This window comes from Euleptes europaea, chromosome 2 (assembly GCF_029931775.1).
Source record: "Euleptes europaea isolate rEulEur1 chromosome 2, rEulEur1.hap1, whole genome shotgun sequence".
Lineage (NCBI taxonomy): Eukaryota > Metazoa > Chordata > Lepidosauria > Squamata > Sphaerodactylidae > Euleptes > Euleptes europaea.
Window position 1 is genome coordinate 134,618,215 of NC_079313.1, and position 136,022 is coordinate 134,754,236.

The window sequence follows — 136,022 nt, forward strand, 5'->3', positions numbered from 1 at the left end:
CCCCCACCCCCCGTGGATTGTATTTACATTTGCACTCGTGGACACCCGTGGACCACGCACCGCATCCGTGGATGCGTAAGACGAGAACGGCCGCCGGTGGGAATCTTCCGCTCGCCGTTTCCTCCCACTTGGACGTGGGAAACCAAGGCGGCTCAAGCGAGGAAGGGGCTGCCGGAGCCCGAGGAGAGCCAACGGGAGCGCAAAAAAGTGCAATATAGGAGCCCAGGTGTAAGCTCTTAGTTCTCTTTTAATTGGTGGATTTGCTTGTCCGTCAGGAATAGAGCTGGTGGGAATTCTATGAATGAAATTTATCGTCGTGGTAGTGGTTGCAAACCCGTTTTCTTTTCTGATTTTCATAGGAAACATCTTTGTCTGTCTGTCTGTCTGTTTGCTTTGACTCCAATGAGATTGTTGACAATGAACGTTTCCGAATTCTTGTTGTATTTTTTTTTTTTTGTTTGATTTTGAATTGATTTTGAAGCTTATATTTCTTTTTAAGTGTTGCCCATAGATGGGGAAAGAGGTTGTCGCCCATTCCGGAAATGAAATTTTCACATGGAAGCTTTTTTGGAAACTTAAAACCCGGGGAGCGTTTGGTGGCAGAGACTTTTTGGAAGCAGTTCTGCTCAGAGTTTTTGTTTTTTAAACAGGAAACTTTAAAAAAAAAATTGTAGAAACCACAAAAATGTTTAAGAAAGCTCTGAAAGGAAATAATTAGTATGTTCAAATATCCCTGAGAACATAGAAAGATGAAGAGACTCAGTAGGTTCAATTCATTCATTCATCACTTAATCCAGGTTAACATCTATAGAAGTGCACCTCTGTTAGCCTTGGTCATCTGGTTTATCTTTGGGTGGGGTCCCCTGACATAGGAGTTCATTCAACATCTCAGATCCCTTCAATCCAACTGTGCCACAGCCTTTTGTCTACGTGAGCCTTTCACCCATCACAGGGAAAATAGTATTAGTTGTCATTCAGGTACGCGCGGCTCATTTCCTGATGTTTCTGTGGGATTGTCGTGAGAGAATATGTAGCTGTGTTTCCCTGAAGTACTTCTGATTGTGTTGGAAAGTGCAAAACAAGAGCAAGGGTAGTTTTTCGCCTAGTTGAGACAGTCAACTAGTGCCTGGGCTGTAGCATTTTAGTTTGCCTGTGGGATTCTCAAGCATGAGAATGACCTAATCCGTATGACATAATCCTGTCTGCACAAAAGAGGGGTAGGCGTGCATGCCAAACTGCGACGTACCAGAATTTGGTTCAGCGCCCAGAGCCAGTTTTCCAGCCAAAGGACCAAGATAAGGGCTCATCTTGCGTCCAGAGGGTGTCCATCTACAACCCTTAACTGTGAGGGGCTGTGGCTGAGTGATAGAGCATCTGCTTGGCATGCAGAAGGTCCCAGGTTCAATCCCCAGCATCTCCAGTTAAAGGGACTAGGCAGGTAGGTGATGTGAAAGACCCCCGCCTGAGACCCTGGAGAGCCGCTGCCGGTCTGAGTAGACAATACTGACTTTGATGGACCCAGGGTCTGATTCAGTATAAGGCAGCTTCATGTGTTCCCCCAGCCCCTTCATTTACCATCGTACCAGCATTTTCAGAGGTAGACATCACTGGGTTATTTTGCAGTGGGGACAAAAAGATTGCCTTTCCTGCTACAGAAAACGAGATGTGAAAGGGAAAGTCTGCCACCGAATCGTCTTGCTGCCAACTTTTCACCAGAGGGTTTTTTTTTTGTACGACAGAACCCTCCCTGCATTATAAAGAAGTGTTGTCCACATGAGGGTTGACCACCTTCTGTGAGAACAAGTCTTTATGCGTGGAAAAACCTGTGCAGAAGGATACTTGGGCTTCGGTCAAACGCAGCGCTTGACTCAGGTTAAGATCTTACAAGGCAAGGGAAGCCATAGTTTAGTTTGGTGATTTAAGCCCTGTTATTGGAGTGGGTGCATAGGAGCGAGAGATGGGTATCATGATACAGTTACCTGTTTCTAGCAGGTGTGCCCTTGATGTAAGGCTGTATCCACTCATTGTGGAATATTGCGCTATCTTGGGATGTAAAATTTCTGGAAATTTGGAAAGTATGGGGGGGCTTTTTTTTGCAAAAAATTGAAATATATACACTATTTATGAATCTCATGTTGCTGCTTTATTTCATAACCTGCATCATTTATAGTTTAGCTCACAGTGAAAATTGTATTAATTGGCATATTTATGGAATTTAAAAGTGTCAATCTCTGACATTTTCTACAAGCAAAATGGCAAATATTTCCAGCGCCTGAGAGAGAGAGCTGCAAATTGTCTGAAACAAATTTTCCCATACCGTACATTTAAAGTTACTAAAACCTTGCAAAGACATTTCATTTATCCCAAATAAAGAATATTTTATAATAGTTTTTTTAGTGCCCCCCAAAGCCAAATTTTCCATCGGGAAAATTGAAAATAAATCCTTAAATGTGCGGGGGACCCAATTTTTCTTCTTTTTTCCGGAACTTTCACATCTCTAGCAGTACAGTGGTTATTTGCAGCTGGAAAATCCAGCTGGGAATGATTGCTCTAGTGCAATAAGAGCCGTGTCCCATGATGTGCAGCAGTAGGGTGAATGAACTGCACAGATAGCTTGCAGGTAATTCTCAAGCAGAGCACAAATCTTGTGTGCCCCGTGGACAATTTTGCACTGCAAGAAGGCCCTCTTGGCCGTAGCTCTTAAACTATTGCGTGGTGATATATGATGGTGGGACTAAACTCTTGCACTGCATGAAAAGAATCTCACTCTGTGATGGATGAAAGCTTGAATGAATGCTGCTGGCATGCTGGCAACACGCCTAAGGCAGAAGGTGAGCCAGAGGCTGACAGATGTTCGAAAACAAACAACCCCGTTAGGCATTTATTTAAACTCTCGAGAGCCAGCGTGGTGCAGTGGTTAAGGACGGCAGACTCTAATCTGGAGAACCGGGTTTGATTCCCCACTCCTCCACATGCAGCCTGCTGGGTGACCTTGGGCTAGTCACAGCTTTCTCCGAACTCTCTTAGCCCCACCTGTCTCACAAGGTGTCTGTTGTGGGGAGGGGAAGGGAAGGCGGTTGTAAGCCGCTTTGAGACTCCTGATGGTAGAGAAAAGCGGGGTCTAAAAACCAACTCTTCTCCTTCATTTAACTCCTGGGTTTCTCTCAGGGAATCCTGGGAGCTGCAGTGCTATTAGGGGCATATTAGGTGCATACAAGAACCAAAGGGGCATATGGCTTTCCACAAAGCATCACCCTTACAAAAACTCAGTTCCCAGAATGCCTCCAAGGAAGCCATGCATATGAAACGGATTACAATCCCATTGGAGTCAGTCCATGGGACCTAAACCAAACAGGTCTTGGGCCTCAAGCAGTTAGAGCAGGGGTGTCAAACGTGCGGCCTGGGGGCCAGATCCGCCCCCTTGAGGGGTCTTTTCTGGCCCGTGAGCCAGCTGAGGTCGCCACACGCAACCCACTCTCGATCTGGGCTGGCGAGGCATGGCCCGGCCTGACCAAGTGACATTTATGTCATATCCGGCCCTCGTAACAAATGAGTTCGACACCCCTGAGTTAGAGCATTTAAAGATAGAATGCCCCATAGCCTCCACATGATGTACACTGTTTGTGTAGAACCTGAGTTTCTTGCATAGTGAAAGGCAACAAATACCGTAGACTGAACATCCTTCATGTCCATACAGTTTGTGTGATTCCGTGTCTGTGGTTGGCACGTTTTCTTTTTCTTAATTTCCATTCTTAGTGGTGCTGCAAACAATCCGGACTTGTAAGTAGCCACTTGGCTGGTCACCTGTGGCCAACAAGAATCGCCTTTCGGCAACCGCTGGAAGACAGGGGGTTCTTTTTCCTTCCAGGCTTTCAGTGAGCTGCAGATGCTGGGAAAGAAATGGGTTGGAAACTACAGATCTTTTCCACTAACAGGGGCGCTTTCCTCTAGTGCAAAGAGCCACCAGTGGAACACATCTCGCGGGACCAGCCCAATGCATATTGTGGCCAGACAAGCCAATCGCTTTTACGCCTAAAGGCAAGGTTAGAGCAATCTGCACTTATAGGAAGGTTTTGTTATGGGATCATGGGCCAAAGCACTAAGGAAAGGGGGGCGGGGAGAGAGAGGGAGTTATCTGATTACATCTGGGTTTTGTAGAAGCATTTTAGCAGTGGAAGAAATTATCCACAATGTCCAGTGTTCCTTTTCTCAAGCGGAAATAATATTATATCCCCCGCATGGAGAAATAGCTTTATTCTCTCTCTGCCCTAGAAATGGAAGCACATTTTTAATTAGTCGAAGGATAGGGGGTTTGTTTGAGGGGTTTACCTTTTCTATGTGGAGAAACCAGCCAACTTATGGCTGTCGAGCACAGTCCACCAGCAGCGTCCTCTGCGCCGTGCGGGCCCCCGTTCACATGGTCTTTTGGCACAAGACAGAGCATGGCCACGCGATTGTCGGCTGCATGACGCCGTGCGCAGAAGAAGTTGCTGTCGGGAAATTTGTCCCCGTTGTCATTTTTGTTTTCAACCGAACGCCGGGCAGTTGCAAATAGTTGTGAGCCTTTCTCGGATCCGCCGTTGTTAAGCTTGGCTGCTGGTCTGGTTTGGTTATTCATTGTAGGGTCAATGCATTTTCTTACTGTCAAGCACAGGGTTGCCAGGTATGACCTGGTAAAGCGGCAGGAGACAAGTACTTACCGCTGGGGGGGGGGGTCAGTGATTATCGCTGCTGCATGTTGACGTCACTTTTAGCACAACCAGAGGTGCCCAAAAATTCTGTGGAAACCATAGAGTTTGGGGCCGAGTGATAGAGCATCGCCCAGGTGTGATGCTGGAGCTTCTGGGGCGGCGCCGGAAGTGATATCATTGTGCGTCGCCAGGGATTGCTGCCCCCGCCGTTTGGCCAACTGCTTCCGCCTGCCAACCAGCTGAGCATCAGTGGGCAGCGGCTACAATTGTCAGGAGTTTGCCTGCCGTTAGTGGGCACCTGGCAAGCCTAGCAGGCACTTTCTTTCCAGCTGGGCTCGGCGCAAGCTCCATCCTCCTCCTCCATGCCGTCAGCCGATAGCCAAGACACAGTGCTCAGTCGGGCCAGCCTGTCTTTGCTTGATCACGAGTGAGGTTGGGGCTGGCCTGGTGCCTCCCCCATGGGAAGGAGACCAGGGCTGAGTTTAGTTTTTCCATTTTGATGTTTGCCACATTGCAGTTTAAAGGTTCAGGCTGGAAAATGCGGCTTGGCTCTTTAGCAGCTTCTACGGACACTTCAGCATTGTCTCCTGGTATTTTCACTTTATTCTTGGGAACCACCCGAATGTGCCCGAAGTATCAGTAACGGTCCCCAGACCACAGTTTGAGAAACGAAGAGCTTCATTATACCACTTGCTGAAAACGAAAAAGAAGGCGGCAGGAAGTACTTCTGAGTTTTTCCCATATTTTTGGTTTTTTAGTTACCGGTAATTAAAGCATAGATGGCCTGAGGATATTACCCAAAGTTGGTATTTTATGGTTAGCAGAAATACCTCTGCTCACCATAAAATGCCAACTTTGGGTTATATCTTCTCCATGTGGTTTCCTATGACCCAAATCAGTATCTTCTGCATCTTGTTCATGTCATCGAGTATTGCACAGGAGATGTTTCTAGTGCAGCGTGCCAGCGATATTTATCTTTACACTTTGGCCTTGGGACCCGTCATCTCAAAAGTGTGATCTCTGACTGGAGATAAACAAAAAGTGTTTTTCAGAGGCTAAGAAGTGGTCAAATGCACTGTAATCACAGGGTTTGTGGGGGTTTTGAAACCTCACAAGACCCATTTCATCCCAAACAATAGCCAAGACAAAAGAACACCAAAGGCAACAGTTATCACAACACCTTAAAGTCTTTTAAAAATGATCGCCCTCCTCCAGGGCGAGCACCTAGATTCGAGTCCAGCAGCACCTTAGAGACCAACAAGATTTTCGAGGTATAAGCTTTTGAAACTCTCTTAGGTCCTGGTCTCTAAGGTGCTACTGGACTCGAATCTGCCTGCATGATGTAGTGGTTAAGAGTGGTGGTTTGGAGCGGTGGACTCAGATCTGGAGAACCGGGTTTGATTCCCCACTCCTCCATGAGCGGCGGAGGCTAATCTGGTGAACTGGATTTGTTTACCCACTCCTACACATAAAGCCAACTGGGTGACCTTGGGCTAGTCACAGCTCTCTCAGCCCCACCTACCTCACAGGATGTCTGTTGTGGGGAGGGGAAGGGAAGGTGATTGTGAGCTGGTTTGAGTCTCCCTTAAGTGGTAGAGAAAGTCGGCATATAAAAACCAACTCTTCTTCTTCTACTGCAGGCCAATATGGCTAACCCTCTGAAACTATCTCCAGATTTGGACACTTTTATACAATGAATATTCATTATAATGTGCTCAGCATAGGGAAATCTCTGAGGAATGGACCCCCCCAATGAATAATAAATAGCGCCAAGTGATTCCACCCATCCCTTCTCATTAAAAGGACTTCGAATTTTAGGAGGAGGGGAAATCTATTTTTTCTAATTAATTAAGCTCCCAGCTCTTTTATCTTGACAATTTGGCGCCGTCCTCCAGCCTTGCCAATTTGCAGTCCATTTTTCACACACCAAGGAGCTCATTCAGCAACATGAAAGAAAAATCCCTCTTGTGAGATGCATTATTAGTGGGATGCAAAGAAGGGTCAGGTTACCTCTTGTCAGGTTGGGTCTCTGGGGGAAGTCTGTGTAGCTGCTGCTTACCAGCAGATCTTGGCAGCTGCATTAAGAAAACCCACACATTTCTACCATGCCGTGAAGCTACTGGGGAAGGTCAGTTAAACGCACTGTTTGGGAAAGGCACGTCTGTGTGCAGTGGCAGGCAATTAAATTGCATCGAGGTCCAGAAAACCAATGCGGTGGGGCTAAAATCTGAAGCCCCACAGCCCCTGCCTCCCACTATTACTCATCGCAGAAGTCTCTTCACTGTCTGGACAGAGGAATGGCTTACTGCCCTCCCCCATGGCTGCTGTCTACCCATAAAAAGGGTGTGTGTGAGAGAGAGTCCATTGAGTTGGAAGGGACCTCGTAGTCCACCACTGGAACGTTTCTCCTAATGTTCAGCCAAAATCCACTGTCCTGTAACTTAAGTCCGCCAGGTCAAGTCTTGCTCTATGAAGGAGCAGAAGACAAGTATTTGCTCTCTTCCATGTAATAGAGGTAGAGAGCCAGTGTGGTGTAGGCCCCTTTCAGATTACCACTGTAAACCGGATGTGATCCGTCATTGGCCCGTTTCCGACTAAAGCAATACAGAGACAGATGTTTCATACAGCTCATTTCAATCCATCTATGAGCCATCTCTGAAGCGCTCTGGCCATTTCAAACAGCGCCGCTTCCTCCCCCGGCCGCCTTTTTCTACAGCGCCTTCTTTTTTGGCTTTTTTTTTAATGTTCTGAGATTTGCACTATAGCGCTATAGCACCATAGCAATCCAATGCATCCCAATGTTGATGATATAGCAATTCAGTGCTATATCCCCAGCACTGGAATGCATTGGATTGCTATGGTGCCATAGCGCTACAGCATGTTTAAAACAAAAAAGAACACACCACAGAAAAAGGTGGGGAGGGGAAGCGGTCCTTTCGGAAGTGCTCCAGACATTTCACACAGCACACTGCAGCAATTCAGAAGCGCAAGGAAAAACTGAAAATGGGAGAAAGCGGTTTTCATTAAAAACAGCTGAGCCTCGGGAAGCCAATGGGACACAAACGGCTTTGTCTGAAAAGGTTAAAAAAAAAAAATCTGTATGCATCTGGGAGCCAAAATGGTTGTGTCTGAAATGACACACACAAAAAAAATCCATTAGCAACCGGCTGCTAAAACGGATTATAAGGGCATTTTGAAAGGAGCCATAGTGTGTAAGGTGTCTGACTAGGACCTGGGAAACCCAGCTTCAAATCCCCACTTGTGCCATCGAAGCTTGCTGGATGACCTCGGGCCAGTCACACACTCTCAGCCTCCACCCTGGCAAGTATTTGGATGGGAGACCTCCAAGGAGTACCAGGGGTATGATGCGGAGGTGGGCAATGGCAAACCACTTCTGAACGTCTCTTGCCTTGAAAACCCCATGGGGTCGCCATAAGTCTGCTGTGACTTGACAGCAAAAAAAAAAAAGTTCTAGAGAGTCCAAGAATCTGAATGGCCATTTAGTCCACAACCCTCTTCAATGCCGAATATTCAGATCTAGAGCATCATCAGCACCTACCTGAAGATCTCCAACAAGGGATAACCCACCCTGCTCCCTGAGTAATTAATTCCTCGGTCAAACCACCTCAACATGAGAACGTTTCTCCTTCGTGTTCATCAGAAATCTACCCCTCTTCACCTTATGCTCCTTAGAGCTAGCCTTGCTCTCTGGATCAGTGGAGAATACTTCTTCGCCTTCTTCCGTGTGTGAGCTCTTCAGGTATTTGAAGAGTGCCGTTGTGTCTTCCCTCAGTTTTCTCCAGCCTCAGCATAGCCCGTTCCTTCAACCTTTCCTCAGGAACCACGCAGGGTTTTTCTGGAGTTTCATCTGCTTCGGGCCTCAGAGATTTAATTTCTCCTGGGATGAGAGCTGAATCCTGAAGAATGACAACCCTCTCACGCGCAATATCTTCACAGTGTGATCTCCAGTGATCAAACGGGGGATTCGACGGGGACCAGAAGCTTTTCCAGAAGGCGAAAACAGGGACCATCCCCAAGTCAAGAAGTCGGTTTTTATATTCCGACTTTCTCTACCTTTTTGAGGAAAATCAAACCAACATGCAATTACATAAGAACATAAGAAAGGCCATGCTGGATCAGACCAAGGTCCATCAAGGCCAGCAGTCTGTTCACACAGTGGTCAACCAGGTGCCTCTAGGAAGCCCATCAACAAGACGACTGCATCAGCACCATCCTACCTGTGTTTCACAGCACCTAATATAATAGGCAAACTGCTCTGATACTAAAGAAAATAGATATGCATCCTGACTAGTATTCATTTTGACTAGTAGCCATGGATAGCCATCTCCTCCATGAACATGTCCACTCCCCTCTTAAAGCCTTCCAAGTTGGCACACCCTGGGGCAGGGAGTTCCATAATTTCACTATGCGTTGTGTGAAGAAATACTTCCTTTTATCAGTTTTGAATCTCTCACCCTCCAGCTTCAGCAGATGACCCCACGTTCTGGTATCTCCATACCATGCATAATTTTATAGACCTCTATCATGTCTCCCCTTAACCAACTTCTTTCTAAACTAAATAGCCACAATTGTTTCAGCTGCTCCTCATAGGTCAGTTGCTCTAGTCCCCTGATCATTTTGGTTGCTCTTTCCCTTCCTCCTTCCCTTCTTCTCCACACAACAGACACCTTGTGAGGTAGGTGGGGCTGAGAGAGTTCGGAGAGAACTGTGACTGGCCCAAAGTCACCCAGAAGGCTTCATGTGCAGGAGTGGGGAATTGAACCTGTTTCTCCAGATTAGAGTCCACCGCTCTTTACTACGCCACGCTGGCTCAAGTGGGGCATTTGGCTGGTGTGTGTGTTTGATGGCATGGCTGATGAGATGTGTTCAGTTTGGGCTGTGGCTCAGTGGTACAGCATCTGCTTGGCATTCAGAAGGTCCCAGGTTCAATCCCCGGCATCTCCAGTTAAAGGGACTAGGCAAGTAGGTGATGTGAAAGACTTCCGCCTAAGACCCTGGAGAGCCGCTGCCAGTCTGAGTAGACAATACTGACTTCGATGGACCAAGGGTCTGATTCAGTATGAGGCAGCTTCATGTGTTCATGAGGTCTCAAGTCCCACGGCCCGGTGCTGTTGGAGATCATGAAAGTGAAATATTTTGATCTTTCACTAAAGATGGTACTGGGAGAGAGAGAAGAAAGAAGGCCAAAATGCACAACATGCGTGACAGGGCATGGGTGTCGACCCAATTTGTTGTTGTGCACATTGGGTGTTTTGGCCCTAAGATGGGCACCCTCTTTGCACTTTGCAAATTGTAGTAAGACTTGCTTTGCACCGAATAATTCCATCTGAGCTACCAAGAGGTGCCCAGATGCCGTGGATATTTTTAGCATTCGCTTTGCAGCTAAAAGCCATAAAATATGTTCCGCGTCACTTTATATATTGGCCGTCTGTTGCTTTAATGACTGTTAGAAAAGCAAAACGTGTCGCTCTTATTTGTCAAGTGCTTTTTTAGGCTTGGTGAAGTCGAGGCAGCCCAGGAAATTCTAGCGTCAGACGCCAAAAACCCCAAACATTGCTACCCCACCTATGGCCGTGGCTCAGTGATAGAGCATATGCTTGGCATGCAGAAGGTCCTAGGTCCAATGCTTGGCATGCAGAAGGTACCAGGTTCAATCCCCGGCATCTCCAGTTAAAGGGACTAGGCAAGTAGGTGATGTGAAAGACCTTTACCTGAGACCCTGGAGAGCCGCTGCCAGTCTGAGTAGACAATACTGATTTTGATGGACCAAGAGTCTGATTCAGTAGAAGGCAGCTTGATGTGTCCATGTGTTCAAATAACTGGTAGTTTGCTGCCTAGAGTAGGACACCCACACACATAATCACTGAATGAAGCATGGTGCAGATGGTGTGTTTTCATTGGCCATGATCCACAGTGCTCCTTTAGGCGTGTTCAAAGCTCTGCATATGCCCAGCAGATGATAGTTTGGTATCATTTTTCCTCCCTTGCTTCAAACACCAGATCTCCAACGGCATGTCACAAGCTGCTGTTTCATGCTTTCCCAGATGATCAGAAATTCCAGTTTTGTAAAGGCAGTAAATGTCAGACACTGGTAATATCTGGAATTCTCTTGGTCACCTGTGGCGAATGGCAGATGTCACCAGGCAAGGAACTTTCTGTGAAGGGCTTTCTTTTCTCCTTTCACGCTGGACAGACGGGAGAGCTAGTAGGAAAAAAATGGTTTGCCAGCAGCTTTTCTGGATTCATTTGCAACGTTCCCTGCATGTTGCCTTCACGGGTTCCAGGGCTGTGCAATTTTCATATATTAATGGTTGACAAGATATAGCACTATTCCTAAGTACTCGAGCACTTTGCCTATGTTACAGCCAGTGTAATATAATAGTTTAAGGGTTGGATTAGGATCTGGGAGACCTTTGTTTAGATCCCCACTCAGCCTTGAAGCTCACTGGTTGACTCTGAGGCATTCAGTCCCTCTCTGCCTGACCTACCACACAGGGTTGTTGTTAGGAATGTACGTGGTGTAGTGGTTAAGGGTGGTGGTTTGGAGCAGTGGACTTTAATCTGGAGCGGGGCGCCTCTCTCTCGTCGCTCCTTTGCTTAACCACTAGCGCCGTCTCCCTGGAGGGCATCTTCTTGCTGCATGGAGACACCATGGTAACTTGCTCCTCTCCGGAGAGGCGAGTGACATCTTGCGGTCTCCCCTCGGTGCCAAAAAATCAAAGCCAGCGGGGGGCTGGATTTCCCCTTTTCTCGTTGTTTGTGTTCAGGAGACATTCAGAGTACAAACCCTTCCTTGGGTTTTTGCAGGTTGTCCTGGGGTAGCAAAGCGGAGCCCTCGTTTATTCGCAGCCCTGGCCTAAAAATTGGTACCCGTTGTCAATAAGATCGCAGAGATGTCCAGACGGGGGAGGGAAAGGAAGGTCGGATGCAATGAGACTCTGCAAGTACTTGGTGGAGGGGAACACGAAAAAGCAGGTGCCGCTTTAAAAAGAGCTGTTTGGTCCACAGCTGTCAGAATCAGGCGTTTACCTGTAGCATCCCAACAGTAAACACACTCAGGCAGGCGATCCTGAAGCAGTATCCTTTATTAGGAGCAAAAAGGTAAATATAAGATCTGACTGTATGGAAACAGGTGAAGGCTGCTAATGACCACAATAGGGAAAGCTCTAGCTTAAAAGCACTTTAGCCCCTAAAGGAAAATACAATGACATAAACCCGAGATAACAATTCTCATGAACCAGCAAAGGCCTGACAACAGCTAGGTGGTCTAAGCCAGTAGAGCCCCACAAGGGTCATCCAGTAGAACAACTCTTCTGTATTATGGCTTGAATCTAGGGTTGCTATCCTCCAGGTGGGGCCTGGAGATCTGGAATTACAACTGATCTCCAGGTGACGGAGATCAGTTACCCTGGAGAAAATACTCGCTTTGAAGGACAGGTTCTTCTATGGCGTTCTACCCCACGGAGGTCCCTCCCCAAGCCCTGCCCTCTCCAACCTCCACCCCCCCCAAATCTCAAGGAATCGTGGGATCATAGAATTGGAAGGGGTCCCCAGGGACATCTAGTCCAACCCCATTTCCCAGCCTTGAATTGGCAATCCTGGTTGAATCCCACAGGTCCGTTGGGAAACACTTCCCTCTGGCGGAAGGAACCTTCTGTAGTGGATACTGCATTGGTACCAGGCTCCTTCCATTAGAGGGACGCACAATGGAACCCTGTACATAAACTCTTCCACATGTCTTATTACGCCCTGGATTTACCTGGAGGGAGGTGATTACTACAGACTTTGGCCTTTTTAAAAAAAAAAAAAACCTAATTTCTCGAAAAGATTTCCATCTCCTCCTGTCTCACACACTTTCAGTCCCAGCCTTCCTCCAAGGAGCTCAGGGCGGTGTTCCTCGTTCCCTGTTTCACCCTCACAACAACCCTGTGAGGTAGGTTGGGCTGAGGCGGTGTGACCCAGTGAGCTTCATGGCAGAGGGGGGGATTCGAACCCAGGTCTCCCAGATCCTCATCTGTCACTCTAACCCCTACACCGTACTGGGGCAATAACATTGGCCCCTGAGTGGGTAGGACCACATTCATTCCCCACCATTATTCCACTGGTGCTATGAATTCAGGGGTCTCCCCAAGCAGATCTCGCTTGGATTTTTTATCAGCTGCAAATCCACAACCGTCGAGCCTCTTACACTAGGCTTGTGCAGTATCTTTTCTGAAGAAGTCCTAAGCCATAAAAAGCCATTCCTCCACCCCACAGCGAACCCTCAAAGACCGTGGCTTCATGATTAAGAAGGGAGAGCTTAGAAGGAGAGGGGCCGTGGCTCAGTGGTAGAGCATCTGCTTGGCATGCAGAAGGTCCCAGGTTTAGTCCCCGGCATCTCCAGTTAAAATGACTAGGCAGGTAGGTGATGTGAAAGACCTCCGCCTGAGACCCTGGAGAGCTGCTGCCGGTCTGAGTAGACAATACTGACTTTGATGGACCAAGGGTCTGATTCAGTATAAGGCAGCTTCATGTGTTCAAGACACAGCTGGGTTCTTCAACTGAGTTGTCTTATCACTTGGTGTGAAGTAGGTAGTAAATAAAGAGTTCCTCCCTGATCTGTAAGACTGTTCCAGTTGCAAAATGCCTACAAATGGCCTTTAAGCCCATATCCCATTATGAGAAAATCCAGATTCAGTTCTTGGCATAATGAGTTATGGCGACTGAGCACATTTGTGTAAGTTTGCTTGAAGCACCTGCTTTATTCTGACGGTGCAGATTACAGTTTTGTAGAAGCTAGCTGTTAAACGTGTCTCTTTTCTTTTGTCATGAGATTTAGGATGGGGGGGTCAAGAATGTCTAATGAGGGGGGTGACAGCTGGAGCCGTGAGGGGGGGCTAGTTCTAAATCAGGGAATAGTTCTAAATCAGGGGTCCCCAACATAGTGTCCATGGATGCCCTGGTGCCTGCTGACACCTTTTCTGGCGCCCGCCAAATTTCTTCAGGAAGCGGGTGGGGCCAGACAGAGCTTTCGCCCAGCAAGTCTTCCTGAAAGCTCACAAGACATGAGAGTTTGAGAAGTCCTATTTGCCATGTACCATTCACCACCCACTGTTTAAAGATCTGTTCCGATGTGGGGGCAGCGAAAGGCGGGTTTTGCCAGGGGGCGGCCTCAGCAACACCCGCTGTTCAGCTGCCCCTGGAAATATCACCTAGGAGTGATTCCGGTCAATATAGAGGTTTGGAGCTATCCTTATGGAGTGGGTGCGGTAGCCTGCTCCCCTGCCATGCTGATCCAGCTAGTTAGGTCAGTTATTTAGGTCAGTTATGCATGGGTGCTTTCACTCATGTTCGCCCCCGGTCTGTCTCAGTTGTTCCTTGGAGTTATACGTGAGTTTTCCATCCATTAGAGATGACCTCACAAACCCCGGACCTTCCCAATCCTCTGTTAACCTGATTCTTCCATCTGCCCTGAGCTCAGCCCAGGTGAAATCCTTGTGCATAAGGCAAAGAGCGGGACACACAAGCTTGGTTTCTTTCACAGCCAATTACAGAGCAGCGTGTCAAGGGGCAGGGATTCAAATGCGTCCTGCTTCCTAGGAGCTCTTTCTGAGCAGAAGAAAGGATTTTAAAAAACAAGGCTTGGGTTTCTCCCCCTCCCTTCCTTTCAGGTCGCTCCGTTTTTTTGTTTTTGTTCTTAAAATGCTTTTTTATGCAGCAGTTGGGTTTCGGGGGGGGGACTTTTCTCTCAATTAAAGGGGCGGGGACTTGATTTGAGCTTGGAGACTGCTGGTGCATAGATTCCCAACAGGAAAGTGTGGGTCCAGCGAGCAACGAACCTCAGGTAAAACTCCCATGCATAAACGTCCTTGGACTAGCAATGGTCAGCACAAAAACGGGGCACAGTTGGTGCATGGAGGCCGGTCATGAGCAGAAGCACAAGAATTGTTGGGGGGAGGCAGGCTGAAAGTCATTTCAAAGACAAGTGTGAGAGCTATGGTGTTTTCTCAGTGTGAAGGGAGCAGGTCAGAGGCAGGCCGGAGAGAAACAGGAATAGTTAATCCTTAACGGATTTGCATGCCCAGAAGAGTACAGAAGGCATGCCCTTTAAGGCTGAAGAGGGGGTATTGCAGGCACACGGAAATGCAATTCAAAAGTTTATTACGAGCTCTGAGAAGGAATGCGTTCCCAGATTAACACTTCCCGGGGGCGGGATTGCTACTGCACGCCCACTTTAAAATCCTCATAGATCAGCGAAATATTGCTGTGAAATTAGTGGCTGTTTAGTCTTGGAGAAAAGAACTACAGCAGACGGTTAAGTTAGTACCTTGTAAGAACGGTCCAGAAATGTGGTCTACTTGGATGCCAAGACTCAGATAGAGTGCCCTCTGCCAAGGCACTGCCCTCTGCCTTACATCACACGCTGTTTCTTTTCTGGCCTTGGGGGCGAAGCAAATATGAGGGTGGTAGGTTCACCCCAGCTAAAGGGGCAGCATCAGCATGGCAAAATTGGTTCGCTCCTGGAATTTAGCTTGTTAAAGCTAAATGGAGAGTCTGTCCTCGCCGCTATGCTTTCCCACCAAGTGATGATATTTCCCAGGCATCTTGCGATGATCCGCATTGTGGTCTCTGGCCAACAGGAACTCCCTCCACTTTGCTGAATTGTTGGCCGGTGAATCAATCAGTCAGTTCAGATGGTTGCAGTAGCCTACAAGCCATAGCAAACAACACACACACACACAATTTGAAAATATACACAACTAGTGTCCTCAATCTTAAACGCAAAACCAGCAATAAAATCCTTCGAACGGATCATCCTGCAGAATCCTACAAATGGCGTGGTTTCATAAGGATCTCCCAAAATGCAGTCTAATAACAGAAAATAAGGTTGGGAAAGAAGGGATTGTGTTGATTTTTTCCCATTGGTGGCTCCATTTAGCGAACGAAAGCACTCAATCCCTCTCCATGTGGCATTCCCACGTGGACATCCACCTCCTGAATGGTTTTGCCAGCATGGTGTAGTGGTTAAGAGCAGTGGTTTGGAGCGGTGGACTCTGATCTGGAGAACGGGGTTTGATTCCCCACTCCTCCACCTGAGCGGCGGAGGCTAATCTGGCGAACTGGGTTTGTTTCCCCACTCCTACACATGAAGCCAGCTGGGTGACCTTGGGCTAGTCACAGCTCTGTTAGAGCTCTCTCAGCCCCACCTACCTCACAGGGTGTCTGTTGTGGGGGAGGGGAAGGGAAGGTGATTGTAAGCCGGTTTGAGTCTCCCTTAAGTGGCAGAGAAAGTCGGCATATAAAAACCAACTCTTCTTCTATTTCATGGAGAAAAGAGTTGTTTGAATCCCTGCAGAGATTTTCAGCTACTTTGGGAATCCGTTCCCCTGTATTCTTTGGGTAAATTCGCCCAAATCGTATTTGTGTACATCTGCAACTGATGCAAATGATATGCCTGATTGTGCACCCCAAAAACCCAATCCTGGGCAGAGCCAGCTTGCCTTCGCCCATTGAACTGAATGGGCTTTGGCAGCCTTAACTCTTCAGAGGCTCAAACTATCCGATGCATTAAAAAACAGCAACTGCATAGTGGCTATTTGCATAATGCACTTAAAAAGGGCTACGGAGGGGAAAACAAGGGTTTCGGTCACGTGCATCAGTCACAATGCACAAGAATACTCTTGAGTCCCATAGTATTGTGCCCGGTTTTAGATTTGCCTCCTTTGTAGGTGCATTTTAAGTTGAAGACGAGGCTGCCATAAACCTGTGTATATGAGCGCAACAAATTTTTATAGTTCGATACAGGGAAATTAATCATGTTGCTACTGAAGGTTCTCCATACTTGGCTTTCTGGAACGAGCATTCAGCACTGCCCTGGTTGAGAGCCCCGTGTGTTTGTGGGGCTTCCACTCCGTTGAGATGAATGGGTATGTGGGGAGGGTGATACATGCGTTTGGTGGCGCCCCCACGCTTGCAGTTGATCTATGGGTCAGGGTGTTGGAGGGCCACAGTCCAGCAGCTGCTGCGATCTGGCGCAACTCCTGTTCATTTCAATGTGCCCAGTCAAGGTTTCCTTCACTATAAACTCACACGCATCTATGCGAATTCCTTTTTTGGGTCTCTTGTTTTTTCTTTGGGAGAGGTACCACTCCGGGGTCATTTCCAAATGTCGCCGTTGTTATTAATTTTTGGGTTTTGTTCGTTTGTGTCCTGATGCATTAATGCATAAGTGTATTTTGGAAAGGGGTAAAAAAAAAGATTTGCAATTTATCACTTGTAACCATATATAAATATATATAAAATATATTAAAAAGTGTTTATTTGCAAAAAAAAAAAAAGCAAACAAAAAATTAAAATGTTTTAACTGTAAACTATCTTATAAGCTCCTGATTTGTGACGATCTGTTCTTTTGGTAAACATTGATGAAATAATTCCTCAGCTTGAATACTGTAATATTATTAATATCAAGCTCCACTGAAACCCTTGAAGGGACAAATCTATGTACTGTATGTATTAAAAAAAAAACCACAGCTGTATCAAATAAATGTTTATTGCCTTTTTTCATAATTTATGACGTGAGTACCTTTGTTGGCAAAATAAGTGTGCTCCATACCTTCAACTGGGGAAGGGCTGGAGTTCAGTGGAAGAGCCTCAGGTTTGTATTCAAAAGGTCCCAGGTTCAATTTCCAGCATCTCCAGTTAATGGGACCAGGTAGTAGGTGATGTGAAATACCTGATAGCCAGTATGGTGTAGTGGTTAAGAGCGGTGGACTCTACTCTGGAGAACTGGGTTCGATTCCCCACTCCTCCCCATGAGCGGCAGACTCTAATCTGGCGAACTGGGTTGGTTTCCCCACTCCTCCGCATGAAGGCCAGCTGGGTGACCTTGGGCTAGTCACAGCTCTCTTAGAGCTCTCTCAGCCCCACCTACCTCACGGGGCGTCTGTTGTGGGGAGGGGGAGGGAAGAAGATTGTAAGCCGGTTTGAGTCTTCCTTAAGTGGTAGAGAAAGTCGACATATAAAAACCAACCAACTTCTTCTTTTTCTTCTTTACTCTTAGAGGAAACCCAGTGAGCCATGAAGCCCTTATCCTTTCTTTTTAACTGGATGCAGACAGAATGCAGCAGAAATCTCGGGCCCAGCAGGGTGGCTGCAAACTCCATTTTTAAGACTTTCTCTGGCTTTTTTTTTTTAGTGCTTCTGTGTTTACACTGTGGGTTGGAGAACGAGAAGTGCTCGAGAGACAAATCGACAAGGCTTTTCCATCTGCTTCCTGCTGCCAACCCTGACAGCTGTCCAAAAAGCCTGTCGCCGTAGAACCGTAGCTGTTCCGTTGAATTAGCACGGCTCATCAGGGGATGGGCCGGCGGAGCTGAGCAGATAGGCCTGACGTGCCTTGGGTGCGAGACAACCAAAGGCGCGCCGCTCAGGGGAATGCTTCGAAAGGAAGGGGGGCGGCCCCCAGGGATGTGTCGTCCTGTCGCTCGCAAAGGGGAGAGGCGTGGACGTGGAGAATGAACATGTTCCTTTCCTTGCCAAGTGGCTGTTTGTTTGCTGCAGACGCCACTGGGACACGCGCCAATCTGGCAACCGCTCCGGAGATTCTTTCAGGCGCAGCTGAGGAGAAAGCGCCAACAGGGACACCCGGAGAACAAGAGACAACAATGGGTTTTTTTTTTTCAACCTCTTGAGTTTAACTCATGGAGACCCTTTCAGGGGAAGGCGAAAAATCAGGAACGAGGTTGGAAAATAAAACTACCAAAATCCGTGATAAAAATATCAGTGTTCAGCACGCACACACACACACACTTCTTTCTGTAATCATATATATATGATTACATATATAAAAAGAGGAAGACCCAACAAGAGATGGATGGACTCAATAAAGAAAGCCACGGTCCTCAGTTTGCAAGATCTGAGCAAGGCTGTCTGTCAAAGATAGCACATTTTGGAGGACGTTGATTCATAGGGTCGCCATGAGTCGGAGTCGACTTGACGGCACTTAACACACACACACGATTCAGAATAATGATTCTGTAATCATATATACTTGTGATCTCATGTATATTTCTTTCTGTAATCAAAGATAGTCTGTCAAAGATAGGACATTTTGGAGGACGTTGATTCATAGGGTCGCCATGAGTCGGAGTCGACTTGACGGCACTTAACACACACACACACGATTCAGAATAATGATTCTGTAATCATATATACTTGTGATCTCATATATATTTCTTTCTGTAATCAAAGCTGAGAATTGCCTTTTATGCATGGCTGATTCCCTTGCGATCACCCTCTCCGACGACTTCGGGTCGTTGTGTTGATTATGCATGCCGTTTCCGACCGTCAGAGGTTGCCTTGCTCTCCCCCTGAGTTTCCGCGCGTTTTGCCCGTGTTTTCAGGGACCCATTTTATTATGAATTTGAAAATGCAGGCAAAATGTGTGGGAACGCAGCGGGAGAGCGAGGCAACCTCTGACGGTCGGAAACGGCATGCATAATCAAAACGAAGACTCGAAGTCGTTGGAGGGGGTGATCGCAAGGGAAACAGCCAAATGTCTGATGAACAAAGAAAAATTACAAATGTACTCGAGACAATGTTTCCGTCTAGAGCAGTGGTTCCCAACCTTTTTTTGACCAGGGACCACTAGGACTTTTTTGTTCGGTGCAGGGAGCCCAAGGTTCAAAATAAAAATTCTGAGAATTTGAAAATAAACTTTAATCATAACTGTTAGTTAAACATTAAACTTAGAATAATATTTGAATATATATTTTTATAATAGAGAACTTTTAATTGAAAATATTAATTTATTATGGGTTTATAACTTTGTTTCGCGAACCTTAATTTAGTTCTCGCGGACCCCTGGGGGTCCACGGACCCCCGGTTGGGAACCAGTGGTCTAGAAGAATGTGCAAGACATCACATTAAAAAAAACCAGTCTGAGAAAAATAAGCAGAAAAACAAAGTGCTCCCCTCTTCAGTTTCAATTTTATAAATAAATTAAGGTTTTTTTCCCCAGTGGATACATTTCATAATACCAATATACATGAATAGTTTTCTCATTCTCTGGCTTACTTTCCTGAATTCTCCCTAGATGTTAAAATGACTCAAATGAGGCTATTACATATTTTTGTCACATCACGAGAAGATGAGAGTCACTGGAAAAGACAATAGGAAAATCAGAAGGCAGTAGGAAAAGAGGAAGATTCAACAGGAGATGAATTGACTCAATCAAGGAAGCCTCTCCAAACTATGCCCTCCTCAGGCTCCACCCCTAAATTCTCCAGGTGCTTCCCAACCTGGAGCTGGCAACCCTACCCTCAATGCCCGCAGGCAACCTTGACACCTCCGTCCCCTGAGATACCAAAGTCTGACACTGCTTGAAGCTTCTCAGTTGAATTGAATCCAAGTGGATTTGGCCTGCCAAGAAATTGGCAAGACTATTGTGGTGGGCATAAGATAGCTCCTGGTTCAGATGGAAGAAGCCCAGAATCACCCAGAAGAAGAAGAAGAGTTGGTTTTTATACCACGATTTTCTCTACCTTTAACAAGTCTCAACGCAGCTTACAATTGCCTTCCCTTCCTCTCCCCACAACAGATACCATATGATTAGTGTTGCCAGCTCTGAGTTGGGAAATACCTGGCGTTTTTTGGGGTGGAGGCTGAGGAGGGCGGGGTTTGGGGAGGGGAGGGACTTCAATGCCATAGAGTCCAATTGCCAAAGCGGCCATTTTCTCCAGGGGAGCTGATCTCTATCGGCTGGAGATCAGTTGTAATAGCAGGAGATCTCCAGCTAGTACCTGGAGGTTTAAACAATTGATACGTATGCTGAATAAACGTAGTTAAGGTAAACCACAGCACCTGAGCTCAAAGAAATAACAATTTTTACTTCTGTGTACAATGACACAAATTATATGCTATAAGAAAGCAAACAAAATTCAACCATCCAGGTAAGTAATATATATAAAAATATACTGGTCTTTGTCTTGTATTTTTCAACAAGGTGGTGTCTGGTTACTTCACCAGGGCACGGATGCAACGTCCAAAGTATTCAATTATATTCACAGTCCAGCCAAATGAAATAAAAATTTACAAGATGCACATAGTCCTCATGTGTATCTCAAAGTCCAACACGACTTTGAGATACACATGAGGACTATGTGCATCTTGTGAATTTTTATTTCGTTTTCATTTGGCTGGACTGTGAATATACTGTACTTGAATACTTTGGACATTGCATCCGTGCCCTGGTGAAGTAACCAGACACCACCTTGTTGAAAAATACAAGACAAAGATCAGTATATTTTTGTATATATTACTTACCTGGATGGTTGAATTTTGTTTGCTTTCTTATAGCATATAATTTGTGTCATTGTACACAGAAGTAAAAATTGTTATTTCTTTGAGCTCAGGTGCTGTGGTTTACCTTAAGTACCTGGAGGTTGGCAACCCTACTTGTGGGGTAGGTGGGGCTGAGAGTTCTCAGAGAACTGTGACTAGCCCAAGGTCACCCAGTGGGCTTCATATGGAGGAGTGGGGAAACCAACCTGGTTCACCCGATTAGAGTCCGCCGCTCTTAACTACTACTCTATGCAGGCCATGCAGAAAAGTGGTGTTGCTTCTGCAGACAGAATTGTGCAGGTGGTGAGGATAGCCCAGAAGATGGATTTCTCTGCAGCTGGTGGAATTTCATCACAGTTGACTTTAGGGAAAAAAGAGACAGAGAGATCTGTATAATCAGTTGGCTTCAGCATTACTGAGATGCCACCCATTCTCCGTCTCGGCTCCTATTTCAACACCAGCTGTTAACCAAATGGCAACAACATACAGTAAGTCTCAAACTGGGAAACTGGGAGAGCGGTCCATAGCATTTTCCTCTCTGGGCCTTCGGAGGAGCTTGTAGGGAGGAAGGGAAGCAGAACTGGCTTGCTGGTGAGAGCCAGCGTGGTGTAGTGGTTAAGAGCGGCGGAGGCTAATCTGGTGAACCGGGTTGGTTTCCCCACTCCTACACATGAAGCCAGCTGAGTGACCTTGGGCTAGTCACAGCTCTCTTAGAGCTCTCTCAGGCCCACCTACCTCACAGGGTGTCTGTTGTGGGGAGGGGAAGGTGATTGTAAATTGGTTTGATTCTTCCTAAAGTGGTAGAGAAAGTCGGCATAAAACCAACTCCTCCTCCTTCTCCTTCTTCTTCTTCTTGCCATGCTGCAGTGGCATCATTGCACCTCCCAGAGGGCACTGTTGCTAGGGTTGCCAGCTCCAGCTGGGCAAATACCTGGAGATTTGGGGGGAGGGTGAGGAGGGCAGGGTTTGGGGAGGGGAGAGGCTTCAATAAGGTATAATGCCATAGAGTCCATCTTCCAAAGTGGCTACTTTCTCCAGGTGAACCTGTCTGTCGCCTGCAGATCAGTTGTAATAGTGGGAGATTGCCAGCCACCACCTGGAGGTTGGCACCCCTAACTATTGCGGCTATCAGATTGGCAGAGATCAGGGGACTTAACCCGGGCAGATTGGTCCTTTCACTCAGGAGGTGAGCAGGAGGTCACTCGGGAGTCACTGGGGTCTAGGGGTCACTGGGGGTGTGGGGGGGAAGGTAGTTGTGAATTTCCTCCGTTGTGCAGGGGGTCGGACTAGATGACCCTGGTGGTCCCTTCCGACTTTATGATTCTATGAGTGACCCATCACTCCCCGCGCAACTCAAAGTAGCTCTTTGTCACTCTTCTAGTGACGCTGTAATCTCTTCCTGACAATTCTCCCTTTAAAGCTACCGCAGCAGCTTCTCTCCTGTTCCATGAGAAGGAGGCATGCACATGCATGCACCTGAGCTCTGGGTAGGAAAATGACAGAACCAGCACTTATTCCTATCTGCCCCTCCTGCTTCTCCCTCGCACATGCAGTCTTTGCTCTGCACAGGTAAGGAGCATATGAGTCACTCTTTCCCCATGCATCAACATTATTGTTTGCCTCGTTTGGGGAAAACAGAGGTAACTTAGGGTTGCTAACCTCTATCAACTGAAGATCAGTTGTAATAGCAGGAGATCTCCAGCTACTACTTGTAGGTTAGCAATCCTAGATGTAATAGCGGGAGATCTCCAGCCACCACCAGGGGGTTGGAAACCATAATGGAAAGAATTACCAAAATGAGACCAGAGACATGAAGTGAGCACATGCTGTTGGGAAAATGGCACCGATAAACCTGCTTAAAAACGCAATATCTGCAAAACGCAATAAAGCAAAGCACAATAAAACATGGTACACCTGTAAAGGCGCCCTTTTGAGCTGATCCATGCTGCTACAGTTGGACATGCGAATCTGCCTCATATTGAATCAGACCATTGGTCCATCAAAATCAGTGTTGCCTACTCAAACTGGCAGCAGCTCTCCAGGGTCTCAGGCAGAGGTCTTTCCCATCACCTCTCAACGGATCCTACTAACTGGATATGCTGGGGAACTGGACCTGGGAACTTCAGCATGCCAAGCAGATGCCCTACCAATGAGCCACAGCCCCTCCCTGATCACTTCAAAGAGATCCGTTACAATGGTGTAGCGTTTGGACTCTTGGAGCTGCCAATTTTATACACTGAAGCACGGAACAAACCCTTTCAGATCTTCTCAACGGCTGCTGGCCAAGGTTTCTCTTCTCTGCTGGTGTTCCCCAAAATTGTTTCCTCTGTGCGCTCACTTCCAGACTTTGGTTCCTCTGTTGCATCCTGTCAGTGGGCACCCCTAAAAAGAGTTGCACGCCTCTTAATACATTGGGATCTGAACATCTTTGATTGAGTGGGACATTGGCTGTTGTAGGCAGCAGCCTACTTTGGAAGAGGCCTCAGATGTTGTCTTCAAGGGAACGGTCCTTTAATTCTTTTCCAGCCACCAGATGGAGCTCTTGCTACACACGGCCGCCTCTTGTTCTGGGCCCTTTAAGGCAGACCACAATTGTATATGACTGACCCAAACAGGAACACCAAATCAAATACTCTGCAAGTATTTCACTTCACAAAGGTGCTGGAATTTGATGCCTTTGGGGCTGATCTAACAACGCACCTCCAACATTTCCAACAGAGTGAGCTAGCCAGTGTCTTTGTTTGCACTGGAAGAATTCGAACTCAGTTCCCCAATGCACAAAATGGGAGATGCTGTCATTTAGAGCAATACGCATTCACTGGAGCGAAAACGGAAGCCACGGGTGAAGGGCTCATGAATGTGTGTCTGCTCACACGTATTTTCCCCTCTGCCTCTACTGGGGGGGAAAACTGCCACTGGTTCTGACTGAGACTGGAACCCAATTCAAGAAATTGTTGATTAATCAGATTGTTTCCAGTTGATTAACTGATTGCATCTGCATGTGCAGCCTATCAATACACCAGCAGGTCCCCATTGGGCAAAGAGCAGTCCCCAGGCCAATCAGGAAAGGGGGGGGGAGGAATTAATCCACATGAACACATGAAGCTGCCTTATACTGAGTCAGACCATCAAGGTCCATCAAAAGCAGTATTGTCTACTCAGACTGGCAGAGGCTCTCAGGCAGAGGTCTTTCACATCACCTACTTGCCTAGTCCTTTTAACTAAAGATGCCGGGGATTGAACCTGGGACCTTCCGCATGCCAAGCAGTCCCACATACATGAAGCTCCCTCATACTGAGTCAGACCATTGGTCCATCAAGATCAGTATTTCCTCCTCAGACTGGCAGCGGCTCTCCAGAGTCTCGAGTAATGGTCCTTCCCATCACCTCCCAGCTGATCATTTTGACTGGAGATGCCAAGAACTGAACCTGGGACCAGCATGGCGTCGTGGTTTGGAGCGGTGGAATCTGATCTGGAGAACCGGGTCCGATTCCCCACTCCTCCACATGAGCTGTGGACACTAATCTGGTGAACTGGGTTGGTTTCCCCACTCCTCCATATGAAGCCAGCCAGGTGTCCTTGGGCTAGTCACGGTTCTATTAAGAGCTCACTCAGCCTCACCTACCTCACAGGGTGGCTGTTGTGGGGAGGGGAAGGTGATTGTAAACCGGTTTGATTCTTCCTTAAGTGGTAGAAAATGTCCGCATACAAAAACCAACTCCAACTCCTCCACCTTCATGCAAAGCAGAGGCTCTTCCACTGAGCCATAGCCCCTCCCCAGCCTCTCTCCCAAAAGCCCCTCTCCCCACACTAGGGTTGCCAGCAACCTGGAGAAAAAAATGTCCTCTCCCCTTAATAGAGGCTCCAGGGGTCTTATTTACTTGATGGTGTTATCTACCACCATGCCTTGAAAAGCTTCAACTGTCCATTTCCTCACTTTAAGCCTCTATCAAAGGGGCAGGGATTTTTTCTCTAGGTTGTTGGCCACCTTACTCCACACGCTATGGTCCCTGACTCCAGGTAGGACAGAAGAGGAGGAAGTGTAATGTTCTGTCTTATTGTATTAATATTCAATCACAATAAAACAGTTGGAAGCTGAAGAATCAAAGCAGGTTATTTTATTGGCCAATATAACAAAATGCTGGTGAAAATTGCCTAAAGCACAGAGCAATTTCCACACACATCAAAGGATTGCAAGAATGGATATAGACTTTGATAATGGGTGGTTACAGAAACGTAATACACACGTAACACTGAACTGTTCAATAAACTTTTTGGATGTATAAGCAATTATTTGCATATCCAATAGAAAATGCTCTTCAAGGCGTTGCCTAATGGTTAATGAGGAGGCACAGCTCTACAGTCCAAGATGACATGTCTTGTCTTAAATCAAAGCTCCAGGCTTAATTAAGAAACCTCCCTGTACCAAGAGGGAATGACCTCACCTAGTCAGCTGCCTGCAAACTGCTTGCTGGGTCACTCTGACCCAGGCTCCTCAGCAATGAATGTAGCTTGACCAAAGTACATGTTACCCATAATGCAAAGTGATTCTAGACTTGTACATAAGAATCTATATATGTGTGTGTGTGTTATGCTATGTGAATATGCATATATGTGACAGCATATGTTTTCTCTATAAACTAAGTTAATTAGGGCACTACAGAAGAAGAGTTGGTTTTTATATGCTGACTTTCTCTACTACTTAAGGAAGAATCAGACCAGTTTACAATCACCTTCCTCTCCCCTCCCCACAACAGACACCCTGTGAGGTGAGGCTGAGAGAGCTCTAAGAGAATTGTGACTAGCCCAAGGTCACCCAGCTGGCTTCATGTGTAGGAGTGGGGAAACCAACCTGGTTCACCAGATTAGCCTCACAGGGTGTCTGTTGTGGGGAGGGGAAGGGAAGAGGATTGTAAACCGGTTTGATTCTTCCTTAAACGGTAGAGAAAGTCAGCATATAAAAACCAACTCTTCTTCTTCTTCCCCTCTTAAAGCCTTCCAAGTTGGCGGCCATCACCACATCCTGGGGCAGGGAGTTCCACAGTTTAACGATGTGTTGTGTGTGAAGAAAGGCTTCCTTTTATCTGTTTTGAATCTCTCACCCTCCGGCTTCAGCAGATGACCCCCGGTTATTGCTGGCTCCCCAGGCAGCTGTTCGGGAGTGCCAGGGAGATGTCGGCAATCAGGTGGAGCTCTTATCGGAGGTCCCAGCCTCGAGGAGAGCATTTGTGTTCTTTGCAACGCAACAGATAAGGTTGCAGTTTGCTATTTCAAGGGGCGCAGGGTGGGTGGGTAGCCCAGGGCTCTCTTGTTCTCTCATGAGCCCGGGAGGATGTTTTTCTTTTTATAGGCAGGGCTTTTCATGCTTTGCACACTTGGCTGAATGGATGGCATTACTCGGTGCGGAAGACCGAGATTTTTAACCCTTTGACTTTGGAAACCTGAGCAGCCAGATTGCTTTAGGCATGTTAACAATTTGTGGAAGAATTTATGGGACGGGCATGCACTGGGGTTCAGCTCCCGGCAGAGTTATTTCCATCCTACCCTCTCCTTGTCAGTAATGGCAAAACGGTCACACAGATCTCCCAGCACAGGGTCAGTGGAAGGGCTGGTCCTCGGACTCGACATTTCATGGTTGGTTATGCATGGGAGTTTTACCTGAGGTTTGTTGCTGGCTGGACCCACGCTTTCCTGTTGGGAATGCACCGGCAATCTCCAAGCCCAAATCAAGTCCACGCTCCTTTGAAAGCTGCTTTGTTATTGGCTTACTTTGCAAAGCTTACTGTGAGAGAAAATCCCCCCCCCAAAACCCAATTCTTGCATAAAAAAGCATTTTAAGAACAAAAAACAACAACAGAGCAATCTGAAAGGAGGGGGGAATCCTAGCCTCTGTTTTAAAAATCCTTTCTTCTGCTCAGAAAGAGCTCCCAGGAAGCATTTGAATCCCCACCTCTTTACACAATGCTTTGTAATTGGTTACGTGTTTTCTGTGACAGAAACCAAGCTTGTGTGTCTCACGCTTTGCCCTATGAATGGGGAATTCACCCGGGCTGAGCTCAGGGGAGAGGGAAGAGTCGGGTTAACAGAGGAACAGGAAGTCCTGGGATTTGTGAGGGCCGGCAGCGAGGTCATCTCTAATGGAGGGAAAACTCATGCATAACTCCAAGGAACAACCGAGACATACTGGGGGGCGAAAGTGAGTGAAAGTACCCATGCATAAATCACCTGTGAGTCATTCACCAGCCAGGGAGACAAGAACTGTAGCCTAATCCTGCCTGTCGGTTCCCTAAACCACCAAAGGCTTTTGTGGAGGTGGCAACAAAGTGTCTGCTTGTGATTGGCTAAGCTGCTATGATGTCATAGAAGACATGCACCACTGCCCTGTGGCTGTATATTAACAGAAAAGCTGTCTTTTGAGAAAGCATCTGCCATTGCTCAACCCACTGACGCTGAACCCTAAGTATGCTCACCACCCTACCAGAAGAAGCTTGTGCCAGTCCCTATAAGGAGGCAAAATTATGTGCTGATCTAAAATTATACGATGCCCTGACCTGGATGGCCAAGGCTAGCCTGATCTTGTCTGATCTCAGAAGCTAAGCAGGGTCAGCTCTTGCTAGTGGTTGGATGGGAGACCACCAAGGAATTCAAGTCGAAGGGGCCGTGGCTCAGTGGTAGAGCATCTGCTTGGCATGCAGAAGGTCCCAGGTTCAATCCCCGGCATCTCCAGTTAAAGGGACTAGGCAGGTAGGTGATGTGAAAGACCTCTCTGCCTGAGACCCTGGAGAGCCACTGCCAGTCAGAGTAGACAATACTGACTTTGATGGATCTTATTCAGTATAAGGCAGTTCAAGTGTTCAAGTGTTGCTACCTCTGCTCATCTGTCCTTATCTGGATGGTCCAGGCTAGCCTGATCTTGTAAAATCTCAGAAGCTAAGTAGGGTCAGCTCTGGTTAGTACTTGGAGGGCAGACCACCAAGGAAGTCTATGGTCACAACACAGAAGCAGGCAATGGCAAACCACCTCTGTTCATCTGCCCTGACCCGGATAGTCCAGGCTAGCCTGATCTTGTCAAATCTCAGAAGCTTAGGGTCTGTTGCCAGAGTATGCTAAGTACGCAGAGAAGCATCAGACTCACTGATTAAAGTTGCCTTTATTGAGGGAACTACATTTTAGGATAGGCAAGCTGAGAGACAGAGCCTCTAGCTGTCTACCTAGCGAAGGAGGGAGAGAGAAGGTAGAAAAGACTTCCGAGAAGGAGGAAATTTCCCCCTAAAAATATCAGTCTAAGGACAGACAAGAGGTGTGGAAAAAAGGGTAGAAAGGTCTCTAACCTTACAGCCCTAACTAGCTGACCACTTGCCCACTTCCTGCAGGGTCTTCTTCTCAGTTCCTTTGCACGCTAGACATTGCCACTCTTCCGACAGGGTCAGCCCTGGTTAGTACTTGGAGGGGAGACCCCCAAGGAAGTCCAGGGTCTCAACACAGAGGCAGGCATGGCAAAACACCTCTGCCTCTCGTCTTGAAACCCCTACAGGTTTCCTATGAATCGGCTGCGATTTGACAGCCCTTCCTATCACCAAATTGAAACAGTGTTCTAAGATTCTTGAATGTGACGTGAGGTAAGGCAGATGTCACAGCGATAGAGCACTGAGTCAGATTTGACTGTTCTCAGGGGACGCCAGGCTGATGCAGGCGCCTTCCGTCAGGCTTCTCTTTGCTCCTGCTGTGTTGGGGAGTGTCGGATCCAGCGCTTGTAAATGCCACCAGCTCTCATGGGGGATGATTTCTCTCTCTCCCGCCTCTTCTTCCACCCACCTCGGAGGGTTCTTAGTTCCAACGGCTGAGGCTCGAGTCTTTCTCTCTCTCTCTCTCGGTGCTCAAGTGCGTCAAAGAACATTTGCAAAGCATCCTCGAGACAGCGCTGTGCGCAAGGACCAGCAACAAGACGGGAGTCCTTTTCACCTGGCCAGGCAAAACCAGTTGAAGCGAGACTGAACAATCCTGGACCGCTCACCTGCGATTTCATAAGAACATAAGAAAGGCCCTGCTGGATCAGACCAAGGCCCATCAAGTCCAGCAGTGTGTTCACACAGTGGCCAACCAGGTGCCTCTAGGAAGCCCCCAAACAAGACGACTGCAGCAGCAGCATCCTGCCTGTGTTCCACCGCATTTCATATAATAGTCACGCTCCTCTGATCCTGAAGAGAATGGGTATGCATCATGGCCGGTATCCATTTTGACTAGCAGCCACGGTTAGCCCTCTCCTCCATGAACATGTCCTTCCCAACAGTTGTCTCATATTGACATTCACCCAAAGCTTCTTTATAAATGAGTAGGGAGCTCTCTGCGAGGCAGGAACATGGGCAAAGACAGGGACCTCAGTGGGGTACAATGCCATAAAGTCATAAGAACATAAGAAAAGCCATGCTGGATCAGCCCCAGGCCCATCAATTCCTGCAGTCTGTTCACACAGTGGCCAACCAGGTATCTCTAGGAAGCAGCATTGTCCTGCTCCAAAGCACCTAATTCAAGAGGCATGCTCCTCTGATCCTGGAGAGAATAGGTGTGCATCACGACTAGAATCCATTTTAACTAGTAGCCATGAATACCCCTCTCCTCCATGAACATGTCCACTCCCCTCTAAAAGCCTTCCAAGTTGGCAGCCGCCACCACATCCTGGGGCAGGGAGTTCCACAATTGAACTATGTTGTTCCATAGTGTTTCTCCTACGCTATTCAAAACAGATAAAGGGAAGTCTTTCTTCACACAATGCATAGTGAAATCTCCAGGTATTTCCGTAACTGGAGTTGGCAACCGTACCACCACTGTCTGTTGCACATGTGTGGACTCTGCCATTGGACTGACACGGAATTGCCACGGACTTTCTCTTAGCAACTATATGGCTCGATGCTGCAATTAGGGTTGGTTGCCAGGTCTTGGTTGGGAAATACCTGGAGATTTGGGGGGCAGAGCCTGAGGAGGGTGGGGTTTGGGGAGGGACTTTGACACCATAGAGTCCAAAGGCCAAAGCGGCCATTTTCTCCAGGTGAGCTGTTATCAACAGTTATCAACTGGAGATCAGTTGTAATAACGGGAAATCTCCAGCCACCACATGGAGGTTGTCAACCCTAGCTGCAATCCCTGCTGCGAAGAGCAAGGGGGAAAGTCGGACGTCTTCTTTAAGGCTAGGGTTGCCGGGTCTCTTATCACCACTGGCGGGAGGTTTTGGGGGCGGAGCCTGAGGAGGGCAGGGTTTGGGGAGGGGAGGGACTTCAATGCCATAGAGTCCAATTGCCAAAGCAGCCATTTTCTCCAGGGGAACTGATCTTTATTGGCTGGAGATCAGTTGTAATAGCAAATCTCCAGCCACCACCTGGAGGTTTAATAGAAGGAAGCACCTACACTAACTAGTCACGTTGTGTAAAGGAATAGTAACAAGCTCTTGCAATATATGCAAAATAGTGATGTTATTCAAAAAGTGCAAAAACATGCAAAGTTACAATGATATGACGAACTCACACTTATATATAGTCTTCCAAAGGAAGACTTATAAGTGGAAGACTTATGTATATAAGTGTGAGTTTGCGACTTGTTACTATTGCTTTGCACAACCACCTGGAGGTTGGCAACCCTACGCCCCTTCTCGGGAAGCTCTTCTGAACGCCGTGGGATTACTTCCGAGCGAAGCAAGCCTGCTGGGCCTGGCGCTGCACGGCCAAAGCGTCCTTTAACTCAGCATTGTAGCAGTATTTCTTTTTTGGCCACCGTCCCAGATCTCTCTCTCCCTGCCCCGGGTCTCTCTGTTATGTCCGCCTGCAATGCTCAAGAGCTCATAATTTGCATTGTCTTGCAATGGGGGGAAAACAAGCAACAGGCCAGCCTTTTTAAAAAAAAAACGAACAGGACCGGCCCCGCCCTTTGCAAGAAGCCGAAAACCTTTCAGTTTCCTCTCCTCCTCCTCCTCCCTCTCTGCGATGCTTTTCCCCCCCAGGCTTCCCGAAGAACTACAACTCCCGCCATGCACAGCGCGGCAGGGCTTCCGAGGGCTTGTAGTCCGCTCGCGCCCCCTCCGGCCATTGGCGTGCGGGACCGTTACCTCCTCGGGGAACTACATTTCCCACAAAGCCTCGGGGCGCGGCCAGGACTTTGCTGGGCTGCCCGCTCCCTGCAACAGCTGATTGAGAGGCGGACAATGGCTGCAGCCGCCGACGCGGGGCGTGGGGTGAAGGAAGGCGATCTGGGCGATGACAGGTAAAAGACCCCCCGCCTCGCCGGTGGAGGGGGAGACGCCGGGGGGGGGGAGGAAGCGGGGCTCCGTCGCGGCTGGCTGGGGAGGGGAGGACGTGGGAATGCAGTTGGCTAGCAACGCCGGGAAGGGTCAACAGGCGGGCACGTTGCTGCTCTCTGCAACGAGCCGAATGCCTTTGAGAAGCTCCCCAGAAGGGCAGGCCTTTTGCGGGCTCCGTTCCTCGGCATTTAGCGTTCGGGGGTAGATTGCTCCTGAGCGTGGAGGTTCCATTTAGTTATCATGGCTCGTTGTTCCTCGACTTTCGGCATTGGGGGGTCGATTGCTCCTGAGCAGGGAGGTTCCAATTAGCCATCGTGGCTCGTTGTTCCTCGACTTTCAGCATTGGGGGGTAGATTGCTCCTGAGCAGGGAGGTTCCATTTAGCCATCATGGCTTTTTGTTCCTCGGCATTTAGCGTTCAGGGGTAGATTGCTCCTGAGCATGGAGGTTCCAATTAGCCATCGTGGCTGGTTGTTCCTCGACTTTCAGCATTTGGGAGTAGATTGTTCCTGAGCATGGAGGTTCCATTTAGCCATCTTGGCTTTTTGTTCCTTGACTTTCAGCATTTGGGGGTAGATTGCTCCTGAGCATGGAGGTTCCAATTAGCCATCGTGGCTCGTTGTTCCTCAACTTTCAGCATTTGGGAGTAGATTGCTCCTGAGCATGGAGGTTCCATTTAGCCATCATGGCTTGTTGTTCCTCAGCATTTAGCATCCAGGGGTCGATTGCTCCTGAGCATGGAGGTTCCATTTAGCCATCATAGCTTTTTGTTCCTTGGCATTTAGCGTTCGGGGGTAGATTGCTCCTGAGCATGGAGGTTCCATTTAATTATCATGGCTTGTTGTTCCTCAGCATTTAGTTTTGGGGGGTAGATTGCTCCTGAGCATGAAGGTTCCATTTAGCCATCATGGCTTGTTGTTCCTCAGCATTTAGCATCCAGGGGTCGATTGTTCCTGAGCATGGAGGTTCCATTTAGCCATCATGGCTTGTTGTTCCTCAGCATTTAGCATCCAGGGGTCGATTGTTCCTGAGCATGGAGGTTCCATTCAGCCATCATGGCTTGTTATTCATCAGCATTTAGCATTCAGGGGTGGATTGCTCCTGAGCATGCTGGCTCCATTTAGCTATCATGGCAGTTAATGCTGCGTGCTCAAGTTGTCTAAAAGTCCTTTTACGAAGAAGAACAATTATTTTAAGATTGTGGCTGTCATCTCTATATCAGTGGCGGTGAACTTAGGGTTGCCCACTGATCATGGTTGCTTTCGGTCTTTTAACAGCAGTTTTGTTTATTTAATGCACTACTGAAAATTTATATTAATATATTAAATGCATGCACATTTATTTATATTCTAGCAGCATGGCAGCCCAGCCAAGCCTCATCTTGTCAGATCTTGGAAGCTAAGCAGGGCTGGCCATAGTTAGTACTCGGATGAGAGAACAGCACGGAAGTCCAGGGTTGCTACGCAGAGGCAGGCAATAACAAATCAACTCTATTGTCTCTTACCTAGAAGGCCCCGTGGACAGGGTTGCCATGAGTTGGTTGCGGCTTGACGGCAGGTGGTTGTTGTATTGCTTTCCTAAAATGAACTTGAAACTGTTAACCTGTAGAAATCAGCAGGTGAAACTTTTGTGTCTCTGTGGAATTTCCCCTAGCCAACCTCTGTCATTAGAGGCATAGTAGTAGAGGCCAATAAAAAAGCTGACAAACGCGAAATGACACTTGTCGATGAAAAATGCATTGTGTGAAGGTTTATGTCTTCATATAGAGTTGGAAGGGTGTGGGGATGGCTGCCAACTTGGAAGGCTTTATGAGAGGAGTGGACATGTTCATGCAGGAGAGGGCTATCCATGGCTACTAGTCACAATGGATACTGGTCATGATGCACACCTATTCTCTCCAGGATCAGAGGAGCAGGCCTATTATGTTGGGTGCTGTGGAACACAGGCAGAATAAATGCTGCTGCAGTCGTCTTGTTTGTGGGCTTCCTGGAGGCACCTGGTTGGCCACTGTGTGAACAGACTGCTGGACTTGATGGGCCTTCATCTGATCCAGCAGGGCCTTTTCTATGTTCTTATATTGTTTTTCTCTGCCTTTGGTTTAATTAGGTCACCCCAAAATCTGAGCTTGGGAAACAGGAGAAAAATTAGAGATGTGTGTCATGTTGTGGCAGGCTTCTTCTGGGTAGGGAAGTCTCCTGCAGTCTGTTTGGGTTTAGGATTTCTTGATCTTATGGAAGGGGCTCTGGGTTGGTTTGTATCCGACTGTGCTTCCCCCTTGGCAGGCTGCCTTTTACCCTTCCAGGGATTTCAGCCTCTTAAGCCTGAAAAAAAATGTTACATACAAAACCATTTTTTTGTTTGTTTGAGTATTGGACATTGGCATACTTGGGGAAAAAACTTAATTTTGCATTTACATAACTATTGTCCTTGCCCCTTCATAGAATTGTAGAAACATAGAGTTGGAAGGTACCTCCAGGATCATCTAATCCATACACCCCCGCACAATACAGGAAATTAACAACTACCCCCCACACACCCCCAGTGACCTCTACTCCAGTGGTTCCCAACTTGGGGTACACATACCCCCAGGGGTATGAACCAGGGCATTTAGGGGTTTGCGACAAAAAAACTGAATAATGGAGACAAACGGCATTTGAAACAACAGCCACTATATTAAGTACAAACATTTTGGTAATATGAGGAATTTATGGAAATGGGCTGCCAAGAGGTACGCAAGTGAAAAAAGGTTGGCAACCACTGCTCTATTCCATGCCCAGAAGATTGGGGGGGGGGGATTGGCATCCCTCTCTTCACTGTTTAGTTTGCCCTCTGCTGTGTTTATACTTCCACATCAAGATTCTAGTCCTCATGGCATAGAATCATAGAGTTGGAAACGGCCATAGAGGCCATCTAGTCCAACCCCCTGCTTAATGCAGGATCAGCCTAGAGCAGTGATGGCGAACCTTTTAGAGACCGAGTGCCCAAACTGCAACCCCAAACCCAGTTATTTATTGCAAAGTGCCAACACGGCAATTTAACTTGAATACTGAGGTTTTAGTTTAGTTTAGAAAAAACAACTCATACATTAACATCTTTTGTCTTAAAAGAAAAACACAATAACAGAGCTTTCAATGATACAAACAACTTTTTATTGAAAGGTAACAGTTTGCATTTGGCATGCTTTTGAACAATTAATGTGATTAATTTTTGGGGTGTTCAAGACTTGGAGTCTACAAAAACACAAAATTAAAAAAAAAAATAATGAAGCACCCAATACAAATCTATCCCTATACCAAAAATAGCTAACACCATTAGTTAACACTAAAGAAATGGATATTCCCTGAATCAACAATCTACGGCAGTGATTCCTTTTGAATTTGCAGACCTTTTGGCCTGCTCTGAAAAAGGCATCTGAGTGCATTTCCTACCTTTGATTCACCTCCGCTGTACATGCGTTGGACCTATCTAGTCCAGCTCCTGTATCTCACAGTGCCCCACATCTATAATAAGGAGGTAGCACATACCACATACTTCAAGGGAGCAATCATGTCCCCCCTCAACCTCATCTTCTCCAGACTGACCATTCCCCAGATCCCTCCGCCTTTCCTTGTAGGGCTTGGTCTCCGGGCCCCTGATCATCCGCGTCGCTCTCCTCTGCTCCTGCTCCATTCTGTCCTCACACTTTTTGAAGTGAGGCCTCCAGGACTGCACACAATACTCCAGGTTAAGCCTGACCAATGCAGTGTACAGCGGAACTATCGTTGTAGCCGTCTGCTTCTGCAGTTTCCATTCTTGCACTCTCTACACTTCCATTTTATTGTGCAACTTGCTCATTTCTGGTGTGGGGATTTCCAGAGCCCCCCCACCCTGCCCTGCCCAGGGCATCTGTTGTGAGTTTAGTATGCCTGTACATATGCCAGGGTTGTACAAGGTTCTGTCCGAATGACATTGCTCTTGAATGACTGGAAGTTGGGGCTATGCAGAGTCGGCGAAGAGGAGGAGGGAGGAGGTGGTGCTGGTGGCGGCTGAGGAGGTTTTTATGTGCTGACTTTCTCTACCACTTAAGGAGAATCAAGCCGGCTTACAATTACCTTCCCTTCCCCTCCCCACAACAGGCACCCTGGGAGGTAGGTGAGGCTGAGAGAGTGTGACTAGCCCAAGGTCACCCAGCTGGCTTCATGTGTAGGATTGGGGAAACCAACCTGGTTCACCAGATTAGGGCCCCCCGCTCACGTGGAGGGGTGAGGAATCAAACCCACTTCTCCAGATTACAGTCTACCGCTCCTAACCACTACGCCACACTGGCTCTCCGCACTGGAAGGGATATCACATGAACACACGAAGCTGCCTTATCCTGAATCCGAGCCTTGGTCCATCCAAGTCAGTATTGTCTACTCAGACCGGCAGCGGCTCTCCAGGGTCTCAAGCAGAGGTCTTTCACATCACCTACCTGCCTGGTCCCTTTAACTGGAGATGCCGGGGATTGAACCTGGGACCTTCTGCACGCCAAGCAGATGCTCTACCACTGAGCCACGGCCTCCCCCCACGGTGCTCAGAAGATTCCCTTATAGCTTGAACAAGAACATACAGGATGCTGGGGTAGATTTTTGCCCTTTGTCCAACGTGGTGTATCACTCAAAGTGATATCTGCAGTATCTCTGGGGGGATTGCTCTCTCCTTGTTTTGTTGAACCCAAATACTATCTCCAAAGCACCAGATAAAGGCATTTTCAGAGGTGACCCACATCAAAAATGCACAGCCTGAGTGTTTTGCAAAGCTTACTTGAACTGGCTTTTGATGGTCATTTGAGTAAGGGCTGGGGAAGGGGAACAGAGGGGTTTATGAATGGTTTTTTTATAACCTTTAAAGTCTGGCTGCTGGCCCTTCTTTGCCTCCGAGGTTCCTCATCTCTTGGCTGAGCTCTTGTAATGTCACGGAGTAGTCATAAACATTTCAACTTCTGAGGAGGGAGTGTTGAAACGGAACGTGGAACAGCAGTGCAGCTTGCTGTAATAAACGGGGAGATGGGTTTGGGGTGTGTTTGTGGGGGGGATCTCTCACGTGGACCAGGAAGTTGAGAGAATCCGGGCTGAAGGAATGCAGAGTAGCTGGGAAGCCAGAATTGCACATACTGCTTCAAAAGAACTGGGCAGCCTTTGGCTGTGAGCTTCTCCTGGCTGTATTTTGTTTGTTTTAATAATGTATAAACAGCTGAAATAGGATGGGCTGCACATCTGCATAAGCAAATTGGAATTCTCTGCAGGATCTCCCCCTGCAGACATCCCATATTTCTCTTTCGGTGGCCATGGGCTGCCTCTGCGTTTAGGCTTCTTTACGCTAAAAAGAAAGAAAGATCACGTGGAGCCTTCATTGGCTGGCTAAAATTGCCGTTTGCATTGTGCACGGCGAGATCCTTGCTTCAAGTCAGTGGCCGGAACGGCTGTCTCTGTCGTTCATCTGCTGGTTAGCAAAAAGCCCCGGCCCGTGTCTGCCGAGCCGGGGCAAAGTCAGCTTTCGTTTTCACTGGCCGCAAATGTAATGCACAGCCAGGGTTAGCCTTTGGGGAGGTATAAAACCTGCCGAGGCCTGAACACATGAAGCTGCCTTATACTGAATCAGCCCCTTGGTCCATCAAAGCCAGTATTGTCTACTCAGACCGGCAGCAGCTCTCCAGGGTCTTAGCTAGAGGGTCTTTCACATCACCTACTCGCCTAGTCCCTTTAACTGGAGATGCTGGGGATTGAAACTGCCACCTTCTGCATGCCAAGCAGATGCTCTACCACTGAGCCACAGTCACTCAGCCACAGCCTGATCTGTCTACCCTTTCACGTGCACACCTGCAAAATCCCTTTCGAAGGCTGTGTGCCAAGGCTGAGGTTGCACTCTGTGGGTGTCTCGCAAGCAGCATCCCCTATCGTGGGGTGACGCACACCAGTGTGGGGTGAGTTTTCCCATCCCTTTGAAGTGCCTGCCACTTGTGCGGCCAGGGAAGCAAGCTGTGGGCTGCTCTCCTCCTTCACCTTGTGCCTCTTCAACTCACCTTAGTTGTTCGGGAGGTTGCTCAAACATAGGGTTGCCAACCTCCAGTTGAGACCCAGAGCTCTCCTGGAGTTATATCAGATCTCCAGACTACTATCAGTTCCCCTGGAGGAAATGGCAGGTTTGGTGTGGACTCAATGACATTCTACCCCGCTGAAATCCCTCCCCTTCCCAAACTCCACCCTCTCCAGGCTCCACCCCCAAGTCTCCAGGAACCCCCCAACCCAGAGTTAGCAACCCTATCACACATCTGTGGGCTAGGCATAATATTCTCATTTCTCTTAGTGACGATTTTGATGGGAGGCTGGTGTGGCAAATGAACTCCCTGTGAAACTGCGCAAGTCGAGCATCTTGTTCAAAGTACCCATGCAAAGCAGGCATATGCAGCACACCCAAAAATCTACATGACTGGCATCACCTCTTGGCAAGGGTGACATTCGGTTTAAATTAAAGACAATGCAAGGGGAAAGACCTGCATGTGAATTCTTTTGCCTCACTAGCCCTAGGGTTAAATCAGCCCTTAGTTTATCTGCCTGGAATTCCTAGCTGTTTGGACTTTTTGGTTAAAAACAGCAGAAAATCAAACTAACAAACAGCCCTTCTAGTCTCACCTTTATGGCCTAGGAGGCCCAGAATGTGAAGGCAGGTATCCAAACCTCCAATGGAGAAACATGGTTGGGAGAGGCAGAGTGGCTCAGTGGTATATCATCTGCTTGGCATGCAGAAGGTCCCAGGTTCACTCCCCAGCATCTCCAATTAAAGGACCAGGTAGTAGATGATGGGAAAGACTTCTTCCTGAGACCCTGGAGAGTCGCTGCCAGTCAGAGTAGACAAGACTGATCTTGCTGCACCAGTGATCTGATTCAATATAAGGTAGTTTCATATATTCATTTAAGCTTAATTTCATACAGATATAACTTATTGAGAGGGGCTGTGGCTCAGTGGTAGAACATCTGCTTGACATGCAGATGGTCCCAAGTTTATAAGAACATAAGAAAATCCCCGCTGGATCAGACCAAGGCCCATCAAGTCCAGCAATCTGTTCACACAGTGGCCAACCAGGTGCCTTTACGAAGCCCACAAACAAGACGGCTGCAGCAGCACCATCCTGCCTGTGTTGCACAGCACCTACTATATTCGGCATGCTCCTCTGATCCTGGAGAGAAGAGGTATGCATCATGACTAGTATCCATTTTTACTAGTAGCCATGAATACCTCTCTCCTCCATGAACATGTCCACTCTCCTCTTAAAGCCCTCCAAGTTGGCAGCCATCACCACATCCTGGGGCAGGGAGTTCCACAATTTCACTATGCGTTGTGTGAAGAAATACTTCCTTTTATCTGTTTTGAATCTCTCCCCCTTCAGCTTCAGCAGATGACCCCGCGTTCTAGTATTATGGGAGAGGGAGAAAAACGTCTCCCTGCCCACTCTCTCCAAACCATGCGTACTTTTATAGACCTCTATCATGTCTTTCCTTTAACCGCCTTCGAGCTCCAACGTCTCTAAGTAAAAGGACCTGGCAGTAGGCAATGTGAAAGACATCTGCCTGAGACCCTGCTGTTGCCAGTCTGAGTAGACAATACTCACCTTGTTGGACCGAGGGTCTGATTCAGTATAATGAGCTTTGTGTGTTTATGGAGACTTGAGGTGCCGGCTCTGTTTTGAAGAGCTGCCCAGGTGTGTTAAAACAAAGAGCAAAGAAATAAAAGGATTTTATTCACAACACATTAAAGTAGATATGCTGTTTCTCCCAGAAGGTTAATCCTCAAAGTGGATCAAGTTCCAGGTAAGTTGAAAGCAATTCAGAGGAGAGCTAATTATTTTCTGTTTTTCCAGCCTGCCTTTTCCTTGGAAGGAACTTGGAGCAGGGCCTTAGCCTCACAACAACCCTGTGGGGTGGGCAGGATTGTATGTACTACAAGGGTGCATAGAGGAACCGGATGTGCTACGGAGTGCAGAATTCTTATCCTTGAGAATTTTAAGTTTCCATTCCTTTTCTTTTCATAATCTGCGGTATGAATGAGATGACATTTCAGGCAAAGCTCCAAATCCCCGCTGCCTCACTCACTGGGGAGACTTCTCCCCCTCTTAGCAACAGTGCATTGCAATTTGAATGGTGGGGGAAATTTGTACAGCAACGGAAGCATTTCCCGCAGAGGCCGTGTTCAGATTCTGTGCAGCAAACAACCGAGAGCTGCCCGTTGATCGTGGGAAGGTGGAAGGCTCTTTAGCCTCTGAGAGCTCCATCCACCGATGCAAACCCCGCTGCCCTAAATGGAAGGTCAGCAGGGCACAGACCTCCGACAGGGTTGCCAGGTCGGGAGGCTTTTGGGGTGGAGCCTGAGGAGGGCGAATTTGGGGAAGGGAGGGACTTCAGTGCCATAGAGTCCAATTGCCAGAGTGGCCATTTTCTCCAGGGGAACCGATCTCTATCGGCTGGAGGTCAGTTGTAATAGCGGGAGATCTCCAGCGCGTACCTGGAGGTTGGCAACCCTAATCCACAAACATTTACATTTCAGTGGTGCTTGTGCCAGAGGTCGTCCTGGTGGATTGGGCCAAATGCACCTGCTGACTTCTTTTGCAGCCTTGCTTTTTAATGTACAGGTTGAGCATCCCTTATCCGGACTGCTTGGGACCAGAAGTGATCTGTATTTCGGATCTTTCCATAGTTTAAAATATTTTGCATATACATAATGAGATATCTTAGGGATGGGATCCGAATTCGTTTATGCCTTATATATGTTTAAATATACACTTTATGCACATCTCCTAAATGTAATTTCGAACCATATTTTTTTATAATTTTGTGTACAATGAACCATCAGAAAGGAAAAGCCTAACTATCTCGCCAGACTTTGGAAACACTGGGCAGCGTGGATAAATCATATCCATACTGCCCGGCCTCTCGGAAGTCAGGAGAGGCTGGGCGGCGCAGATCTGCCTGCATGCCTGCTCGAAAGGTGCAGGCCAGTCTAGATAACAGATGTCCAGATAAGGTATACTCAACCTGTATTTAGCATGTTTATATCCCACCATTCCAGATATCTGGTCAATTCTCTCCCTTCATTGTTGAAATTTAGGCTTCTTTTATTCATTTTATTTATTTAAAACATTTATCAGCTGCCTTTCTACCCTGAGGAACTCAAGGTGGCTTTCAAGGTAAATAAAAACGATTATAAAAGAAAAACCCCAAAAGACCGCAACTAAATAAAATTGTCTTCAGCTGCTTTCTGAAGATCAGAAGTGAGGGGGCCAGGCGCACCCACCTGGAGAGATGGTTCCATAATCATGGGGCTGCCACCGAAAGGGCCCTGTCTCGTGTACCCACCAAACGTGCTTCTCTGATTGATGGGGCAGTCAGGGGTGCCTTTCCTGGGATCTTAATTTCTGGGCAGAAACGTAAGGCAGAAGACTGTCCTTCAGATATCCCAGTTCCAGGCCATGAACAAATTTCGTGCCATTCAGTAGTCTCGGCTGCAGCGTGTACTTCCTCGAGTGCTAGCGCTTCTGTTTGCTCAAGATCAGTGGCTTTCAATGAGCTGTGAACGGGCCGAAGTGCCAGCGCAAGAGGAAGCGCACTCCGTAGCTGAGAATAATCTGGCACATATGGAACTTGTTCATAGGATCTGAGCCCTGGTTTGTAAGGTCTCTGGGGCAGAAACCTACCTGCCTCTCTTCCTTATGGTAGCATGCCTTGATGGCATTATATTATCATGGTGAGCACAGCTGTATATTGACATACCTGATGGCGAAGATACGAAGCAGTCCTACGCTAAGTCAGCCTGTCAGTCCAGCTAGTGAAGAATTGTCAACTCGGACTGACAGCACCTCTCCAAACACCTCTGATCTTTGAACCAAAGATGCCAGGGACTGAACTGGGAGCTTCTGCATTTGAAGCAGGAGCTCTGAGCCATGGCCCCTCTCCTATCAAACCTCGGATGTCGCGATTCCAAGAATTGTTTTGCAAAAAGAATCCCCGAATGTTGTGCTGTGGTGGAAATAATTCTTTGTGGTCAGTGGTAAAAGCCGATGTGGTAGGACTTAGAACCATAGAGTTGGAAGAGACCACCAGGGTCATCTAGCCCAACCCCCTTCACAATGCAGGACATTCACAACTACCTCCCCCCCATACTCCCAATGACCCCTACTCCATGCCCAGAAGATGGCCAAGATGCCATCCCTCTCATCATCTGCCTAAGGTCATAGAATCAGCATTGCTGACAGATGGCCATCTAACCTCTGCTTAAAAACCTCCAGGGAAGGAGAGCTAGCCACCTCCCGAGGAAGCCTGTTCCACTGAGGAACCGCTCTAACGGTTAGAAAATTATTCTTAATGTCTAGATGGAAACTCTTTTGATTTAATTTCAACCTCTTGGTTCTGGTCTGATCTTCTGGGGCAACAGAAAACAACTCGGCACCCTCCTCTCTATGACAGCCCTTCAAGTACTTGAAGATGGTTATCATATCCCCTCTCAGTCTTCTCCTCTTCTGGCTAAACATACCTAAACATACTTGGGAGATCTGAGTTTGAAGACCTTAGGCCAGTCGCTAACCTACCTCACAGGGTTGTTGTGAAGGTAAAGTGGGGAAAGGAGAACAGGCAGGATAGGCAGTTTGGGTAGCAAAGCGCATTTTGTTCTACCCCTCTGGAGAAATGAGTGATGTGCTCCCCCAAGGATATGGAGTTGCTGTAGATTTTTAAAAAGCTAAATTTCTACTGAGATGATAATCCTGTTTCTGGACTATACCACTTTTCCCTGGACGCAAGGGTGCACATGATTTGAAGATATCTCCAAATAAAATGTGGTTGCCAACCTCCAGGTGGGGCCTGGAGATCTCCCAGAATGACAACTGATCTCCTGACTGCAGACATCAGTTCCTTGGAGGAAAATGGCAGTTTTTGAGGGTTGGACTCTGTGGCATTAACTCCCCAAGGCTCTACCCCCAAAATCTCCAGGAACCTCAGAAGCTGGAGTTGTCAACCCTAAAACAAAGGAATTCCACGCATGTAGACACCTAGACCTCAGGGTGAAAGGTTCTACACTAGCTTTCTCCCTGACCTTCTTTTTTTGTACAGGAGAAAGATTTGGTTATTTGTGCCCCTACCTGTCCTCTGGGGGTACAGCTAAGACACTTAATGAGAACTAGACACGTCATGAGAATGGGCATGGAGTAGGGGTCATGGTGTGTATGTGTGTGTGTGGGGGGGGTAGTTGTGAATTTCCTGCATTGTGCAGGGGGTTGGACTAGATGACCCTGGTGGTCTCTTCCAACTCTATGATTCTATAACTAGCTACCTTGCTAGACTATAGTGTTCAAAATACAGCCTCGGTTTATATTCAACAGTGAGCCCTCCGTTGCTCCCATTCCAGCCAAACAGCCAGCATGTTTCTTCCTTCCTTATCAGGGCTGGAGCTTCCTCCTTATCACGCTGCTGCGAGTCTGCATTTTTGTACGCGACTGTAAAGTACGTGGTTTCATTTGGCTTTTGCTGAAGAAAAGCCTGTCCTTCAGGGTGACTCCTCTGAAGATGCCTGCCACAGCTGCTGGCGAAACGTCAGGAAAGAAAAGACCAAGACCACGGTCACACTGCCCGGATAACCTACGAGAACCAATGAACTCTGACCGCGAAAGCCTTCGACAAAAGCCTATTTGCAATATCTGGCGGCTGCCAGGGCTTTAGGCCACAAGGGGGCAGTGTAACCATCCTGTTGTGTTGAACGAAGGCGGAGAGGGTGCACAGTCATAAAATCTGAAGGGGAGAATAGACACTTTGGGACAATTAAAACACTACATCCCCCGTGTGTGTGTGTGTGTGTGTGTGTGTGTAAAGTGCCTTCAAGTCGCAGCCGACTTATGGCGACCCCTTTTTGGGGTTTTCATGGCAAGAGACTAACAGAGGTGGTTTGCCAGTGCCTTCCTCTGCACAGCAACCCTGGCATCCCTTGGTGGTCTCCCATCCAAATACTAACCAGGGCTGACCCTGCTTAGCTTCTGAGATCTGACGAGATCAGGCTAGCCTGGGCCATCCAGGTCAGGACCATCCCCCATGTAGAACCTGCCCAAATCGTTTTGTCCAGCGGTGCTCCAGGAAGTGACGGTGAATTTTGCAAGCAACCTTCTGTCATTCATTATGTGTGAGGGCAGTTAGGCTGAGGAAGACTAACAGGCCCAAGACCCCCCCAGTAAGCTTCGTGGTAGAGTGGGGATTCGAAGTCGGTCAAAGGAAAACTTACAGAACACATTAACAGTACATCTATGTGTGTTAAGTGCCGTCAAGTCACCTCCGACTCATGGCGACCCTATGAGTGAAAGTCCTCCAAAATGTCCTATCTTTGACAGCCTTGCTCAGATCTTGCAAATTGAGGGCTGTGACCTCCTTTTTTGAGGCCATCCATCTCTTGGTGGGTTTTCCTCTTTTCCTGCTGCCCTCAGCTTTTCCTAACATGACTGTCTTTTCCAGTGACTCTTGTCGTCTCATGATGTGGCTAATATATGATAGCCTCTGTTTAGTCATTTTAGCTTCTGGGGTCAGTTCAGGCTTGAATTGATCTATAACCCACTGATTTGTTTTTTTGGCAGTCCAAGGTATCCGTAACACTCTCCTCCAACACCATATTTTAAAGGAATCTACTTTCTTCCTATCAGCTTTCTTCAATGTCCAGCTTTCACACCCATACATAGTAACAGGGAATACGATGGCATGAATTAACCTGGTCTTGGTGGCCAGTGACACATCCCTACACTTCAATATCTTTCCTAGCTCCTTCATGGCTGCCCTTCCCAGTCTCAATCTCCTTCTGATTTCTATACACCTAAACAATACACCTAATCCTTCCTAAATCTTATCAGTCATAGCTTCCTTTCTTAACTACCCTGCTAGGGTTGCCAACCTGCAGGTGGTGGCTGGAGATCCCCTGGGATTACAACTGATCTCCAGGCAACTGATCTTCAGGCAGCAGAGATCAGTTCCCCTGGAGAAAATGGCTACTTTGGAAGGAGTGCTCTATGGCATTTTACGCCATTGACGTCTTTTCCCTCCCCGAACCCCACCCTCCTCAGGCCCAACCCCCAAAATCTCCAGGTATTTCACAACGCAGAGCTGGTAACCCTACACCCTAATGTCCTATCTAGCATAGCCCTTCCTATGAGGATCTTGTTTTCCAAAACACTTACCCTGTTCTCCCTTTTTCTCTGCTCAGCTTCTCCAATATATCTCACCTCTCAGTCACATCCTCCTCAGTTAGAACACTTTACTGCTGGCTGTTTCTTGGTCTGTCATTCAAAGTCACTCCACTTCTCGTGTGCATACACACAACTTTCCCCCATCCCCAGCCAACCTGCTTGCCTTCTAAATCGCCTGTAAAGAACTACACATGAAGCTGCCTTATACTGAATCAGACCCTTGGTCCATCAAAGTCAGTATTGTCTACTCAGACCAGCAGCGGCTCTCCAAGGTCTCAGGCAGAGGTCTTTCCCATCAACTACTTGGCTAGTCCCTTTAACTGGAGATGCCGGGGATTGAACCTGGGACCTTCTGCACGCCCAGCAGAGGCTCTACCACTGAGCCACAGCCCCTCCCCGATGTTTCAGAAGGTAGCCGTGTTGGTCTGCAGAAGAAAAGCTAGATTCCAGTCCAGTAGCCCTGACAAAGGGAGCTTTGACCCTCGAAAGCTTATACTCCCAAAATCTTGTTGGTCTATAAGGTACTACAGGACTCATATCTAGCTGCAAAGAACTATGCACACAATTCATAGCATTTTAGGGCATTCTTTGCAGATCTTACGCATGTTGTGTCCTAGGAACGTGTATGTACATGCACTGCCTTATACTGAGCCAGGCCCTAGGTCCGTGTTGGCGAACCTATGGCACGAGTGCCAGACTTGGCACGCCAAACCCTCTCTGTGGGCACGCGCGGGTAAGTTGAGCAGCCCTCACGTCTGCCTTCCCTGGCCTCCCCACCGCCCAGTTTAGGGGCTTTGAACAAACATTAATTGTTCAAAAGCATGCCAAATGCAAACTTTTACCTTTCAATAAAAAGTTGTTTGTATCATTGAAAGCTCTGTTATTGTGTTTTTCTTTTAAGGCAAAAGATGTGAATGTATGAGTTGTTTTTTCTAAACTAAAACCTCAGTATTCAGGTTAAATTGCCGTGTTGGCACTTTGCGATAAATAAGTGGGTTTTGGGTTGCAGTTTGGGCACTCGGTCTCTAAAAGGTTCGCCATCACTGCCCTAGGTCAATTGAGATTGGCTGGCAGCAGCTCTCCAGGGTCTCAGGTAAAGGCCTTCCACATTACCTGCTACCTGGTCCTTTTGGCTGGAGAGGCTGGGGATTGAACCTGGGACTTTCTGCTTGCCAAGCTGACGCTCTAACACTGAGCCACGGCCCCTTCCACAAGGTGCGACATTCTACAGATGAGAGCTAGGAGCCGCCCCAAGCTTCCAGGGAGAGCTCGGTCCAATGCCCAGCAGGCTGATTCCTCTATCCTCGGCTGTCTAGCTGTCACCCAATAGCTCTTCAGCCTTGCTTGCCATGAGCTTCAGTTCACTGGCCCTTTTCCAGTCCAACGCCGTTGCCAAATACTCCTTCGGAATATCTGCTGTCTCATCAGATTCCGCTGAATAGGAGAAATAGCATCGGGCGTCTACCAGCATACTGGCAACGCTTTGCTTCAAATCTTTTGACGACCTCTGTCAAAGAGCGAGATGCCCGTGGTCATTATCTCGGTCAACCGGTCCGGGAAGATACCGTGATCTTGGCTGTCCAAACTACCCGGGAGGTCCAAGAAAACCCACAGGGAGAGAGGTGCTCCATCTGCAGGAGGTTGAGAGCCTGAGTGGTGCGGTAGTTAAAAGCGGTGGTTTGGAGCATGGTGGGCTCTGATCTGGAGAACCGGGTTCGATTCCGCACTCCTCCACATGAGCTGCGGAGGCTGATCTGGTGAACCGGGTTGGTTTCCCCACACGCATTTGACAGTTTTACTGTCTGAACATAATAAGTGTCTTGGGACAGGTGGATTGTATATCGGGTAAAAAGTTGACGCCTCCTTCCCTGGAATTTCGGAGGCGTTCCTCTTGCAAGGGTTTCCATAATCTTTCTGATTTTTAAAGCTCTTATGTAAAAACCCGCTGTGTTGTTTTTAGATGGCAGTTATCTCTTTCTCCCCCTCTTTGGGGATTCACTGTTTGCATCAGAGGCTTGGATTTGTTTTCCATAGCAAGCTTGGGTCATAAGATTGTGTAACCTGCCTCTGGAGGCAAACATGCGACCGACTTGCTGAGAGGGCAGAGGCAGGGAGCTGGAGAAGGAAACTATTCTTAGTTGGCTTGAGGGCCAGGAGCCAAAGTCTGCTGGCTTTGCTGGGCACAGGCTCCTGCAAGCCCCCGGACATAGCGTCTTCCACTAATGAGCACCTGCTTAGTGGCGGGAGAATCCCAGGTTAGGGTACCACAGTGTGGTGTAGCGGTTAAGAGCGGTGGTTTGGAGCAGTGGGCTCTGATCTGGAGAACCAGGTATGATTCCCCACTCCTCCGCATAAGCGGCAGACTCTAATCTGGTGAACCGGGTTGGTTTCCCTTCTCCTCCACACGAAGCCAGCTGGGTGACCTTGGGCTAGTCACAGCTCTCTTAGAGCTCTCTCAGCCCCACCTACCTCACAGGGTGTCTGTTGTGGGGAGGGGAAGGGAAGGTGATTGTAAGCGGGTTTGAGTCTCCCTTAAGTGGTAGAGAAAGTCGGCATCTAAAAAAACCAACTCTTCTTCTTCTATCTCAGGGGGACCTAGAGTTGCTAACTTTAGGTGGGGAAATTCCTGGAGATTTGCAGGTGGAACCTGGGGAGGTTGTGGTTTAGCAGGGCAGAAGCCTGCTTCCTTCTTTTCCAGCATTCTGGCAAATACGGAAATTATTTGATCGATCAATTGATTGATTTAGGTTATTTATCTTACTTACTTAAAAACCATTAATGGCATAATAGGTGATTTATCATCAGCCTTTTTTCATGAGACTGAAGGCGGATTACTAAGAGTTGTTGGGTTTTTTATATGCCGCCTTTCTCTACCACTTAAGGAAGAATGAAACCGGTTTACAATCCCTTCCCCTCCCCACAAAAGACACCTTATGAGGTAGGTGGGGCTGAGAGAGCTCTAAGAGAGCTGTGACTAGCCCAAGGTCACCCAGCTGGCTTCGTGTGGTGGAGTGGGGAAACCAACCCGGTTCTCCAGAACAGACTCCACTGCTCCAAACCACCGCTCTTAGCCACTACACCACGCTGGCTCTCAGTGGTGTAGAAACTGCCTACTCCGGAGCATCCTTACAGTGATCGGGAGCCACAGGCTGGGTCCTTTTACCCATGCAGCCTTCTGACCATTTCATTACAGTACAGTCCGATTTGTGTGCGTGTGTTAAGTGCCTCCAGGTTGCTTCCGGCATATGGAAACCCTAGGAATGAGTGACCTCCCAAATGGGCTTTCATTAACAGCCTGGCTCGGGGTCTTGCAAACTAAGGGCTGTGGCTTCATTGATTGAGTCGATCCATCTCCATGTTGGGTCTTATGCTTTTCCTGCTGCCTTCATCTTTTCCAATGACTCTTGCCTTCTCATAATGTGACCAAAGTACGATATCCTCAGTTCAGTCATTCTAGCCTCTAGGGAACATTTAGGCTTGATTTGATCAAGAACCCACTGAGAAGAAGGAGAAGACTTTGCATAGCCAGGGGAGGGGGTGCCCACTGGCAGGGCTGAGAATGCCCAGAGCACCTTTCTTGCTTCTCCCGTCAACCCAGGGTCCCTTCTGAATGTCAGAAGCAGCTGCGGGTGGCCTCTCGCCAGCCAGGGGGTCTGCTCCGAGCCGGCTCCTCGCTTTCCAAAGTCGGTGCTATTAATATCAGGTAATGAACATAATCTCTGGGTTAAGCTCTCCTCTTAAGCGTGTTGACTACTCTGGTGTTTTGCGGCAGCTTCTCTTTTTTCCTCTTTCCCTGGGCCGTTGCTCGACACGCCGACCTTCGTGGCTCTCCAAGGCCCCTGTTTTCCTCCCTGGTCATCCCCACGAGCCCCACACATAATGGGGGGAACTCACCTTGGGTATTTGCCAGAGACTCTGAATGCCTTGAGGCTGTAGAGGGACCCCCGGGCAAAACTGACACACACGAGTTGAACGTGCACACCCGCAGCCTTTCCCGTTAAGTCCCAGCCCCTTCTTCAGCTGGGGGGAGGGAGATGAACAGATCCCCCCTCTCTTTGGGGGTCCGGATCTCCGGCTGTTGGAGCCTTGGGGCCGAAGGCAGGTGAGTTTTGCCAGCGGCTTTTCTGTCCTCCTTGTTTTGAATGTGGATTTGGGCTTCCCTCCCTCCCCCAGATGGACAAAGGTTTCGAAAGTGGGTGGGGTGGGGAGCACCAGCTTTCGTGGCACAGATAAAGAGGATTTAATTTGGGGGCGAGACTTGTTTCTGCCAGGCCGGAGGGGCAGAGAGGGTGGGATCCCTCATTATCTAGAGTCTTTGCATCCTAGAAACTTGCTTGGTTTTTTGCAGAAATGGGGATGGGAGTGCATGGGGGTGTAAAAACAGGAGAGCAGTTGGGGCAACCCTGGAGAAGAGCATGCCTATTATATTGGGCGCTTTGGAACAGAGGCCGGCTAATGCTGCTGCAGTTGTCTTGTTTGTGGGCTTCCTAGAGGCACCTGGTTGGCCACTGTGCAAACAGACTGCTGGACTTGATGGGCCTTGGTCTGATCCAGCAGGGCCTTTCTTATGTTCTTACAAAGGCCTCATTCCTCTGCCCTGTTGTTGGTCCTCAAGGTCTTCACATAACGCATGGTTAAATTGTGGAACTCCCTGCCCCAGGATGTGGCGATGGCTGCCAACTTGGAAGGCTTTAAGAGGGGAGTGGACATGTTCATGGAGGAAAGGGGTATTCGTGGCTGGTAGTCAAAATGGATATTAGCCATGATGCATACTTATTCTCTTCAGTACCAGAGGAGCATGCCTATGATATTAGATGCTGTGGAACACAGGCAGGATGGTGCTGCTGCAGTCGTCTTGTTTGTGGGCTTCCTAGAGGCACCTGGTTGGCCACTGTGTGAACAGACTGCTGGACTTGATGGGCCTTGGTCTGATCCAGCATGGCCTTTCTTATGTTCTTAATGAGATTCTGCCGGTGTCCTGCCTCGCAGGTTTTAGCTGGGCCGGTCTTTTTTGTGATTTCTTCAGCGTTCTCCCAAGAGAATGCAACTGGTCTTGTGAGGGTGGAAAATGACATCAAGTCACAGCCATCTGGTGAAGACCCAGTAAGGTTTTCAAAGCAAGAGGTCAACTGAGGTGTCTTGCCATTGCCTGCCTCTGCACAGCAACCCTGGACCTCCTTGGCGGTCTCCCATCCAAATCCTAACCAGAGCTGACCCTGCTTATCTTCCAAGATCAGATGAGATCAGGCTAGCCTGGGCCATTCAGGTCAGGGCAGATGAACAGGGGTGGTTTGCCATTGCCTGCCTCTGCATAGTGACCCTGAACTTCCTTGGAGGTCTCCCATCCAAGTACTCACTAGGGCCGACCCTACTTAGCTTCCGAGATGTGACAAGATCGGGCTAGCCCGGGACATCCAGGTCAGGGCAGATGAACAGGGGTGGTTTGCCATTGCCTGCCTCTGTGTAGCAACCGTGAACTTCCCTGGCGGTCTCCCATCCAAATCCTAACCAGGGCTGAGGCTGCTTAGCTTCCAAGATCTGGTGAGATCAGGCTAGCCTGGGCCATCCAGGTCAGGGCCCAACTTGTCTACCACCCGCCTGGCTGGAAATCTTCTCTAAGTTCCATCTGCTTTTTGCAGTCTCTTTGCCCCATTCCTTTACCTTCTCCCGCTCTGGTGGAGACCTCATCCCAAGGAGAGTAGCCCCCAACAATCAGGCCGCTATCTGCAGTCACCGGCTTCCACTCATGAAACATCACCTGCCGTGTCTTGAACTATTAGCCAGTTGCTGCTCTAACAAAAGGGGTAGATGATGGGGTATATTCTGAAACCTGTCTATCAAGTTTTCATTGATGGGGCATCCTAATTATAATAGCATTAATAGATGGCATTTTAGAAGTTTGGGCAACTTAACCTGCATTCTCAACAGCTTTCCAACATCCACACGAGGTAGACCAGTACTGTAGTATTGAGAAGTGGAAGGCTGAGGAAGAAAGAGAGTCGCGTACTGAAAGCTGCCCACTGAATTTGGGGCCGATGTGAGACTGGAACACAGGACCCCTCGGCTCATAGTTTGCCCTCTGTCCTATGTTCCGTCTCGATGTATGCAGTTCCTGGAGGATGTAGAAGTTTTACTTCACCTGTTGGAGACATAAATCTAATCGGACTAGGAGAACCTACTAAAAAATCTCTGTATGTTTACTCTACAGGCAAATTAATTATGGCTTTGTGAACAAGCGATCCTGGGAACTGTAGTTCATTGACTGAGCTTGGGGACTTGTTACTGGAAAATTGTGGGAAGAGGCTGGAGTGGAGGGGCTGTGGTTCAGCAGTAGAGCATCTGCTTGGCATGCAGAAAATCCCCGGCATCTCCAGTTAAAGGGACAAGGCAAGCTTCATGTGTTCAACTGATTTCCCTCCATACAGATTTATATGCACTATCCAGTCTCATCTTGCTTTGCTAGCTCTCAACAGTTGGGACTGGTTGACGCCCACTTGGAGTAGATCATCCATTCTTTTGACTGCGTCATATTTTCATCTGTGCGGTGCATTCTGACATCTGGGGAAACCGGGTGTCTCATAGGCCTGCCAGCCTCCAGGTGGGGCCTGGAGACCTGCAGGAATTACAACTGATCTCCAGACGACAAAGATCAGTTCCCCTAGAGAAAATGGCATTATAACCTGCTGAGGGTCCCTCCCCTCCCCAAACCCTGTCCTCCCCAGGCTCCATCGCCCAAATCTGTAGGAATAACCCAACCTGGAGTTGGCAATTCTAGCTTCTCTTTGCGATCCCAGCATCCCACTCTTCTCTTGTTTGAAGCTCTTTGTGTGCATGCAGACATATGTCAACCAACTGTCTGTAACACTTCCTACATCTGATGGGCCCCGCTTGCAATAATGTGTGCTGCAATAAATTCTGCAGAGTGCTGCAGCTAAAATAAGAGATCCCCCTCTGGAATTTATGATTCCTAAGATTCTTTGGAAATGGCTGTGAAAAGTAAACTGCTGCCGAGTGGAGGTTAAGTGTGCGTTGTAGCCATGCCATCAGATTTCCTTAGCTGTTGGTCCTTGTGCTTCTCATATTGTCTTAAACCTCAAAGCATAAAATATTCTGTCTCAAAAACAATTAAGAAGAAAGAGGAGTTGGTTTTTATATGCTGACTTTCTTTACCACTTAAGGAAGAATCAAACCGGCTTACAATCACCTTCCCTTCCCCTCCCCACAACAGGCACCTTGTGAGGCAGGTGGGGCCGAGAGAGAGCTGTGACTAGCCCAAGGTCACCCAACTGGTCTTATGTGTAGGAGTGGGGAAACAAATCCAGTTCACCAGATTAGCCTCCGCTGCCCATGTGGAGGAGCAGGGAATCAAACCCGGTTCTCCAGATTAGAGTCCGCCGCTCCAAACCACCGCTCTTAACTACGATGCCACGCTGGAGAATGCAGAAAATGGAGGCGGACAATAACAATGGGTGGACTTACACTGTGCCATCCCATAATAGGAAGACCCCCAATCCAGTCATCTGCCCGGTCTCGCCAGATCTTGGAAGCGAAGTGGGGTCAGCCCTGGTTAGTACTTGGATGGGAGGTCACCGAGGAAGGAGGTCCAGGGTTGATACACAGAGGCCGGCCATGGCAAACCACTTCACAAACCGGTGAGACTAAAAAGCTCTGAACTTCAGCCAGCTCTTGCCTTAAATTCATAGGAACATTACAATACAGAATGCAGTGTAGACCACAGTGGAATCAGGATTTGCAGGAACATCTAAAGCTGCCCTATATCAAGTCCGGGTCCACCAATATTGCCTACTGTGTCTGGCAGATAGGGTTGCCAACTTCCAGGTGGTGGCTGGAGAGCTCCTGGGATCACAACTGATCTCCAGGTGACAGAGATCCGTTCCCCTGGAGAAAATGGCTGCTTTGGAAGGTGGACTCTGTGGCATTATACCCTGTTGGAAGTCCCTCCCCTCCTCCAAATCCTCCCCAAATCTATAGAGGTCAGCTCACCTGGCGAAAATGGCCGCTTTGGCAATTGGACTGTATGGCATTGAAGCCCCTCCCCAAACCCCGCCCTCCTCAGGCTCCACCCCCCAAAATCTACAGGTATTTCCTAATACCTGGAGGTGGCAACCCTGCTGGCGGAGGTTTTCCCAGGTCTCTGGCAAACAAGGGCCTTTCCTCCCACCTGAAAGACCTTTTCAGCTGCAGATGCCCGAGGCTGAACATCCCGCATGCAAAGTCATCTCCCTGTTACCAGCCACCGTCCTTCTTTTTGAGAATTATGATCAATACCTACAGCCCTCCAGGAGTGAGGAAAACAATTTAGTCCCCTCTGCTATGAACCATAGCAGGATTCCTCAACTTTTTTGGGCCTGGGGGCACCTTTGGGATTCTGACATGGGGTGGGGGGCACTGCCGCACAATGGCTGCTGCAGCTTATCTTCAGTCACACAGTGAAGATCCTTGTGCTGTGGTGGAAACTGCCGCCAAAGCAAAGTCGGACTAGATAATGGCTGTTAGCGCACTTGTATTCCCACCGATGTATTAAGAGTTTGAAAACGTTATAAAAAAATACTGTTCGCACTTTGGCCCCTTTAGCTGTGAAGACGTCTTCCAACCGTTTATAAGCCGTGGTATCCAAAAACCCTTTTAAAGCGATGTTTTTTTACAACATTTTCAAACTCTTAATACATCGCTGGGAATACAAAGTGCGGTAACCCCCATTCACATCTCCAATGGCCAGTCAGAAGTCTTGCTGGGCAAAAGCCCTACCTGCCCTCAAGTGAAAAAAACACTTGGTAGGGTTGCCAGCTGTGGGTTGGGAAATACCTGGAGGTTTTTGGGGTGGAGGCTGGGGTTTGAGAGAGGGGAGGGACTTCAATGCCATAGAGTCCGATTGCCAAAGCGGCCATTTTTTCCAGGAGAACTGATCTCTATCGGTTGGAGATCAATTGTAATAGCAGGAGATCTCCAGCTAGTACCTGGCGGTTGGCAACCCTAGAAATATCTGGAGATTTTGGGGGCAGAGCCTGAGGAGGGCAGGGTTTGGAGAGGGGACGGACTCCAATGCTATAGAGTCCAATTGCCAGAGTGGCCATTTCCTCCAGAAGAACTGATCTCTATTGGTTGGAGATCAGTTATAATAGCAGGAGATCTCCAGTTACTACCTGGAGGTTGGCAACCCTCCTTGGTGGGCACCACAAAGGGTGTCTGTGGGTACCACATCGGGGACCCCTGAATTTTAGCATGAGTCTTATCAGTGTTGGCTTAGAAAGAAAAGAAAGCAAAACCAAGTTGCAAAGCTGCGCGAAAAATGACCCCTGCTGGCTTGGGTGGGGTTTGGAATGGACACTCTTAGGATTTGTGAGCGTTGGCTCACAAATTAACTTGATCTTGGTGGCCACCGACAAATCCTTACACTTCAGAATCTTTTCTAGCTCCTTCATGGCTGCCCTTCCCAGTCTCAATCTCCTTCTGATTTCTTGGCAAATCAAACATTTACTGATAATAAATCATCAAGAAATTTATTTTAAAACAATTCTTTGTTATACATATAATTTTACCATTTACTGTTGCCAATTTTTTTGCAACCCCCACATTCAGTTATGCGACTTCATATGGGGTTGCAACCCACAGTTTAAGAAGCTTTGATCTAGGTCAGTGTTGTCTACTCAGACTGGCAGTGGCTCTCCGGGATCTCAGGCGGAGGTCTTTCGCATCACCAGTAGCCTGGTCCTTTCAAGTGGAGGTGCCGGGGATTGAACCTGGGACTTTCTGCATGCCAAGCTGAGGCTCTAGCAGTGAGCCGCAGCTCCTCCCCTTTCCAGGAGCAGGTGGATGAAAAGTACTTTGCAAGGCATCTGCTTGGCAGAACAAGTGTTGCTACTTCCAAAACTGATTACAAGACGTTTCATTTCTGTTTGTTGGTGTAGGCCTGTCCTGGCACTAACCTGAAATACACTACCAGTATAACTTCTCTTGTTATCTCTGCAGACACAAATTCACAATTTTGAGAACTGCAAAACCAAGTATCTGTAGTGTAGTGGTTAAGAGCAGTGGTGGACTCTGATCTGGAGAACCGGGTTTGATTCCCCACTCCTCCACATGAGCAGCGGAGGCTAATCTGGTGAACTGGATTGGTTTCCCCACTCCTACCCATGAAGCCAGCTGGGTGACCTTGGGCTAGTCACAGTTCTCTTAAAGATCTCTCAGCCCCACCTACCTCACAGGGTGTCTGTTGTGGGGAGGGGAAGGAAAGATGATTATAAGCCAGTTTGAGTCTCCCTTAAGTGGTAGAGAAAGTCAGCATATAAAAACCAAATGTTCCCCTTCCTCTTCTTGAAAAAGTGCCCAAAATATACTTACAGAAATCTCTGGAAGAGCATGACATTGTGAATGCGTTAACAGAATTCATTTACCAAAAAACATTGCTTGAATATACAGCCTCATGCTACATAATTAAAAGCTAATCCTTATTTCATGATGAATAACCTTTGGACTACAACGTATCTTAAATAGAAAACTATCCTTAGACAGATTTTTCCTCAAAAAGCATTTTATTTAAAAAAATGAGATTTAAATTTAAAAATTTGTTTTGAATTTTTTTAAAATATGATTTTTTAATTTTTAAAATGATCATTGATTTTTATTGATCCTGCTGTGACCTGACAACCCTTTACATGTGCACGGTCCTGACTTGCATGGCCACTATTGCCAGAACCGCATCTGCAAACCATAGGGTTGCCAACCTCCAGGTACTAGCTGGAGATCTCCTGCGACTACAACTCCAGCCAATCGCGATCAGTTTACCTGGAGGAAATGGCCGCTTTGGCAATTGGACTCTATAGCATTGAAGTCCCCCGCTTCCCAAACCCCGCCCTCATCAAGCTCCACCCCAAAAACCTCCCACCTGTGGCGAAGAGGGACCTGGCAACCCTATTGCCAGGTCGGAGTTAGGGAATACCTGAACATTTTGGACTTGGGGCCTAAGGAGGGTGGGGTTTGGGGAGGGGAGGGATTTCAAAGTGGCCATTTTCTCCAGGTGAACTGATCTCTGTCGCCTGGAGATCAGTTATAATAGCGGGAGATCTCCAGCCACCACCTGGAGGATAGAATTCAAGGTGCAAGCACCAGCAAAAGTAAACCTATAGTAAGGTAACTACAATACAAAATTGCTCTTAAAATATATATATATTGAGAGTAATTTCTAACAGGCGCAACCTTGGTTGAGCAAACAGGAAATTTACAAAAGGTCCAAAGTAGATTCAATATAACAGCATACAAGCGTTACACAAAGATAAATATTGGCAAAGTGCTCAATGCACATCATAATTTCAAGTCCATGCATGTAGATTGCAAAATTCAAGCAACGGAGACAAGACGTGGTGCAATGGAAATCCGGTGTAATTCCATTTCATATGAAACTTTTTCAAGCTCTTAGTCCTTCCGTGCTAAGTTCATTCAATATATGAAGGAGTGTGCCTTTTTTGTATACATGGACGGCAAAGTAAGACTACCACCTGGAGGATGGCAACCCTAGCAAACCAAGTGACGCTATGTCCCCAAACTGGGAAATGAAGAGCCTGAGGTGGGGGGGTGGGGATGGCATTGGAAAGGCAGGCTATAAATAAGCTGATCTGTCCCATCCTTGGCACACTGGCGTGGAGCTGTGCCTGGCAGCTTATCCTGCTGGCCAGGAGCCCTCTTGCAGAGCTGAGTTCCTGCCACGTGGTTGCCAAACGTGAAAGTCCTCTTTGAAGAGGCTTATCTCCTCTGTGCCCTAAACTGTGCTGGGAGCTCAGCTGACCTTCACTGAAACGCTGGGGATGTATAAATATCCGGTCACCGGTCACACGGTTTCCTTTGCAGGGAGTCGTGCCGGTAGGGTTGCCAGGTCCCTCTTCGCCACCGGCAGGAGGTTTTGGGGGCGGAGCCTGAGGAGGCGGAGTTTGGGGAGGGGCTTCAATTCCATAGAGTCCAATTGCCAAAGCGGATATTTTCTCCAGGTATACTGATCTCTATCGGCTGGAGATCAGTTGTAATAGCAGGAGATCTCCAGCTAGTACCTGGAGGTTGGGTTTATTCAGAGACTTCTTATCTTTATTTACATATTTGCGGTTGTTTCCGCTTCATTGTGACTCTTTTGGCATACTGGAAATGGACTACTTGGAGGACTTTATGTGTTAGTTGTGGTGTATGGTTATTTATACTTCAATGGGAATTATACACTACATACATCCATGGCTGTATTGGGTTTTGTATCCCCTTTTTTCTGAGACTATTTTGGCAACACATGATTTGTTTCTAAATATTTAAGTTTTGTGGCCAACGTTGCTGTGACTTTTCATTGCTTTCCTTGTTCAGCACGGTTCTTTTGTTTATTTTGAGTACCTGGAGGTTGGCAAACCTATGGGGAGATGTAGCCGGGCTTGCCCATACTGCGGCCGGCATTCAAATAGCAAGCCTTTAAATGCCTGCAGTGGGAGTGTGGAACGTATAAATATCTGGTAGCTGGTCAAACGGTTTCTTTTGCAGGGTGCTGGGGTATTGCCATTCGTGCGGGGTAGGACAGCCATTGTTGCCGAACTGCTTTCTCTAACCCTGTGGTTCTTAACTTTGAATCCACTTTGCAGAATTATCTGGAATGTGATGTAGTGGTTTGGAGCGGTGGACTCTAATCTAGAGAACCGGGTTTGATTCCTCACTCCTCCACATGAGTGGCGGACGCTAATCTGGGGAACGAGGTTGGTTTCCCCACTCCTCCACGTGAAGCCTGCTGGGTGACCTTGGGCTAGTCACAGTTCTCTTAGAGCTGTCTCAGCCTCACTTACCTCACAGGGTGTCTGTTGTGGGGAGGGGAAGGGAAGGAGATTGTAAGCCGGTTTGATTCTCTTTAAAAGGTAGAGGAAATCGGCATATAAAAACCAACTCTTCTTCTGCCAAGCCTCAAGGAAAAACGTAAGACATGAAAACAGGCCTCCTGGCAAAGCAACTTCATTTGTATAGGCCTGTGTATGAAGGCCCTCACCTGAATGGCCCAGGCTAGCCCGATCTCAGATCTCAGAAGCTAAGCAGGGTCAGTCCTGGTTAGGACCTGGATGGAGGACTACCAAGGAAGTCCAGGGTTGCTACACAGAGGCAGGCAATGGCAAGCCACTTCTGCTCATCTGCCCTGACCTGGATGGTCCAGGCTAGCCTGATCTCATCAGATGTCAGAAGCCAAGCAGGGTCAGTCCTGGTTAGTACTTGGATGGGAGACCAACAAGGAAGTCCAGGGCTGCTATGCAGAGGCAGACAATGGTAAACCACCTCTGTTCATCCGTGACTTGGATGGCCCAGGCTAGCCCGATCTCATCAGATCTCGGAAGCTAAGCAGAATCAATCCTGGTTAGTACTTGTATGGGAGACCACTACGGGAGTACAGGGTTTGCGATGCAGAATCAGGCAATGCCAAACCACCTTGGTGAATCGCTTGGCTTGAAAACTTTATGGGGTCGCCATAAGTCGGCTGTGACTTGACGGCCCTTTCCACCACTATATCTTTGATGTGTTCAGACAGTACAGAGATCGCAAGTACGAGAGACTCGTTGAATGTAGACTGTGGTTGAATGTGAAATGTAGTAGGCCATCAGACAACTCCTTAACATTAGGCTTGGCTCCTGTTTTCTCTGTACCTCAGAGAAGCAAATACAGCAGAGGAACATCCGACATTTGCGGAGAAATAATATTTTGTATTTTTTATTGAAAAGAACGTGCTAACAAACTTTTGGGTTGCAAGGACCTCTTCAGCTTACCCCGTAATAATACATTCTTCTCAATGGAAGGGCAAGGCTGAAGTCTCTCAGGGATGGGCTGTGGCTCAGTGGTAGAACCTCTGCTTGGCATGCAGAAGGTCCTGTTGTGCCTAAAAAAACAGTTATCCCAGATATCTGATCAAGGATAGCGCACTGGAGATCAGGAAATTACTTTACAGCTTACTATTTAATGGTACCAAGTTTAAACAGTGCAAGCCGGGATCAAAATCTCTCCAGCCGAAACACAAAGAGTCAGACTGCAGAAAAAAACCACCTTGCTGTTTTGAATTGCTCAGTTATATACACTTCTAACAATAATGATGCTTTTCTTGAATCACCTCACAAGCCGTCATTGTTAAAACAAACAGTTTCTGTAAAACCAGTGCAAAGCAGTTGTCTCGCGAAGGTCGTTGTAATGAGATGATGCGGTAGCAGAGTACAGGAAAATCGGCTCTGCCTGGCAATGTTTGCAACTTTTAGGAATGTATGTGAGTGTTTATGCAGATTAAGTGTATTGAAAGCAAGAGAAGACAGAGAGGAAGGGGGGTGATTCTTGACACGCGTTTATCTACATGGGTGTTCTGTCTAAAAGGAGGATTCCTGCACCTGTTCAGGTACGCAGGCAGTTAATAGCGCCACAGGTAAAATACCTTTATTGTGGGCACTTCAGTCCCAGGTTCAATCCCTGGCATCTCCAGTTAAAAAAGAAGCAGGCAGTACGTGATGTGAAAGACCGCCACCTGAGACCTGGAGAGCCGCTGTCAGTCTGAGTAGACAGTACTGACCTTGATGGACGGGTGGTCGGATTCAGTATAAGGCAGCTTGGTTTTAAAAGCAGAGGGGCTGTGGCTCAGTAGTAGAGCCTCTGCTTGGCATGCAGAAGGTCCCAGGTTCACTCCCCGGCATCTCCAGTTAAAAAAAGGGCCAGGCAGTAGATGATGTGAAAGACCTCCACCTGAGTCCCTGGAGAGCCACTGCCAGTCTGAGTAGACCTTGATGGACCGAGCGTCTTAAGTCGGTATAAGGTGGCGCCGTGTATTCATGTGTCCTCCCTCTTCTTGTCTTTTAGCAACAGCAGCTCAGAATCCTTGGACAGGTTGCTTCCCCCGGTTGGCACCACCCGTTCCCCACGGAAACGGACCACTAGCCAGTGCAAATCGGAGCCCCCCCTCCTGCGGACAAGCAAAAGGACCATCTACACTGCCGGCCGGCCGCCCTGGTACAATGAACACGGCACACAGTCGAAGGAGGCGTTTGTCATTGGTGAGAGAGCCCGTTGCCGAGGGTGCCATTTTGAACGTTATTTTTAAATATATATATACATATTAAATTATATTAAATTAAATATTAAAATTTTAATCGCAACCCCCAATCAGAAAGAATTAAACATATAATAGCAATTGGTGGTAGGTCTACGGATAAGCAGTTGTAAAAGGTTTCCAGATATCCAAAAATATGTCCATGTGCAGTAGTAATCTAAATGTGATATGTTGATAAGGTTGTAAGGTCCTCTGTTCACTGGATTTCAGGAAATGGGCATTTATTTTTCCAGTGTTGTAATATATTGAACGTTCTGTAATATGGTAATGCGCCGGTATAGATGTAGGGCGCAGCCACATTTGGAATACTTTGTGCTATTCTTGTCAGGGTACCTCAAAAAATGCAGAAGGGGGTGATTGAAATTATCGAGGGGTTGGAGCATCTTTCCAATAAGGAAAGTCTTAAGAGTCCAGGACTTTTCTGTTTAGGAAAAAGATGTCTGAGCAGGGACATGATTGAAGTTTGTAACACGATACATGGGTTAGGAAAACTGGGTAGAGAGAATGTTTACTCCCTCTCTCGTAATACTAGAACTTGGAAGCACCCAATGAAGTTGCTGTGCTTCAGGGCAGACAAAAGGAATTATTTATTTGATTAACTTATGGGACTCGCTGCCAAAGGATGTAGTGATGGGTGCAGGCACAGACACCTTTGAAAGGGGACTAGACAGATTCATAGAGGACAGGTCTATCAGTGGCTACTAGCCGTGGTGATAAAGGGGAACCTCCACATTCCAAGGCAGTAAGCCTCTGATTTCCAGTGCCAGGGGGCAACATCAGGGGAAAGCCTCAGCTTCTATGCCCTGTTGTTGGACCTCCAGAGGGACTGGTTGGCCACTGTGGGAGACAGGATGCTGGACTAGATGGACCACTGGTGAGATCCAGCAGGGCTCTTCTGAGGTTCTTATGATTCGAATCATTGGAGGTGAGGGTAATGTTTAGTAAAGTTTCAGGGCTGACTTTCCAATTCTTGTAAAGCTCCACTGTGAAGAGCAGTCTCTATCAGAAACAGAGTGGATCCTTGTTAAGTCCAGAGCCGTTCGGCTCTCCTTTCTATTTGTAATGGCCCCTATGTGGCCCGTTCCCACCTAGACATTTTGGTGTGGGTGCAGCGGAAATGTCTGAGGATGGGCAGTGCCAGCATCAAATGGCTTGGGGATGGCCATGGGGATGCTGGCCCCAGACACCTCCATCCCCCAAACTATTATTTTCATGGCAGGGGTGCTTTTCTCGCCCCTTTATGGATACAACCATGCTGGTAGGGCCAGAGAGTTGGGAACTCCGGTTCACATCTTCATTCAGCCATGAGGTTCAATGCTTAGGTCTTTTGCAGCCCAGCATCTACCAGCCTGACCTCGCCTTGCAGGGCTTTTGTGAGGTTAAGTTGTGAGTTCGAATTCCTTGGAGGGAGGGTTACAAGGATACAAATGTACTTTTCCAGTTAGGACTAATAGTAGTACTGATATTAAGTACTATCTCAACCTGGATGGCCCAGGCTAGCCCAAATTGTCAGATCTCAGAAACTAAGCAGGGTTGTCCCTGGTTAGGACTTGGATGGGAGACCACCAAGGAAGTCCAGGGTCGCTATGCAGTTGGCAATGGCCAACCACTTCTGTTCATCTCTTGCCTTGAAAACCCCATGAGGGTTCAACATAAGTTGGCTGCGACTTGACAGCACTTTACACCACCAATATTACTAGTTGCATCCCAAGAAGAAGAGAAAGGCAGAGCAAGAAAGATCCTAACATTTGTAGGGACAATGAAGTCCCAATCTTGAAGCAAACATCTGAGTTGGTTTGAATTTATCGGAGCCAAGGTACAATTTGCTACATGCCAGTAAAGAAAAACATAAAGATCCTCTGGGTTCTGAACTGCTCCTGTTCCCTGGTCTTCTGAACTTACTCCCTTGTTCCTTTTCAGGTCTTGGAGGTGGAAGTGCCTCTGGGAAGACCACCGTGGCCAGAATGATCATAGAGGCTTTGGACGTCCCCTGGGTTGTTCTCCTTTCTATGGACTCGTTCTACAAGGTAAGGAAAAGAGACGGGGCTGGGAATTGCTGCCCAGGATCCTAGCTTTTAAGTATCTTTTTCGTTCATTTGAAAGAATAAAATGCAAAATGGAAATCTCATCTAATAATATTGTCGAAGACTTTCACGGTCAGAGTTCATTGGTTCTTGTAGGTTATCCGGGCTGTGTGACCGTGGTCTTGGTATTTTCTTTCCTGACGTTTCGCCAGCAGCTGTGGCCGGCATCTTCAGAGGAGTAACACTGAAGGACACTGTCCTTCAGTGTTACTCCTCTGAAGATGCCTGCCACAGCTGCTGGCGAAACGTCAGGAAAGAAAATACCAAGACCACGGTCACACAGCCCGGATAACCTACAAGAACCAATCATCTAATAATGTTCAAATCAGAATGAGAGGGAGGGCAGGAAGGGATGTGTCAGTACTCCGCTCTTGTGGCCCTTTCTTACATGCCCAGGGTAATGCCGATCAGCACTTAGAGGTCAGGAAGCAATTTTCCTCCAGACCAGAATTGGCCAGGGATCCCGGAGGGGGGGAGTTTGGCCATCTTCTGGGCATGGAGTAGGGGTCACTGGGGGTGTGGGGGGGAGGTAGTTGTGAATTTCCTGCATTGTTCAGGTGGTTGGACGAGATGACCCTTGGCATGCAGAAGGTCCTAGGTTCAATCCTTGGCATGTCCTGTTCAAAGGACCAGGCAGGTAGGTTATGTGAAAGACCTCTGCCAGTGACCCTGGAGAGCCGCTGCCAGTAGACGATACTGAGTAGACGATACTGACCTTGATGGACCCAGGGTCTGATTCAGTAGAAGGCAGTTCCATGCGTGTTCATGTGTGTCTGTCTCTCTCAGGTGCTGACGAAAGAGCAGCAGGAGCAGGCAGCCAGCAACGACTACAACTTCGACCACCCGGACGCCTTCGATTTTGACCTGATCATCTCCACCCTGAAGAAACTCAAGCAGGGCAAAAGCGTCAAGATACCCATCTATGACTTCACCACCCACAGCCGCAAGAAAGAATGGGTGAGATAGAATCATAGAGTTGGAAGGGTCCATAGAGGCCATCTAGTCCAACCCCCTGCTCAATGCAGGATCAGCTTAGAGCATCCCCGACAAGTGCTTGTTCAGCCTCTGCTTAAAGGCTGCCAGTGAGGGGGAGCTCCCCACCTCCCTAGAAGAAGAAGAGGTAGAAGAAGAAGAGTTGGTTTTTATATGTCGGCTTTCTCTACCGCTTAAGGCAGAATCAAACCGGCTTACAATCGCCTTCCCTTCTCCTCCCCACAACAGACACCCTGTGAGGTAGGTGAGGCTGAGAGAGCGTGACTTGCCCAAGGTCACCTACTTGGCTTTTTGTGTAGGAGTGGGGAAACCAACCTGGTTCACCAGATTAGCCTCCGCCGCTTAGGTGGAGGAGTGGGGAATCAAACGCTGTTCTCCAGAACAGACTCCACTGCTCCAGACCACTGCTCTTAACCACTACACCACTCTGGCTGATTCAGGTAGCTGATTCCACTGTCAAACAACTCTTATTATTAAAAATGTTTTCCTAATATCCATCTGGTACCTCTCCACCCACAATTTAAACCCATTATTGCGAGTCCTGCCCTCTGCTGCCCACAGGAACATCTCCCTGCCATCCACTAAATGACAGCCCTTCAAATACTGAACAACAGCAATCATGTCCCCCCCTCAACCTCCTCTTTTCCAGACTGACCATTCCCCGGATCCCTCAGCCTTTCTTCGTAAATGTTATATGTATCACCTTGTATTTAGTGCATTGTTTTCTACCTCTGTAACTCACACTCTCCATTCCAGCATGCCATGGCTTAGACTGTTTTTCTTTCGCCTTGTTTTCTCATTCTGTAATTCCAGTTGCGTTATTTATTGAATGCCTTATGCTGCCTGATGGAACTGTTTACTGTATTTTTTAAAATCCATCTGGAGTTTCAGTGAGAGAGGCAAATAAACGAAGCACACAAGTGCCAGCGTGGTGTAGTGATTAAGGGGGGCGGACTCTAATCTGGAGAACCGGGTTTGATTCCCCGCTCCTCCCCGTGAGCGGCGGACTCTAATCTGGAGAACCAGGTATGATTCCCTGCTCCTCTCCATGAGCGGCAGACTCTAATCGGGCAAACTGGATTGGTTTTCCCACTCCTCCACATGAAGCCAGCTGGGTGACCTTGGGCCAGTCACAGTTCTCTCCGAACACGCTCAGCCCCACCTACCTCATAAGGTGTCTGTTGTAGGGGAGGGAAGAGAAAGAGATTGTAAACCAGTTTGATTCTCCTTCAATGGTAGAGAAAATCGGCATATAAAAACCAACTTTACTTCTTCAGATACATAAATAAATAAAAAGTGCTTTGTAGTTACAAGTTCTAAAATGAAAGTGGCTGTTGGGATGCTCTAATTCATTTCAGCTTTACAAATCTCTGTACAAGAAAATTCCTTTGACAGCAAACCCATCCATTGAGTTACCTGGTCGCAAGGAGCAAGCGTCAATTTGCCTCTTTTTCACTTCTGAGTCTTTTCTCCGCTCCGCCCCACTCACTTCTTTGTTTATTTCTCTTTCCTTTAGGATATTTTAACTTCCTTCTCTGGCCGTGTGTCGTGTTCTTCCTCCCCCCTCTTGACTTTTTTCTCTTGCTTCCAGAAAACCCTTTATGGAGCCAATGTGATTATCTTCGAAGGCATCATGGCGTTTTCGGATAAGGAGCTTTTGAAGGTAAGAGAGGATTTTCCTGTCCTTACTAGAACAGCCAGTAGCACAAAACAACACGCAGGGTAGAATTCCAGCAAAGGTGCATCTCGGCTTCAGAGCCAAAGGGCACGACCACATTTTTTTTTAAGCGTAGACTTCTTAGTCTAACATAGAAAAAGAGTCCTGTGGCTCCTTAAAAGCTCATACATTTATTGCGATGGGGGTCACAGCCCGACAAAGTTGTCTCTAACCTGCCGTCTGAAAACTGCCGCTCAGATGAATTTCTCTGCTTTTCCAGTGCCGCAGGGCTTCTTGGCTAGGACTGACGCGAAATTTTGTGAATGAGCCTTTTTAAAATATTAAAATTAGTCTTGCAGGAACCTGAGAGTTGAATGAAGCCACCAATGAAGAAAGCTGGAAGGAAGAAAAGTTGATTAGTTTGAAATTAGTGGTGTTGGAGGAGAGTTTTACGGATACCCTGGACTGCCAGAAAAGACAAATCAGTGGTTTCTAGATCAAATCACGCCTTCATTTCCCTCTGCCCCATTTGTTTCCTCGCCTTCATGTTATGAGAAGATGAGACTTACTGGAAAAGACAATAGTTCTAGGAAAGGTTGAAGGCAGCAGGAAAAGAGGAAGACCCAATATGAGATGGGTTGACTCAGTCAAGGAAGCCACAGCCCTCAATTTGCAAGACCTGAGCAAGGCTGTTAACGATAGGACATCTTGGACGTCATTGATTCAAAACGCCTTGCTCAGGTCTTGCAGACTGAAGGCAGTGATTTCTTTTACTGAGTCTATCCATCTCCTATTGGGTTTTCCTCTTTTCCTACCACTTCCAACATTTTCTAGCGTTATTGCTAGCAAGGCTTTGGAAGGGTTTAAAAAATCTGCACGTGTTAGAGTACTAGAGCACAATAATATTATAAAGATCTGTTGCCATGATCAGCTAGTTCCTCTGGGTTCCCAACTTTCATTTTTTTTTAAAAAAGGTCTCTTACCCTTTTTGGTGCAGAGATATAAAGGGAAAGGTGAAGGCAACTTTTTTCTCCAGATTGTCTTTAAAAGAATGGGGAGGGAAAGCTCCAGGACAGTTGGAGTGGTGTGAAAAATCACTGCAGAACCAGATATGCGTCTGCTCTGTTGCCGCTGCGAATCCTTCTGCATTTTGCAGCAACGGGAGCAACACCAAGAGTCCATGTTTATCCAGCCTAAAAAAAAGTTGGACCCAATTTCAAAAAGTTTGAAAAGTTAGGGCATTACGATGTAGGTTCCAAAGAGCACCAGAGAATTGGGTCAGTACTTCCCCGTCCTGGCAAGGAGAGCACAGTTGCCCCTCGTTCTGGGAAATGGATCCCCTCCCCCACCCCGACCATGTCCCAGGTGTTTAGGACTCCACACACCTTTCCTTCTCATTTCCTTGCTTGCTGCAGCAAGGAAGACATAGGTTCTTGTAGGTTATCCGGGCTGTGTAACCGTGGTCTTGGAATTTTCTTTCCTGACGTTTCGCCAGCAGCTGTGGCAGGCATCTTCAGAGTAGTAACACTGAAGGACAGTGTCTCTCAGTGTCAAGGGTGTAGGAAGAGTAATATATAGTCAGAAAGGGGTTGGGTTTGAGCTGAGTATTGTCCTGCAAAAGTAATGTGCTAACCATTGTCCTGTAAGTATCAAGATAATGTGCTAATGAGGGTGTGGTATGTTAATATGGAACCATTGTATCCTGAAGTGATCTGTTAATGTGTGTAATCCAAAGCTAATCTGCATGGCTATTGTTGAATGTTGTCTTTGTTAGTCTGGAGGAGACATACTTCAGGCAAAAGAGTGGAGAGGTTCTTGGGGGCTTATAGTCACTTTGGAACATGGACCACCCCTGGCTGTTGGCAAAGGAGGCAGAGGAGAACCGATCTCGTGCACGTGCAGAACCGATCTTGCTTTGTTGTGATCAGTCACTGAACAGTGTGCTGCCAGTCAGTTCAGAGGTGCATGAAGGGCAGGCGCATACGTAGGGCCAGGATTACCCAGGCCAAGTTTTTTTGTTCTGCTTTGCATCCCAAACATGACCTTTTCAGCTGGAACAAGAGTGCCCTCCAGTGGCTACGGAAGGGATTTTCATCAGGAGAGTGGCAGGGGCCTATGCTGTTCCTGAACCCCCAAACTAGACAGCGGGGGCGGGGGGTGTCTATAGGCATTTAGTCACATGACTACCCTTTCATGTCTAACTTTGGGCAGTTTAATTTTTTTGGGTGCAGAAAATGCAGCACACGGATGTGAAGCGCTGAATGCTGCCTCCATCCTTTCTTCCCCCCCCCCATAAAACAGAAAAAGCAAAGAAAAAAACGTGAGAAGAATATGCGTGTGTGTGTTAAGCGCCGTCAAGTCATTTCCAACTCATGGTGACCCTATGAATCAATGTCCTCCAAAATGTCCTGTCCTTAACATCTGTCCTGTCCTTAACAGCCTTGCTCAGATCTTGCAAATTGAGGGCCGTGGCTTCCTTTATAGAGTCAATCCATCTCTTGTTGGGTCTTCCTCTTTTCCTGCTGCCTTCAACTTTTCCTAGCATGATTGTCTTTTCCAGTGACATGACGTAAAGAGAGAACTTTAATAGTGATGGCGGAACTAGACATAAGTTTCTATAAATGGTTGCCAGATAGTTTCAGCAAAAAAACTATGTTCAAGATATACTGGACACCACAGCGACTCTTTAGCAAAGGAGTGAGTAAAGTGTCTCTTCTGTTACCGGCATTGTAAGCCAACGGACACATCCTTTAAACGTATGCTTTGGGCATGTCCAGTCATTCAGGTTTTCTGGGAAGACGTTATTAAAAGGTAAAGGTAGTCCCCTGTGCAAGCAACGTATCAGTTTTATATTAGAATATTCACTGATTTTTTGAGGATGTCTATGTACTTTTACACTATTTGCCTGTCTCCTCTTGACAAAACATGATGCCACTTCCAGGAAAACCCCGACCATGTCCCTGCCATCACGTTTTCAGCGATTCTTAGAGAGGACTGAATTCGCTTCTGTGTTTTTCCCTGGACGTGATGTTTCACTACAGGCGTGACGGCCGTTTTTACTTCATTTTTTTCAGGATGGCCAACCCTAGCTAGAACCCTTTTCCCTGGCATTGAATTTTCTGCGATGAGGGAATTTTGTTTTGTGCTTGAGTCCTGCATTTGCTACCTGACTGGAAGCTCCAATGGATGGAAGTCCAGCTCTGGTCCTTTCCTCCTCAGCGTCTGTGAAAGACAACTGGACAAAACTACCAGACCTGGTCTTCGCAAGACCGGGGCTGAGGAGCTGAATTAGATCAAAGCTGGGAAATAAGGATGCCCTCTCGTGCTATGCCCAGTGTCACTTTGTCACTAGCTAACCTGGTTCCATTTGTGGGGTATTTTCCTCCTGCCCATGTTACCTCCTGATACCCAACCAACCTCGCAGGGTTGTTGTAACGATAAAAGGGGGAGGGAGAACATATAAGCCACCCCGAGCTCTATGGAGAAAGGGAGGGATAGATAAATAATGATGGAAGCAGGAAGAGGCAGAAAGGAGGTGGGATGCCAACGATGCATTCTGTCTTTCTGTGTCTTGTTGCAGCTTCTAGACATGAAGATATTTGTCGACACCGACTCCGACATCCGCCTGGTTCGGCGTCTCCGGAGGGATATCAGCGAGCGCGGCCGGGAGATCGATGGTGTCATCAAGCAGTACAACAAGTTTGTAAAGCCGGCCTTCGACCAGTACATCCAGCCCACCATGCGTCTGGCTGACATCGTCGTCCCACGAGGTGAGTGTCGGGTCCCGGGTCCATCCTGTTGGATGGCTGCCTGCTTGGGTTGAACTCCTTCTCCGGCAGGTAGCTTACCAAGTGTGCAGCTCACACAGCTCTTGAGGGACTCTTAAGGAATCACTCACTGGATTGGACCGAGGGGCTAGTTGATCGTCCCTTGCTTATCACATTGGCAGATATACTGCCTTTGTAAATGGAGGTTCCATTTAGCTGTCACAGCTGATAGCCAATATCCAGACTGTTTTCCAGTCTGCCCCCTAGCGTGCCGTTTGGCACAAGATGTGGTAACAAATTTTCTAAAAAGCTTATCTGTAAGGTTTGTGCTTAGGGTTGCCAACCTCCTGGAATTACCACTGGTCTCCAGGCAATAGTGATCAGTTCCCCTGCAGAAAACGGCTGTTTTGGAGGGTGGACTCTATGGCATTGTACTTGGCTGAGGTTCCTTCCTCTCCCCAAATGCTGCTGCCTCCAGGCTCCACCCCCAAATCTCTAGGAATTTTCCAACCCAGAGCTGGGAGCCCTATTTATGCTGCCCTGACCTGGATGGCCCAAGCTAGCCCAATCTCATCAAACCTCAGAAGCTAAGCAGGCCCTGGTGAGTACTTGGATGGGACACCACCAAGGAAGTCCAGGGTTGCTATGCAGAGGCAGGCAATGGCAAGCCGCCTCTGAGCACCTCTTGCTTCGAAAACCCTATGGGGTTGCCATAAGTCGCCTGCAACTTGATGGCATTTTCCACCAAGGTTTGTGCTACTAATCTAAAATGTTTCTGCATCAGCAATGTTTACACTGAAGACAATGTTGGTTAGTTCAATATGGGGGACCCAGAAGGAAAAGGCAGGATTATGTCCTGCGTTACGGGCTGAAGCTCAACAGATAAAGAAACCACCCCCAAAATGCAGCGGCATCTGTTCTTATTCATCCAGAAGTCAACAGGTTGGTACACAAGCTCAGCCCACTAAGAGAACAATTTGTAATCAATTATAGTTAAAAACACTATGTATTGGCACAGTATAGAGGATTGGAACTTTTCCCTGTATGAATACAGTTCACGGAGTCTGTCGGCTAGGAATAGAACTCGGCTCACCCTTTTCGTGTATAAATTTATTCATGAGCGTAGCGTTTCATACAGGGTTGTACTTGTTCAAATGCTTTTTGAATTATTAAGTGCGCATAAAAATAACAGTCGCAAAGAGCGCGCGCATGAACCGAGTTTAAAAAAAACGTTCATCTCGGCAGCATGCATAAAATATGAGTCGACATCATTAATTTGTGTAAGCATGCCGGTCCCCAAAGAGATACTTGTAGAGCGGAGGAAAAGAATCAAAGGAAATAGAATCAAGCAAACAGCGGATGATCATTCCCGGGGCAGGGGTGTGTGTGTGTGTGTCAACATGTCTACAGTCAATATATGCAGGGAGTCTCCTGCCAGGCCATCTTGTTAGTTTTTCTGAACAGGGTTTATTTTTGCCCCCAAGAAATTCAACAGGTGCAGCTTTCCCCCTGCATGGCAGTGCTGGAAAAGGAGCGTGAAACCTCCTTGAAATGCCTGCATGCCATTAAAAAACCAGAAGCCCTGTCAAGAGAAAACGGCTACCATCTTCAATGCTTGTAAGGCATGGGCAGCTTCCTTACCAGCTAAAAGCTGGATTCGAGTCCAGTAGCTCCTTAGAAACCGACGACATTTTCAGGGCACGAGCGTTCAAGTGTCAGAGCTCCTTTGGTGAGATACTTACCAACAACTTTACCCACTAACTGTTTGCGGTACCCTCATGTGGTTTGATACCACACACGTGTTAGGCAGGGAATAATCCGGGTAAGCCAAGCACACATAAGAAAGGCCATGCTGGATCAGACCAAGGTCCATCAAGTCCAGAAGTCTGTTCACACAGTGGCCAACCAGGGGCCTCTAGGAAGCCCACAAACAAGATGACTGCAGCAGCACCATCCTGCCTGCACCTCATATAGTAGGCCTGCTCCTCTGATCCTGGAGAGAATAGGTATGCACCATGACTAGTATCCATTTTGACTAGTAGCCAGTGAATATCCTCTCCTCCATAAGAACATAAGATAAGCCATGCTGGATCAAAGCAAGGCCCATCAAATCCAGCAGTCTGTTCACTCAGTGGCCAACCAGGGGCCTCTAGGAAGCCCCCAAACAAGACGACTGCAGCAGCACCATCCTGCCTGTGTTCCACGGTTCCTCACATAACAGGCATGCTCCTCAGATAACTGAAGAGAATAGGTATGCAGCATATACAAAAAGGGTGAGGCAAGTTCCCTTCTTAGCCTACAGGCTCTGTGAACTGTATTTATACAGGGGAAAGTTCCGATCCTCTATACTGTGCCATTACATTGTGTTTTTAACCATAATTGAGTATAAATTGTTTTCTTAGTAGGCTGAGCTTGTGTACCAACCTGTTGACTTCTGCATAGATGAATAAGAAAGGATGCCACTGCATTTTGGGGGTGGTTTCTTTATCTGTTGAGCCCGTTACGCAGGACACAATCCTGCCTTTTCCTTCTGGATCCCCCATACTGAACTAACCAACACTGTCGTCAGTGTAAACAGTGTTAATGCAGAACCTTTTTAGATTAGCAACACAAATCTTGGTGGAAAGGGTCATCAAGTTGCAGGCGACTTATGGCAACCCCATAGGGTTTTCGAGGCAAGAGGCGAACAGGGGTGGTTTGCCATTGCCTGCCTCCGCGTAGCAACCTCGGACTTCCTTGGTGGTCTCCCATCCAAGCACTAACCGGGGCCAAACCTGCTTAGCTTCTGAGGTCTGATGAGACGGGGCTAGCCTGGGCCATCCGGGTCAGGGCAGCATAAATAGGGTTCCCAACTCTGGGTTGGAACATTTTGTGCAGTTCCTTCAAAAAAGTATTCCTCGCTCGAACGTGGGAATCCTGAGGCGATTGTCAATGCTTTTAAAACTTGCACAGACAATAAAAAACGTTGCAGAGTCATGCCTTCAACCCCAAAGTCAACCTGGCTGCGCATGAGGTAGAATTGTGCAAATTAGTTCTGCTGGCAGTGTTGTTTTCCGCTGGCACAAGGAGCCGCTGCTGGTGAAATGAACCCACAGGCTCCAGCCCCAGATCTGGAGTATGATTCCCATAATGTACATATAGCCAAACTTTTACCAGCAGGCCACAGGCGTTCATTTATGGATTAATCTCTTTCTCCCCTCTGCTGTAGGTAGTGGAAATACTGTCGCCATTGACTTGATTGTCCAGCATGTGCACAGCCAGCTAGAAGAGGTGAGGAAGCCATTGGGGAGCATCATGCGCTGGGAGGGGTGGGGCAGGAGGGCCGAATTGCGAAAGGTTTTCTGCTTTGGTGTCTAGAGGTACACTGAGCCGCACAGAACCCCTTCGCCTCCTTCCAGAGAAAGCGACTCTCCTCGCGCTCGTTGCTCTCTTGTGAGAAGGAAGCCAAGCCTTAGCCAGCGCATCCCTGCCGTCGCCTGGCTTAGTGGTGAGAGCGTTGGACTAGAACCTGGGAGAACCAGGTTCGAATCTCTGCTCTGTCCTGGAGGCTTGCTGGACGACCGTGGGCCAGTCCCACACACTCTGCCCAGCCAACCTCACAGGGTTGTTGTGAGGATAAGACGGAGGAAAGGAGAATAACATAAGTTGACTTTGGGTTCCTGTTGGGGAGAAAGGCGGGGTATAAATGAAGTAAGTACATAATTACCTAAATGGAATAGGAATCTTCTAGACAGATGGGAGAGCAATGAAAAATATTCCAGCCAGATTATTTTATGTTCTTTCTGTGTTGCATTAACAAGTGAGCCAGCATGGTGTAGCAGTTAAGAGTGGTGGGCTCTAATCAGGAGAACCGGGTTTGAATCCCCACTCCTCCACATGAAGCCAGCTGGGCTAGTCACAGTTCTGTCAGAACTCTCTCAGCCCCACCTACCTCACAAGGTGGGGAGAGGAAGGAAAAGCGCTTGTAAGCCAGTTTGAGACTCCCTGAAGGTAGAAGAAGAAGAGCTGGTTTTTATATGCTGACTTACCACTTAAGGAAGAATCAAACAGGCTTACAATCCCCTTCCCTTCCCCTCCCCACAACAGATGACACCCTGTGAGGTAGGTGGGGCTGAGAGAGCTGTGACTAGCCCAAGGTCACCCAGCTGGCTTCGTGTGTAGGAGTGGGGAAACAAATCAAGATCTTCAGATTAGTGTCTGCCGCTCATGTGGAGGAGTGGGGAATCAAACCCGGTTCTCCAGATCAGACTCCACTTCTCCGAACTACCACTCTTAACCACTATACCATGCTGGGGTATAAGAACCAACTCTTCTTCATCATCATCTGGGTTCAAGTCACTGCTCGGCCACAAAGCTTGTAAGGTGACCGTTGTCCATCCATGTTGTAGAATGTGTGGGGACATCATCCCCAGATGAGGTTTCGGATCACAACCAATTGTATCAGCATTCAAGCCCAATTTTAGATCTGGGGGAAACGGCTCCTCCTTTGTGTGTTTTTTTAATATGCGAGATATCCCTTTGGAAAGGTAGCTATATAATTAAAGGCCCCGGAAAGGTGATTGTGAGCTTTGCTGAACAAAACTCGGGTCTTTTATGCACGGCTGTTTCACTCGCCGTCACCCCTCCACCGACTTCGGGTCTTTGTGCTGATGACGCATGCCGTTTCCGACCGTCAGAGGTTGCCTCGCTCTCCCCCTGCGTTTCCCCACATTTTGAGGGACCTGTTTTATCTTGAATTTGAGAACATGGGGGAAACGCGGGGAAAGGCGGGGAGAGCAAGACGACCTCTGACAGTCGGAAACGGCACGCGTAATCCAAACAAAGATCCGAAGTCGTCAGAGGGGTGACGGCGAGAGAAACAGCCAGGGGTAAAGACCTTCGAAAGCAGGTCTACAAAAAGAAGAAGAAGAAAAGAAGTAGGCTGCTAATCTCCTCCGAGGGCTATGAATACAAGGGGGAAAAAATTCCTGTTTTTTTTTCTCTCCCCCCCCCCCATTGCCTGTTGGTGTTGCCTCTCTTTTAATGCTGGTTGCACGGTGTCTTTGTGTTGCCCCGGCAGCGCGAACTCAGTGTCAGGTAAGGGCCTAACGCTGTCCTTTCCGTCTGCGACATCCAAGGCATTTGGAACGACTGGGGCTGCTAAGCCAACGAGAGACCCTGCGCCTCTCTCCCTCTCACCAATCTTGAGGACTAGCAACTGCTGTTCATTTTTTTTTTTTTACAAGTGGCAGCTGATTTCCTCATGAAACTGAATTCTGTACCCGACACCAATTTTGTCATCGATGGAGGGCAGTAGCGGGCATCACGCAGGGCAAATTTTCCACAGGGTTTCCATCTGATCAGCAATTTGAACGCTGGGTGTACATCCTTGTGTTCTTGGTCAGCAGGCGTAAAAATACGGAACTCGGTCCCTTTCGGTTTTTATCTGAAAAAAGGCCAGGGTTGAAGGCAGCAGCAGGAAAAGAGGAAGACCCAACAAGAGATGGATTGACTCTATAAAGGAAGCCACGGCCCTCAGTTTGCACGACCTGAGCAAGGCTGTTAAGGAGGGGACGTTTTGGAGGACGATGATTCATAGGGTCGCCAGGAGTCGGAAGCGACTTGACGGCACTCAACACGCACAACCCCAGAGCCAGGGAAATATGTGATTCACTAGAATCACATTGCATTTGAAAGCGCCAGGTGGGCATACAGTGGGAAATGTATTTCTGATCCCTCGGCTGTAGCATCATACTTTTAGCTTCTGGCCAACCAAAGTATATGCAACATATTGTAAGGGAAAACATGGGGCGGGAGTCTTGACCCTTTTTGTAGTACTAATACATGAGTGGGAGGGAATACTTGCGGAGGAAAACCAGCAGGTGAGAAGGGGTGCATCATGCTCCCTCTGCTTGTGATAGCCTGCCATGGCTTTTTGCACATTATTTGAGTTGCTAAAAAACCCTCAAATGCTGCCCAAACACCAGGGGAGAAAGGACTGCAACGTCTGCACATGTACAGATGTCTCTGTTAAATTTTGGGTGGGTTTTAACAAATTCATTTGCACATCAGGTTTGCAAAACCCTAACTCGGTTTTGCAGCTGTCCCTGAAGTGTGGATTTGCCTGACCATGCCAGGACCAGCCCTGGGCTATTAGATAGAAGGGCAATGATACTTAGAATATATGTAGCATTTTCAGTGTTCAAAGTTATCTTGTAATCCTTGCAACAGCCTTGTAAGGTAGGGCAGAGTTAACATTTAATGTTTGAATATGTTTCAAGTTTTAAATTTCTCCCTCCCTTGCCAACCCAGTTCTAAAACCAGAAATGAGCATCTGGGACAATTTTGGCTGGGGGGGGGCATTTATGGGGAGAATCTAGGGTTCCTCCAGCTGGCGAACCCCTCCCCATGATCCACCTTCCCTGTAGACCAACCTTCCCTGTTATCTTAGCAAACAAAAGATTGGGACTCTGCCTAGGTTTGCCAACCTCCAGGTGGGGCCTGGAGATCCCCTAGAATCACAACTGACCTCCAGACGATATAGATCAGTTCCCCAGGAGAAAGTGGCAGCTTTGGAGGATTTGGACTCTATGACAGTATACCCCGCTGAGGTCCCTCCCCTCCCCAAACTCTCCCCTCTACAGGCTCCACCCCCCAGCTCTCCAGGAATTTCTCAACCCGGACTTGGCAACCTGAACCCTGCATTCACAAAAAAACGAACCACAAGTTTAGCAGCGAGGCCGGGGCTTTCTTTTCCAGCCCTCGTTCGGCCCAACGAGTGGAAACATTGGAGCGATGGGAGCCAATTGAACGAGAGACCCTTTTTTTACCTGTTCTGGGAACACTTAAAAGTTTAGCCAGCTCCGTTCTAGAAATAGATCCTTCTGGGTGTCTCTGGCAAGCCTCTCCCATCCCTCCCAAAAACCCTTGATCATTTCAAGGGACCCTCGAAATAGCCGAGCGGAGCCCGGAGCGCAAATTGCAGGAGCCCGTTTTAGCTTCTGGCCAACCAAACGGCCACCTGTTTCAAGGCATCCTCCGTCCCGTTTGAAATGCCTTGGCTGGTGTGTGCTTCCGCGCCTCTCGCCCGCTTCCCCCGTCAGATTTGCGAGCCTTGCAAAATAAAAATGAAAAAGAGCCGGCGACCTTTTGCGGCGGCACCTTTTGGGGAGGCTGTCGCCCTCTTTTCTCGCTTTCCCTTTGAAGCGTTTCTTCGGGCAGAGGGAGGGGCAGAGGAATCGGTTAGCCAAAGTGAGACTTTTGAAGAAGAAGGGGGGAAAAAAGGAAGGAAGGAAGAAAGAGATGAAGGAAGAGCTGCGGCGGCTTGTTAGAATTTTCCACTACCGGTCAAAGACACCCGAAAGGGTAACAGGAAGCCTCGTGAGCCTGTGATAGCTGGAGGTTCGGTGGCCTGCCAGGGCCGGAAGAAAAGAAAGCAAGAAAGGGTTTCTGTCCACAATTGTGAAGGATGGCTTGTTTCTTTTTTTAGAATGATTGATTTCCTCCCTCCCGGCTAGTCACAAAAGTTTTGAGCGGCTCGTGCAAACGTTTGCAATTTTATGTTTCCGAAAGCTTCCTCTTAAGTCCTTAGTAAGTCCTTAGTAAAAAAAATTTCCGTTTAGAGGGCTCCGGGCCCTAGAAGAGGGTCCATCCATAGACGGCTTTCAAAGGGGATTAGATAGATTCATAGGGTTGCCAACCGCCAGGTACTAGCTGGAGATCTTCTATTTCAACTGATCTCCAGCTGATGGAGATCAGTTCCCCTGGAGAGAAGGACCGTGTTGGCAATTGGACTCTATGGCATTGAAGTCCCTCCCCCCTCTAAACCCTGCCCTCCTCAGACTCCGCCGCAAAAACCTCCCGCCGATGGCGAAGAGGGACCTGGCAACCCTACAGATTCAAGGAGGATAGATCTGCCCAGGGCTACTAGCCGTGGTGACTAAAGGGAACCTCCCCGTGCCGAAGAAGTAAGCCTGTGATTAGCAGTTGCAGGAGGCGATATCAGGAGAAGGCCTCTGCCTCTGTGCCCTGCAGTTGAACCTCAAGAGGAACTGGTTGGCCACTGGGTGAGACAGGATGCTGGCCTAGATGGACCACTGGTCTGATCCAGCAGGGATCTTCTTATGAAGGTCTTGGCCTGTATGCCCTGTTGTTTGCCTTCCAAAGGGACAGTTTGGCAACTGCGTGAGACCAGATGCTGGACTGGATGGACCACTGGTCTGATCCAGGAGGGCTGATGTCCTTATGAAGGCCTTGGTCTCTATGCCCTGTTGTTGGCACTACAGAGGAACTGGTTGGCCACTGTGTGAGAAAGGATGCTGGACTTGATGGACCCCTGGTCTGATCCAGCAGGGCTCCTTTTATGTTCTTATGAAGGCCTCAGCCTCTATGCCCTGTTTTTGGACCTCCAGTTTGGCCACTGTGTTGGACAGGATGCTGGACTGGATGGTCCCTCACTGGTCTGATCCAGCAGGGCTGATCTTGTGTTCGTATCCGAGGGGGGGGAATTGCTCAAGAGAATTTCCCCCATTTCTGGGATGAGAAAAGTCACTGCCGAATTCTCTGTTCTGTGCATCCCTTCAGAGCCCCCACAGGTCGGTAGCGTGTTGTCGAGGGTGCACTTTCTAGGAGAAGAGAATGGGTCTGGGTGTCACCATCGGGGGAATGCAAAACGCCCCCAAAGTGACTTGTAGCAATACCCACCAGGCCCCAATTCCCGTTCATATTGCTGAGGTTGGCAGGCATGTAAAAACGCTAAAGGTTGTGCAAGCACCGGGTCATTCCTGACCCACAGGGTGATGTCACATCCCGACGTTTACTAGGTGGACTCTGTTTAGGGGTGGTTGGCCATTGCCTTCCCCAGTCGTCTACCCCCAGCAAGCCGGGGACTCTTTATACTGACCTCGGAAGGATGGAAGGCTGAATCAACGTTGAGCCGGCTACATAAAACCGACTTCATTCGAGATCGAACTCAAGTCGTGAGCAGAGCTTTTGACGGCAGTACCGCAGCTTACCAATCTGTGCCATGGAGGTCCTGGCAGGCCTGTGCCCCACTGTTAATCGGGGAAGGGGGGGTGCCATCTGGATTCCCCAGGACTAAAAATTCTTTGGCCGGCCGTGGGTTTTCTTTCAGCGCTAGGAGAGCCCGTCCCTGATCTCTTGGTATTGTCCGCCAGGGCGCATATCTTTCTTTCTCCGTTTAACAAAATGCATTCATGTCTTGTGGTTTTTCCCCCCTTTATTTTAATTTTTTTTCTCCCCTTTATTTTTCCCTTCTCTCCATCCCTTGGATATCTTTGTGTGGGTGTGGGTGTCTGTTTCCTGCCTGGCCTCATCCCTGACCGACCCCCTCTCGTTCTCGCCCGGTGAACAGAGGAAGCTACGCTGGGATATGTGAGGAGAAACGTCGCTCCCTTTTTCGGTTTGGTTTGCCTACTAAATCGTGTGAGCTTCTGCTAGGTCCGGGGCCCGCATGGCAGCGAGACCGTGGGGTGGGTCAGTGCTGGGGTTGCCAACCACCAGGTGGGGCCTGGAGATATCCTGGAATTACAACTGATCCCCCGATTACAGAGATCAGTTCTCCTGGAGGAAGTGGGAGCTCTGGAGGGTGGACTTTGCAGCATTATAACCTGTTGAGGTCCCTCCCCTCCCCAGCCCCCTCCCCTCCCCAGCCCCCGCCCCCGCCCCCAATTCTCCAGGAATATCCCAACCTGGAATTGGCAACCCTAGTCAGCCCACACCCCTTCAGCATGGACAGGAATGATTGGCAAAGAAGGGGGCCACAGGCAAAAATGCCATTCTGCCTACAAATTGCACCTGCTAGGATCACCGTCTCCCTCTTCCAGAACTCTGCTGACCTCTGGAAGCTGGAGGGGACCGAAATTGCCTGCCTGGAGATGGTCTCGATTCTTTTCTTGGGAGCCAGCGTGGTGTGGTGGTTAAGAGCGGTGGTTTGGAGCGGTGGACTCTGATCTGGAGAACCGGGTTTGATTCCCCACTCCTCCACGTGAGCGGTGGACTCTAATCTGGTGAACCGGGTTGGTTTCCCCACTCTTACGCACGAAATCAGCTGGGTGACCTTGGGCTAGTCACAGCTCTCTTAGAGCTCTCTCAGCCCCACCTACCTCACAGGGTCTCTGTTGTGGGGAAGGGAAGGTGATGGTAAGCCGGTTTGATTCTTCCTTAAGTGGTTGAGAAAGTCGGTTTATAAAAACCAACTCTTCTTCTTCTTCTTGGGGAGCCACAGTGGGTCCAAGATGCTTCCAAGTTAGTGGGATGGGACCATCTTTTACCTGTTTCCTGCGTATGTCAGGCCAGTACTTGTAACAAAGGGGCCAGGATATATTATTGGAAAAGGAAGAGATTAAAGGCATCAGCTCTGCCCCAACCCCCTTTTTGGGGGGGAGGGAGCCCTGTAAAATCTGGTTTATACATTAGAAACCCCAAGGTGGGACAGCCCCTTTGCCATGGGGAAGGCCAGTGCGGTATAGCGGTTAGGGTGTTAGGCAAGGATCGAGGAGTCCCAGGTTCGCATGTGCGCTCTGCAGTGGAAGCTCGCTGGGTGACCCTGGGCCAGTCACATGGCCTAGCCCGCCTTGCAGGGTTGTTGCACGGTTAAAAGGGAGGAGAGGAGAAGGACGTTAGCCACCTTGGAGCCCCCAGTGGGGAGAAAGGCAGGATTGAAATGGAGCAAAAAAAACCCCAAACATATTAAGAAGTCTGCAAGCTGGCAAGCCACAGCTCTGCTTTCATGGTGGCCGTTCTCATAGCAGAACAAGAATGCGCTGCACTCACTCAAATGCCATCTGAGAAGCAGTGTCAGCCTCTGAATCATGCGCTATGTCTCCCACGCGGCTGCAGCCACTTAGCGGTGTGGTACTAGTGAATTTCGAGTTTAGGTCAAAGGGGGCAGGATCCAGTATGCATGCCAGGCCCAATCTGTTTGGGACTGCAATTTTTGTGCAGCCCCCAGATAAGATGGGGGTGGAAAGTGGAGGAGAAGGGGTATTCACGGCTACTCATAAAAATGGGTACTAGTCATGATGTGTACCTATTCTTTCCAGGATCAGAGGAGCATGCCGAATATATGTGGTGCGGTGGAACACAGGCAGGATGGTGCTGCTGCAGTCGTCTTGCTTGTGGGCTTCCTAGAGGCACCTGGTTGGCCCCTGTGTGAACAGACTGCTGGACTTGATGGGCCTTTCTAATGTTCTTATGTTAAGTCGCAACTGACTTAAGGTGACCGCTCATGAAGTTTTCAAGGCAAGAGGTCTCAGAGGTGGTTTGCCCTTGCCTGCCTCTGCATAGCAACCCTGGACTTTTTGGATGGTCTCCCATCCAAGTCCTAACCAGGGCCTGCCCTGCTTAGCTTCTGAGATCTGACCAGATCTGGCTAGCCTGGGCCATCCGGGTCAGTTAAGATAGCAAAATTTAATTGGAGCCTGACTTTCCCGGGCCTCGCCCTGACCTGCTACACCCCACGTCTAGAATCCTAGCATTGCAGGAAGGTTTCCATCCAAGCTAGATTCTCCCTGACATGCTGCTTTATTAGACCCGGGGACATCTCCAGAGATGGCTACCTGCCTTTGGTGGCCACTGCGGGAGGGGAGCATGAAGGACAGGCAGAGGAACAGACCGGCTTGAAGAGTTTCTGAGGCCTGGATCCGGCTCAGGAGCTCTTCCTTTAAGGCTTAGGGCTTGCAGGCAAGGCTGTGTTCCTGGCTAACCAACTTTAATTCGATCTACTTGTGTGTTTTGTGTGTGTGTGTTTTTAAACCGCGGGCGCAGACTACTAAGCTGGCTTCTGTTTTACTAACTTTCCCCGTCTGCTCATCCCGAATGTGTTCTCTTGCACGTGCCATGCTGAGCACAGAGAAAGAGCCCGCCCGACGCCCTCTGTACGTCCCAACCAACCACACAGAGACCTGACGAAAAAGGGCCGCGCCGTTTTTATTTTTAACAAGCGCGTCACCAAGACGTGACTCATCTACAGACTCTGTAGCCATCAACTTTGCCAGGCTGGGGGGTGGGTGGGGAGGGGGTGTTGCTGCCTGTCCAATTTTAGAAAGATCTATTCCGTCACGCCCCTCCCAGCCCACCCCATGAAAGAGACAGAAGTCTATCATTGTACTTTAAATCTGACTGACACAAGCCAGACTCTGCAATTCCCAACATTAAAAAGACACCACGAAGCTTCATGAAGAATAAGATGATTAAATAACAGACAAACCCCCTGAGGAGGCTGCCTGTTACATCTCTGTATGACTTCCTGCCCTCGCCTAGCCTTGAAATCCATTTCCATTTCAGGGTGGAGCAGTAAGTGTGATTGGATCGTTCACTTACTGCAGAGCACAGGAAGAGGCTCCATGTCGCCACTCTGCATGAATCACTGCCTCCTAATAAGCCTGTCTGACCTGGGGGGGGGGGGGAAATACCCCACCCTAAATGTAGTCATTAGTCAGACATTTGAAAATGAGCGAAATCTGTACATATCTGGGTAATGGAGCTCCAAAGGCAGCGTGGTGTAGTGGTTAAGAGCAGTGGTTTGGAGCGTTGGACTCTGATCTGGAGAACCGGGTTTGATTCCCCACTCCTCCACTTGAGCGGCGGAGGCTAATCTGGTGAACTGGATTTGTTTCCCCACTCCTACACACGAAGCCAGCTGGTTGACCTTGGGCTAGTCACAGTTCTCTTAGAGCTCTCTCAGCCCCACCTATCTCGCAGGGTGTCTGTTGTTGGGAGTGGAAAGGGAAGGTGACTGTAAGCCGGTTTGATTCTTCTTTAAGTGGTAGAGAAAGTCGGCATATCAAAACCAACTCTTCTTCTTCTTCAGCCCCAAAGGAGGGCAGACTGCTCCGATTGGGGAGTATGTCCTTAACCCTTTTCTTCTTGGGTTTTTTCCTATTCCAAAGGTCGCCATCGCAGGGGTCCCCAACCTTTTTGACCCTATGGGCACCTTTGGAAGATGGCTTAGGCTGCCTGACCTCGCTTTCTCAACATCTCAAGGATGTAAAACCTGGTGGAAGTGTGAGTGGCAGACAATATTGTTGTCTGGCCGTTTGCTCATTCTGTTATTTCATATCTTGCGTGATAGGGAACTCTACCATTTCACAAGTTCTTTGTGAGAATGGGAAAGACTCTCCGTAAGAGAGATTCATTTCGAGATCTCTGTCACCAGGAAATCAGTTGCAATAGTGGGAGATCTCCAGCCACCACCTGGAGGTTATAACTATATAAACAACAGCACGAGGCTCATAAAAATGCCGTCTAGTTTTACTGACCGGTTCACATGTCACACAATAAAGAAAACTTATAAGCAAGCTATTTATATACCTAGAGAACCAAACTGAAAATTCCCCCGTAGGGTTACGATAGCACCCAAGTCCGGATATAGCGCGTCCTGAGAAACGGGTGACGTCACCCTTGGAGCAAGTCCACATAAAGCCAAATGAAAAGGTGGTAAGCAATTCAAAATGATAAGTTCCTCCTCCACCTGGAGGTTGGCAGCCCTAACTGTACCACAACTGAGGCCCCCTCCCCAAACTTTGCCCTTCCCAGGTTCCACCCCCCCCCCTCCAAATCCAGATTTGGCAACCCATCAAATGTTTTGAACGGAACAGAACGGCCTGTGTGGTTTGTTCGGATGAGAAATCTACCTCCCCTCCCCTGGGGATCTTGGGTTTTCTTTTCCTCGGTCGTGGTGGGGAAATGGCGGGGTCTTGGAGAACCCTTAACCGGCCGTCAATCTCTTTCCGCTTCCCCAGGGCTGCCCTGGCCTCCGCCCATCAATGCCACCCCCTCCCCAAGACCCTCAGCGTGCTGAAGAACACCCCGCAGGTCAGGGGCATGCATACCATCATCAGGTGAGTTCACCACCCCATAGCGCTGTGGGGGGAGACCAGCGGCTGAGGCGGGGTCTCCCCAAATCGCCCTTTCCCCCCATTTTCAGTTTCCCTACCCCCTTTCTCTCCAGGGCTCAGAGTAAGGAAATAATTCTTTTATTAAATAGTTTTCAAAAGAAGTTTTTAAGGGAGAGAAAGCTGAGCAAAGAGAGAGCCAGCGTGGTGTAGTGGTTAAGAGCAGTGGTTTGGAGCAGTGGACTCTCATCTGGAGAACCGGGTTTGATTCCCCACTCCTCCACATGAGCGGGGGGATTGTTTCCCAGTTCCGCCACATGAAGCCAGCTGGGTGACCGTGGGCTAGTCACACTCTCTCAGCCCCACCTACCTCACAGGGTGTCTGTTGTGGGGAGGGGAAGGGAAGGTGACTGTAAGCCAGTTTGATTCTTCCTTAAGTGGTTGAGAAAGTCGGCTTATAAAAACCAACTCTTCTTCTGGTCCTAAGCAGTCCAAAAAAGGGATAATCAACTTGTGTGTGTGTATGTGTGTGTAATATATATATATTCCATCTGTCAGCACACATGCTGGAGTATGTACACCCTTTAAAACCCCAGCACATAGAACAATGGCTCATCAGGGCAAGGACTAGGCTAGACCCACATGCAGGGATGGTTTTTTTATATATAGGCAGGGACATAAAAATGTGACTCCCTCACAGTCTGCACTTTTAAATGATGGAAGCCAAGAAGAACTCTAATATATGCCGAAACTCACCCAGGGCCCAAATGTCCATCAGGGAATCGTTGCTGTTGGGGTTTTTGAAGCTATTCTCTTGCCAGCCAATCTGGCTACAGTGAGCAGGGCCAAGGCGGTTTGCTTCTCTCGTCCTGGTGGAAAACTTGTGGGTATCATCAGAGGGGGCTTCTGCAGGCCTCGATTCTCTGGAGGCCTCCGCCACCTTTCTTCTGTGCAGGACCTTTAAGAGCTGGCCTTTCTGCCTCGGAAAAAGGTCTGGCGAATGTGCACCTCTCCCCCTATTTATCCCCCTCTAGGAACAAGGAGACCAGCCGAGACGAGTTTATCTTCTATTCCAAGCGCCTGATGCGGCTGCTGATTGAACACGCGTTGTCGTTTCTGCCCTTCCAGGTCAGTTATTTGAAGCCAAGCATGTTGAGCTGAAGGGGACGCTCTTTTGCAAATACCTTAATCACATGGACGCATGAAGCTGCCTTCTACTGGATCAGCCCCTTGGTCCATCAAAGTCAGTATTGTCTACTCAGACCGGCAGTGGCTCTCCAGGGTCTCAGGCAGGGGTCTTTCACATCAGTTACCTGCCTGGTCCCTTTAACTGGAGATGCCAGGGAGGGAACCTAGGACCTTCTGCATGCCAAGCAGAGGCTCTACCACTGACCCACGGCCCCTCCCCAATCACAATTGAAGAGCCTGCTCTGCTTCTTCATTGATGGGGTGGTGTTAAGTAAACAGCCCCCCAAAGGCAGAATTAAAGTGGGGGGTAGACTTTGCTGTTTGTCATTCACCCACCATTGTTTTTGAACTGGAAAACTAGACTGCAGAATGTTCTCCTCAGCTCTAGTCAAATTGTGAGAGGAGAAGAGAATGCATATAGGGCAAAGTGTTTTTGTTTTGTTTTTTTAATTAAGTTTATGTGTTTTTATTCGATCTATATATGTAATAGTGACATGTGGCCTCCCACCTGCAGATACCTCAATTTGCAGATCGGGGCCATGCCGATACTAAACAGGTTTTTCTGCAAATTTGGGGGACTCCCCAGGTTTGCAGAAAAAATCAAAACGTTTTTAAAAAATACATTGGGGGTTGAAATTCCCCCCGAAATAATAAAAAAAGTCTGCGCATGCGCAGACAACCCACTTACCAGTTGAGCTGGCGACAGCTGCCGCAGGGAGTCACTCCAGGCCCTGCCGTGGCGGATACCAGGAGCTGTGCTGGACTGGGAGCAGTTCCAAGCTACCGCCGTTGTCGCCATTGGTCTTAAGGTGTGTTGTTTTGGCCTGGCTTCCCGCATGAGTCTCACAACCCCCCCACCCACACTTGTTATTTTATAATTTTCTATGTATTTTTAATTATTCAAATGCTTTAATATTTTTAGGTCCCTGGGGAGCCTGATTGGGTGGAAAGGCGGCATAAAAATATTTAAAATAATAATTTAAAAAGAAATTTCCAGATTGGGAGAGTGTGTTGCCTTTCTCAAATTTCTCAGGCTAAAAAAAGAATTCGGTTGCTTCAAAAAGTCCTTTTCGGGGTCCAGGGCAAACATTCCTGACTGATATCGAATGGCACCGAGAAGAAACGAATTTTGCAGAATTGGGCAGATTGGCACACCTTCGTTTATTGTGCATAATGTATTTGGCGCCTGCTGGTTAGGGGGAAGCGCAAAGAGCTCTGGGGAGCAATATAGTTTCACACACTGACACACATTGACGTTTGGATGATATCTTGTGATTTCCTCTCTCCAGAGCTGCACAGTCCAGACTCCACAAGGCCATGCCTACCAAGGGCAAATGTACAGCGGGAAGCAAGTAAGTGTCAGCAAGAGGAATGTCTGTGCCAAGCCAGGCCAAAACTAGGGATGTGCAAACCCTGTTCTTTTCAGTTTTGCTAAAAGCCTACATTGTCCCACCTATGGCTTCACAAGTCTGCAACACTTATCTTCCAGCATGGCATAGTGGTTAAGAGTGGCAGACTCCAGTCTAGAGAACCGGGTTTGATTCCCCACTCCTCCACATGAGTGGTCGACTCTAACCTGGTGAAATGGGTTTGTTTCCCCACTCCTCCACATGAAGCCTGCTGGGTGACCTTGGGCTAGTCACAGTTCTCGCAGAACTCTCTCAACCTCACCTACCTCACAAGGTGTCTGTTGTGGGCAGAGGAAGGGAAGGTGATTTTAAGCTGCTTTGAGAGTCCTTAAAGGTAGAGAAAATCAGCGTATAAAAACCAACTCTTCTTCTTCCAAGTGGATCAGCAGTATTTGCAAAGCGGATGGGAATTATTGCTTTGAATCACATATGTGTACGTTGTGGGTGGAGCATCTTTCCTTTAAGGAAAGGATGAAGCATTTGGGACTTTTCAGTTCAGTAAAGAGATGACTAAGGGGGGAACATGATCATAGAATCATAGAGTTGGAAGGGACCACCAGGGCCATCAAGTCCAACCCCCTGCACAATGCAGGAAATTCACAACTACCTCCCCCCTCCACACCCCTAGTGACCAGAAGATGGCCAAGATGCCCTCCCTCTCATAATCTGCCTAAGGTCACAGTATCAGCATTGCTGACAGATGGCCATCTAACCTCTTCTTAAAACCTCTTCTTAAACCATGATAATGGTTTATAAAATTATGCATGGGGTTGAGAGAGCTGACAAAGAAGTCAAGGGTGTCCGATGAAGTAGGTGGGCGGTAGATTCAGGACCGACAAAAGAAAATACTTCTTTCTGCAACCAGTGATTAAAATGTCAAATTCTCTGCCAGACAATGTGGTGAGGGGCGCAGGGATAGACAGCTTTAGAAGGGGATTAGACAGATTCATGGAGAATAGGACTCAAGGAAACCTCCACATTCTGAGGCACTCAACCTCTGAAACCCAGGGCCAGGAGGCAACATCATTTGTTGCACACAGTCATTTATAGCACACCCTGGGGGAAAAAATCCTCATGTTGACACTTCTTTTCCAGATTACAAAATCTGCCCTGCCTGGTTGCCCTGAAGCAGTCTTTACTCACCCCAGGTGATCGGGGCGATTGAGTGCTTGCATGCCCTGTTTTAAGGCTTGGGAATGATGGGATGGGATGGGATGGGAGCAGAAGGTTGGAAGAATCCAGATGTTGGCTCTCAGTGGCATGTTTTCTCTTCCAGATTACTGGCGTGTCCATCTTGAGGGCCGGAGAAACCATGGAGCCTGCCCTGCGAGCCGTCTGCAAGGATGTCCGTATCGGCACCATTCTCATCCAGACGAACCGTTACACGGGAGAGCCAGAGGTACACAGCGTACAGGCTTTGGGGCCAGGGGCTTGAGATGCTTCCCCTTCCCAGCTCTGTTGCAGAGTTTTGTCAGTATATTTAAGAAACATCACTTAACGGGTGTTGCCAAGTGGACCATGGTTTCCTACTAATTCAAAGGGCCCAGGGATCACAGCACAACATCCCAGGAATATTGCCCCAAGGTGTTTTATTTTTGGTCTTCCAAGAGCCAGTGTGTAGTGGTTAAGAGTGTCCGGCTAGTATCTGAGAGACCTGGGTTAGATTCCCCACTCATTCCACGGAAGCTAACTGTGGGGCCATGGGCCAGTCACAATCTCTTGTCCTAGCCTACCTCACAGGTTTGTCGTGAGGATAAAATGGAGGAGAGGAGAATGATGTAATCCGCTTTGGGTCCCCGTTGGGGAGAAAGGCGGGGTATAAACAAAATAAATAAGTATATTATTTAATTTTATATTAAACAAATAAGTAAACTATTTAATATTTATATTAAATAAATATATTAAATAAATTAAATAACTATTTATAATATTTATGTACTCATCTTTCTCTGGAGCATCTCAGAATTCATGAGGTCATCACCCTTCCTCCCAGTGGCAGTGAGTTCCACCGGTTAACTTTTATGCTAAGTACGAGCAGTTCGGCGGGGCACCTCCCTGCTTGCTGTTCTGCCGACCCTCTCATCTTTCTCGTCCAGCTGCACTACCTGAGGCTCCCAAAGGACATCAGCGAAGACCACGTGATCCTGATGGACTGCACGGTCTCCACAGGGGCGGCGGCCATGATGGCTGTGAGGGTCTTGCTGGTAAGAAAGGGGTGAGAGAAAGCTATCTCCTTTCCCTTACAGGAAGTGAAGGACTTCCCGGGGCCATCTCTGAACTGGAAAATTGAATCCAAATGGCAGGTTCCCTCCCTTAAACCAAACAATGTGGGGAGCTTGAATCGGCTCCTTGCTTGTTAACAGAAGTAGAAAAGGGCAAGAGTCCAGTCGTCCTTAAACACTAACAACATTTCTGGCAGGGTAGGAGCTTTCTTGAGCCACAGCTCCCTTCTTCAGATACAGCTAGAATGTGAGTCCATCTATCATTAAGTAGGGAAGAGTGAATTAGACACACAATGGCAATGTAAATATCAAAAGCAAGTCAATGACATTAGCAGGCGTGATTGGATTAGGTATGAAATGCAGAGGGGTAGTAGGCGTGGAGAAATTGGCATTAGTAATGAGACAGGAATCCCAGATCTCTATTCAATCCAGGAGACTGCCTAGAGAACGTGGGTCTAATTCACTCTTACCTGCTTAAGGATAGATGGACTCACATTCTAGCTGTATCTGAAGAAGTGAGCTGTGGCTCATGAAAGCTCTTACCCTGCCAGAAACTTTGTGAGTCTTTAAGGTGCTACTGGACTATTGCTCTTTTCTACTGCTTCAGACAGACTTAACACAGCTACCCCATCGTGATCTGCCAACCAAAGAAAAGCATTGAGTCACTGTGGGGGGGAGTGATTCACAGATGGGAGCAGATGATGTGAATGGTTAAAGCTGCCTTATCTTTGGTCTGGATGGTTACGCCGTCTAGCCCAGTGCTTTGTCATTCAGACTGGGAGCTGTTGCCCAGGATCTCCAGTAGGTTTCTTTTCTACCTCTGTGACCCTTTTGTAACTGGAGAGGCTGGGGGTGTCAGTGCCGTCTAGTGGTTAGAGCACCATTCTAATATCAGGAGACCTGAGTTGCGGTCCCCTACTTTGCGGGGAAGCTTGCCGAGTGAGCTAAGGACCACCCCCCTCTCTCAGGGTAACACGCCTCACAGATTGGAAGGTAGGGTCAAAATATGCTCGAGCAGGGGTCCCCAACCTTTTCGAGCCTGTGTGCCAGAAATGGCTGCTGCAGGAGGTGGAGCTGGAGCCGGCTACAAAATGGCAGCCACAGCTTACCTTCAGTCACCAACTGGCATTGTAAGCCAAAGGCATGAACACATGAACACGCATGGAGCTTCCTTATACTGAATCAGACCCTTGGTCTATCAAAGTCAGTATTGTCTACTCCGACCGGCAGCGGCTCTCCAGGGTCCCAGGCAGGGGTCTTTCACATCACCTACTTCTTTCACATGGACCGAGGTGTGCTGATATCCCTTCCTTCCTCTTAGGACCACGATGTCCCAGAGGACAAAATCTTCCTCCTGTCCCTCCTGATGGCCGAGATGGGTGTCCACTCCGTGGCTTATGCCTTCCCTCAGGTGAAGATCATTACGACGGCTGTGGACAAGAAAGTGAACGACCTCTTCCGCATCATCCCGGGCATCGGTAAGGGCCCACACATTCTGAGATACGTATGTGGCCACCCAGGAGAGGGCCTTCTTGGTTCTGGCACCCAAACTCTGGAACTCTCCCCCCACACACACACCAAGGAAATCTGCCTGTCCCCTTCTGTTGCCATCTTCTGCCAGCTGATGTCTGTTGTGGGGAGGGGAAGGGAAGGTGGTTGTAAGCCAGTTTGATTCTCCCTTAAGTGGCAGAGAAAGTCGGCATATAAAAACCAACTCTTCTTCCTCTTCCTCTTCCTCTTCGCTGGAGACCGAACCTGAACTTCTTGAATGCCGGATAGGTGCTCCACCCTTCAACTTTACCTGGATAGAACCGCTTTGGATGCGTTTGAGGGAAAGAGCAGAGACGCCCCTGATACGGAACCGGACTTCTGACGGGTCTCGCTTGTGTCTTTGCCACCTCTCCAGGAAACTTCGGAGACCGCTATTTTGGCACTGACGCTCCTCCGGACTGGAGTGACGAGGAAGACATCGTGGACGCTTAGCTGCCTCCCCTTATGTCGAGGAACCACTGTGAAGGAAAGGACGCTTCTGCTCCGGACCCCTCCCCCCCCAACAGCTCCCAAGCACTGGCAAAGATCCCCCGGCCCCGCCCGCGGCAGAATCCCTGTTCTCCAATGCACTTGAGGCCTAAGATGTATTTTGTAAGAGAGAGAGGGAGAAAGAGAGCATTTGGATCCTCTCTGTCTTTGTATGTGCACACAAGTGTTTCTGAGTCTAGAGCAAATTTATTTTAATTTAAAAGTTTTAATATAACTTATTTTATTAAAAAATAAATAAAGTTTCAGCTAAGTTTCAAGTACAGGATGTTGTGTGTCAGCCGGAGTTGTGTGTCAGTGAGAGCCAGCTGTAGTGGTTAAGAGCAGCGGACTCTAATTTGGTGAACCGGATCGGTTTCCCCACTCCTCCTCAGGAAGCCATCTGGGTGACCTTGGGCTAGTCACAGTTTTCTCTGAACTCTCTCCGCCCCACCTACCTCACTGGGTGTCTGTTGTGGGGAGGGGGAGGGAAGGTGATTGGAAGCTGGTTTGATTCTCCCTTAAGTGGTAGAGAAAGTTGGCATATAGAAACCAACTCTTTCTTCCTCTTCCCCCGAAATTTCAGGTGAATTGAACCAAGAGGTCTAATTCTATGGGCCTCTGAATGAGGTGCTTCCACCATCCTCCATTGTAAACGTAAAACCTGAGGATCTACATCAAGGCACAATTAGAGAACTGTCCAAGCCAAACAACAGGGATGCTGTTGCCAGCCTGGCAAGTGTGATTTCAAAGAATCCAGCCAATGTGCAACCTGGGAATCTACAGCAATGTAAAAACATGAGAATCTGAAGCAATGTCAAATCTGAGAATCCACACCAAAAAGCAAATCTAACACAGAACAGGGCATAATCTAACACAAATGAACCTGGCAAGCTGATACCAAGCCTAGGAAGGCACACACACTTTGGAGGAAAAGGGGGGAAATAGTCCTGGGTGGCTTCAAATGCTGGCACCTGACACTCCTGGTTAATCTTGAATATTTCCAGGATAACAATAACAATAGTTCAAAATTCTGACCTGCTTTGCATTGGAGGTGCCAGGGCCTGTACTTGGGACCTTTTGCCTAGGGTTGCCAACCTCCAGGTGGTGGCTGGAGACCTGGAATTACAATTGATCTCCAGGTGACACATCAGTTCCCCTGGAGAAAATGGCTGCTTTGGAGGCTGGACTCTATGGCATTATGCCCCACTGAGGTCCCTCCCTTCCCCAAACCTCGCCTTCCCCAGGCTCCAACCCCAAATAGCCATGAATTTCCCAACCTGAAGTTGTCGACCCCAGCCTACCGAGTTCGTGCTCTACCCCTCAGCAGCAACAGCCCAAAAGTGCAAGGAAAAGGTGTCTCAAGGCTGCGCCGCACGTCCCTCCACCCCACCCGTTGCCACCTTTCACCCTTGACATTTCGAGCATACCTGTGGCAGCCGCATCGAAAGAGCTGCGTGGGTGGACCGCTAACCCGCTCGCTGGCCGAACGAGAGGAGCACACCCTAGGATAACGCTGCCCTCCCCACCCCGCCCCCAACCAGTGGCCAGAAAAACTGTTGTCTTGGCGGTGAGGTTAGCAGCTAACCAAAGATAGTGATCTCAGACCAGACCAGCATGCTTCTTCCATATATAGCTCGAGAGAGAAAGAGAGAAAGAGAATGGTTACCAAACGAACACTTTTGAAGTGCAGCAGCCGGAACAAGTAACTGACAAAAGGCTTTTGTGTAGGTCAGAGGGAAGCATCTTTCTCCGAGCTCCCTGGTCCCGATTCAAGCAGGCTCAAACAGATTTATTTAGGACTGCACTTGACTAATTTAGGTCTTATTGACTGACGGTTCTAATTGAGATTTTAAATTATGGTGTTTGGGGTGTTTTGTCTTCTCCTGCCCCGGATGGTCTAGGCTGGCCTGCTCTCATCAAATTTCAGAAGCTAAGCAGGGTCTGCCCTGGTTAGTACTTGGGTGGGAGACCACCAAGGAAGTTCAGGGTCACGACTCAGAGGCAGGCAATGGCAAACCACCTCTGCTTGCCTGACCTGACATGGATGGCCTACTCTAGCCTGATCTTGCCAGATCTCGGGAGCTAAGCAAGGTCAGCCCTGGTTGGTACTTGAATAGAAGACCACCCAAGAAGTCCAGGGTTGCTATGCAGAGGCAGGCAATGGCAAACCACCTCTGTTTATCTGTCCTGACCTGGTATGGTAAAAATGGCTCCTACCCTACGGTTTTTGCTCGAATACCAAAGCCTCCTGATGCCCTGTTTCTTCTGGCGTGGCCCTGTCTTTTAAAGAAGAAATCTTGAGGGCTGACCCACAAACAAAGGACTCCTCTATTTAGGGTGTCCAACTCTGGGTTGGGAGATTCTTGGTGATCTGGGGGTGGAGCTTAGGGGTGGATTTGGGATAAGGGAGGGACCTCGTAGGTGTATAATGCCATAGAGTTCACCCTCCAAAGCAACCATTTTTTCCCCAGATATCAACTCTGTAGTCTGGAGATGAGTTGTAATTCTGAGAGGCTGCCAAGCTCCATTTGGAGGCTGGCCTGGTTCCTTGACCCCTATTGTTGGGCAGCAGTGCCATCCTTTGGAACGGTCTCTCTGAAGGAGGATGCGCCAGCCTTGGCAGTATTCAGGAGACATTACAAATCCATATTCCTCAGGAGGACTCTTGAGGGAAGCTGTTTTTCATAGCAGCTTTGCAGATTTCGACTTTTGTGTATCGTGTGACTGCTGTTTGATCAATTCGGGATTTTGAAATGATTGTGTTGGGATTTGTTTGTTGAAATCCATATTCTGTTAACTGTCACATTGGCTGATAGTTCACTGCTTCGTATCTGAGCATCAACAGGTTGTTGAAGATACAGTCGCGGTGTTGGTGACATCTGCAGGGCTTGTGGGCCAACTTCTTTCTTACCCTTCTCAGAAGATGGAATGTTGCTAATCATCCCATAACGTGTTAGCAATTGAGCCCATGCCTGATGAGGGCTCATTTCCATCAACCAAACTTAGGTTGTTAATGCCTGGGTACTTTCACTCACGTTCACCCCGTCTGTCTCGGTTGTTCCTTAGATAATTCACAGTGGCACCAAGGCCTGCAACAAACCAAGGTGCCAACTTTGCCCTCATATAGATTCTAGGAACACCATCTCTGGACCCACCAATGTCAGCCATACTATCTCAGGTTCATATTCCTGCTCATCTTCTAATGTGATTTATGCCATCACATGCCAGCAATGCCCTTCCACAATCTACATTGGACAAACAGGTCAGTCTCTTAGACAAAGATTAAATGGACATAAGTCTGACATCAGAAACCACAATATTCAAAAACCAGTGGGTGAACATTTCAACCTTCCAGGACATTCTGTTGCAGATTTAAGAGTAGCAGTTCTCTTACAAAGGAATTTTAAAGGGAGATTGGAAAGAGAAACTGCTGAATTACAGTTGATATTCAAACTAAAGTCAATGCATTGACCTGGGCTGAATAAAGACCTTGCATTCATGGCCCATTACCAATGCTGATTTCTCCACACCCATCTCTCCCCTGGACATCACAGACTCTTTTGCATATCACACCTAATCCAATCAAGCCTGCTATTCACATTTACATACTGTTCCTCTACTTAAAGACCGATGGATTCACATTCTAGCTGTATCTGAAGAAGTGAGCTGTGGCTCACGAAAGCTCATACCCTACCAGAAAATATTTTTGTTAGTCTTTAAGGTGCTACTGGACTCTTGCCCTTTTTGTTCCTTAGAGTTATGCATGAGTTTTCCCTCCATTAGAGATGACCTCGCTGCCGGCCCTCACAAATCCCGGGACTTCCAATCCCTCTGTTAACCTGATTCTTCCACCTTCCCTGAGCTCAGCTTGGGTAAAATCCCCATGCATAAGGCAAAGTGTGGGGCACGCAAGCTTGGTTTCTCTTACAGCCGATTACAAAGCAGCGTGTCAAGAGGCAGGGATTCAAATACTTCCTGCTTCCTGAGAGTTCTTTCTGGGCAGGACTTTTAAAATGAGGCTTGGGTCCCCCCTCCCTCCAATTCCTTTTAGGATGCTCCGTTTTGTTTTTGTCTTTTAAAATGCATTTTGGCTGAGCGCTTAGATTTCCTTGGGGGGGACTTCTCTCTCAAAGAAAGTACAGCCAGTCACAAAGCGGCATTTCAAGGGGCAGGCTTCTTGTTTGAGCTTGGAGACTGCTGGTGCAGAGCTTCTAAAGAAGAAAGTGTGAGTCCAGCGGGCAACGAACCTCAGGTAAAACTCCCATGCATGAATGACCTTAGAGGTCTCTCAGCCAATCGGTTGGGTAAGAGAATTCCTACCAGTGTTTATCTCAGTTCCTCCCCCCACCTTCTTCGTTGGTTTAGTTTCTTGGACCCAGTGGATAGATTAGCAAAAGCACCATGTTTCCATAAGCACACATTCTCACTTTCGTTTAATAGCTCATATGTCTCTTTGCATCCATCAAAAGCTCAAAAAGACAACCCAGAACTGTCTCTGCAAAATTGCTTTGTTCATTAGATTGCCTCAAGTGCTTTGAGCCAGTGTTGGTTAGTTCAGGGCTATGGTGCGGGAGTTTAACCCTCTACCCAACTTGTAAGGGGAAATTATTCTTCCAGAGATAAGGAGCGGGACAGTCTGTTTGATATGCATTGGAGGAAGGAAGGTTGAGACTCCTCTCTTTCCCCGCACCATGGATTTGGATCAGGGACCCACCTCCAGGTGGGGCCTGGAGATCTCCCGGGATTACAAATGATCTCCAGACTTCAGAGATCAGTTCCCCTGGTTTGGAGAGTGGACTCTATGGGGTTGTACAACACAAGTGGGGACCCGCGATACTCGCAAGGGACACCCGAATTCCTCTTCCCTGCTCAGTGGGAGGTGGTAGATTCGTGAAGGGGGGGGAAATCACTGACTAGGCCTAGAGAAGATCTCTATGGCTCTATGGAGAGCCAGCGTGGTGTAGTGGTTAAGAGCAGTGGACTCTGATCTGGAGAACTGAGTTTGATTACCCACTCCTCCACATGAGCAGCAGATGCTAATCTGGTGAACTGAGATGCCCCTCCTAAATCCTGTTTGTTCAGGATACAATATAGATTCAGTGTCAAATCTGGTGAACTGGATTTGTTTCCCCACTCCTCCACATGAAGCCTGCTGGGTGACCTTGGGCTTGTCACAGCTCTGTTAGAGCTCTCTCAGCCCCACCTACCTCACAGGGTGTCTGTTGTGGGGAGGGGGAAGGAAGGTGACTGTAAGCTGGTTTTGATTCTTCCTTAAGTGGTAGAGAAAGTCAGCATATAAAAACCAACTCTTCTCCTCCTCCTTCTTTGGTGGCAGTTGAAAAGGGAAAAGGAAGGGAGGGGCTGTGGCTCAGTGGTTGAGCCTCTGCTTTGCATGCAGAAGGTCCCAGGTTCAATCCCCGGCATCTCCAATTAAAGGGACTAGGTGAATAGGTGATGTGAAAGACCTCAGCCTGAGACCCTGGAGAGCCGCTGCCGGTCTGAGTAGACAATACTGACTTTGATGGACCAAGTGTCTGATTTAGTATAAGGCAGTTTCATATGTTATCTGTGCATAGGGAATTTAAATCCCCCAATAATTTTTAAGATTTTTCTGTGCCCCCTATCTGCAGATTTAGATAACCGCAGGATAGGGGGCAAACTTGGGAATTAGATATATAGAGTGTGGTCTCGCCCCTCCCCAGGCCCCACCCTCCCCAGGCTCCACCCCCCAATCTTCAGGAATTTCCCCACCCGGAGTTGGCAACCCTGAGAAAAATGGGCCCTTCACTGCCCATGGCTGTTAAGCAACCTGGCGCTTGCTCCTTAATTTCACCCCGAGCCTCCCAAACGACTATATCTCTGCACACTGCAGGCGGACTTCCTGCCTGGCCAACGCCAGGAAGAAATCTAGCCACAAGCGGCACAAGTCGATTCTTGAAAGAGGGCCTCTTGGAGCCTAAAAATAGAGCCGCCCTGAGCCGCAGGTCTCAAATCTGCGAACAATATCTCTTTGACCATCTCTGTTGTTTACAGAGGTGAAGGTTGGAGTTTTTACAGTTGGACAGAGAATATTTTTTGCACTCCCCAGAAAAAGGTTCTTTCCCGATGCAGAACAACCAGAGGCTGTCTTCAAACACCACACTCAGATTAGGGTTGCCAGCTTTCCAGTGGATCTGGGAGATCTCCCAGAATGACAACTGGTCTGCAGGCTAGAGAGATCAGTTCCCCTGGAGAAAATGACTGCTTTGGAGGACGTTCTCTATGGCATTGGACTAGGGCTGCCAGCCTCCGGGTGGTCAGTACAGGAGCGAAGTGTATACAAAGTGCAAAAAACTTTATAAGCTACCAAAATGACATAACAATACAGCTATACACACTATATACACTACTGAGCTGAAACATACAAGCTAAGACAAACAACGTGACTGTACAAGGTGGAAACAAGTGTCAAAATGACACAGCTAATGGTCATAAAGTCTCTCTCAATTGTAGGAGAAGTGGTATCCAAAGGATTTTCAACAAGGTTCCCAACGAGGAGATGATCATTTCGAGTTCACAATGAACAGATCTTCATCAGTCCTTCAACGTCCTCTTGTACCTTCATTCATTCAAATATTCTCCCATAACGGGTAAGATTTCAAAAAAATGCCAAATCATTATTATTTCCCATGAAGGGTAAGAGACATCACTTCCCACTTGGGGTGAGGATTATATAGCTACACTACACTATAAGTGTTGCTACACTATAATCCTCACCCCAAGTGGGAAGTGATGTCTCTTACCCTTCGTGGGAAATAATAATGATTTGGCATTTTTTTGAAATCTTACCCGTTATGGGAGAATATTTGAATGAATGAATGTACAAGAGGACGTTGAAGGACTGATGAAGATCTGTTCATTGTGAACTTGAAATGATCGTCTCCTCGTTGGGAACCTCGTTGAAAATCCTTTGGATACCACTTCTCCTACAATTGAGAGAGACTTTATGAACATTAGCTGTGTCATTTTGACACTTTTTCCACCTTGTGTGAGAGATCCCCCTCTCTGAGTTTGCTTCTCCAAATCAGTTGCTCAGACGTTGATACAGAAACAATAGATTTATTGAAGCCTTCAGGAGATGAGACAGGCACAGGTAGAAAGTTGCAAGTGAGGGGCTATACGGGTTTACAGAATATATTGACTCCAGGGCACTGGGGCACTGGGGTTCACACTTATTGTTATGGGAAGTTACAAGCTTGGCATAATACAAAACATCAGACGGATCCCAGGAAGTCTGGTGCGGCTATCACACTTCCAAGGCCGCACCGGCCTGAGGGAGTACTGGCAGGAAGAACAGCGGGGGGGAAGATACATGGGCCATCAGGCCTGGCGCCTGAGACCAGAAGGTGTGAACTGCTTTTACGAGTTCACTGATAACACCGCAGGTGATGGAAAGCAGAGACACAAAGACAGAGACCCTCACATTCTGCCCCCCTTAAGGCCCCCCTCCGAGAGGACGAGGCTTATCGGGATAAGCGAGGTGGAATTCTCGGACCAAGCGAGGAGCTGCCATGTGGGGTGCGGCCACCCATTCGTCATGAGCGGAGCCAAGGTTTTTCCAGCGAACAAAGTAAAACAGTTTCCCTTTCTTCCATTTGGAATCTAAAACCTTGGATATTTCCAAATGGGTATCCCCTCCTACTACGGTAGGAATCTCATGAGCGGGAGGGGGGTGGAACTGGGGAGCTGCTACATAAGGTTTGAGGAGGCTTATATGGAAGACTGGATGAACTCCCTTGAGAGTCTTAGGGAGACTCAGTTCCACGGTAACCTCGTTGATTACTCTGGTAATGGGGAAAGGTCCTACATAACGGTCGCTCAGTTTTTTGCAGGGGCGAAGAGAGCGGAGGTTTTTGGTGGACAGATAAACTTGCTCCCCCACCTTGAGTTCCCATCCCGGAGACCGGTGTTTGTCTGCTTGTTCCTTGTACTTGCTTTTTGCCCTTTCCAGATTTTTGAGCAACCATGGCCAGGTGGATTTAACCACCTGAATCCACTCCTGAAGATCAGGGGTAGACTGGAGCTCTGGCGAGACGGGGGCAGAACCGAAAGGGCCAAAATCCGTCCCGTATATAACTTGGAAGGGACTAAAGCCGGTAGAGGAATGAGGCGCATTGTTGTACGCATATTCGGCAAATGGCAGCAGGTCGACCCAGTCGTCCTGGTGGAAATTTACATAGCAACGCAAATAACATTCTACTACCGCATTTACTCGTTCCGTTTGACCATCCGTTTGGGGGTGATAGGCGGAAGAAAGGCCCTGTTCCTCCACTCCCATTAACTTTAGGAAAGCCCGCCAGAATTTGGCAACAAACTGGACCCCCCGGTCGGAGAGGACCTTCCTCGGGATCGAGTGTAGCCTGAGGACGTGCGTGATGAACAGTTTAGCTAAGCCCTGGGCTGAAGGAAGACCTGCACATGGAACGAAATGAACCTGTTTGGAAAAGAGGTCTGTGATAACCCAGAGAACCGTTTTCCCCCGACTTGGAGGTAGGTCGGTGATAAAATCCATGGCGATGACTTCCCAGGGACGGGAGGGGTTCTCAAGCGGTTTGAGAAGCCCCGGGGGTTTTCCCATCCGTTTCTTGGCTGTGGCGCAGGTGGGGCAGCTGCGCACATACAACTCTACATCAGATCTCATACCGGGCCACCAGAATTGCCTTCGAACCAGGTGAAGCGTTTTTATGAAACCAAAATGACCCGCTAGCCTGGCCCCATGTACAAGTCCCAATACTTCTTTGCGAAGGGAAGATGGGACATATAGTTTCCCCCCTTGCACCCACCAAGTGTTGGTTCGTTCCAAGCCAGTGGGGAGGAGATGGTGCTCCTCCTCCTGTAAGGAGGCGTCCCGGAGTCGCTGTTGGAATGCTTCCGGGATACCTTTGAGCGTAGGGGGGGTCTCCGGTTGGCGGGCTTGGGATCGGGTGGTGACGGCCAAGCCAGGGACTTCCCCTCGCTGTTCGGGAGTGAACAGGGAGTCGACGGGGCGATCGAAATCGTTGCGATACTGGGGAAGTCGTGACAAAGCATCAGCTAGGGCATTTTCTTTGCCAGGGACATGTTTGAGGGTGAACCGGAATTTTGCAAAAAATTGGGCCCACCGAATTTGTTTGGCATTGAGTTTTCTAGCTCCCTTGAGAGCCTCAAGATTCTTGTGATCTGTGCACACTTCGAACGGCAGCTCGGCCCCCTCCAAGAAATGTCTCCATATGGTAAGGGCATGTTTGACCGCTGCTGCCTCCTTCTCCCAAATGGCCCAGTTGATTTCGGACTGGGAAAACTTCTTGGAGAAGTAGGCGCATGGCCTCAACCGTCCCCCCTCATCCCTCTGCAATAGGGCCCCGCCCATGGCTACATCCGAGGCATCCACCTGCACCACGAAGGGCTTGGTGCAATCCGGGTGAGCCAAAACGGGTTCGGATGAAAAAAGTAGCTTTAAACGTTCAAAAGCTTGCTGGCATTGGGGAGACCATTGCAGACGGGCTGAGGGGAGTGCGGCGCTAGCCCCCCTGTCCTTGGTACGCAACAGGGCAGTGAGGGGAAGCGCAACTTGGGCAAAGTTGGGAATGAAATTCCGGTAAAAGTTGGCAAACCCCAAAAACTGTTGAAGTTGGCGGCGGGTAGTGGGGGTTTCCCAGTCCCGCACCGCCTGGACCTTGGCGGGGTCCATTTCCAACCCTTGGTGGGAAATCACATACCCCAGAAATGTAATAGAAGGTTGGTGGAATTCACACTTGGACACCTTAGCATACAGTTTGTGCTCCCGCAGCCGCTGGAGCACTTCTCGCACTAGGCGCACATGTTCTTCCATGGTCTCAGAGTAAATAAGAATGTCATCGAGAAATACCACCACCCCCCGAAACAGTAAATCATGCAAAACTTCATTAATTAATTGCATAAAGACACTCGGAGCCCCCGAAAGTCCGAACGGCATGACCAGGTACTCAAACATCCCAAAACAACTGGAAAAGGCCGTTTTGGGTTCGTCTCCTTCTTTGATGCGAATGCGGTGGTAGGCTTCTACCAAGTCCAGTTTGGTGAAGATTCGGCCCTCCTTTAATTGTGCTAGAAGGTCAGGAATAAGAGGGAGGGGGTAAGCATTAGACTGGGTGACTGCGTTCAGTCTGCGAAAGTCAATACACAGTCTTAAATCTCCCGTCTTTTTCTTTACAAAGAAAGCTGGGGCTGAATAAGGAGCCTTGGAGGGGCGTATGAAACCCCTCGCCAGATTGACATTCAGATAGTCTCGCAATACAGTCTTTTCACTAGGGCTCATGGGGTAAACCTTTCCCTTAGACAGTTTGCCTTCCCCTACAATCTCGATGGCACAGTCCGTTTCTCTGTGGGGAGGCAGTTCGTCGCACTCTCTAACATCGAAAACATCAGTAAACTGCGAGTACTCAGAGGGTAATTGAGGAGAGACTGGGGCGGGGGACCCTACCAGTGCGGCGGCTGGAGTTCTGAGTACCCGTTCTTTGTCATGCAACCCACAGGGGTTTTCGGGGAAGGAAAGCACCCGTTTAACCCAATCAATGGAGGGATTGTGTCCCCTTAACCAGTTCATCCCTAACACCACAGGGGTTACAATAGGGGCGATGGTGAAATACAACCGTTCCCAATGTTCCCCCACGGACATAATCACGGCTGCAGTTCTGTGGGTCACAGGGCCCCGTTTAAAGTCACTCCCGTCCATTTGGGAAAAACGGAGGGGTCCCGGAAGCCGCTTGCGCCGGACACCCAACTTCTTGGCAGTTTCCTCATTTATCATGGTGCGGGCACATCCCGAGTCGACCAACGCGGGGACCTCTAACGGGGGACCCCCTTTGGGTAGGGACAGATGAACACGCACAAATACATTGTCCTCTTGGGCGCTTACCATCGGTGGAGCTCCTTGCACAACGATAGGGACGGTCTGCTGCGGAGCCCCCTCTACAGCAGACCGACGGCGTTTTTTGCCGGCTGTTCCCACTCTTCCTCCTCGCTGGAAGAGGGGGACGGGGTGGTGGCTTCCGGGGAGCCGTCCGAATCAAAGACGGTATTTGTAATCCGGGACCCCGATGGGACCGTAGAGTCGGATGCCCCATCCTGGGGGCGCGCGTGGAGAGCGGAGGGTGCGCCGGAGCGCCGGCTCAGTGGTCCACTTCTGCGGCGAGGCTGGCTGTCGGCGGCCGGTTTCGTCGGCTCAGCCTGGGTTTGGTGGGGGGGGGGTCGGACGGCCTGAGCGAGAGGGGCATTGCGATGCAAAGTGACCCTTTCCCCCGCAGATCAGGCAGACGCCGGCCTCGAACCGCTTGCGGCGTTCCGCGGCCGAGAGACCCCCGCCACCCCCTTGCCGGAGTTCCCGGCCACGGTCACCTCGGGGCCTGGGGTCTCGCCCAAGCCGTTGCTTGGACAAGTTCAGGAGTTGTTTGCGATTCTCGATGTCAGCAGCATGGCGAACCCAACCTTCCACATCCGGGGGGTTCCCTTGCATGAAGGCCCAATGTTGGAGGTCTGGGTTGAGACCCTCCCTGAAACATTGTACCAAGGTAGCTTCACTCCAGTCCAGAATTCGGCTAGCCAGTGACTGGAACTCACTTGCATACTGCGCCACCGACTTAGTCCCTTGGCGCAGTTGCATCAGGGAGGCTTTAGCCCGCTCACCCAGAGTCGGGTCCTCAAAACGGTTTCGGAGTGCTACCATGAACTCGTCCAGGGTTCGCAGCACCGGCGAGCGGAGTTCATACTGCAACACCATCCAGGCAGCCGCCTCCCCTTGCAGTAAGGAAGCCACGTACTGCACCCGGGACTCCTCAGAAACGAAGGTTCGGCCTTGTTCCCGCATAAAAATGTCTACTTGGACCATAAAAAAGGTCAACTGGTCTCCCGACCCGTCATACGTGACTTTCAGGTCCCGACGGGCCGGGGGGGCAGGGGTTGCGGGCGGAACTACCGGCGCCCCGTCTGGGGGAGCACCGGCTGGAGGTTGCAACTTCAGCGCATCTAGGGTCGTGGCCATCTCACCCATTACGCGTTGCATGGTCTCCATCTGCTCCTGCATAGCCCGGCGGTCTTCCTGCCACTGCTTTCGTTCTTCCTCCATGAGGGCCTCTTTGCGGGCCGGGTCCCCTTCGAGTCCCGTGCTGGGGAAGGCCAACCGGCGATCCTTCGCCGCAGTCCGCGAGAGCGACCAGCCCTTGGGAGAGTCCAGCCAATAAGTAAGCCCCCGGGGACGTCCGTCCCGATCTTGGTCGGGGGCGCGACCCTTCGGTTTCTTTGGCTTGGCTCCCTCCTCCTTCGGGTCCGGCTTCTCCGGCTCGTCCGGTTCCTTGGGGGCATCGGGGTTAGGGGTGGTGTCCTCGTCGGCTGACATTCTGTCCAAAGCGGTACAGCTGCAGTCCGAGAGGCAAGGACTTGCAACTTAATGTGAGAGATCCCCCTCTCTGAGTTTGCTTCTCCAAATCAGTTGCTCAGACGTTGATACAGAAACAATAGATTTATTGAAGCCTTCAGGAGATGAGACAGGCACAGGTAGAAAGTTGCAAGTGAGGGGCTATACGGGTTTACAGAATATATTGACTCCAGGGCACTGGGGCACTGGGGTTCACACTTATTGTTATGGGAAGTTACAAGCTTGGCATAATACAAAACATCAGACGGATCCCAGGAAGTCTGGTGCGGCTATCACACTTCCAAGGCCGCACCGGCCTGAGGGAGTACTGGCAGGAAGAACAGCGGGGGGGAAGATACATGGGCCATCAGGCCTGGCGCCTGAGACCAGAAGGTGTGAACTGCTTTTACGAGTTCACTGATAACACCGCAGGTGATGGAAAGCAGAGACACAAAGACAGAGACCCTCACACCTTGTACAGTCATGTTGTTTGTCTTAGCTTGTATGTTTCAGCTTAGTAGTGTATATAGTGTGTATAGCTGTATTGTTATGTCATTTTGGTAGCTTATAAAGTTTTTTGCACTTTGTATACACTTCGCTCCTGTACTGAGTTCCTCATCCTCCTGATATTAGTACAGTGGTGTCTATTTCACACACACACACACACACACACACAGCCTCCAGGTGGTGGCTGGAGATCTCCCGCTATTACAATTGATTTCCAGCTGACAGAAATCAGTTCACCCGGAGAAAATGACCGCTTTGGCAATTGAACTCTATGGCACTGAAATCCCTCCCCTCTCCTGACCCTGCCCTCCTCAGGCTCCACCCCCAAAATCTCCAGGTATTTCCCAACCTAGGGCTGGCAACCCTGCATTGGACTCTGCTAAGGTCCCTCATCAAACCCCGTCCTCCCCAGACCCCACCTTCAAATCTCCAGGAATTTCCCAACAAAGAGTTGACAACCCTACAGGTGGCTGGGGAATCTCCAAGGAGGCAAAGCATTATCTTTAGGTTGCCAACTTTTTTCCTGGCAGAGCTCCTCTGAGTTTAAAAGCCCTGCAAGAAGCAAGAAAAGTTTGGCAGTCTTTTTGCCAATTCTGCATTCTTAGGTTAGGAGAAGCTCTTATCTGCTGAACCGAATTTTACTCAAAAAAGTTGTTGAAGGCAGGCGGTGAGAGGGGACCCTGATTTTCTTTCCAACTTGGCTGTCACCTTCTAGAGCAGTCCCTAATTGTCCCTGCTGTGGTACATCTTTGAAAGCAATGAGGTCAGTAAAAAGGGCAATGATACTGTGGATTCCATATGTTCTTGAGCCTTTAACAAATCAACCCCCAGGAGTCTGCAGCAAGGCAGCCACTCCCACACTATGAGAAATAAATTAATTCAGTAATCAAAGGCTGTTCTGACTCCAAAAGATCCTGTCACTGAGGAGGCTGCCTGTTGTGACTCTGCCCGAGTCACTGCTCTGAGCATGCCTCCTTCCAGTTAGAGGCACACCTGGGCGATATTTGCTGAGGCAAAAAAAACATGGGCTTCTTCAACGGCAGGTAGCTCTGGCTTTAATATTTTCAAAACAAAATCAGGGGTCTAAAAGGAAAACATGCCTCTGGTTTCAGAAAACGTTGAGCCCTAGTTACAAAAGGGGAAAATATGAGATTAACAGCCTCATATGCAAAAATATGGCAGCATAAAACCCTCAAAAGGACATTTCAACAACAAAGCAATGAATGGCTAAACAGGAGGTAAAGTAAGAAACAGCAATCAGAATTGTCAGCATATAGAAAGCCTTCAAGGGCCTTTTGACTTGAACACGGCAAAATTCTTAATCTCTTAGACCTTAATCTCTTAGATTGGGGGGAGGGAACAGGGACTGGTTCTAGGTTGTAGTAAAGAGGACAGGAGCAGGCCAGTAAGAATAAAAGAATAGCTTTAAAGGGTCTTTACCTTAAGATACAGTTTGGTTGCAAGCTTCTCCACTAATCTTTGTCCAGCTGCCTTTAAGAAGTCTGATACGGTAATGCTCCAATAAAAAAAAATGATAACAGAGAGCCAGCGTGGTGTAGTGGTTAAGAACGGTGGTTTGGAGCAGTGGACTCTGATCTGGAGAACCAGGTTTGTTTCCCCACTCCCCCACATGAAGACAGCTGGGTGACCTTAGAGCTCTCTCAGCCCCACCTACCTCAGAGGGTGTTTGTTGTGGGGAGGGGAAGGGAAGGAAAGGTGATTGTAAGCCGGTTTGATTCTGCCGTAAGTGGTAGAGAAAGTCGGCATATAAAAACCAACTCTTCTTCTTCATCATCACCATGGCATGAGCATCTTCCCTTGATGATTTGTGCAGCTCAGGTAAGGGCAGAGGAGCGGGCCATACTGCTTCTTCTGTTCATTTGGGAACCATGGGGGAAAGAAACTGTTCAGACTTGGGGAAAGGATGGGTGGCTCTTAATGAATATATTTTAAGACCAGATAATAATTATTATAGGCTATAAAATGTGTAAACACACAAGCTATCCCCCTTGTTTTTAAAATGCAGACAATTCATTTAAAATATTGTCGAAGGCTTTTAAAGTTTCATTTACTCAGTCAGTCTATACCAACCTTTTATTTTAAAAAAAGATCTATGCTTTAAAACCCGAACCTTCAAAGTAATGCTATGACATGTATAAGATTGACAAAATCGATAAAACCTAAAAAAAAGTAATTTCTTTTAAAAAAAAACCCAAAGAAATGTCTATTTGCAGGGGATGGTTAATTTCATCCCCAATACAAAAGCCCCCCAGGAAAGCAGTGCCTTAACCAACCTCTAGTTTGTCAACTGACCAGACCAGAATGGACCCTAGGCAGATGATGAGAGGGAGGGCATCTTGGGCATCTTCTGGTCACTAGGGGTGTGGGGGGTGAGGTACTTGTGAATTTCCTGCATTATGCAGGGGGTTGGACTTGATGGCCCTGGTGGTCCCTTCCAACTCTATAATTCTATGATTCTATGACCCAATGTGCTCTTCTGCTGCCTTTAGCAGTACAAATCAGAGGGAAGATTTTCATGGTGTGGAGATGGGTTTACAGTGGCTGGAAGATCGTGCTACGAACCAGGAAGTTCCAGCTTCCAATTTTCCCTCTTTCATGTCGAACTCATTCGCTGGCCCAGGAAAAGCTGTATGGTATTGAAATTGTGAAGCACGACAAAAAAGCCATTTATATTATTTTTATTGAGATAAGTGTAATCAACTTGTCATGAGTGAAGATCCAGAGCAGGAATGCATTAAACAAATCTGGCAACTCTAGTTTGCCTTTGACAAGGACCACTACTTCATAAGCCCTGTTAGCTGCTGGTAAGAATAATCCCTTGAGGTTTGAAGGGGTATTAATACGGTTTCCAGCCTCCAGAAGGGATCTGGAAATCTCCCAGAATTATATATAACTGATCTCCAGACTACAGAGATCAGTTCCCTTGGAGGAAATGGCTGCTTTGGAGGGTCGTCTCTATGGCATTGTACCCCCTGAGGTCCCTCCCCAAAACCCACCCACCGTCCCCTCAGAGTCTCCACTTTCAAAATCTCCAGGAATTTTCCAAACCAGAGTTGGCAACCTTAGACTCTTTGCTTTCCAAATGAAAGTGATTCCTTCCAAATGGAACAGATCTTTCCAAATGAAAGTGATTCTTTCTTGGTAGCATTCCTATTATGATGGCTTTCTGTAGAAGAAGAAGAAGAAGAAGAAGAAGAAGAAGAAGAAGAAGAAGAAGAGTTGGTTTTCATATGCTGACATTCTCCACCACTTAAGAAAGAATCAAACGGGCTTACAATCACCTTCCCCTCCCCACAACAAACACCCTGTGAGGTAGGTGGGGCTGAGAGAGCTCTAAGAGAGCTGTGACTAGCCCAAGGTCACCCAGCTGACTTCATGTGTAGGAGCGGGGAAACAAATCCAGTTCACCAGATTAGCCTCCGCGGAGGAGTGGGGAATCAAACCCGGTTCTCCAGATCAGAGTCCGCTGCTCCAAACCACCGCCCTTTATCACTACACCACGCTGTACTACCTTATCTGTGACGTGTCATGTGCTTGCCTTTCTTTTCTGTAAAACAAACACTTATTTCGTTAATATTCAGTTTAAAAAAGGAGTACTCCCTGGTGTAGACCCTGACCTGGATGGCCCAGGCTAGCCTGATCTCGTCAGATCTCAGAAGCGAAGCAGGGTCAGCCCTGGTTCGTATTTGGATGGGAGACCACCAAGGGATGCCAGGGTTGCTGTGCAGAGGAAGGCACTGGCAAACCACCTCTGTTAGTCCCTTGCCATGAAAACCCCCCAAAAGGGGTCGCCATAAGTCGGCTGCGACTTGACGGCACTTTACACACACACCCTGGTGTAGAGTGAATTGAGCTGGCGCCGCCAGAGATGAATAGGTGCCCTTGATGAGCAACCAGTTTGGGGCCCGAAAATGTGAGGGTGGCGGGTGTTTCCCCCCAAACGGCATCCCTCAGTGGGAAAGGCTGAATTTCTTCCAGCCATGCAAGGCCTTAGAAGCGTGGCCGGCAAAACGGAAAAGGGTGCAGATGATAACCCCGAGTTTATGGAACAACTTCTTTGAAAGAGGGGAAAAAAACCCAGAGAGACACCTTTTAAAAGTAAAAGGCCTTTTCAGCAGCCTGACTTGTCCAGGAGTGTCATGGAAATTTCACCACAGCCGTTTGTACGAGCAAACAGGAAACCCGTCGCTCTTGGTGTGGCGAATTGCGAGAGCCCGCTCTGAGTTCTTGAGGGCCGATAAAAACAGGTGAATGGGCTCCAGAGAAGAAATAAGAAGGAAGAACGGGTCAGAAGAAGGTGCCTGTCGGGGACCTCTTGAGGGAGCCGGCGGGGTTTTCCTCCACAGGTAAGGAGCCCCAAGCTTTGATTTCAGCTATGCTTTCTGGAGCTTTTCCGCATGTCCTTCAAATGCCCTGGGGTTCTGTTCATTGGAGAAAGTTTGCTCCACTAAAGGAGAGTATTAGTGGGCAGACCCAAGACAGATCTAACCCAGTAGCCTGTTTCCAACAGTGCTTATGCTCAATTTTTGAAATTTATACCCCGCTTTTCTCCCCGATGGGGGACTCAAAGCGGCATTGCACACCGTTCCCCCGCCTCCACTTAATCCTCACAACGACAACCTTGTGAAGTAGGTTAGGCTGAGAGATAAAAAGGAATATTTCTTCACACGATGCATGGTTAAATTGTGGAACTCCCTGCCCCAGGATATGGTGATGGCTGCCAACTTGGAAGGCTTTAAGAGGGTTGTGGACATGCTCATGGAGGAGAGGGCTATCCATGGCTACTAGTCATTATGCATCCCTATTCTCTCCAAGATCAGATGAGCATGTCTATTAACTTGGGTGCTGTGGACCCCAGGCAGGACAATGCTGCTGCAGTCGTCTTGTCTGTGGGCTTCCTAGAGGCACCTGGTTGGCCACTGTGTGAACAGACTGCTGGACTTGATGGACCTTGGTCTGATCCAACATGGCCTTTTTATTTTCTTATTATGACAGATCCAAGGTCTTTTGAGCACATGATTCGAACCCAGTCATCCCAGGTCCTAGCCCAACACTCTAACCACTATACCTCGCCAGCCCAGGAGCAGCTAGATTCCTCCAGGAACCCACAGCCAGGGTGTCAAGGCAACAGGCCTCCCCTGGGGCTTCTATGGTACTCAATGGTACACTGCCACTAGACATGGAGGTTCCATTAAGCCACTGTGCCCTACAGTCATTCATAGACTTCTCTACTTAGTATATTTTTATCCTGTCCATCTGTCGCAGAGCTTGGAGCGGTGTGTGCAGTTCTCCCCATTTTATCCTCAGAACAACCCTGTGCAAGTAGAGATTTGAACTTGGGTCTCCCAAACCCTAGTCGGGCACTCTAACCCCTTAGCTTTCCCATTATCTATTGGGAAATAGTATCTCACCTCTCCACTAGAGGCTTCCAGGGTAGCGAACAAGTACAGACCGTTAGAAGATAGCATTGGCGGCCCGGAACCCACCAACTGTGTCCACTGATGGAAGTAGGTGGAAGTGGAACATAACTTCTTTGCTTCCACCTTCCACTACTACACTCCTCCCTCTTAAATATTGTTTTGGGAAACAGGGGACCCCCCCCCCCCACACACACACACACACCACACACCAGAACAGTATGGGGAGCTTGGTCTGCAGAGAGGAGGAGGGATCAGCAAAAATCTCTCCCCGCTTCCATCAGCGGAAATCCTCCAATGGGTCCAATCCAAGGAAATCAATACAAATCACCAAAAGAAGACAATGCCCAGCCAGTTTTTTGGGGGGGACAGCGTGGTGTAGTGGTTAAGAGCAGCGGACTCTCATCTGGAGAACCGGGTTGGTTTCCCCACTCCTCCACATGAAGCCTGCTGGGTGACCTTGGGCTAGTCACAGTTCTCACTGAACTCTCTCAGCCCCACCTACCTCACAAGATGTCTGTTGTGGGGAGGGGAAAGGAAGGTGATTGTAAATCGCTTTGAGACTCCTTGAAGGTAGAGAAAAGCAGGGTATAAACACCAACTCTTCTTCTTCTTCTTCTTCTTCCAATCTTCAGCTTCTAAAAGGAGGTCCACAAAATTCTCATTGTATTTTAGGTCTACTACTTCTTATTGTCAAAACACGACAAAGTAAGATGGAGCATCCTTTTTGCCGTGGTGGTACAAGTTGGAATTGCTCAATGGATCCTGCATGTACAGAGGCAGTATACCTGTGAATATTAGCTGCTGGGGAAAGCAACAGGGAAGGGATGTGTGGTGCAGCAGTTAGAGCACCAGATCAGGATCTGGGACGCTTGGGTACATGAGACCTATTAAAAATGTGACTGTAACAGCATGTGTCTTGCATGCATAGACTCAGAACAGGGTGTGAACCCCACAGCACACGAGCATACACGGAAACCATCACATCTAGGCCCATAGCTCACTCGGTGACCTGAGCCAGACACTGTCTCTCTCAGGCCTAACCTGCCTTAGAAGGTTATTGGAAAGATAAAACCAGGGAAGAAGATTGCTGTATGTCACCATAAATTCTTTGGAGAAAATGTAGGATTTGGGGGGGGGGGAAATGTTCTAGATAGACAGAAGGTCCTTTGAGCTATGCTTACAGCCACCCACAGACATTTGGCAGGATGCTACTGGATTTTCTAGACTTCCGCCTAATTCTGCAAGGCGGTTGTTACGTCCTTACATTTTACTCGCTCGGCTCTTTGAGAACTGCCCGACAGGTGGAAATTTAGCCGTTGAAGGTTTTTCCATTCACTTTGTTCTCATTCTAGGAAAAGCTCTCGACCCCGTTATGCTTCTGCATGGCAGGCTACTGCTAAAGACACAAGAACTGGGATAGTTAAACGAAGGAGGCAATCCTTCTAACCAAGTTGGAATCTATGAGAGGTACAGGATTTCTTGGAAAAGAACAAGGTCTGGTGTAATATTAGGGCAGGCTGCTAGAGGCACATATTGGGGAAACCCTTTTTTATTGGAGGGGCCGTGGCTCAGAGGTACAGCATCTGCTTGGCATGCAGAAGGTCCCAGGTTCAATCCCCGGCATCTCCAGTTAAAGGGACTAGGCAAGTAGAGTGATGTGAAAGACCCCTGCTTGGAGAGCCGCTGCCGGTCTGAGTAAATACTGACTTTGATGGACCGAGGGTCTGATTTAGTATAAGGCAGCTTCACGTGTTCATGGATTCTCAGGTTCCTGTGCTCTGTGGTCCACTTTGGTTTCAAACAAATGCCACCTTTCCACCCTACTGTCCCCATTTTGATATCTTTTACAGGTGCTGGGTAATCTGAAGTTAAGTAGGAGAATCTTTCCCCGATGCGTACCTGCATGCCAGGGGAAAGCTTATAAATTTCTTTGGGGTCAAGTTACTCTAGAAAATGCAAGACGGGGGTGGGGCAGTAAAAGAGTTGGTCACCCCAACCCTTAAATATTTTATTCATTTGAAATATTTATAACTCCCCACACCTCGATGAGAAGCACTGAAAGCCCTTTCTGAAGCATAAAATGGCATAATAAAAACACTCAGGGCTGTTTAGCTTGGAAATAAGGTGGTTAAGGGGAGACATGATAGAGGTCCATAAAGTTATGCATGGTATGGAGAGATTGGACAGGGAGAAGCTTTTCTCCCTCTCTCATAATACCAGAATGCGGGGTCATCTGCTGAAGCTGGAGGGTGGAAGATTCAAAACACATAAAAGGAAGTATTTCTTCACACTACGCATTAGTTAAATGGTGGAACTCCCTGTCCCAGGATGTGGTGATGGCTGCCAAACTGGAAGGCTTTAAGAGGGGAGTGGACATGTTCATGGAGGAGAGGGCTATCCATGGCTACTGGTCAAAATTAATGCTAGTCATGATGCATACCTATTCTCTCCAGTATCAGATGAGCATGCCTATTATATTGGTTGCCGTGGAACACAGGCAGGATGGTGCTGCTGCAGTCGTCTTGCTTGTGGGCTTCCTAGAGGCACCTGGTTGGCCACTGTGTGAACAGACTTCTGGATGGGCCTTGGTCTGATCCAGCATGGCTTTTCTTATTCCCTAAGGAAAGAACATAAGAATGCTAATGAAACATCCAAAAAGGCTTAAACTGTAATTTGAATCTGTCAATGGTCTGTTTTTATGGTCTAGGTTTTTAGTCTGGTTTTTAAAATTAATATCTTTTGATGTTTTGTTTTTATTATTTTTACTTTTTAAGCTGCCTTGGGCAGGTTCCTGGAGAGGCAGCTTAAAAACTAAATAAAATAAATTATAAAAATAAAAAAATTAGAACAACCCCACACCTAAATTAATTATCTATAACCAAATAATCTACAGGTAAAATGATAGATTGGGGCGGGATATACTTTACAGAGAATGGTACAGCAGAAGTCTTAACATGGTGCTGTGATGCAGCTTGGCTCCGCAACAAAGAAAAAAGAGGGTTAATCAGAAAAGGAGTCAAAACCAAAAAGGCCCTGCCAGCAAAGCAAAGCTTGAAGCACGCTAATTTAAAACCAGCAATACAATCTCAGGGGGGAAAACCATAAAGAATAATTGGTGCAGGGTGAATGATTCAGTAAATGCCTTGAAAAAATAAAGACGCTTTTTCCTTGGGTGACTAAAAGCAAGTTCTGCACTAGGGGAAGGGTATTGCAAAGTCTTCACAAGGTGACAGATAAAGCCGCCTTCCTGGGTCTCACCTTCCTTATCATAAGAACATAAGAAAGGCCCTGCTGGATCACACGAAGGCCCATCAAGTCCAGCAGTCTGTTCACACAGTGGCCAACCAGGGGCCTCTAGGAAGCCCACAAACAAGACGACCGCAGCAGCACCATCCTGCCCGTGTTCCACCACACCCAAAATAATAGGCATGCTCCTCTGATACTAGAGAGAACAGGTATGCAGCATGACCAGCATCCATTCCAACTAATAGCCATGAATACCACTTTCCTCCATGAACATGTCCACTCCCCTCTTAAAGCCCTCCAAGCTGGCAGCCATCACCACATCCTGGGGCAGGGAGTTCCACAATTTAACCATGCATTGTGTGAAGAAATACTTCCTTTTATCTGTTGTGAATATCTCACCCTCCAGCTTTAGCAGATGACCCCGTGTTCTAGTATTATGGGAGAGGGAGAAAAACTTCTCCCTGTCCACTCTCTCCAAACCATGCATAATTTTATAGACCTCTATCATGTCTCCCCTTAGCCACCTTCTTTCCAAGCTAAACAGCCCTAAGAGTCCTAACCGCTCCCCATAGGACAGTTGCTCTAGTCCCCTAATCATTTTGGTTGCTCTTTTCTGCACCTTCTCAAGCTCTGTATATCCTTTTTTAGGTGTGGTGACCAGAACTATACACAGTATTCCAAGTGTGGTCTCACCATAGATTTGTACAAGGGCAGTATGATATCAGCAGTTTTATTCGCTATTCCTCGTCTAATTATGACCAGCATGGAATTTGCCTTTTTTACAGCAGCCGCAAACTGGGTTGACATCTTCACTGAACTATCCACTACCACCCCAAGATCCCTTTCTTGGTCTGTCGCTACCAGCACAGATCCCATCAGTGTATATGTGAAGTTGGGATTTTTTGCCCCAATATGCATCACTTTGCACTTATTCACATTGAAACTCATTTGCAATTTTAATGCCCATTCTTCCAGTATGTAGCGATCCTTCTGGAGTTCTTCACAGTCCGATCTTGTTTTAACCACCCTAAACAATTTGGTGTCATCTGCAAACTTGGCCACCTTACTGTTTAACCCCAACTCCAGGTCATTGATGAACAGGTTGAAAAGCACCGGTCCCAACACAGATCCCTGAGGCACCCCACTGCTCACACCCCGCCATTGGGAGAAATTGATTCCTACTCTCTGCTTCCTATTATTCAGCCAGCTCTCAATCCGTAAGAGGACTTGTCCTCTTATCCCGTGACTATTAAGTTTGCTTAGCAGTCTTTGGTGGGGGGCTTTGTTAAAAGCTTTTTGGAAATCCAAATACACAATATCCACAGGCTCATTCCCATCCACATGCTTATTGACGCTTTCAAAAAACTCTAATAGGTTAGTGAGACAGGACCTACCCTTACAGAAGCCATGTTGGGTTTTGCCCAGCAGACCTTGCCCTTCTATATGCTTGACAATTCTATCTTTAATAATGCTTTCCACCAATTCACCCGGAACAGACGTTAAGCTAACTGGCCTGTAATTTCCTGGGTCCCCCCCTGGAACCTTTTTTATAAATGGGTGTTACATTGGCCATTCTCCAGTCCTCTGGTACAGAGGCTGATCGAAGGGGCACATTACATATATTTGTTAGAAGTTCAGCAATTTCCCATCAGAGCATGAGTAACTATCTAAAACAGGAGCAATTTCACTGTGACTGGATTAAATCGCAGCTCTGTCCCCAACCTTTGCAAAGTATCATGAATCACAAACTTTCGGTCAAGCCTCAAGTCCCTAAATACTGTTACGAGAACACGGTCGATGCATGAGAAAAAACCTGCTATTCACCCCACTGGGTGGAAGTTCAGTTTTGGAAGCATTTCGGCCAGAGCTAACCTGGAAAGATTCATAGAATCATAGAGCTGGAAGGGAGCACCAGGGTCATCTAGTCCAACCCCCTGCACAATACAGGAAATTCACAACTACCTCCCCCACACACACACACCCAGTGACCCCTACTCCATGCCCAGAAGATGGCCAAGATGCCATCCCTCTCATGATCTGCCTAAGGTCATAGAATCAGCATTGCTGACAGATGGCCATCTAGCCTCTGCTTTAAAACCTCCAGGGAAGGAGAGCTTACCACCTCCCAAGGAAGCCTGTTCCACTGAGGAACCGCTCTAACTGTTAGAAAATTCTTCCTAATATCTAGACGGAAACTCTTTTGATTTAATTTCAACCTGTTGGTTCTGGTCCGACCTTCTGGAGCAACAGAAAACAACTCCGCACCATCCTCTGTGTGACAGCCCTTCAAGTACTTGAAGATGGTTATCATATCCCCTCTCAGTGTTCTCCTCTGCAAGCTAAACATACCCAGCTCCTTCAACCTTTCCTCATAGGACTTGGTCTCCAGAGCCCTCACCATCTTCGTTGCCCTCCTCTGGACACGTTCCAGCTTGTCTCCATCTTTCTTAAATTGTGGTGCCCAAAACTGAAAACAGTACTCCAGGTGAGGTCTAACAAGAGCACAGTAAAGTGATATCATTCAGAGGACTTAGAATCATAGAATCATAGAGTTGGAAGGGACCACCAGGGTCATCTAGTCCAACCCCCTGCCCAATGCAGGAAATTAACAACTACCTCCCCCACACATCCCCAGTGACCCCAACCCTCCCCCCACCATGGAGGATCCCACAATCAAAGCACTCTGAGTCCTGACAGATGGCCATCCAGCCTCTGCTTAAAGACCTCCAAAGTGGGGGACTCCACCACCCTCCGAGGCAGTGCATTCTTCTGAATGAAAAATGCAACACTCAAAGCACCAGCTGGTACAATAATGCATTCTTGCAAAGCTCCCATTCCTTCCAAGGGGATTTGCACAGGAGAACTTTCCAATGAATGATGTCCAATTAGGGCGGCCAAGTTTTGAACTAGTCCCAGTCGCTGTGCCTTTGAACCAGCCCCCGTAGCACTTAAAAGATACTCTTGATAGGGCTTATCTGCGTGCTGTGAAAAGCATCCTCTGCCCATTTCTGGGGGAGATCAAGCAACTGCTAAAGACACAGGAGCAGATCAGAGCATTTATTTCTGGTCGGCAACCAGGCATTTGGCATGCAGACATTAAAGGATGCCATGGGTAGGGCTTATCCGCATGCTGTGAAAAGGGTCCCCTGCCCCAGTTCTAGAGGAGATCATGCAGCTGTTAAAAACACAGAAGCAGGCCAGAGCATTGATTTCTGGTCAGTTGGCAACTCTAGAGCCAATACCTTTTAAAGGGAAAAAAAATACCTATTTTAATTTTAGGAAAAAGCAACAATACAAAATTAGCAAAAATTGTCACACAAGCCTTTAAGGACTAGATGGGCAGGCTTTGACTTGATGGAAAATTAAGATTTCCCAGCCCCCGTTATGTCAGAAGATAATATCCACTGTTAATTAAAACAAGAGTTTCTGATTCCCACTCTCCAATAATAATAATAATAATAATTCCCCACTCCTTCACATGAAGCCAGCTGGGTGACCTTGGCCAGTCACAGTTCTCTCGAAATTCTCTCAGCCCCACCTACCTCAGAAGGTGTTTGTTGAGGGAAGAGGAAGGGAAGGTGATTGTAAGCTGGTTTGAGACTCCTTAAAGGTAGAGAAAACCAAGCTATAAAAACCAACTCTTCTTCTTCCTCTGTTGTTGCTTCTAACTGTAGCCGACCCCACTAAACTTCTAAGCTCTGTCTAGCTATCACCAATTTGACTACTATTAAAAAATAAAACTCACACCCTTTAAGCTATTGGACCAAATTAATTGGCATGAAACAGGCAAACTTTTGACTCACACCGAAAATTGCAATGACATTAGATCAGGGCAAAGGGGAAATTGCAAATTCCTCCCAAAATCAGGCTCGCACTTTTACTAATTACATAGCGGAGAAAAATGTTTACTTGGTTTCCATAACTAGGAATGTCAAAGGGTAGAAGGAATTAAGATTAGCTCATAAAAAAATCAAAAATTTATTAGCAACAAGGAGAGTTTTCTCGACAATTTGTTTTTACAAAATTCATTCCAAGGCTAGCTTGCAAACACCCACACAGAGCATCCTCTCTGGAGATGTAGCGGGAGGCGTCATGACAAGGGTGACACGGGGAGTGAAGCCGGCGAACGCTTGAGCAGACAGTGTACAGGAAGAAGCAAAGACTGCGTGTTTCTATTTATGGCCTGCTTAATTTCTAGAGAGACATTGTCTAAGGCCCCAACCCACTCAGATACGAAGGGCTCGATCCAGCCAAGATTCAGTACTTTTTGCTTCCATTGAGAGTCCAGCCTGGGTTTTGCAATTTTGTTTTGTGGGTCAGTTCACACAACACTAAAAAAAACATGGGTTTGTTCTAACTGTGAAGAAGGAGGAGGAGCCCTCTACCTGTGTGTATTGGGATCATGCCCCACCTGTGATTCTCCCGGTATGTGTGGTCACCACATTGTGTGAACAGGGCAATAAGTGCATTTACCGTGGGCTCATGCAGCCTCTGTGTGCATGAACACAAACCCTGAAAAATCTGCTGGTCACTTTGAGTACAACAGAGTGGTACATGCATGGCAAATCACCCATTTGTCCAGCTGGGTGACAGTGCAAATCAGGTGGATCTATGCGCAACTGGTAAGCTCCTGGCACATGCAGTCACAATATGTGTGTTTATACATTTTTATTGAATTACTGTATATAGACTTTTTTAAAAAAATCTGTTGAAATGTTTTTATGTTCACTGCCTTGGGGGGCCCTATTTGTGTGGAAAGGTGGCACAGAGATATTTTAAATATATAATAAGAACAACAGTTGGTTTTTATATGCTGACTTTCTCTACCTTTATGGAGAATCAAACCGGCTTACAATCTCCTTCCCCCACCCCCACAACAAACACCTTGTGAGTTAGATGGGGCTGAGAAAGTTCAGAGAGAACTGTGACTAACCCAAGGTCACCCAGCTGGCTTCCTGTGTAGGAGTGGGGAAACCAACCTGGTTCACCAGATTAGAGCCCGCTGCTCATGTGGAGGAGTGGGGAATCAAACCTGGTTCTCCAAATAATGCACATGGCAGACCTGGCCAGAAAAAATTAAGTGGTCAGCTCCCCCACCCACCCACCCCGGTAGAAAAATGACATCTATCAGGGAAAAGAGTTTTGGAGGCTGAAACCCTAGGTAAGTCTTTTTCCGTTAGATTTCAGGAAAAGCTTCTTTGCCCTGCCCTGCCAGGAGGGCGGGAAAACAGAACTGACAAAACTCTTTGCCACGAAGAGGAGGGCCTCTTTTGGGCTGATTCTGTCGAGGCAGAGGGAGCTCCCACCTGAGGCCTGCTGAAAGCAGCCATTGCCACGTGGAGGACTGCAGGCCGGAGCAGAGGCTCCAAGGTAACGGGAATCCTTTAGAACCCCTGTAATTTTTAATTTATGGAGCCTGCCTTAGATTAACATCAAGTAGGGCAGGGGTGTCGAACTCATTTGTTACAAGGGCTGGATATGACATAAATGTCACTTGGTCGGGCTGGGCCATGTGTACCATAAAATTTAATGCCAGATACCGGAGATACAAACTTTATAGAAGACATGGGCAAAGCCAATTAACGATATTATATTAGATCAGTGCTTCCCAAAGTGGACAGTACCACCTCCTGGGGGGCAGTGGGATTACCTAGGGGGGCACCAAGAGGCAAGAGGGCAACAGGGGGGCACTAGAGGCAGGCCCCTTCAACTGTGTTGTTCACTAATTTACAATACACCAAGCTATGGCACCATGCTGGCAAATTTGGCGGGAACTCTCAGAATTGTTTTCCAGACTTTGAAGAGCTGGTACTGCTGGATCAAGTTCATCAGTTTTGTTGGATAAATTTCGGCTAAAACGTTTTAATTTGATTTTGAATAGATGTGCAATTAATTGTTATGGTTTTGAAATTTTATTGTTCTCTCTCTGAGGCTCAGAGGACATCTTATCAGCGGGGTGTTTCCTTTATCTATCCAAGCTTCAGCCACAGCCGCACTGGTGGCAAGGGCTAGCATTATGTGGATCAGAAAAATTATTGATTTACACCCACAGGTGTGGGACGAAGGGGAGTGGACCCTGAACAAGGAGGTTTTTCAGCTCATCCAAACAAGGTTCGGTCACCCATCAGTGGACCTATTAGCCTCCTCCAAGAGCCGACAAGTAAAGAGGTTCTTCTCAAGGTTCGTTTAACCCGGAAGCAGAAGGGGTAGACGCCTTAGAAACACCTTGGCCAAAGGAGACACTATATGCCTTTCTGCCTCTTCCGATACTGCCCAAGGTCCTACGGAAAATTTGAAAGGAAAAAAGCCCAAGTCATTCTGATTGCGCCTCACTGGCCTCGGCGACCTTGGTTTCCAGCACTGAGGGAACTATCCACTCAAGAACTGTGGGAACTGCCCGTGACCAGGGACCTTCTTCACCAGGGTCCCATTCTACATCCGGACCCAGCTTGGTTAAAACTGACCACCTGGGACTTGAAAGGCAGCGGATGCTAGACTTGGGATATTCTTCGGAGGTGGTATCCACCATGTTGGAAACCAGGATAGTGTCAACAAAGCGCATCTACTACTTTACCTAGAAGGCGTTCATTCGTTGGTGCAACAGAAAACACTTAGACTCTCTGGCTATCTCTACAGCTAACCACCTGAGTTTCCTACAGGATGGCCTAGATCAGAACCTAAGATTGTCCACCCTACGTAGGCAAGTGGCTGCTATAGCTACAGTGATCACCCATCTTGACGGATACACTACAACACAGCATCCTCACATAACCAACTTTTTGAAGGGAGTGTCATACTTGTCCCCTCCGACAGTTCACAGATTCCTTACTTGGTGTTTAAATGTAGTACTAAATGCAATGAGTAGACCACCATTTGAACTCTTGAGAGAGGTTCCACTATCTTTCCTGCGTATGAAGGTTGTTTTTCTTATTACAGTAACTTCGGCAAGGAGAGTCTCGGAACTGGGGGCTCTTTCCTCCAGGGAAAGTTTGTGCATATTCCATGCAGACAAAGTGGTTCTTCGGCCAGACCCGACCTTCGTACCAAAAGTAAATTCAGGATTTCACAGACAGCAAGAGTTCATCCTACCATTTTTTTTGTCCAAAACCGGAACATCCAAGGGAGAAAAACTGGCACACCTTGGATTTGAGGAGAGCAACCCGAATTTACTTAAAACGCACTAAGCCCTTCCGGCGGTCAGAAGCCCTCTTCATCTTGATTTCTCCTCCCAATAAGAGTCTCAAGATGTCGAATCCATCCATTAGATGCATCAGACAATGCATACAACTATGCTATCAGCATTCCAGCATTCCCTGCCCACAGGGGATTACAGCGCATTCGGTACATAGTGCAGCAACGTCGGTAGCCTTTGATAAGCAGGCCTCAGTGGAAGAAATCTGCAGAGCGGCCACTAGGTCAAGTCCTTCCAACTTTTTAAGGCACTACAAGATCAACGCTTATGCCTCCGCAGATGCGGCGTTTGGAAGAAGAGTCCTGCAGAAAGTGGAGAAGGATGTTTAATCCCAGCCAGATGTCACAGTAAGATGTCCTCTGAGCCTCAGAGAGAGAACGGAGCCTTGGCTTACCTGTGAGGGCTCCTTCTTCTCTGAGGGAAGAGGTCATCTTGCCTGCCCAGGGTGAAGAATAACAAATGCAGATTTAAAAAAAAGGAAGAACAAGAAAATTTACATAACTATAGCAACCATTCACTCCTTCCCGAGTGTTCTTTCCCAATTTTCTAACAATTGCTTGTTACCCAAGTTTGTTCTGGTTATGCAGCTGCAAACGGTTTTTTGTTCTTTACATGTTTTTTGAATTATATATGTTATGTGCTTCCTGTCTTATATCTGCTCTGGAAGTCCTCGAACTGGAAGTCCGGGGGTGTTTCCAGCACAAGGGCAGGAAGTGAAAGTTTGAGAGCATAGGAAAAGGAAACACCCCGCTGATAAGATGTCCTCTTCCCTCAGAGAAGAAGGATCCCTCACAGGTAAGCCAAGGCTCCGTTTTCTTTAGTGCATCATGCAAACCCCTATTTTGAATAATGCTTTTAATAGGATAGGGTAGGGGGTGCTGGGGTTGAGTTTGTGTAACCAAGGGGGCAGTGGCCCAAAACCTTTGGGAACCACTGTATTAGATAGGGTTTAGCTCAACACCTTTGGTTTCCCCTGACTTTTAGGTTGAGTTTCTTTGTTCCCCTTTTTTCTTCATCTGATGGATAAGGTTGCCAGCTCTGGGTTGGGAAATACCTGGAGATTTGGGGGGGTGGAGTCTGGGGAGGGACCTCAGTTGGGTATAATGCCATAGAGTACACCCTCTAAAGCAGCCATTTTCTCCAAGGACCTGATCTTGGTCGTTTGGAGATCAGTTGTAATAGCGAGAGATCTTCAGGTGCCACCTGGAGGCTGGCAACCCTACTGATAGGCTTTTCTTTTCCTCTCCCCAGGGACCACACCAGAATGAACCAGGTGGTACTGCCCTGATGGGGAGTGTTTCCAGGACTGTCTAACCTGAGAATGGTGAAACAGGAAGGTCAATCTCAGGTCCGTCAGCCCACGAGACATTCCCCCCAAAGCGCTACGGGCTGTAGGAACACTCCCACTTTGCCATGTCGGACTGGTGGCCGGCCTTGTCTTCCAGCGCCAGGTGAGTTCAACCAATTCTCTGTGTGTGTGAACGCAGCACAATACCTACCTCCTTCTTATACCACCCCCTCTTTTTCATCATGCTGTTACCCACAGGGGGAGCCATGCTTCTAAATAGCATTGGCGCAGTGGTTAAGAGTGGTAGATAGGGTTACCAACCTCCAGGCACTAGCTGGAGATCTCCGGCTATTACGACAGATCTCCAGCCGATAGAAATCAGTTCACCTGGAGAAAATGGCCGCTTTGGCAATTGGACTCTATGGCATTGAAGTCCCTGCCCTCTCCAAACCCCGCCCTCCTCAGGCTCTGCCCCAAAAACATCCCACTGGTGGCAAAGAGGGACCTGGCAACCCTAGCGGTGGACTCTAATCTGGAGAACCAGGTTTGATTCCCCACTGTTCCACATGAGCAGCAGACTCCAATCTGGTGAACTGGGTTGGTTTCCCCACTCCTACACAGGAAGCCAGCTGGGAGACCTTGGGCTGGTCACAGTTCTCTTTGAAACTCTCTCAGCCTCACCTACCTCACAAGGTGTCTGTTGTGGGGAGAGGAAGGGAAGGTGATTGTAAGCTGTTTTGAGACTCCTTACAGTAGAGAAAACCGGGGTATAAAAACCAACACTTCTTCTTCTTCTAGGCCAGTGATGGCGAACCTTTTAAAGACTGAGTGCCAAACTGCAACCCAAAACCCACTTATTTATCGCAAAGTGCCAACACGGCAATTTAACCTGAATACTGAGGTTTTAGTTTAGAAAAAACAACTCATACATTAACATCTTTTGCCTTAAAAGAAAAACACAATAACAGAGCTTTCAATGATACAAACAACTTTTTATTGAAAGGTAAAAGTTTGCATTTGGCATTCTTTTGAACAATTAATGTCTGTTCAAAGCCCCTAAGCTGGGCGGTGGGCAGTCCAGGGAAGGGGGGGCTTTGAACTGCTCCGCAGTGCTGAGTAATTCAAAGCCCCCGCCGCCCAGATGGGCGGCGGGCAGTCCAGGGAAGGCAGACGCGACTGCTGCTCAACTTACCCACGCGGGCCCACAGAGAGGGCTCGACGTGCCAAGTCCAGCACGCGTGCCGTAGGTTCGCCAACACAGTTCTAGGCTATGCCCCATGATCGGGGCCCTTAACACCACCCATCCAGTCCAAAGTGAGTTGCACTTAAGTCAGTGGGATATCAGATAGTCATGACTCACTTCCCGGTTGATTGTATTGGGGCTGCCAACTCCAGCTTGAGAAATACCTGTAGATTTGGGGATGGAGCCTGTGCAGGTGACATTTGGGTAAGGCAGAGATGTAATGCAAGAAAATCTGCCCTTCAAAGCTGCAATTTTCTCCAGGGGAACCTGATCATTGTAGTGTGTAGATCAGTTGTGATTCCAGCAGGTCTCCTGGAGAAAGAGACCACTGATGCAAGTTGCAACATCTTACAAATACTCTTTCTAAATAAAGTAAAAAATGGAGAAGAAGGAACCACGGGTAAATAAATGGGACCAGACTCTTGAACCAATTTTATAGCCTAAGGATTTCCTCCACTTTTAACGTAACTAGGGATAAAATTGCTATTATTTTCAGTCATAAAGGTAAAATCAGTTAACATTGGACCTTGTGATAAACAAGATTCAGAACTATTCATCCCAGCTCATAATTCTCCATTACTAATATTTGATTAATAAACTGCAGATACCGAAACAGTGAAATCATGTCATTACCACTGAAGTTTACCAGTGAATAAGAAATCATTTTGTTATTTTTTTACTAGCTCTGAAGAATGTTCTAAATTTGCATTACTCCAACAATTACATTGTGGTTTAGTCCAACCAAATTTACAGCCTAGAATCAAGTACAACAGATTTCAAAGGCAAGAGATGGGGGTCAGTTTACTGTGCCATTTATCCCACATTATCAAAACGGCATAAATCACTAAAGAGTTTTGTCAAGAAAACTCCATTCTCTCAGTTTTCCTTTTTTTAAAAAGTGACATCTCTCAAAGGTACTGATACTGATGCTTGATCCATCTGTATCACTTGTTCAAGTTCCACCTTAAATGACTCAGCTAATCCTAACGTTTTAGCTGCGTGCTTGCTTTCAGTCAGTCCTCGGTCCTTTTTTCTCCCGTACAAAATCCAAGATAATTTTTGTCATTTTGTTAAATCATTATCTAAAATATAAACAGGAAGATTTTGATACAAAAAAACCCTTTTATTTTGGAAGGACCAACATTTTAATCACGTTAATTCTATCCAACAAGGACAACTGTAAAGAAGCTAGATGTTCCAATCTGAGTTTGACTGGTTATATAAATCCCAATCATTATAGGGAGCCAGGTCAATCCATTAGGAACAAACTTTTTCAAATTTAAAAATGAGAGCAGTTTAATACCTTTTCATTAGGACCAGCCAAGTTTTCAGAAAGTAATGAGGAAGATTTCTTGTTCTACAGAGCTCTTCATCAGGCTACATGTGCAATACAAGAAGAAAGGAGGGGAAGAGAGGGAAACGATGTTTCAGGGCATTTCAGAAAAACCCCAGATCTGCACCTTGTGACTTTTAGAGACCAGAAGAATCTCAAGAAGGCTTTCCACTATGCCCCCAAACATCTTATCTCCCTTTCTTTTTTTACATTTTGCACTGAACGTCCAGCATAACGAAGAATTCTGTGGAATCTGAATGCTTACACACTGCCATTGGACAATTGGTCTAATTTTTAAAAGACATAACACTGGTGGTGGGGGTTGTGGGGGGAGGGTGATCCATTACAAAGTCTGTGATGTTAATCATTAGAACATAAGGAAGGCCATGCTGGATCAGACCAAGGTCTATCAAGTCCAGCAGTTTGTTCACACAGTGGCCAACCAGGTGCCTCCAGGAAGCCCCCAAACAAGACGACTGCAGCAGCATTATCCTGCACCTAATATAATAGGCATGCTCCTCTGATCCTGGAGAGAATAGGTATGCATCATGACTAGTATTCATTTTGACTAGTAGCTATGGATAGCCCTCTCCTCCACAAGCATGTCCGCTCCTCTCTTAAAGCCTTCCAAGTTGGCAGCCACGACCACATCCTGGGGCAGGGAGTTTCACAATTTAACCATGCAATTAAACTTACATGAGTATAATGAATGATCCACCGAATAATCCCAATACCCTAATTGTAATGTAACAAAGCCATTTTGAAATCCCACTGTCACACCAAATATCAATATCACCAACATGTGCAATTAAGAAAATACAGCTGATAAAATATGTGCATTGTAACAGTGCATTCCACAAAAGCAGCAAGGCTTTTTTTTAAAAAAGTAATCTGTGTCGTCAGCTTTTATTTTGTAAAAGATTTCTTTTTTCTGATGTCTTTATTGTTGTGAAAACATATTGCTTTGGAAAACGGTTTCAACAAGGCTGGGATGGTGTGTCTCCTTTGTGAGCATGTCATTCTATTTTTCCCCACCGGCAGCCCTTGTTAGAGAATTATCCCCCCCCCCCCTCAAATCACATCAGGTGAATAGTATTATTTTTCTTAGGTTACTTTCGCTTCTATGAAATTAACCCCCTTCCTTTGGGGCACATTTGCCCTATACAAGAGTGACTCAGCAGCAGGTAAGACGTGCAAATGTTTAGAGGAAGCTTTTTATAGAAAATTCACCTGGCGGGGGGCATCATGTCCTAGCAGCTATTTTGGATCCTACACTTTGAATAAAAATGTCTAGTTCCTTTGTGGAGCTTCTGTATGAAGCTGCTCCTGGATCAAGATAGCTAACAAGTAACAAAGACGTTCAAGATGTTTCAGAGATTGTCCCTTCTTGACCTGTGGACAGCACCTCAAGTGGATGTAATTTCTTAGCCTCTTCATCATCTGGTCTTGATTGCAGGATCGGTTCAAGCTGGGCTGAGCATTAAACTGGGCTGAGCATTAAAGTCTTGGGCTAAGCATTAAACTGTCAAGAAGGGGGCTCGTGGTCAGCCTGTCTAAAATGAAGCACTTGGGTTCACGGCTGATCTTCGTGATTCTGGGAACCTGGGCTAAAATAAAATACGGGGCCCCAGAATCGTCGGGCATGGCAGTTGGGGTAGCTTTAGGGCACCTCTCCCCTTCCAGTCCAATGATATATATAAACATTTATTTAGCCTTTATTTAATCTAGATTATTTATCTTATTTAAAATTATATTAAACAAGATATTAGTATTAGCATTCAATGTTTTTGTACTATCATCCACCCAAAATATATCTTCATATCAAATCTATTATCTAATATTATATCTATGCAAACAACCTATATTGTCATCGTGAGCTCTAATGATACTTGAAATTATCGGCTTTGACAGTCAATTGTTTTTAGGACTGAAAACATGTGTGTGTGTGTGTGTGTGTGTGTGTGTGTCATGCTAGGAAAAATTGAAGGAAGCAGGAAAAGAGAAAGACCCAACAAGAGATGGATTGACTCTATAAAGGAAGCCACAGCCCTCAGTTTGCAAGATCTGAGCAAGGCTGTCAAAGACAGGACATTTTGGAGGACATTGATTCATAGGGTCGCCATGAGTCAGAAGCTACTTGACGGCACTTAACACACATATAAGTCCAATTACAGAAGTGTTTGTGCAGATTTAAAGGATAATATTAGATGACATAGAAGGTATTTTTAAAAAGGTAAAGGTCCCCTGTGCAAGCACCAGGTCATTCCTGACCCATGGGTTGACATCACATCCCGACGTTTACTAGGCAGACTTTGTTTGTGGGGTGGTTTGCCAGTGCCTTTCCCAGTCATCTTCCCTTTACCCCCAGCAAGCTGGGTCCTCATTTTACCGACCTCGGAAGGATGGAAGGCTGAGTCAACCTTGAGCCGGCTACCTGAAACCAACTTCCGTTGGGATAGGACTCAGGTCGTGAGCAGAGCTTGGATTGCAGTACTGCAATTCACCACTCTGTGCCACGGGGCTCCTATGTGAAGTTATTAGGACTGCTCTATTGTTTATTGGAGGAGGTTCTTGTAGACATGAAGGATGAGGAGTGTGTGTTGTATGAGAAGTCGTATGTGTTTTATTAAAAAATAATTTAAAAAATCGGGAAGAAACTTTTGTTTTGAGATTGGGGCAGGTCAACTCCGACGTTCGAAGTACAGAAGATGCTCCTTTGGCGAGGCACGAGAGGCAAGCATGATTCAGCTCGCTGGGAGGGGAATCGTCATGGGTCCCAAGTCACCATCAGACAGGAGAATCCAAACAGAAGGTCTCGCAACGCTACAGCTTTAATTGGCAAGTTAGGGCCTCTGGGAGTCAAGCAATTGCTTGAAACAAAACCTAGGTGGGAGAGGGAGGGAGAAGATCCACTCGAGTGGTTTCAAAGGTGTTGGTTTCTTATCTTGAGCCCGGTTGACGTTGTCATGTTTTGTTTTAATGAATGGAAGGAGCCGAGGGGCACGCTTAAATACACAGCCTCTCTAATTAATCCCTAGTGGATCCCTCTGTGTTTGCTTTAGAGCAACAAATGTATCATGCAAGAGAGAAAAGAAACCACAGGGCAACAGGGAAAGCTCTCCACGGAGACCCTGCCATCTGACAAACGTTGTCGATCAAAACTTATCAGAGTTGCTGGACGTTCAAAGTAACTTTGAGGCCACCGCACACCTACAAGCCAGCCTGGGCAGACCTCGATAGACCAAGGGCCTGATTTAATATAAGGGAGCTTCATGTGTTTGTATTGGGGAGGGGCCGTGGCTCAGTGGTAGAGCATTTGTTTGGCATGCAGAAGGCCCCAGGTTCGATCCCCAGCATTTCCAGATAAAAGGACCAGGCGGTAGGCGATGTGAAAGACCTCTGCCTGAGACCCTAACGAGCTGCTGCCAGTCAGAGCAACCAATACTGACCTCGATGGACCAAGGGTCTGATTTAATGTAAGGGAGCTTCATGTGTGTTCCTGTGTGACCTTGGGCCAGTCACACACACCTCACAGGTGTGGTTGTAAGGATCAAATGGAGAAGGAGAGAAATGTTTGGGGGGCAAAAGAGGGGTATAAATGAAGTAGATAATGAAAGAAAGAAACAAAGCAAATATCCTATGTAGGGTTATTTATACGTATAGGAGGAAACTCTGAAACAAGAAATGTACCCAAAATGGGTACATTGGGTAGGAACCTACCAGCCCGTTCCACTGGGGTGTTCCCCAATGGAAGGGGCTACTTCTCAAGCAAGAAGTATTTCCATCAATCCCTTTCCCTGGCAGAATCCCATTGCAGAGAAGGGTAATCAGTAGAGTTGCCAGCCTCCAGGTACTAGCTGGAGATCTCCTGCTATTACAACTGATCTCCAGACAATAGAGGTCAGTTCCCCTGGAGAAAATGGCCGCTTTGGCCATTGGACTCTATGGCATTGAAGTCCCTCCCAGTTGCCAATTGCCAGGTACTAGCTGGAGATCTCCTGCTATTACAACTGATCTCCAAGTGACAGAGATCAGTTCCCCTAGAGAAAAGGGCCGCTTTGGCCATTGGACTCTGTGGCATTGAAGTCCCTCCCCTCCCCAAACCCCACCCTCCTCAGACTCCGCCCCAAAAATCTCCAGGTATTTCCCACCTTGGAGCTGGCAACCCTAATCATGTCAGTTCAAGGTTGGATGTCCAACAATCACAATGCTGTGTTGAGTTTTTCCCATGTTGACTCTAGAATGTCGGGACGCTTAATCTAGAAAAGGTGTGACATGGAAACCAAGATTTCTCGGTCATTGTCAGAGATGTTTCTTAGCCGGGCAAGAAGCATCCTCCCTAGGGTTGCCAGATCCCGCTTCACTATCGGCGGGAGGTTTTTGGGGCGGAGCCTGAGGAGGTCGGGGTTTGGGGAGGGACTTCAATGTCATCGAGTCCAATGGTCAAAGTGGCCATTTTCTCCAGGGGAACTGATCTCTATTGGCTGGAGATCAGTTGTAATAGCAGAAGATCACCCACCACCTGGAGGTTGGCAAACCCTAATCCTCTCACTAGAGGTAACTTTCATTCAATTTACCTGATTTTCTGATCGGGAAACTGCCTCAAGTGTTAAGGGAAGCTGAAATGGACATTATTCCATTATCCATTTATTCAAGAGATTTGTAGGCCGCCTCTCTATACATTCAAGGCCCCTTATAGAGCAATACAAAATTACTTTAGAACATTAAAACCACATCTAATTAGATACAGTTCAACAAATTCTGTCTCTCCAAACACTAGAACTCGAGGACATCATATGAAACTAATGGGCAGTCGATGCAGGATGGACAGAAGGAAATTCTTGTTTACACAACAAGGGATTAAAATGTGGAATTCACTGCCAGGGTTGCCAACTTCCAGGTACTAGTTGGAGATCTCCAGCTATTATAACTGATTTCCAGCTGATAGGAATCAGTTCCCCTGGAGAAAATGGCCGCTTCGGCAATTGGACTCTATGGCATTGAAGCCCCCCCCCAAACCCCACCTTCCTCAGCCTCTTCCCCAAAAGCCTCCCGCCAGTGGCAAAGAGGGACCTGGCAACCCTACTGCCAGAGGATGTCGTTATGGCCTTGGGCAAAGACGGCTTCAAAAGAAGTTAGACGGATTCATGGAGGAGAGGTCTATCAGTGGCTACTAGCCATAGTGTTTGAAGGGAAACTCCACACTCAGAGACAGTCAACCTCTGATTACCAACTTCAGGAGGCAACATCAGGGGAAGACGGCCTCTGGGCCCTGTTGTTGGCCCTTCAGAAGAACTGGTTGGCCACTGCATGAGACAGGATGCTGGACTGATGGACTACTGGTCTGGTCCAGCAGGGCTCTTCTGATGTTCTTATGAAGGCCTTAGCCTCTGTGCCCTGTTGTTGGACCTCCTGAGGAACCAGTTGACCCCTGTGTGAGACAGGATGCTGGACTGATGGACCACTGCTCTGATCCAGCAGGACTCTTCTTATGTTATGCTCTTATCCATCCAAATAATCTCTTCCAAACAAACAGCTACGAGGTAGGAGTAGGGTTGCCAGCCTCTAGATACTAGCTGGAGATCTCCTGCTACTACAACTGATCTCCAGCCAATAGAGATCAGTTAACCTGGAGAAAATGGCTGTTTTGGCAATTGGACTCTATGGCATTGATGTCCCTCTCCTCCCCAAACCCCACCCTCCTCAGGCTCTGCCCCAAAAACCTCCCACTGGTGGTAACCTTAGGTAGGAGGAATCCTACCAACCTGGCAACCCTAAGTAGGAGGAATTCAACACCTAGCTGCTGTTTTTGCCGGCAGCCTTGCGTTCTTTTAAACACAAATTTCCACCCTCATCTAATAGCTGATCCTGAATAAGTAGCGTGCTCATTTGGATTATTTTACATGCAATACTGAGTGAAAGACATCTTGGGTTCTTTTTCATCTGCTTGTTTTCAGTCCTGCAGTGGGGAAAAGAAATCTGAAGAGGGATGACTCGCCGCTCGAGGTCTTTGTGACTCAGACAAAAGAAAAAGGGGAGAAGATTTCAGCAGTTTTTCAACCACAAGTATCTGAGAGTCCCAAGAGAATGGAAATGCCGGAAGGGAGAGTCCTAAAATAGACTCGGGTGCGATATAGCTGCACAAAGACAAATCAAACACCCACATCGAGGTTACAGCTAGTTATACAAAAATACAGATATTTCCCTTTTGGGGGAAAAAATCTGAAATCCTTTTGAAAAAAGATACAATGGTCTTCTGTCCAGTCGAGACTCTTCATCTTTGGAATGTGTCAAAATTCAAGATGCGGTAGGCATGCCAGAAGATTTTGAAGCAGAAATTGGGAGAAAGTTAAATGTGGTGCTTAGGTATGTCCTTAGAGTGGCAGTTTAATAAAGTCCTTTGAAGTCAATGATGGATAATAGAGTTTGAATGCATGTGCGCATGTGAACGTTCAAAGAGGTGGAGAGCCACCGTTGCACATGTTCACTGTTTCTGATCAACCTCTAATATATATATATATTTGCAAGTTTCTGGCATTTTACCAAAACTTACAACACGGTTTCACCCAAGAAGAAGAGTTGGTTTTTATAGGCCGACTTTCTCTACCACTTAAGGAAGAATCAAACCGGCTTATAATCACCTTCCCTTCCCCTCCCCACAACAGACACCCTATGAGGTAGGTGGGCCTGAGAGAGCTCAATCAGAGCTGTAACTTGCCCAAGGTCACCCAGCTGGCTTCATGTGTAGGAGTGGGGAAACCAAATCGGTTCACCAGATTAGCCTCCGCTGCTCACGCAGAGGAGTGGGGAATCAAACCCGGTTCTCCAGATTAGAGTCCACTGCTCCAAACCACTGCAATTAACCACTACACCACTCTGGCTCTTTACCGAAACTTACAACACGGTTTCACCCAAGACAACACAGGACAGGGGGAGAAATGAATTTGTATATCAGGCCCCCCCAATTTGGTATCCGTAGGCACCATGGCACCCGCCCACACCTTTTCTGGCACCCACTAAGTGTTTTTAGGAAGTGGGTGGTACCAGGTAGGGCTTTTGCCCAGCAGGGCTTCTGATTGACTATTGGAGATGCGATTGGCTGTGCAGATTTTTTAAAATGTTGCTTTGGCAGCAGCTGCCAACACAGCACAACTCCACTGTGTGGCTGAAATTAAGTTATGGCAATCAGATTAGGACTGGCTCTGCCTCCTGCAGCAGCCATTTTGTGGCAGCCATTTTGTTGCTGCGCCTACCTTGCCGTGTCAGAATACAACTGATCTCCAGATAACAGAAATCAGCTCCCCCTGGAGAAAATGGCTGCTTTGGAGGGTGGACTGAATGGCATTATACCCTTCTGAGGTCCCAAACTCTGCCTTTCCCAAGCTCTACCCTTAGATCGGACCAGAACCAAAAGGTTGAAATTAAATCCAAAGAGTTTCCATCTAGACATTAGGAAGAATTTTCTAACAATTAGAGCGGAGTGGAACAGGCTTCCTCGGGAGGTGGTAAGCTCTCCTTCCCTGGAGGTTTTTAAGCAGAGGCTTAATGATGAGAGGGAGGGCATCTTGACCATCTTCTGGGCATGGAGTAGGGGTCACTGGGGGTGGGGGTGGGGAGGGAGGTAGTTGTGAATTTCCTGCATTGTGCAGGGGGGTTGGACTAGAGGACCCTGGTGGTCCCTCCCAACTCTATGATTCTGATTCAATCACCAGGAATTTCCCAACTTGGAACAGACAACCCTACCAGGAGGACTACATTATGGGGGAAGGGGTTAAAATAAAACTCACTGAATAGCCTCCGTTGACAGCTGTCATCCTCAAGTTCAGACAAGAAAACAGAGGACGGAACCAATGAGACAAGACAGTTCCTTAAGGGGCGCTTTAGTAAAGCATCACAACAAACCATGGAGACGCAGTGGGACTCGAACCAAGAAGACGTTTTGCATGTTCCGTCTTGTTCCTCTCCCATTTGGGACTCAGAGCGCTGCTTCCAGTCAGAGTAGGCTGCAATGCTCTTGATGAACCAGTGGTTTAACTCAGCATACAGCAGAGTGATACATTTATATTGAACACATGAACACATGAAGCTGCCTTATACTGAATCAGACCCTTGGTCCATCAAGGTCAGTCTTGTCTACTCAGACTGGCAGCAGCTCTCCAGGGTCTCAGGCTGAGGTCCTTCACATCACCTGCTGCCTACTCTTTTTAATTGGAGATGCTGTGGATTGAACTTGGGACCTTCTGCTTGCCAAGCACTACCATCGAGCCACAGTCCCAGGAGGAGGCTTTTCACATCACCTACTACCTGGTCCCTTTAACTGGAGATGCCAGGGATGGAACCTGGGACCTTCTGCATGCCAAGCAGATGCTCTACCACTGAGCCATAGTCTCCGCCCCATCAACCTGAGCTGGTTCCTGGTAGTGCACAATTCTATTTCCTCTGTTTAGCTGCACCTGGGAGGAGGAAGGGCTGAAGCAGAATTGTCACAGATCTCTCGGACTGGAGTTTGCAAACTTTTGCAATCTGGTCTACATGAGGCTTTCTGGCACTTCATTTAGGGTTGCCAACCCCCAGGTGGAGGCTGGGGATTTCCTGGAATCACAGCTCATCTCCAGTTGACAGAGGTGAGTTTCCCTGGAGAAACTGGCAGCGTTGAAAAGCGAACTGTATGGCATTATACCCTCTCTGCCCTCTCTAGGGTTCCCAACTGCCCGGGCAGGCAATTGCCCACCAACTCACCAGGCTGTCCGCTGCCCCTCAGCTGGCCAGTGGGTGGAAGTAGGCCAGCTGGGGGGGAGGGCAGCAATCCACATGCCATTATTTCTGGGTTTACCCCAGAAGTGCTGGTGACACTCTAACACTCTCCCCCCCACACCCTCTATGGTTTCCATAAAGGTTTTGAAGGAATGCACTAGAGCATCCCATGTGATGGGTAAACCCGGAAGTGATGTCATTGAACCTGCATAAATCTTCACACACACACCCAGCCCGACCTGACAAAGCTCTTGCCAGTAGCGTCAGGGAACCAGGCAAACCTAGCCCTCCCCAAACTCCACCCCTCCAAATCTCCAGGAATTTCACAACCCAGAGATGGCAGCCCTAACTCCATTTCTTGAAGCTCCGCTTGCAGTCCCAGCCATGCTCCTGGGGATGAAGCTCAGAGTCCACCAAACTAAAGCAGAGTTTGTCACTTTCACTGAGTTGAAAGTATCCCCTTCAGTTCACGAAGCATTAATCGGGATGCAGAAAAAAGGGGAACAGAGTTGTCAAAGTGAGCACTTTGTTATGGAACGCAGAGGATGAGTCACCCAGATTCCTCCCGAGCATGAATATTTCCAAGCTCACATTCGGTGAACAACTTGAAGTCTCAAACAAACAGTGAAGTTCTCACAGGCTTCAGGAAAGGCCTGTGAAGGCACCAAGATCTTGTGTTTAGGGCCAAAGTATCTTTTAATACATCTTAGAATAATAGCATTGGAAGGGACCACCAGGGTCATCTAGTCCAACCCCCTGCACAATGCAGGACATTCGCAACTACCCCCTCCCCCCCACACCCCCAGTGACCCCTGCTCCATGCCCAGAAGATGGCCAAGATGCCCGCCCTCTCATCATCTGCTTAAGGTCATCGAATCAGCATTGTTGACAGATGGCCATCTAACCTTTGCTTAAAAACCTCCAGGGAAGGAGAGCTCACTGTCAAGAAGTTGAGGTCCCTCAATTTCTTGGGTTACCTTTTGAAAACTGCTTCATTGGAGGGAGCAAGATAGGCCCCAGCTGGTTCTCGTTAAGAACTTCTCTCCCCTTTTGGAATGCAAGGCTGTGCGTTGTCACGGTAACTAATTGGTCAGTCATTGGGACGACATCCAGGTGCAGGGAGTTCTGCAGGCTTCACCCCCTGAATGTGTCAATTAGTGAGTCAGCATTCTGACCAAGCGATTAATTAACAGCAAAGTTACTTTCGTTTTCTGATTGGCCTTTGATGAGCTCATGCCATTGAGAAAAGGAATAAAAAGACAGACCAGTTCTAAGCCAAATTATGCACGCTTTGGGGTACAGCAGGAGAGCTGTGCTGGCGGCATCAGAACCCATTCGATTTTGGCCCTTGAGGGGGAAACTCTGGTCAAACTGACCTTTTGGAGAAACCTTTGGACAACCTTTTGAAACTCTTGTATGCTGAAAGAACTCTTGAAACTGGTAACTACCGTATTTGAACATTGCTTTGAGAAGCTTTGCCAATCTTTTGAACCTTGGAAAACTGAAATATTTTATGAGTTAGCTATTCTAAATCATTTTGTTATTTTCTTGCTTGCTACCTCATGAACCTTTCTTTCCTGTAACCAGCATAAAATCTTATAAAATAAATCATTAGCCTTTTAATTGACTGTGTCTATGGCTCTGGGATTCCAAGCCTAAATCCAAGTGCCTTTTGTATGAGTGTGTGAAACCACCTACCAAAACCTAAAACATTTTTGGGAGTGCAATTTTCCCTTAGCAAGGCCTCTACCTTGCAGGGTAAGCGTTGCACTTAATTTTGGAGTGAGTTGGGAGGGGATTGCCCTTATCCTCTCCCTGGAGCTCAACCTTTAGTAATAGGGCTGGTGGCAGCAATACCCATTTGGCCAGGTAGGAGTCCTGGGCCCAGTGTTCTGGTTTTTGAAAGCAACTTTGTTTTTGGGCTCATTTCATAAAGGAGGTGACCCTGCCTAGCCGAGGCTGGGTAGTCTCTCTCTCTTTGACACCACCTCCCGAGGAAACCCGTTCCACCGAGGAACCCGCTATGTTAGAAAATTCTTCCTAATGTCTAGACAGAAACACTTTTGATTTAATTTCAACCCGTTGGTTCTTGCAGAAGTTCGTGATTTCACACTTGATATAATGCTGCTGCATCTCCTAAAAGTTTACCCACAGATAATGGGGGTGAGATGGTATGAAACCGCTGCAGAAGGGAAAAGAACAACACCAAGAGAACAACGTGCAAAATAAATCTCATCTCTACACCCTCTGCACACAACATCTGAGGAGCCTCCAGGTGGGGGCTGGAGATTTCCCACTATTTCAACTGATCTCCAGCCGATAGAGGCCAGTTCACCTGGAGAAAACAGCCACTTTAGCCATTGGACTCTATGGCATTGAAGTCCCTCCCCAAACCCTGCCCTCCTCAGGCTCCACCCAAAAAAACCTCCCACCGGTGGCTAAGAGGGACCTGGCAACCCTATCTCTGTCACCTGGAGATCAGTTGTAATTCTGGGTGATTTCCAGCTCCCACCCGGAAGTTGGCAACCCTACTTGGGGACGGAGCTGCCCAAACACAATGAAAGGGCCGGCGTGCAGCCTTGGACCAATTCCAATGGATGGAGAAAGCGGACAGGAGAGCCATTCAGCAATAACAACAACAAAAACTCCAACCCAGGGCTTAATTTGCAAAATAATAAAATGAAGCTTGTGGGATCCAAGCTTATGCACAAATCATATCCTCAGGCCCAGAAGTCTTTCGCTCGATGTGTGGGACCTGGTTGTAGCGTTAGGAAATAGGACAGGTTGCTAGATCCCATTATATTGCCGTAGAAAGGAACCATTATATTGTTCCAGCCATGCTGTCCTGTGGTGGGCAGTGAAGAGCTGGCACTCTCTCTGTCTCTCCCTGGGTTTTTTTATATAGCCTGGTTCCCGGTGGAGAATAATAGATTCCCACTGAACAGATGTTTCTCTGTTCGCTTTGTTCTAGAGCTACCTGGGAACGGGCTTGTGCTACACAGAGTGGGCGGGTAAGGAAGCAACTCCAGGTTTTGCTAGTTTGCGAGAAGAGCTGCAGCAATTAGAAGCGGCTGACATTTTCTTTAAAAAAAAAATCTTCTGCTTGCTTGTCTTTTTCTCCAGAGAGCTCAGGGAAGCACACCTAGGGTTGCCAACCTTCAGGTGGCACCTGAAGATCTTCCGCTATTACAATTGATCTCTAGGCAAATGTCCATTTTCTCCAGATTTCTGTTTCCAGAAGAGGCTAGCCAGATGCCGGTTGGCCAGGCACGGAGACAAAACTTTCCCGTTTTGTCTCCAGCTTGGTGTAGTGGTTAAAGTGTGGTGGTTTGAAGTGGTGGAGTCTGATCTGGAGAACCGGGTTCGATTCCCCACTCCTCCACATGAAGCCAGGTGGGTGACCTTGGGCAAGTCACATTCTCTCAGCCTCACCTACCTCACAGGGTGTCTGTTGTGGGGAGGGGAAGGGAAGGTGATTGTAAGCCAGTTTGGGTCTTACTTAAGTGGTAGAGGAAGTTGGCATATAAAAACCAACTCTTCCTCTTCCTCTTCTTCCTCTCTCTGATATTCAGAGGTATACTGCTTCATAACGTGGAGGTACAACTTAATCAGGTATCTGATCCATCGACTCGCATCTTCTCTTTATTTGTACTAAAGCCTGCATTTGGCTTTGGAGGTTGGACTCTATGTCATTATATCACACTGAGAGCCAGAGTGGTGTAGTGGCTAAGAGCAGTGGTTTGGAGCCATGGACTCTGATCTGGAGAACCAGGTTTGATTCCCCACTCCTCCACATGAAGCCTGCAAGGGCACCTTGGGCTAGTCACAGTTCTCTTAGAACTCTCTCAGCCCAACCTACTTCACAGGGTGTCTGTTGTGGAAAGGGGAAGGGAAGGTGATTGTAAGCCAGTTTGATTCTGCCTTAAGTGGTAGAGAGAGTCAGCATATAAAAACCAACTCTTCTTCTTTTTCTAGCAGTTAGAGCGGTTCCTCAGTGGAACAGGCTTCCTCAGGAGGTGGTGAGCTCTCCTTCCCTGGAGGTTTTTAAGCAGAGGCTAGATGATCATCTGTCAGCAATGCTGATTCTATGACCTTAGTTCATGAGAGGGAGGGCATCTTGGCCATCTTCTTGGCATGGAGTAGGGGTCACTGGGGGTGTTGGGGGGGGAGGTAGTTGTGAATTTCCTGCATTGTGCAGGGAGTTGGACTAGATGACCCTGGTGACCCCTTCCAGTTCTATGAGTATATGACCCTACAAAGACATCCTTTAGCTTCCCTTATGGGGGTAAACGAGGGGGAGAGACATAGAACAATATGTGTCTCTGGCACTCTGTGAGACATCACAGTACGGCTCATCTGCCCGATTTTTCATAGTACCGCATTTCAAAGGAGTGTGTTCCAGAATTACAATTTCCATCCATCAACAAAAGAAACTGAAGGGAAACGATGCAGCGCCCCTTTATAGATTTCAGTGGTCCAACACAGAGATCCCACACGGGAAATATGGAAGAGGGGGGAGTCATATGGAGGCAGAATTCTGCAAAATACCTTTTCTATTGTCATGTTGACACCCTGCGTAAAGGGAATTTTTACATTCTTGAGCGATCTTGTTCCTTTCCTCAATGCTGAATGATGCCCGGGAAGGAAAAAACACCCTAACCAACCCATACATGAGCAATGAAGAAAATTGCTGCTCCAATTTACATTAATACAGGGAACTACTTATTGGTGATTAGGTAGCGAAGAGCAGGCTTCCTCGGTACTCAGCCAGGGGAGGAAAATTGCTTTCGAGAGTACTAGTTATGCTCCTTAAGTGGAGTCTTAATCTGCATGAGATCATCGAATGAATCACAGACGGAGAGAAACCGGAGGAAGAGTCCACGTTTTAATGCATGAAAATGGCAGAGCAGGGCGCCGAATCTGGATATGAGTCGAAAGGTTGGAAGTTCTTCAACCCTATGAATGAAGCCAATTAGAATCTGAAAAAGTTAGAGAAGAGCCATTATGGAAACTTCAGTCACCTGAAACGCATACGCAATCGGATTTTTTTCCTGCCCATCTAAGTCAAGGTAACCTTGGATTGATGCTACTACCTCTGTTTATTTGAATACCAATTGGTCTGTGTCCCCCAACCAGGGCACTTCGACCTCTCTCTGCCTCCACCAGAAATAGATCAAATAGAGCATTCCTTATACCTTTACGATGGAAGCGTGGAACCTCATGAGCTGTAAGCATATGATGTCACCATCACATGACAGGAAGAGGGGGAGCCAAGATATGACCATGTCCAGGCCAGGACCATGGTCAGCAGATGAAGAAAATGAGGGACAGAGGTCATTTATGCATGGGAACTTTCACTCAGTTCACCCCCGGTCTGTCTTGGTTGTTCTTTGAAGTTATGCATGAGTTTTCCCTCTATTAGAGATGACCTCGCTGCCAGCCCTCACAAATCCTGGGACTTCCCGTTCCTCTGTTAACCTGATTCTGCCCTCTCCCCTAAGCTCAGCCCGGGTGAAATCCCCGTGCAAAAGGCAAAGCGCGGTACACACAAGCTTGGTTTCTCTCCCAGCCAATTACAAAGCAGCATGCAAAGAGGCGGGGATTCAAATGCTTCCTGCTTCCTCAGAGCTCTTTCTGAGCAGATGAAAGGTGTTTTAAAACTGAGGCTTGGATTTCTCCCCCCCCCCTTCTTTCAGACTGCTCCGTTTTTTGTTTTTTGTTTTCTTAAAATGCTTTTTTATGCAGCAATTGGTTTTTTTGGGGGGGCTTTTCTCCCACAGTA

The 136,022-nt window shown here is 47.9% G+C and overlaps 1 protein-coding gene across 1 annotated transcript; it reads left to right on the forward strand.

The window, feature by feature from the left end:
* The first annotated feature begins 31,050 nt into the window (after positions 1-31,050).
* On the forward strand, positions 31,051-88,852 carry UCKL1 (uridine-cytidine kinase 1 like 1). The gene is made up of 16 exons (XM_056844909.1): positions 31,051-31,283; positions 48,143-48,247; positions 59,404-59,597; positions 61,574-61,680; positions 62,524-62,694; positions 64,322-64,393; positions 67,968-68,157; positions 71,363-71,424; positions 77,507-77,526; positions 81,897-81,995; positions 83,024-83,117; positions 84,467-84,529; positions 85,863-85,985; positions 86,683-86,790; positions 88,130-88,286; positions 88,715-88,852. The coding sequence occupies exons 1-16, from the start codon at positions 31,051-31,053 to the stop codon at positions 88,789-88,791; spliced, it is 1,875 nt and encodes a 624-aa protein (XP_056700887.1). The 3' UTR covers positions 88,792-88,852.
* The last annotated feature ends 47,170 nt before the right edge of the window (positions 88,853-136,022 follow it).

What these genes read in the sequence shown, in the direction of transcription:
- UCKL1 (XM_056844909.1), top strand. Translation starts at nt 31,051, where the DNA reads ATGCACAGCGCGGCAGGGCTTCCGAGGGCTTGTAGTCCGCTCGCGCCC. An exon ending in GTCGGTGCTATTAATATCAG is followed by an intron (nt 48,248 to 59,403) that starts GTAATGAACATA and finishes CTTGTCTTTTAG; the next exon opens with CAACAGCAGCTCAGAATCCT. An exon ending in CGGATAAGGAGCTTTTGAAG is followed by an intron (nt 64,394 to 67,967) that starts GTAAGAGAGGAT and finishes GTCTTGTTGCAG; the next exon opens with CTTCTAGACATGAAGATATT.